The sequence below is a fragment of the Rhinolophus ferrumequinum genome, chromosome 9 (assembly GCF_004115265.2).
Source record: "Rhinolophus ferrumequinum isolate MPI-CBG mRhiFer1 chromosome 9, mRhiFer1_v1.p, whole genome shotgun sequence".
NCBI lineage: Eukaryota > Metazoa > Chordata > Mammalia > Chiroptera > Rhinolophidae > Rhinolophus > Rhinolophus ferrumequinum.
In genome coordinates this window covers 1,096,027-1,214,606 of record NC_046292.1, presented here as the reverse complement: position 1 = coordinate 1,214,606, position 118,580 = coordinate 1,096,027, and the positions used below count along the sequence as shown (strand labels likewise).

At 60.3% G+C, this 118,580-nt stretch overlaps 3 protein-coding genes and 1 pseudogene across 6 annotated transcripts; 3 read left to right on the top strand and 1 right to left on the bottom strand.

The window, feature by feature from the left end:
- Window positions 1–35,972: 35,972 nt before the first annotated feature.
- On the top strand, window positions 35,973–40,993 carry PEX10 (peroxisomal biogenesis factor 10). The gene is made up of 6 exons (XM_033113374.1): window positions 35,973–36,126; window positions 36,715–36,795; window positions 37,263–37,666; window positions 38,801–38,976; window positions 39,094–39,229; window positions 40,474–40,993. The coding sequence occupies exons 1-6, from the start codon at window positions 36,015–36,017 to the stop codon at window positions 40,540–40,542; spliced, it is 978 nt and encodes a 325-aa protein (XP_032969265.1). The 5' UTR covers window positions 35,973–36,014; the 3' UTR covers window positions 40,543–40,993.
- A 1,259-nt stretch (window positions 40,994–42,252) lies between these two features.
- Window positions 42,253–53,215, bottom strand: RER1 (retention in endoplasmic reticulum sorting receptor 1). Of its 2 annotated transcripts, none has more exons than XM_033113375.1 (7): window positions 53,058–53,215; window positions 49,690–49,777; window positions 48,303–48,407; window positions 46,321–46,420; window positions 44,896–44,974; window positions 43,690–43,825; window positions 42,253–43,140 (listed from the first exon to the last, which is right to left on the bottom strand). In XM_033113375.1, the coding sequence occupies exons 2-7, from the start codon at window positions 49,768–49,770 to the stop codon at window positions 43,051–43,053; spliced, it is 591 nt and encodes a 196-aa protein (XP_032969266.1). In that variant the 5' UTR covers window positions 49,771–49,777; window positions 53,058–53,215; the 3' UTR covers window positions 42,253–43,050. The 2 variants fall into 2 exon arrangements, with proteins under 2 accessions (XP_032969266.1, XP_032969267.1); XM_033113376.1 differs by lacking the exon at window positions 53,058–53,215 and adding an exon at window positions 52,255–52,317.
- A 226-nt stretch (window positions 53,216–53,441) lies between these two features.
- Window positions 53,442–109,451, top strand: MORN1 (MORN repeat containing 1). 3 transcript variants are annotated; one of them, XM_033113371.1, is made up of 14 exons: window positions 53,442–53,563; window positions 54,681–54,752; window positions 55,870–55,968; window positions 56,542–56,652; window positions 57,821–57,911; window positions 58,494–58,581; window positions 68,717–68,813; window positions 72,325–72,435; window positions 77,992–78,115; window positions 78,492–78,664; window positions 94,064–94,197; window positions 94,314–94,393; window positions 106,755–106,801; window positions 109,123–109,451. In XM_033113371.1, exons 1-14 carry the CDS (start codon window positions 53,488–53,490, stop codon window positions 109,257–109,259), a joined length of 1,440 nt encoding a protein of 479 aa, XP_032969262.1. In that variant the 5' UTR covers window positions 53,442–53,487; the 3' UTR covers window positions 109,260–109,451. The 3 variants fall into 3 exon arrangements, with proteins under 3 accessions (XP_032969262.1, XP_032969263.1, XP_032969264.1); XM_033113372.1 differs by lacking the exon at window positions 56,542–56,652; XM_033113373.1 differs by lacking the exon at window positions 72,325–72,435.
- On the top strand, window positions 69,076–71,075 carry LOC117027494 (uncharacterized; annotated as a pseudogene).
- Window positions 109,452–118,580: the final 9,129 nt, after the last annotated feature.

The window sequence follows — 118,580 nt, the reverse complement described above, 5'->3', positions numbered from 1 at the left end:
CAGGTCCCAGGAGTTCAATTCTTTTCTTGTTTGGGTGGGGGGCTGGCTGGAATAAACAGATGTTGTCAGGTGACAGGAGCAAGGGAGGCCCCTGTCTGAGCCAAACCCTGGGAGGTGGGGGGCCACTGGAGCCCCAATTCTGCCCTCCCAGACCCTGCTCCTCCCGCCAGGCACACTGGCCACCTTTCTGCCTTGCTGCGGTCCCAAGTGCCTGCATCCCTGCACTGACCAGATGCATTTCCTGTGTTGGGCAGGTTGCCCGAGGCAGGCAGATGGCCTGGGGTTACAAGGGAGAGATGTCCCACTCCTGGGGACAGAAACCAGGCCTGGATACCCAGGGCGGGTAGGGGGTGCCCAAGGAGGATAGAGCCCAGAGCTGTCCTCCCCACCACCCCCATTCCTGGGACAGGGTCCCCGCCTCCAGGTCTAAAATGCCATCTGGGCAGAGCCAGTGTGAGGCTGTACCAGGCCCTGAGCTCTGGCTGGGTCTGCCCTTGGCTTCCCAGGCATTGCCAGGAAGCCGAAGGGGACTATGCCCTAAGACACGGGACCAGCTTAGACTTCAGGCCCACAGCCCTGAGGTCCTGGCCAGGCCTATAAGTGGGCAAAACTTGTCGCCCTCCGTGCCTCAGTTTCTTTGCCTATGCAATGGGAACACTGCACACACAGCAGCTCCACATGGCGGGCAGACACTCGTTACCCGCTCCCACCAAGCACGACCACCGCAGGGCCTCCGAGCCCTCCCCGCTGAGCCTCCCCACCCAGAGCTGACTCAGGAGCTGGGTGCCCCAGACCCTAGAGCCTCTCCGTCCAGCTCTGCCTCAGCTGCTCGACAGACTAGACAGAGGTCCCGAGAGGACAGGGGCTGCCAAGGGTCTCTGGGCAGAACGTGGGCCCTTGAGCCCCCTGCCCGCCAGCGCCGGCCAGGCCCTGAAACCTGCTCTCCACGCGTAGCTGCACAATTTACTTGAAAGGGCAGGACATGAGGCCGTCCTCTGCAGCCCTGCAGGGAAAGCTCCGACCGCTGGTGGCAGGTGCTAGAGACAGGACCCGGGGACCAGGGCCGTCCTGTCTCGTGGGGACCCCAAGGGCCTGCTTGTGTGCACGTGTGTTGTGTGTGCCCACGGGCTGGTGGGAGGGCCACCGTGCACAATATTTGAAATGGAAAAACACCCCCAAAGAGAGCCAGGGACAGAAGACCCCTGATGGAGACCCAGAAATGGGGCCCACCAGTACAGGGGGGGACCTGGGGACACAGCGGAAGGGCCCCTGGCATGTCCCGAACCCTGCTCCTCTGAGGCTGCCTCAGAATGCCAGGGTTAAGGGGGTCTCCACAGGCCACTGGGTCCAACCGCTTTGCTTTTCAGATAGGGAAACTGAGGCAGAGGGGTCTTGCCCAGGGTACATAGCCAGACAGAGCCAAGGCCAGGACCCAGGACCCTGGCCCCAGGCCAAAAACACGCAGCACGCCCTCCAGGTGGGCCCCTCAGCGGTCACACTGGCCCCTGCTGCCCCCACACCATGTGAGCGCCAGGCCCGCCTCCGCCAGCGCATTGCATGTCTTGATCACCTCGTGGAAGTGTTGACCGTGTGTCTCCCGGAAAGGCAGCCCCGTGGTGACATGACAGCTCTGACAGCCCCGCCACTGGGGCTCAGCAGAGGTGCCTGGGACTTTCATTAATTATTCATTATTCAACATCGGAGCCCATTTAGTGTTGCTTTCTTGCCTGGTGCAAGAGTTCTGGAATGTCACGGCTTCTGGTCAGAAATTAAGCCGCTCGGGAGGTCCTCGCGGGTGGCCGGGCCCACCCCCACACTCACTCAACACGCCAGTTCGGGCTGAGAACCTCCTGCCTCCGGAAGTGGCTGGAGAGGGACAGGCAAGTGGCACATGGGGGTTAGGCGGGGGACACAACCCCGGGCCCAGAGCCCCACGTGCAGCCACCCTCGGTAGTGAGCTGAGCCCAGGGCTGAGGTCCCAGAGGAGCACATGGCCTGGCCAGGGAGGAGGACGGACCCAGGAGAGCCGGCCTGGCCACAGATGCCCCACAGTGACCACAGCTGCTCTGGCCTGAACAAAGTTGCCCAGAGTGGTCACAGGTTGTGATAGAGAGATGCAGCAGGGCTGGGCAGACTGGGGGTAGAAGTAAGGTCTCACCACAAACTGTGGCCAGTGCAGGCCAAGCTCCAGAGAGGGGGCGTCTGGGAAGAAGGCTCTGAGAAAGTGGGACCTAAGCAGAAACTGGACAGAAGCAGAGGGTGTTGGGCGAATGGCCGAGGGAACCCAAATGCAGAGGCCCTGGGTGGGAGCCACTGCTGGCCCGGGCCTGGCGTTCCCACCTGCCCAGACGGCCCCCAGCAGCCCCCCACCTCGTGCGAACCCCAAACAAGGGCAGGAACCTGCCTGCTGGTCCCCCCAGGCCCAGCCCCGCAGAGCCAGCAGGCAGCTTCGAAAGGAGCACAGCTAAACTCCCAGGCAGAAGAGCAGAATAAAGACAGCACAACAAAGAAAGGTTGGATTTGGGGTGCGTGGAGTGGGGGCAGCAGGGGAGGTGGAGACCCTCTGGCTGGGTGGCCACTGTCCCCAAAGCACCTCTGAGGGGTGCTGAGGCCCCACCGGTGGTGGCCGGTTCCAACTCCACATCAAAGTGGGATCCACCAGAAACCTAGGGCTGCAGACGGACCACGGGGAGGAGGCTGGGAGAATGGGGCGATTTGGGGCGATGACGCGGTAGGCTGGGAGGGAGTGGAGGCCACAGACAGCCAGAGGGAAGGGGAGCTTCCGGAAGGATCTGCCTGAATGGTCGCAGCGACACCCACATGTCCAAGCCCCCCGGCGCACAAGGGCCAGGTCCTCACAGGACAGTCCACACTCGCCCCTGCCAGTGGCACCTGCAGCCACAGCACTCGTCCACTCACTGGCCTGGATAAGCTCTGGGGGCTGCTGTGACCCCACTGCACGGCGCTCGCAGGAGCAGGCACTGCCCTCACTGCTAGCCCTGCCGCCCTGTACCAGCCTGACCTACATTTCGTGTCTGTGAGCAGCAGCCAGGCAGAGCCACAGCCGGCCTGGCACCAAGACAGGCGGTGGACTCCAGGGCAAATGCAGAAGCACAGCCACCAGCCTGTCCCACCCAGGGACACCCTCCCCCCAGGGCCCCGGAAGGTCTATCAGGAGCTGCCCCTTGCCACAGCCTGAGCCTCACAGCAGGCTGGCCTGCCTTCAGGACCTGGGTGTCCCCTGCCGCCTGGCTGGCCTGTGTGACACCTGGCACAGGGATGGAAGCCACTGGACCACTCGCACTGATTAAAGATACAGAAATCCTTGAAATTAGAGGCATGTACCTGCAAATGTATGCAAATCAACCCCTGCCCCTGTGGGCCTGGTCCTGAGCTACAGGGGCCCACTCAGGCCAGCCACACAGCCCCCACCCAGGGCCATGTCCGGCCACCTGTGTGTTTCCCAAGCCATCGTTCCTCACCCTTTCTCCCTTCAGCCTGTTCGGCAGCCCCAGCTGCCAGTCAATGTCTATTAAGCACCTGCTGTGTCAGGCCTGCGGACTTGGACCTGGGCTGCGGAGGGCATAATACACAATCAGAGGAGCCCCAGTCTTGGGAGCTTCCGGTCTGCGGGCATCAGAGGGGCCGCTGTGGCCCCAGCCCCTTGGCGCAGCCCTGGGTGGAGGTGGGCAGAGGAGGCATCACAGCCTTTGCAAAGCCCAGGAAAGAGCAGGCCACTACACTGGAGAGCAGGGCCTCTGGGAGCATGGGGGTCCCTGGCTGGGCACGGAGCAGGAGGTGAAGGGTTGAGGGTGTGAAGGAAGAGGCCTGGGCAGGGGCTGGGTGTGCCAGCTGGGGCCCGTTCAGCACACACTCGGAGCAGGAAGGAGCTGGAGGAGAGAGAGTGGGGGGCTGCCTGCCGGACCCCTCCCTGGCCACTAGTGCCTACCCCTCTCACTGTGCCCGTGACGACGGATGGCGCTGTCACAGGGTGCTTGCCTGACACCATCCTCCAAGCCCTGCCTGCCCTGGTCTCCCATGACAATGCAGTGGAGTAGAGTTTACTCCATTACTGTACTCAGACACCACTCACTTAATGCTCGTTGCAAATGGAAACCATTTTAAAACCCTGGGTGGTAGCACATGTGTCTCCAACAACAAAACTGAATACGCGGGTCAGACAGGGCTCATGGTTAGTGTAGAATTAGTCACTATGTCGCCCACTGGGGGAAGGCCAGGCCGCCCGGGAGGGTCAAGGAGGGTACAGCCATGGTTTAGCCCCACTGGGGTGTCTGGGGCATTTGGGGTGTGGAGGAAGCTGCTCTAACTGGCTGGCGCCTGCAAGGTTCCAAAACTGCGCCCCCAACCCAGACAGGGACGAGGTGCCCAGGAGGGGGCTTCGGGGCTGGTTCTTTATATAGAGGGGCGGGGATTCAGCAAGCAGCCTAGACCCCCTGGGTGCCGTGTAAACCTGACAAATAACCCGAATGCGGGCCCACCCCTGGGAGAGGTGCCCCAGTGCAATGCCGGCAGACAGCCAGCGCACACCACCGCATTCTGGGACGTCCCCAGATTTAATCACCTTTTGTGCCAGAGGAAGGATGGTTGTGTAAGTGCAGATATTAAAAGCCAGCGAGACTGGAGCACACAAGACGCTGACGAGGACAGTTAATTCGGCCTTGAGACTGTCCACATGGAGACGGGTCTGGGGAGTGGGTCTGGGCTGGGGCCCCTGGGAGCAGGGCTGTGCCGCCCACTGCTGCCCCGGAGCTCCACTGGGCGCACAGCTTGCTCTTGTTAAATGCTCACTGAGTGGCCCCCCGGATGCGACCCAGGCGGCAGGGAGGGCCAGCTGGGGGCAGGGCCAGCTTAGGTGACACCCCCACCTAAGCCACCTTCCCTGAGAGATTTGGCTGTGGACCAGCCAATAGCAGCCAGAGTGAGCCACCTTCCAAGCGCACAAGGTCTGGCCACCAAGCCTCAGCAGCCCCCGACTATCCCTCCACCTCCCGGCGTGGAGTCAAACCCGGGTTCTGCTCCTTCTGAGACGGGCAATGCCCTGAGCAACTGGCAGGCAGGAGGCAGTGTCTCGGGAGGTCGGGGCCGGGACACCTGGGAGACACATCGTCCTTCAAGAGCATGCTCCTGGACCAGGGTGCCCACCCACAAGGCCGGGGGTCTTCAGGCAGAGGCAGAGGGTGGCCCCTCCTGCCGCCCTGACTCAGCATAGTGGGTAGTGGGCACTGCCCACAAGGCAGTCAGTCCTGGGCATCTTCCCAGAGGCCTCTGCTCAGCTTCCCGGAGGGCCCCGCCCCCGCCAGTCATCTTTCCTTTGCTTTCAGGGTTCCCATGGACAATGGACCTGAGGTGGTGGCAGGTCATATTCCCTGCCACACGGTGACTGCCACACATGCCCCGAGACACATCTTCACCCACAGCCCAGGGTAAGTCAAGCCCAGGACGGACAGTGTGGGGCCCTGGGCACCATGCCCTTGGCCACTGACCCCCGCCCCCCGCCAAGTCCCACCTGTGGACTGCATGAGCCCCGGCTGCCATCAAGAGGTACACAGGCAAATGTTTATTTTTTTCTTTAGGGCAAAAAAATGAAGGAAAAAGTGGGGTCTATCTGGTCGGTGAGTCACTGGGGAGTCCAAGCAAAGGGCAGAGGCAGTGGCCCCACTCCGGGGGCAGGGCCACTGCTACCCGCCCAGCCCTACCACATCCCACCTGTGGGGAAGGGGTCCTACCCAGCTGAAGGCGGGTCCTCTGCCGGCTTGGGGGTCCTGTCAGAACCTCTCACTCCTCCCACCAAGTTCCCTGGACAAGCCAAGGTAGGAAGAAGGCCCAGCTTCCCAGTTTCAGAAGGGAGAACTAAGGCCAGGGTGGGGAAGGGCCACCTGAGGTGGTGAAGGTTCCCACCGAGGACCAGCACCCTTCCTTCCCACCTTCCCTCCCACCCTGCAGGGGCTGGGGCCGAGCAGAGGACACTAAGCAGGCTGGGCACTGAAGGAGGCCATCTGCTGGGGGCCGCCTGGGTCCCCAACCTGGCCCGGGGGTTTGGAGGAGGTTGAGCCACCCTGTGACCTCATGTGTCTCCAGGAGCAGCACCCAGTGGTGACAGCTGGGTCACCGCCCAGGGCTTTTTAAGGCACAGTTCAGTGCAAGGGGGCAATTTCAGTGTTTTTGATGAGACAAGACAGCATGTGGCAGAGAACACAAGGTCAGTCACCTGCAGAGCTGAGTGCCCTCCACTGTGACACCCTGGGAACTGCAGGGGTGGGGGCTGGGGTCGGGCAGGAGGGCTCCCCAGAGGTGGGACATGCAAGGGACCCCCATTCACTGGCCCGGCAGGGCTGGGGGTGGGCCTTTCTGGGAGAGAGGGCCTGGCAGCCACCACCCCACTCCGGTCTCGTCCTGGAGGCACAAAGCAAGTACCAGTCAGAAGAAGGCACAGCACACGTGATGCTGGAGTTCAGGGTGAAGTGTGAGACACGAGACCTGCTGTGGAAGCTCAGTGGCCCCAGCTGCACTTAGACACCCAAGAGGTGCCCTGCGCCCCAGTGTCCCCACATGGACGTGTGCCTGACTCTCTCTGGACCCCTGTCGGCCTCTGTCTGTCTGTCTGCCCGCTGTCCTGAGAGAGCCCCCCAAGTGCCCAGAACCATCCCGTCTGGGTCCTCAGCCACCCTGCTCAAGCCGGCAGGTCTCTGCAGAGCACTCCCACAGTGGGGCGCCGCAGGACGGGGGCAGCACAGGGACAGACAACCCCCAGGCTGCCCTGCTCTGGGCCCCACTTCACAAGCCACATCATGACGTGCCCCCAATTCTGTCCTTCCTCACAGATGCAGAATATGCCAAGCCCAAAATAACCCCACAATGCGCCTACCGGAGGATGTAACTGAGGCAGGCACAGCTGCAACGTCGCTTTAAAAATACACGAAACACACAAACAGTTCCGCCCACGAGGAGGCCTGCCTCCCACCCACAGCTGCTCGATAGGTATGGGGGTGAAGGTGGGGCCACGGGCAGGGCACCCCAAAGTGCTCTCTCAGGCTGCAGGCCACTGTCCTTTGCAGCAAAGTGCCCCCACCCCCACCCTCAAGACCACAGGAGCAGCTCCTCCTGCAGCACCACCCCTCCCCACCTGGGCCAGTTCACCTCTGCAGGAAGGTGGGGCCGACCCGGCCCTCTCTTGGGGTCCTCAGCCCCTGCATGCTCTGCTATGCTCCCTCCGCCAACCCTGGGAATAGCCCGTGAACCTTGGAGGCGTGGAGACCCTCCTGAGGGAGGCGGGGGCGGTGGTCGATGGTGGGGCAGCCATTGCCGGCTCTGCTGAGAGTGCGGTGGAACCCCACGTCCTGAGAGAGGCCGAAGTGCACGTCAGGGCCAGGGCAGGTGGACCAGGCACCTGCTGGGCTTCTGGCAACTCCTCCCCCAGAACAGCTGGCACCCAGGTCCAGGTGCCCACTGGCCTCGGCTCCCACGCCAGAGATTCCGCGCACGGCGGCTGCCTGCATCCCACAGCACCTGAGAAACGCCGTCCAGCAGCTCTTCCTCAGAGTCCAGTCTCCTGCCCACTGACAGCCCAGCAGGGTCCAGACACTGCAGAGACCAAGCTAATCCACTGAACGGGGGCTACATCCATCTCTCCCCAAACTCAGCGGCCTCATCCGAGAGGGGGGCCCCAAGAGCCCTCCTGGGCTCGACACCCCAGGTCCCAGTCAGGAAGCGAGGGGCCGGCCATCAGGCCACCCCTTCCTGGCAAAGGGGCTGGGCGCTCACAGGTAGTGCTGCTCCCGTCCCTGCAGAGTGGGAGGGCTGCAGCCTCACACACCCAGAGCGTCCACGAAATACCATCCGTGCTCAGCAGACCCTCCATGCAGCCCACGCCCAGGACAGCCACACCACACATGCCACGCCACAGCACACTGGGCTGAATGGGGGGCCGGGGGAGGGCTGGACGGGTGAAGCCATCCCTCAGGAAGCAGCTCTGCCCACAGGAGGCACAGGCTGGCTTTAGTTCTTGGGGAGCAGACCCCGCGTGCCCCCTCACACCCCCAAACCCACCAAGGCCAACAGAGGGCCGGTGCCCTGCCCCTGGCTGGGGTGAGTGGCCACTTGCTGCTGTGGAACTTTGTGGTGGCCTCAAGGCAGCCTGAGAAGTGGGCCACAGCCTGGCTGGAACCGGGGCTCAGGAACATGGGCCAGTGGCCCTGATATCTGCCCTGCAGTGTGCAGGCCACAGGGTGGGGGTGGGGTAGGGGTGTGTGTGTGTGCCTCGTCCAGCACCCCTTCCTCAGGGCAAGACCACCCGCCCAACAGCCCCGGGGAGCAGGCCTGAGCAGCCCCCAGCGAGGCTCAGGGTGGTGCTGAGTGACGAGGTCTCTGTCCCTCAACCCCCAGGTTCTCAGGGCCCCCCCACCCCACTTAGAAACGCAGGAAGGGCTTTTCCAGCAGCCCCTGCCCCGATGTTGCCCACAATTCTGGGGCCCCCAGAAGCCACAGCAGCCCACCCTGGGTGAGGGGACATGGGGGACACACACCCAGGCAGGGCCCACTGCCAGCATCTGCTGGAGTGGGGAGAGGGCACCCCGGGGGCTGCCAAAGGGTCCTTGTACACATAAGCACGAGGACCCAGGAAAGGAGCGGAGGGACGGGGACACGGGCGTGGCTTTCCTCTGCAGGAAGACAGAGCTCAGGGCTGCAGGGCGTGGACAGAGTGGTGCAGAGGCCGCACACCATGGTCAGCGTGACCCCATCCACGAGGGAAAGAGGGACCAGCGCCCAGAGAGCGTCTACTGTGTGCACAGACTCTCCTGTTTAAATAGACAGCCTAGGACCTCGCCTGCTCCATTGCCTGCCAGCCCCTGGGTCCTCACAGGTCACCACCCAGTCTTAAAATGGGGCAATAAAAGGACCTATGGTGCAAGGACTGGAAGTAACATGTGTGAGTGGGTCTCCCGAGACCCAGGCTTCTGAGTCAGGCCCCCAGGAAGGGAGGCTGGCATCTGCCTCTGGTTGAGCACCACTGGTTCCCACTGTCCCCAGGCCCATCTGTTGCTTTCCTGAGTGGCAAGGGGCTGTGCTGACCTGCTCTGGGGGCGGTGGACCCTGTCCCAGCCCCAGCCCCCCACCACCACTGTTCACAAGACCAACGCTGGGGCTGGGGCAGGGACAGGCAGGGAGGAGGCAGGTGGGGAGGGCCGGTGTGGGCAGGTCAGGTGGGCAGCAGGAAGGGCTGCAGGTCCCTACCACGGTCAGCCTCTCACCGTGGCTCTCTCCTGCTGCGTTGAGCCAGATCAACACTTTTGCTGGGCTGCTATCCTGCAGGCAAGGCGGGGGAGGGGGGCGGCTGGGGGGTGGGGCCCAGGTGGCCATCTCCTTGGGAACCTCCGGTTTGCTCCCTGAAGGTCCTCATCCACAGTCCAGCACCCAGGCCCAGCTGCCCCCTCGCCTTGTCTCTCCTTCTGTAAACCGGGGTGGACACAGTGCCCACGATGGCTCCCAGGATAGGGACAGAGTGACACCAGCCCCCCACCGGATCCTGGGGTGCCCCCCGCCCGGCATGGGAGCCTTGAGGCTGGGAGGGAGGATCAGCACCCTTCACCTTCACTGCTGGAGCGGCTGGTGCCTTGCTCCACACTCCAAGGCCCCAGCAGCACACAAACCCCACTTCACAGGGTTGTCATTTCTACAGGATGAAAACATCTGGGGCTACGAACGTGTTCTGGGTGAACAGACACTTCTGCACCAGCGTGCTGGGTGATGGCACCTCCCCACAGCTCAGCGCTGAGTCGTCTCGTCCCTGAAGCCTCCGGGCGCCCATGCAGGCGGGACGGGGTGCGGGGAGGGGGTGGCGACAGAACAGCCTCGGCCAGGACACAGAGGCCCCAAGGGCTGCCCTGCCCCTCCGCCATGAGGCCATCCAAGGCCCCAGGGAGAAGTCCATCCACCATTACCAGGGGGACTCTCTGCTCCCAGGTGCAGGGCAGGACAGTGTGGGGTGGCCCCCTGCCCGCCTGTCATAGACCCACAGGGCTGCCCACGTCTCTCCTCAGTGAGGCTGGCAGAGGGCGAGGCTGGGCTAGCCATGGCCCTTGGAGCCAGTTTCTGGGGCTGAAGGAGACCAAGGGGGCGGGGGGAGGTCTGTGGAAGTGGCCCCTCGAGCTACGGGAGTTAACTGGGCTTTCCCGCGGCCAGCATCGCCCCTGGGATCCACTTTCACTAACCATGTTCTGAACATGGACGGTGAGGCCCTCAGTAAACCCCAGAAATCATTGTGGGGGTGGGGAGGTGCCATGTGCACAGCCTCTCTGGGCGGTAGACCCCTCTGTCAGACCTGGGCAAGCCCAGGATGCCGTGGGACCTGGGGAGTCGGGTGGCACCTTGGCGATGTGGAGGCCACAAGAGGCCTGATGCCTAAATTGCACCCTGGGTCCTGCCTCCAGGGGATCAGCAGCTGTCCCAGGAACCTCCAGGCCAGGAAGTGGCAGAATAGAGATGTGAACCCAGGCAGCGGCTCCAGCCCACACTTGGCCTCTCGGATGCCCTGCCCTGGGGTCCCAGGGGAAGCTGAGCACACAGTAGGTGCAGGAGTGGCAGGCAGTGGGCAGGACGAGGCTTGTGAATTAGTCCCTTTCATGTTTCCTGAAGGCTGTGGGAGGTAGACCAGGTCCCCCGGCTGCACGGTGTGGCTCAGTGAGGTGACCAGAGGCTCTTGGGAAAGTGGGCCATATCCTGATTAGTTAGCGAGGCACGCAGAGGGCCACCACCCCTCACTGAAGGGCCAGCTTGACGGGAAGGAGCCCTAAGACTTGAAACGTCTCAAGAAGAATGAAGAAGGCGGCCTCAGATCCGCACTAGGCAAATGAAGACCTAAGTGCCTCACAGGAGGGACTCCCCCATACCCGCTGCCTTGAACCTGAGCCACAGGAGCGGGCAGCCCCCCAGCCTCCGCCGGCTCACCCCTGAAAAGCCTTGAGGTGCAGGACCTGGCTACGTGGCGCTGTGGGCTCTCCACTGTGTCCCGGGAGACCCATGTGGAGGCTGAGGGCCTGGGTGCGGAGACGTGGCCTCGCTTACCCACGTCCCGAGGACGTCCGGGTCCAGGAGCTGAGTGTAGGGAAACTGAGCCCTGCCCCATCAGTACCAGCCTCCTATTTATACATCAAAGGCCCCTGCAGCTGCCACTGAGCTCTGGGCAGTGGTTTCTCCAGGGGACAGCCGAGCTCAGGGAGTGCCAGGGAGCAGGCCAAGAAGCTGGGCAGCAGTGGGCAGCAAGGGCCACTGAGCCAGAGCTCTCCACACAGCCTGTCATTTACTCATACTGTTAGCCCATTTCACAGATGAAGACATGGAGGCCCAGTCCCCTGCCCAAGGCCACACAAGGGCTGGTGGCAAAAGTGGGAGCCAGCTGGAGTCTGCCCTGCTCTGGGGCGGGGACTCCCACCCTGGTACACAGAGCAGAGGGCACTCCCCACGAAGAGCAGAGCCACGAGAGGGCCTGGCCTCTACTCTCCACCCAACTGGCATCTGAGTTTGCTTCAGTTGGCCCTTCTGTCACTGCGCAATCACCTGGGGGTGTATTTCTACAGAATAGCCCCAGCCTCTGGAAAATCTGCCTTTTTCCATGCTCCCAGGTAACGTGGGCTGCTCACAGCCACACCGGGAGGGCGACTGGTACCCTGGGGGCTGTGGGATCTGCTGGGCTCCAGAGAGGTACTCAAGGCCCCAAAACTGCGGGTAGCAGACTGCTGCTCCCTCTGTCCCAGCCAGCCCCACCCCCACCCCTCAGCAAAGGAGCTGCTTTGATGAGAGGGGCATTTGGGAGATGTGGGCCTGCCTTCCTCGGGGTGGCTGGCTGTGACTAGTGGCCGTCAGGATGTGGGAGCAGCCATTCACTGATGGAGGGGTGAGGCCCTCATCCAGGACTGACCTGGCCTCCCCATCCTGCAGGGCTCCCTCCCTCCGTCCCCCCACGAGCCTCTGGAATCAGTGCCTGGCCCAGAGAGAGACTGGAGTGGCAAGAACGGCCCAGGCCGGCCAGGGCTCCCCGTCTGGGCAGTTCTGTTCATGCGGTCAGTATGTCCTCAGCCCCTGGGGCCCAGAGGTGCAACTTGGGCCCCTGCCTCTGGCTCACAGATGTTCAGGCAGGGGTGGAATGGGAGTGTAACACAAGCTGTCGGAGGTTGAATGGCGACTCCCCCAAAGTCGTATCCCCACCCAGATCTTGCAAATGCAAGCTTATTTGGAAGGTCTTTGCAGATGTCATTGGTCATCCTGGATGACTGACATAGGCCCTAAATCCAATGACAAATGTCCTCACAGGAAGAGGAGTGAGAGGGGACACAGGGGACTGGAACATGTGAAGATACAGATTTACTGATGCAGCTGGAGGTCCAGGAGCAGATGACAGGAAGGCTCCTCCCCTACAGGTTCCAGGGGGCGCTCGGCCCTGGGGGGCTTCCTGCCTCCAGACCATGAGACAACACAGGTCTGCAGTTGTAAGTGATCCCATCTGTGTGTCTCTCGTTGTGTGAACTGGCAGCCCCAGGACACTAAGGCAGCCCTCTCAAGCTGGGCTGGGGGCAGTGGGGTCAGGGAGAAGGACGTCTTCCTGATGAGGTGTGTGCCTCTGCCAGGGACTGGCCGCCCAGGGAGCCGCCCAGGGCAAGGAGCACAGCGGCCTCCGGCCCGGGAGCCTCCCCACACCGCTGCAAAGACCTGGTCAGAATCCGCAGCTCCCTAGAGGAGGATAGGGAGGGCAGGTGATTAGGTGACCTGCCCAAGGTCCCTCAGCCGCTAAGGACACTGCGGAGGTGAGGCGGAGAGACAGGCGCCCAGCTCAGGTTGGAGGCCCCCTGGGGACATTTCAGAGACTTGCCCCCCAAGTCCTCTCTGCCTTCCTGTCTCCCAGGGTCATCAGGTCAGTCACTTGTGGGTCATAAACAAACCGCAGTCACAGGCCCTCCCTAGAGCCACAGGCCTGCCATCTCCCTGTTCCTCACACCGTCCCATTAACGCCTCTGAACGCCTCAGAATCTCAGGATGGAAAGTGGGAGCCCCCAGACGCCAACCAGCTCACCCCTTCCCCCAGCCTGCCTGTGAGCGTGTGCATGAGTGTGTGCTAGTGTGCGCTAGTGTGCATATGTGTACATGAGTGCCGGGTCCAGAGGTCGAAGGAAGGAGGTGACAAAGTGGGTGCTGACCCGGCAGACGCAGGTGAGCTGATCTCTTCGGGGGCCCTTCCCTCCCTTCCCTGGGCTGTGAGTGGACAGCTGGACGGGGCCTGCAGGCTGTCTTGGTCGGTCAGCCCAGCTTCCTGGAGCCATCAGCCCCGCCCACCGCCTGCCCGGGTCTGATCTCAGCAGGAGCTGAGAAAACAGGTGTGAAGAGCCTGTTCCGATCTGTGGGGGTGGAGACCCCGGAATCAACGCAGGAGGCTGCTGGGAGCACAGAACGGATGAAAAGAAGGCAGGAAGGAGAGCTGTGGGGGGCAGGACGGTGCCACTGTGCCTGAGGAGGACACACACACACACACACACACACACACTCACTCACTCTCGAAAAGGAACTCCCAGCCAGATTCAGTCCCTGGGAGCGGGCTTCTGGAACCCCCTCTGGGCCTGGGCCCCCTCTGCACAGCCTGGGCTGCCCAACTCTTCTCTGGGCTGGGGGGTCAGACAGCCTCCTTTGTCCCTTTGTGTTGGGCAGTGGAAGGGACAAAAGCTTCCGCTCCCTGCCGCTGGAGACGTCTCCCAGGAGCCCTTCCTCCCCATGCGTGGACGCAGGACTGTTACACAACAGCCCTAAGAATAATTCGAGGGCGGGCAGTGCAGGCATCCTGCCTCCTAGGACCCCTCAAGCTGCAGTGGGGGATGGGACCAACAGCACGTGGGTCCTGCTTCTGCCTGAGCCTAAGGCCGACTAGAGGCCCAAGGGGCACCCAGGGGCACCCACACCCAGCACCTGGGAAACCAACCTGCCGAGTCCTGATTCCCACCCCCCCACACACACCCACGGGCCAGCCTGGCAGCTGGGAGTGGCCCGTGGAACCCCAGGAGGCTAGAGCCATCTGTGCCCAGTGGCTCTGCGTGTCTGAAGCCCTGCAGTGGCCCAAAAGCAGGCAGCCACAGGGAAGCTGGATTTTCAGTGGGGGTGACTGCTCGTTCCCAGCAGCCAGCACACAGGACGGGGGCTGCAGTGGACGGGGTGCAGGAAGGGGAAGGGGAACGTTGGCCTGGCAGTAAGAGGAGTGCCCGCTGGCAGCCCACCCCTTGCCCGGCCTCCCAGTGGAACAGGTGGCAGGCAGCCTCGGTCTCCCGGCCAGACACCCTCCCTTCCGGGGAGCAGGCAGCAGGGCGGGTGCGATAGTTACTAACTAATGAAGTATTCCTATTAGGCGCAGAGTAACAGAATATATACAAATTGGCCCATAGCTCTTTATCTATTACAGACATTAAAAATTAAAATCCAATTACAACTCACATTGTCAAACCTGGCTGCTGCTGCTTACGAAGGCAGTCGTGTGTGGGGTGGGGATTATGTAACCTGAACCCTCAGCTGCCAGGTGTGAAGGCCTCCTGCCCCCAAATCCCCCTGGAGGGTCTCTCCCACCTATAAGCCCCTCTAGCCCAGGCACCAGCTGAGGGGGTCCCTGCCTGGTCACTCACAGCAGAGGCCACTGCCGTCCTGCCAGACACCCTCCTGGGGCCCCAGCTATTCCCCAACGGAGCCACCTCAGCTTTGCCGATGACAGGAAGGACCACTTAAGACCCCACTGCAGTCTTGTGTTCACTGCACACCCTGGATGGGCACGGGTCCAAGATGTCAAATCCACCAGACGGACCCCCCCAGGAAGACCACAGTGCAGGCTCAGCTCTCACCTCCTGGGGGCAGGGCTCAGGCCAGGACAGGGCCACCGAGCAGTTGAGTCTCGGAGAAGGGGGATTTGGGGACCCTTCAGGCATGGCCAACCCCACACACTCCACCTACCGCACGCCTGCTTCCCCCATCCTTTCTGGAACCCACAGACCAAGTACAAAAGGAATATGATGGGATGGAGGGCTTCTGGGGGTCTTTAGAGCCAATTTCTTGTTATCCCAGGCAAGAACTAGGGTCCAGAGTCCTAAGGGAGATACAGAGGCTGGCTCCTGTACTCACCAACCAGGAGAGGTGGCAATGACCTCTGACATGTCCCCCCCACCAGGTCCCATGGTGCCTGAACTCCCCTCTGTGGCTGCAGCTCTCTGATTGAGCCTGTGGGCTCAGAGGACACTAGCAGGACACAAGTGGGCTCCCCATGACAGAAGCACTTGGGTACCATGGCCCTCTTGGAAATCAGGGCTTATAGGGTCAGAGGAAACACAAACCAGGTATATACGTTCATGGGTGAGGGATGGAGAAGGCCACAGGAGGAAGGCCAGCTCAGTGGGAAGTCAGTGGTCATTCTGTCTGCCTCAAGGGTCACTGAGCAGGGAAGGGGAGAGGTAGAGAGGGGAAGAGAAGTGGGGAGGGGAGGGGAGGTCTCCTATTTCCTTGGTGTCTTCCCTCCTTCCCTCTGCCAGCTCCAGAAGTGCCCATGTCCCCTAAAGGATGTCCCATTGCTCTGCCACAGGCCCAAAGCCCCAGGAAGTAATCACCCCCCTACCACCAGCACCCTACAGACAGCCTGGGCAGGGCCGCCCAGAGCCTGGCTGGGTCCCACCTGCCCCAACAGTGCCCACTGCACCTCTGCCTGCTAGTACCTAGAGAGGCTGGCCCAGAGCCAGAAGTGGCACCTGCTGCCCAGGCAGATGTGCCCATGTCCACTGCTGCCACACATCCACTCAGCATCTCAGCCAGCACCTCACTGCAGCCAGTGCTGCACCAGCCACAACCAGAGAGGACGCTGGGTGTTCGTCCTGGCTCAGCAGGACTGGGTCTCAGGACAGGATCACAGCCCCATTGAGAGATGCACCCTCCACCAGGGGCGGAAAGTTCACAGAAGGGTGGCCCCAGATCGCTCAGCCAGCACCTTCCACCTCCAAGGGCACCCAGAGTCTCACCTGCCCCCATCCCACACCCCCACCTTACTGCCCCCTCTGAGATCCAGGCGGGCCTCCCCTTCGGGTCTGGACCTCCAAAGCAGCTCGGCCCACGGGGCAACACAGGCTGCGGTGTCACAGGGGAACAGCACACGCCCCCTCCCCGCGTGCCCCAACCCGACCCGGTACCCAAGGTAGCGGCGCCCCCGCGCGTCCACGAGCCCCGGGCGCAGCAACAGGAGCGGCGCGGCACCTACTGTGCTTTTGCGGGGCGGCTCCCGCGTCCATTGTCTTCGCAGCGGTGGCGGCGGCGGCGCGGGGCGGAGGGCGGCCGGGGCGCGGGGCGCTGTCAGCGGACCGCCTCCGGCACCGGCATCATCGCCCCGCCGGCTCTGACGGCCCGCGGCGGGCTGGAGCACGGCGGGCTCGGGCGCGCTGACACTGCGCCCCGTGCAGGCGCTGCGCACGGAAAGCGCTGTCACTCATGCCGCCCGCACCACACCCCCTGCCTACCCTGCGCGGGGTGGGGGCCAGGGGTGCCAGATCGGTGGCGGGAGCAGAGCGGGCTGCAGAGCCAGGAGTGTGGGGCGCACAGTGGGGCCAGCAGGGCCACCCCGCGCCCACCTGGGCCAAAATACTTTCTCTGCAAAGATGCACCTGCGGCCTCCCTGTTCCCCCCACTTGTCCCTGCGCCCGGGCTCCGCGTGGCCCCAGGAGACGGGACTGGGGAAAGAGGCGGGGCTGAGGCTGGGCGCTTGCGGAGCAGGTGGCTCAGAGCAGAGAGACAGGGGTGTTTGCCTGGCATTACCCCCCCACACTCCCACCCACTGCCACCCTGGAGCCTGGGCCACCCCTCCTCCAAGATGTAAGGTGGCACGTGCAGAAACCTGCACAAGTGCCTGGAGCTGGTGGGGGAGGGATGGCAGGCCAGCCCCAGAGGGTTCATCTGCTGGGCACCAGGCATCCCTTAAGGCACATCAGCGGGCAGCCCGCAGTGGTGGGGGAGGGGCGATTAGACCTGCTGTCTTGCCAACGTGACCCCACGCCTGGAGAGAAGTCCAGAAGCTACAGTGGGAGCTGGCTCACTGCCTCCCCTTCCCAAACTGGCCCCAGCACAAGTCCTGGAAGGCCCCCAAAGCAGAGACAGGCCCTAGATTCCAGGGACCCTCCTCTGTGGGACCTCCACCCCAAATTAAGCTTCTGGGGAACCCTCTTCCCCACCCCGTCTGCAGCGGTAGCAGCAGAGGAGAGCTGGACACCTGTGTCCAAAGAGGCCGAGACTCCCACTGCTGGCCCTATTCTAGTGACAACAGGACACATGACGATGATGCAGTCTCATGTCCTGGCTGCCTGCAGACCCACCAGGGGCCTCAGCCAAGCCCCTCCCCTCTCCGGGCCTCAGTTTCCCCAGGCAAAAGACTTGCTGGTTTCTAAGGCCCTTTCCAGACTGCCACTGCCCAGAGATGGCCCTGACTTCCCCCAAGCCACACAGCCGATTCCTTGGCTGCGCTGCAGACCCAGCGCCCTTCTCAGGATCCCTCCCAGAACCAAAACTGACCCACAGAGATGGCATCTTGGCACCTGCCGGAGCCAGCTGAGCTCCCGAGGCTTTCTGCTTTGTAGGTGTACCAGACAAGGGCTACACCCCGACTCCCAGCTGGGTCTTGGCACTACTGGCACAGAAGCTCTGCGCCCATGTGTGCGTTCCAGGGCTGCTCCGTCTAGCTGAGGCTGGGCTGGCTCCGGCACCTCTGCTCAGGGCAGCATCGGGCATTCCCTCAAGCTGTGAGCTGAAGGGAAGTCCCCACTGGTATTACGGTGAGGGGTTGTCAGAGCCATGTGGCAATCCGAGCAGCCCCTTGTCCCCGCCCACCCAGGCCCACTACCACCTGCTGTGCAAGGCTGCTTGGTGCGTCCACTCAGGAAAGGGTGCTTCCTGGCTTCCTGTCCTGGGAAGCTGTGTCCACCCCCACGCCAGGGGCCTAATGCCGTCTACTCCTCTCTCTTCCCCACCCCCACCCTGACAGCATGAGCTGGCGCAGGACCCCGAGATGAATGAGAAGGAGGACACACATCAGAAGGGTGGAGATGGAGATGCCCAGAAGCACGCAGGGTGGCCTAAGGAGGTACATGAAGGATGAAGAGAGAGAAGGAGCGTCTGGAAGGAGCTCAGGAGCCGGTAGGAGCCAAGCCCCGGCCCGGCCAGGAGCCCAGCTCGGAGGCCCCACGACATTCTGTGCTCACACTGGTAGGTGCCAACACTGCTTGGCCTCTGAGCTGTCACAGTGGGGCCTGGCCAGGCAAGGGTGCGGCTTCCTCTGCACTTCACCTGTCCCCAGGCTCTCCAAGGCTTTCCCCAGTGACAGCTCTGAGCCCCTCCCATCAGTGCCTGCCTGAGACCCCAGGCTGGTGCAGACCTCCTGGGCACCCGAGTGAGCAGCACCCCAAACCTTGCCCACCTGCACACCTGTCTCAGGTGATGGGGCTCAGCTGGGTCGGGGGGATGGCTCTTCTCACGGGGACAAAGATGCCAGCCCTGGGAGCAGCGCTGTCTGGACACAGTGACATTGCAGCAGTGCATGGAGAGGTGGCCCCAGGAGAAATGGTGATCTCACCCTCTGTGCCAAGAGCCCAAGACCCAGAGACAGAAACAGAGAGTCGGGAACCAAGGGCCACCCTGAGATAGAGAACCCTGGGCTTCTCCCTGCCTAAAGACAAAACTGGAAACCACGAAAGTAATCTCCGTTTTGAGCCAGAGGCTGTAAGAATCCGGGCAGAGGGCGGGAACCTCTGGGCGCGGGCCTGCCTCGGGCAGAGTCACCTGCACATGGCGTGTGCGGTGGATATGTCCACCATGACCACCAGGTCCTCCGGGGCACCTTCAGCAGCCGGGGCAGACAGCCTGCTGTAGCCCTCCATCGCCCCACTGAGAGGCATTCTTCGTCACCCATGTCTCCCAGAGGTGCCACGCCGGGCCTTACCCTCAGCCCCCACCTGGTTTCCAAGGCCTGGAGCAAGGCACCTCCTCCAGGAAGACTTCCCGGCTTCCCTCCTGTCTTTCACTCACCTCCTCTGAGGCTGTGCGGTACCCACGGTCTGAGTTACAGACGTCACTCAAGATGCTACAGGGGCCTTGCCCTTGTTTGTAGTCTGTGCCGCCCAGCAAGATCATGAGGTCCCTGCAGGCAGGGCACTGTGCCCACAGTTCCCCCAAACAGACCGACCAGACCTGGCTTTGGGCGGCCACAGGAGTGTGTCCTGCCTGGCCCCACCTCTTTCTCATCTCTAGGTTTCAGGAGAGGCTGAGCCCAGAGGCAGCCCTGTGCTCCCACTGGAGCTGTTTCCAGGGGCAGAGCAACAGGGCACTGGGAATAGCTGGCCTCTCGGACCAGACCACGCCCAACAGTCCAGCCCGCACAGCCACCCTCGTCCCCTCATCTGCCTCTTCACTTCTCAGGAGAGGGAGTCCCACAGGCGCTGGCTCAGGGACCGCTGCCCAGAGATGGCGGGAGGGGCCTCTCCTTTTCCTGGAGGGAGACTCTGAGCCAAGTGCCAGCAGGGAGCTGAACCCCACACTGGGCAGAGCTAGAACCCTCAGGGTGGGGCAGCACCAGGTCAGGGCTGGGTGTCCTGCAGCCTGGACCCAAAGAAACCCCCCAAACCACCACTGGGCCAGGTACAGTGGCTGCTCCCACTGCCACCTTCCCCAGGCTCTGCACAGAGGGATGGGCTGCCACCCAAGGGGGGACCCTCGCCGAGGGGCCCCAACATGGCCTGTGGCCCCTTCCCCAGTCCCTGCAGAGAGTCTCTCCCACCTGTCACCTCTACAATCCCCCACCTTACAAACAAATCCATCCATCCTCTAGCCTCAGGAAACTCAAAACGGCTTCTGTTAAGCTCAGTGCTGGTGTGCTGGTGAGGCTACTCTGTCTGGCCCTTCGGGGGTGGGAGAGCCTGCGCCAGCAGTGGTCGGCCCAGAGGAGACCCAGGCCCCATGCTCCCCGGGCCTCACTGAGGAAACGCCCCCAGACCTGGTTCCCCCTGGCAGGAAGCAGCACACCGGCCGCACCCCCAGCTCCCTGGGCCTGTCCACTGGTCCCAGATATCCTGCAGGCCACCTCCCAGCTCCCTTCTCCCTGGGCTGTCTGCTTCCCTGCAGAGTGGGCAGGATGGTCTGGGGTCCGTCTACATCTCTCTCTGCCAGCAAAGCCAGGTGTCCCTCCCGCAGCCCAGCACAGCTCTGATGCATGCAGGCTCATAGCCCAGGGGTGGGGGGGGGAACTGGCAGCCCCACCCTTCCCAGAAGAAACCTCCTGGATGCAGCTCTGGGCCACGGCTGTTTCTGAGGGATCCCCATCCCTGTCACCCCAGGCATGGGGTGGACACCCGAAGACACAAACAACCGATGCTGTGTTCACATACATGCCCAGGATTCATGGTGACATGTGGCATCAGGGCCAGAGGGGACCCCACCAGGGACCCCACTGGCAAAGCTCTGCCTTCCTGTCCCCCTACTAGGAAAGCCAGCAGCCTGGTGCCTCTCTGGGAGGGGCATTTCTGGAGAAAAGACCCTTACCACTCTCTCCCCAGACTGGATTCCAATGGCAGCGACCTTCGGGCCACCTGCTGGAACTGTGTCTAAGCTAAGTCCTCTGGCTGCGTGTGCCCAAGGGCCTCGGGCACTCACAGTGCTGGGACTGGCGACTTCCGTTTTGTCTGCTCACAGGCAGGGTTTGAGTCACTTTCCCAAGCCTGGCTCCTTTCTGGGTGAGTGAGCACGAGGGCCTTCTGCATGAGGAGAGTGTGTGCCCAGCCCGGCCTGGCCCGGCTCAGCGGTGCCCACGGGATGAAAAGCCGCAGTGTCCAGAGAGCCAGGCGCTTTCCTCAGATCACCCTGACCGCGAGTCCGTGTGTCCAGCCTCCTCTGACCCTGCACCAGGTCGGCTGATTCTGGAAAGTCTGCAGCCCAGCAGCGCTCTGCACAGGCTCCAGCCACCCGCCTGCCTGCCGCCTGCCGCCGCCACCCGCTGCTCTGCTTGCAGGAAGCGGAGGGCGGGAGCTTCAAAGAGCTTGGTGCACATCAGAAGCGCTGCGACGCCCTCCAAGGAAACCACGGAAGGAGGTGCAGACTCAGATGCCGGGCAGTGCCCCCATCCCCACCCCACGGCACTGTCTGTAATAGAAGCTTAGTTTTCCGGACACGGATGGTTGCCTTGCCACTTCCCTGGTGTGTGAGGCCACCCATAAAAACCAGGCTCCAGAAGGAGAGGCAGAGCTTAGAGGAACCTGGGCACATCCAGGCCCCAGGGCTGAGCTCGTGGGGGGAGCAGGGCAGCGATAAGTTGGGAGCTGGGCCACCTGGGGCACGGCTGGACACTGGCTCGCAGGCTCTGAGGAGGGTAGTGGCGACCTCACATCTTCTTCCCACTTGGCCTTCCCACAAAGCTCTCCTCTGAGCTGCTCTCGCTTTCATAGTCAGGAAAAAAGAAACACAAGCCAGGCGGGCACAGAACTCCCAGGGGAAGAGGGGGATCTGAACACACTCAGATGTAGGCAAGCCCCCAGGGTCTCCACGTCCTGCCCTGTGGACACACCCTTCCCACCCGCCCTCCACCCCCAGCCTCATAGCCCAGAGGCTGCAGCCATGTGGCCCTTCCAGCCCCAGCTCAGTAAGGACACTGACGCACTCCAGCCTCCTGGAGCCCAAGGGCCAGGGCCCCGTTCTCCCCGGTACACGCAGGGACAGCAGGACACCTGAGCTGGCCAGTGCCTCGGCTTCATGTCCACCTGTGTGTCAGTAGCCCCCAGCCAAGCGGTGTCCCAGATGCTGGCCCGGGCCAGCCAGAGAGGTGACAGGGAGGACGTGCCGGCACCCCAAGACCAGCAGCCCCAGATACACACGCCGTCCCCCGCAAAGACCCCTGTCTCGGGTGCTGCACGCTACCCCCCACTAGCCTGCCTGGCAATACCCTCGCCCCTCATGTTGTCCCTGGGCTGGGCCTCTGCTGCCCAAGCACAGCAGAAGCCCTGCTGTGTGAGCTTGAGCTAGTGGCTGAGCGTCTCTGAGCGTCCCTTGCTGCTCTGCGGCACCTCAGCACAAGCAAAGTGGGGCATGGTGAAAAGTGGACCCCCTTAGTATCACTGGCTCAGAAGCATGGATGGGTCCATGGGGGGTGCCAACCCAGCCTCCCCCGTGAGTTCACTGGGCCGGCCATGGGTCTCTGTGCTACAGCTGGGCATACACCCCCAAGGCCTCCCTCCTCAGCCCCATCTGGGTTCTGGGAGGAGAAAGGACGCCACTGCTCGGAGCTCCAAAAGAGCAGGGAGCTGCCTGCCACCGCCCTCTCCCAACCTGACCTGTGGGAACTGCCACTCTCGTCAGGACAGCTCCTCTAAGATGAGAGGTGCCCCACAGGGGCAGGCTAGGCCCGGGGGCGTCTGGTGGGGAGCCACTGCTCCCATGCACCCCTGAGGAGCCAGGGCCTTCCCTCCTGCAGGGTGCACCCTCCGTATCCGTCCAGCCCAGCCCTGCACGGCCCACCCTGAGCCTTCCTGCCTGGCATCCGTGACCCCAGCAGCATTGCAAAGCCTGCGCTTGCAGAGCTTGGTGGGGGTGTCAGGACCAGGGAGGGGCCAAGCCTGGGGCAGCTCAGGCCCTCTCCACGGCCAGCAGGCGCCATGGCCTCAGGGCTCTGGACATTGGAGGACGGGTGCCACAGCCCAACTTGCCCGCATCCGCATCCGGGGCCACCCAGCACTTGGAAGGGCCCCAGACCCAGCCCACGAGCCCCTCCCTCAAGCTCCTCCCACGTCACTCTCATCCCCAAACATCTGGGAGCAGCTCATTTGCAGTCTTCCCCATCCTTGAGCCTGTGAAACGGGATTAAGCAGCTCTAAATGGCACCCCATTCATTCGTTACCACGGATACATGAGAACTGGTGTAAGCAAGCAGCGCGGTGGGGGTAGGGGCTGCTGGGGGGCCGTGGAGCCTCCCTTGATGCTGTCCACAGGCCGGGCCCCAGTCAGCAGCTGGTTTCTCTCCTGGCTGGGGAGGGGGCAAGGGGCAGAGGCCGAGATGAGACCCGCAGGTGCCATGGGACCACGAGGCCACACTCACTGCCTTGCCTGGAAAATGGGGCCGTGTCCCATTGTGGACACAGTGGCTGCAAGTCCCAGCGTCCCAGTCGGTAGTGGTGGCACAGAGTGAGCACCAGGTAACGTCCTGGGGTTCCATCTGAGCCCCATGCCTGGGTCCCACGGCCCAAGTGGTAAGGGCCCCAGAACAGACCCCACGCCCACACCGCTCGCGCCCCACTCTGACCTTCACCCCCACACACCCACCTGGGTCTGCTGCTCGGGGACAAAGCTGGCATCAGCCAGGGCAGGTGCTGTGGCTTGCAGGAGCCCAGAGGAGAAGGAGCCTCCTGACCATCAGAGAGACAGAGAGACCCAGGCCGTCTGCAGGACACACTGACCTGCTTCGTGGGCTTTGAGCCCATCCCCCGTCCCTGCCCTCTCGGCTGGGAAACCTCCCATTGCTCAGTGGGACTGCCTCTGGGCCTTTCAAAAGGACCTCCAGGGCTAGACAGGGTGCCCCCACCCCCACCTCAGTCCAGCACCCAGCACAGCACCCAGCACAGGACCCGGCCGAACAGCCACACCAGGCAGCCAGGAATGGAAGGAGACGGGGAGCACTGCAGTCTTCGGGGGAGCCCCCTCTCTTGGCGTCTCCACCTCCCCGGCACCCAGGACTCAGGCTCCCCCTGGGGCCTGCCTGGGGAGACTCTGGGTTAGCAACCCCCCCTTTACTGTGCCAGCCACGTCTTTCTCTGGGTGTCCCTTCCTGACTAAGCTGAAAAGCAGGGCCCCAGAGCCCGAGCAGGGGGCTGTGTACCTCTGAGCAGACATCTCCCCTCAGGCTGAGGAGACCTGTCCGGGCACATCTAGGGAACGTGGGAGGAACAAGCCTGGGCCGGCTGTGCGGGGCACAGGGGTGCAGGGAGTGTGAGCACACACACACAGCACGCTCACACTCACGCACATGCACAGATTCTCACAGGTGTGCATGCAGATTTGCGCCACACACACGCACACAGGTACAAATGCTCGCTTTCACCTGTGGAGCAGTTGCCAAGTGAGCAGCGGGAGCCCCCCAGGAAGAGCAGGTACGCGTGTGCACACACGTGCACATGCCCACTGAGATGCAGACCTGTCATCACTCCCACAGAACCCGAGCAGGCTGGCCTCGTACACGCTCACCGTCGCGTGCACCCTTACCAGGGCCCTCCCTTTTTGATCTCCTCCCGCACCTCCCAGGAGAGCCGAGTCAGGGTCCCTTGCTTGAGCTGCTGTGTCAGCCCAGGAGGAGCCAGAAGGAACCCCTGCCCGCACACGCTCTCCATAGGCCCAGGGCCCGGCAGAGGGCCCAGCAAACCGGAAGCCTGCACTCCCTGGGCTCCCCACATCAGCTGGGCTCCAGCAGACTCCCAGGCTAGACCCCAGAACCTGCTTCCAATCTAGTGACCCCTGCCCGTCCGTTGGTGCCCAGGTATCAAGCCCAACAGCCCGTCAGAGAAGAAATCACCACCAAGATGCCCATCAGCCCCAGATGCCAGAGCCCACCCCCTCTCCCAGGAGCTGAGCTTCCCCCCTATCCTGGAGGGGGTGCTCCTGAGTCAGAGGCTGGCAGGCCCACAGCACACACACGTCGGCCTCAGCTCAGCCACCCCGCTGGACACTCAGGACAGAGAGCAGCCAACTGTTCTGGGCTGGAGGAGGACAGCCCTGCCAGGGCTCGTACCCAAGTGGTATGTAATTCCTCTAGGCAGGCAGTCTACCTGGCAGGACATGGAGCAAATTACATACGTGGCAGGAGAGAGGCTGGAGCAGCGTCTACGGGAGGGGCCGGTGCTGCCTGGGCACCCACCCTTCCCTCAGGCAAGGGGCTCTCACACCTGGCCAGGCTCACCTGTACATCTGTACACCTGTCTGATTCCAAATGTTGGAAGTCAAAATGAAGCCAATGAAAGCATGGTGGTAGAAGTCAGAATAGCGGTGACCCCTGGGGCAGGAGGGGGCAGTCCCAGGGAGGGGCCTGTGCAGACCGTCCCACTTCCTGATCTGGGTGTGATTGCACTCCAGCTCACTTTGCCCGACGACCTTACTCAGCTGTGTACCTGAGGCCGTGTGCTCTGCACTGTGCATCTTACAGCCCCACCTTTGTACACAGGGAGAAGAGGGAGCATGCACCCGAACCAGCATAGCCCACTTCCAGAGGCTACAGGACGCAGAGAAAGGGCACACAGAGGACCAGGCCCAGAGACGCCAAGCACCGCCCTAAGACACACAGCCAACGGCAGCGAGTCCTGCTGAGGACCCCCGAGTCAGCCCAGTGTCCCAGGGTTCTGACCAAGCTTGATGGAACTGGAGGGGAGCTGGCAGCCCCAAAGCTGTCTTCCCAATATGCCTGTCTGAGCCTCCTCTCCTTATACTGGGGAAAGGCGCACGCGACTGTTCTCGCGCCCCAGCCACAGCAGCCCCCCTGTTCTGGAGGTCATCACGCTCGCTGGGAGCTGAACCCACAACCCCATGGCTGTCTGCCTGGAGGCTCACTCACCCACAGGCACGATGTTGATCCTCAGGAAAGGCCGTCCGCTCCCCAGATGGGGCCCCGGGTGCTCTGGCATGGGAGCCATCACGGAGGGGCCAAGGGCTCTCCTGGCGGTGGGGGCAGCAGGTGGGCAGTGGGCCTGGTCTCGATTACCAGCTGGGATGGGCTGTGAGCCGGAGGCAGGAAGGGGCTGCTGTGAGGTCCTTCTGCCCCCAGGGCCCCCGGCATCCCCCACTGGGGCAGAGTCTGCCGCTCATGACACCTAGAGAGAGGGCAGCAGGGGCTGGTGGGTGAGGCCTGTCCGGTATCGTGGCTACTTCACCAAAGTATGCGTTGTTTCTCTGGCTGGGACGTTTTCCTCTTTTAGAAACCAGCCGGCCCCTTCTGCTCTGATGGCACTGGAGGCACACGCCAGCCCTGGGCCACACAGGAGGGGCCCCCGCCTGGTGGCTGCCCCTCAGCCTTTCCCTAGCCCTGGGTCGCATGGCACTGTCACTCCCAGGTCCAGGGTCTCGGGTCCTTTTAGCCACCACTCAGTTTGTACAGTGAACTGAGGTCACTTTGGCCTCCCAAGCGGTCTGCCCCTTGGTCACTGGGCAGGGCTCCAAGCCCCCACCTCTCACCATCCCCCACGTGGGCCCCAGGCTCTGCCTGGCCTCTTCATGGTCTTCCCAGCGGACCAGTCCCACCAGGAGCTCAGGCTCCTTTCCTGCTTAAGACCCTGCCTCCCACCTTCTCTCCATCCATCCAACTCCTGCTTCCCGGGGCTAGCTGTTCCCAGAGACCTCCTCGGAGCCCTCCTTTGAGCCCCCTCCCAGGGCCCTTAGAGCAGCCGGCCCTCACGTACCTCCTCAGGCCCATCCCTCCCGGGCTCCCTCCAGTCGTCCCCTTGGTGGTCTGTTCCTCCCTCTCCCTGGCCCGCTTCAGCCCCAGGCCTCCACCTGGCCCACCCCTCCACGGTCAGCAGCAGATCTGAAACGGGCTGGCCAGGGGTCCCTCAGGGTCCTGCGCCTCAGGAGAGCGTAGTGAGTGGACACCAGGCAGCCACAGGCCAGGGCTCCCAGACTCACAGCCCGTCCTCCAGCAGAGGGCTCACCGCACAAGCCTGGCTGGGCCTGCCATAGCCCTTCCCCGGCCCATCCTCCTCTCCTGGGTGCCCCTTGCTGGCTGCCCCACTCCAGGCTCACCCTCAGGTGTGGGTCTCCCAGCCCAGGCTCCCCCAAGTCGGCTGGACTGCTGTACGTAGTCCCTTGGCCACTGAGCCCGGAAGGCCAGTGCTGGCTCCAGCCGCCGTCCCAGCCAGCTCCCGCCGGGTTCCTGAGCAGCACTGCTCTTCCTGCTACAGTGGGAGCCCAGGAGCCCTGTCTGGACACGTCTGCCGAGCGCGGGCCGGGCGTGGGGCTCGGGCTGGGCTGGCACAGTAGAACCTAATTAGGCAATAATAGCACCACGCCACAAGCTGAGGCGAGGCCGCTGAGCGCCATGAGGTCAGCCGTTGGTGTGGCCTGGCTGCACGGTGCTGGCCCAGCTGAGTCGTGTCACAGCACGGGCGACCGTGAGCCCCTCGCCACGTGTCCTCCACCCCTGCCCCTCAAACTACATCAGGCCTCTCACAGTGTCCCTTGCTTCCAGCCATGCCCAGCCCTCTAAGGCTTCTGGGGCCAGCAGCAGCAAACTGGGTGGGGGGAGCTGCAGCAGGGTTGGTGGCCGTGGGGAGGGGGCTGCAGGTTGGATGGGGCCACTGCTGTCATGCTGTGGGGCCATCCCCAGCTAGGCCTGCTCCTCCTCCACTAACTGACCCCCAGGAGTCCAGGCCACAGGCCAAGGAGGGAATAGATACCTCTTGTCTCAGGCCTCCGGCCTCTCCTCAGACCACGGCCCAGGTGCCAACGTCAAGCCCTGGGAACTGGCCACTGCCAACGGCGGACCACTCACAGATGGCATCATTCAGTGGCAGGCTGAGCCACTTGACCCTTGCCCCCAGCAGCCAGGCCCGTTTGATCAGGACGTGGGGCCCAGGCCCAGATAGGCTGGAGGGTGGCCCAGCCCCGAAGCCAAGGGCCCAGCCTGCAATGGCCAAACTAGCAAATCCACCTCCATAAAACAGCCAGGCCTCCACCCTCGAAGCCCCGAGGGTGATGCTTCTGCCGTTTGGTGGGGCCCATGGGTCCATCCGGCCATGGGAACGGCCCTCTTCCTACCCTGGAGGGCTCCCTGGCTGCTTCCGTTTCTGACACCCGCAGTCTGCCCTCCCCGTGTCCCATAGAGCGACCTGCTCGAGGCGGGAGTGCCAGCAGGGCTTCCACAGGCCCCAGCCTGCTCTGGACACCCTCCCCTCCGGCCCCCACCTTCTGCGTTGCGCCCAGGAAACGGAGCTGGCACACCTTCCACAGGCATCCCCAGGCCCGGGAAGACTCCAGGGACCCCAATCTCTGGAGGAGGCGATGTCAGGGTGGGGCGACCTCTCCCTCCTGGGCCCCCTCCGGCCACCCAGACCATGGAGATCACACTCTCTGGAGGGACAAAACAGGACCAGAGAGGGCAAGCCCCCACTACCAATCCAGCTGTTGTGGCTGTGCTGGGCCATGGCCAGCTCTCCCCAAAACTCTGCCCGACTCTTCCTAGACCCACTGCCCAGTGTTCCCCTGGGGTCCACCCCGGGCTGGACACCTGGCCCGAGGCTCCGAGGGCTGACATGACACTGCACGCAGAGGAATGCAGAGGAACACCTACCTGGCCCCCAGCCTCCTCTTCCTCCTGGTGCTCAGCAGCCAGGGGTCCCCACAGCCTCCCCACCCCCCCAAGCTCCCTCAATGCTGCCTGAGGAGTTTCCTCTCCAAGTGGCCCTCCACTACCCAACCCCTCCCCAGCACAGTCTCCAGGCTGGGAGTAGGGGCCAAGGTGGAGGAATCCTGCTGAAGGGGAAGCAGGCCAGGGCACCCGTGGCCGGCAGGTGAATGGGGAGCTGTTCCCACTGCCAGGAGCCACCAGCTGCCCAGAGCCCCCTGCCTCTTCCACTAGCAGATGAGAAGGCAGAGAACGAAGGCTGGCCCTGGCGGCTGCCACTCCTGAGCTGGTCGAGCCCGCTGGAGCCCAGTTGCAGGGCTTGACTGCCAGGGCCTGCCTTGCTGCATACGGCCGCAGCAAACTCAGAAGCCCTAACCCCAAGATCGTGGGGGGAAGTGTGGGGCCAGGACTGGGTCCCTGGAACCACACAATGGTGCTCTGGCCCATGCTCACCGAGGGCGGATCAGAGCCTGGGTGACATGGCCGCATGTCTGGGCCGAGGCAGGTCTCACGGAGCAGAGCCCTTGTGCTGGCATGAGAGGGAAGGGACGAGTCCCGGAAAAGAGTCACTTAGCCAGAGTGTGTGTCTGCAGCCTGGGACCCAGCCGCTCTGCTCTGGAGAGAAAGCCCCTCCAGGCGCCAGGGGCCGGGGAAGGTGTTCCTGGCAGCCCGGTCGGTGAGGGTGCTGGAGGCTCCTGGGGTGGGGGAGACAACACACAGCATTAGAAGTGAGGAGAGAGGCTCCTGTGGGAAAGAGATGGACTCGGACAGCATTGTGCCCAGCGAAGGCGGCCAGAACGAGGCATACAACCGACGCCGTGCCAGAGAGCACTGCTTCCCCATATGTGGCCCCCGGAATCCCAGGGGACCCGTGAGGTTCAACCTACTTTCATAATAACGCTCTTCCTCCCTGTGCTGAGATCTGCACGGCATGCAGCGTGTAACATGCAGCACACACCAGGCAGTGCTTGCAAGGGCACTAGCTGGGCATCTCAGAATTCAACAAAGAAAAAGCATTTCTCTGAGAATGCAGAACACCGTTTTTATTGAGAGGGACAACTGGCAGACAGACCATGGCTGGGAGGGCACAGGTGTGCGTGACAACTGGAGATGCTGTCTCCAAAACGGATGAGGTAAGAAACAAATTGACAACAAAGTGACAGGATCTGTCACCAACGGTAACATTCAAGCTTAAGTGAAAATTAGTGTTTTGGAGAACTTGCATCTACCAGTGTGAGTTTGATAGCTTCCAAATATTTAAAGGCTTTTCCTCCTTTAACAGAGAACAGTGGGGAGGTCATGTGATACAGTGAAATGTGTCAACATTCAGAAATTCTGCCTAACTCAGCAAGCCAATATTTTTCCAGATGACCCAAACATGACATTCTAAAATCATGGGATGCATTCAAAGCAGAAAATGGACCAACGCGTGTTAATGGAATCCCAAACAACTGTTGATGTGGCTTCAGCTCTCATATCGTGACTACCTTTCAGAAGCCATCGTTTGTTCGGTTGGGGGGTAGAGTCAAAGGAGAATACCTACCCGTATCTGAAAGGCCAGGTTTCTGCGTATGCTCCCCCATAAGAGCACCTTGTGATGCATGCAACGCAGACGCAGACAGAAAACGCCAAACATTAAGAGATTTGCAACAATGTAAACCAATGTCTCGCTGTTCTCACTGAAACTTTGGAATAAAAAAGTCATCATTCATAAAACATTATTTATTTTAATATGTACTTAGTTGATTGTTGTTTTTAATAAGACTACATCAACAAATGTTTTTTAAAGTTCAGTTTTAATTTCCAATGTGGTAAACATCAAGCGACAATAGCCAGGGGTGTGCTGGGCATGGTTCACCAACCAACCGGATCGATCGCGGCGGCGGGGAGAGCCACGATGGGCGCTGTGTGCCGACTGCAAGCTGTGATCACGGCGTGGGGAGCGTGGGGTTGGGACGAGGCGGGCACAGCGCACCAACCGTGAGGACACAGACGTGGATAATCACACGACATAAATAATTAGGAAGCGGGAAGTCTGCAGGGTTTATTACCTTTGTCTTCTACATCATTTATATGTTTTATGTGATTTGATTAGTTTAATTTAATTTTAATCATGGCTGTTTAATAACCAGCTCACAAAGTTACTGGCCATCTCAAGCCAGCTCTCGGACTGGGTGGGGCGGCCCTGTCACCACTGGACGTGACGCTCCTGACAAAAGCTCTGGGGCCCCAACAACTGGTGAGAGCGGAAAGGAGTCCAGAGACCAAAACGTTTGTGTGCTAATACTGATTAAAAGTAGCTGCGACAAAATACTGTGCATTCTGAAAATTACCAAAAATAACATGCACACTGAACACGAGAGTGCGTCCCGAAGGGAGGGGTGGGTGGGGCGAGCGGCCCTCAGTCAACCGACGCCCTAATCAGTCAGGACGGGGCCAGGACACCAGGACCATCCGTCCCCAAAGCCCTCTGTGCCCGAGGCCTGGAGACCGTGGCGAGTGGGCGTCTCCAGGTCAGAACTCAGTTTGAAGCCTGCCTCTGCGTAGCCCAGAAGCCTTCTCTCCTCATCTGGAAATCAAGGTGCAAAGAGTGCCCTCCCCCACGGGAGACTGCAGGTGCAGCGTCCCCAGCCTGGTGTTTGGAGAGGCCCAGCCTGGCAGGCAGGCAGACCCTCCAGGTCTTCATGCTCTGGACCCCCGGCCCTCGCTGGTTCTTTCCCCACACATCTGCCAGGAACATGCCCCCCGGGGCCAGGCCACAATACCTGGGTCCCACCCCATGCGTGGGGATGGGCCAGGACGCCCCCTGCCCCCTCCCTGCCACCCGTCCTCTCCACTCTCCATCGGTGAGCACCACGTGGCACAGCAGGTGGCTCCAGGCTCCCGCACAAGGTGCAAACTTACCTACACCTGCTGAGTGTGGTCTCCACACCCCAGCGCAGTTTGAAACGGAATCAGGCAGCCCCGCCAGGGCCAAGGGGAAGGGCCGGGAAGGGCCAGCAAAGCCATTAAACAGCAGCTGCCCACAGCCCCGAATGGAATCCTGGGTCTGTGTGGGGGAGGTGGGGGCTGCTGAAAGCAAGAGGGGACTGGAGGCTTAGGGGCCTGGAGGCGGGAGGCCTGTCCTGACCCTGCACGATGAGCTCCCAGGGGCAGCTAGGTGGGGTCCCTGTACCCACCCCCCTCTAGCAACGCCCAGGCTGGTAGGGAGGCAGGTCCAGCTGCCACAAAGTTCCAGTGTGGGGAGGGTAAGAACGGGCTCAGAGAGGACTGCGGGCAGGGCAGACCTCAGGCTTCCACGGTGAACAGGAGCCCTTTGCAGGAGGGGACACTTCCGACAGAAGAGGGAGCACCACAAGGGCCCTGAGGCAGGAAAGGCCTGTCTGGTCCCCAGCCCAGGTCTGGCTTGGAATCTGTCGTGCTTCTACAGACAGAAGCCCCTGGCCACCCTCCAAAAACTAACACAGAGGAGCTGAGGGAAAGCATTTCTCTGCTGTCAACTCCACAGCTGGGGGGCACCTGTCCCTGTTCCACCGGCTGCTGGGTGGGCACTCAGCCAACAAATGGGAAGTCCCCTTCCCCTCTGGTGGCGGCTTAGGCTGTGAACAGCCTGCCAACCTCGAGTCCATGTCTGCTGCTCTCATCCACAGAGTCTGGACTCGTACTGTCTTCATACTCGGGAAACAGGACACGCAGGACCAGCCAGGACCTAAGGCCGCTAGCCCTGTCCTCCGCAGACCCCCTCCCAGAGCAGGCTGCAGTTGGGGCTGAGGAGCGGACCCTCAGGCACAGATGGTCCCAGGGTGATGGCTGGGGGCCCTGGCCGTGAGGGTGCTGTGACCCCCAGCAAGAGCAGTTCCTGGGAGGCTGGAAAGAATGGAAGAGAGGACCTGGAGAGGGCAGCTCACCCCTTTGAGAAGCTGCCCCACTGTGGGCACAGTGGGGGGGAGGGGAAGAGGAAGGACAGGTCTTTGGAGCCCCTGATGGGGTGGGGAGCACTGTGGGTGCAGAGGTGCACACTCGGGGTGGCCTTGGACAGTAGGACGCCAGCCAGGGTGAGGGCCATTGGGCCCAGGGTGCTCCTCTGCCAGTGAAGTGGGACAGTGGGGGGCTGGGGGCCGGTGTGGAGAGTCAGGGGCTATTCAGCTGGGACCCCAGTGAGACGATGCAGGCCCGGGGTCGGCCGTGTTGGGACAACTGGGGCTGGAGGGGTTCTCCAGGGGACGAGGCCATGTGCGGTTCTCCAGGGGACGAGGCCGTGTGCACAGGGAGGCTGTAATGTAGGAAGACAGCAGCATATCAGCTGCCTCTTCTGCAGACGGGGAACAGGCTTCAGCAGGGAAACGCCCAGCGAGGCCACGGGGCAGGCTTGGCCCCGCACTGCCTGTCCTGCACTCTGCTCCCCTCCCCTGTGCTCCCCGCAGGCACCCGTTCTCCAGGCGCTGGGAGCAGCTCATGGCTGGCCCACCAGCCTCCAGCACATCCCAGAGCCTGGGGCCGGAGGCACAGAGCCAGGCCTCACCTGTGGTCTCCAGACCTGGAGCTAAAAGCACCTGTCTTCCGCCCCCTGGCCCTCCAGGAACCCAAGGTCCCGGCAGGTAAGGGCAAAACGTGACTAAAGAAGGTGGCAGGTCCAGAACCCACTGATCTGAGTACCTCCCTTGACTGCCTGAGCCCGAGGGTGAGCTCCCTGCCCTGCCCTGGTGGTCCCAGCAGGTGCCCAGGGCTGAGCAGGCTGCAGAGACGGCACCCATGCTGCCCACTACTGCTCACCCCTGCAGATGGGCCCAGGACGCCCCAGCCTTGACCCCAGGGCTGGGGTGGCCCGAGAGGTGCCCTTGGCGCCGTCTCGGCAAGAACCATAACAGGAGACTTCTGAAGTCCTGCTCCAGCGCCTCCTTCACCGAACTGCCTCCCAGGCTTCCTCGGAAGGTCCAGTCTGCCACTTGGTCCCTCCACCAGGGCCAGAGCCACCCCACCCCACCTCCACCCAGGTTCCTGTGCTGCGCCCCCTCCCTCAGACTGGGGCTCCCACTGTGAGACTGAGGGACCCCGGCCCAGGAGGGGTGCAGCAAGGGGCCCCTCAGGTGTAGGGGCAGGACAGGACTGGGAGAGGTCTCCAAGGACCCCGCCGGCCTCCGTGCCAGGAGCAGTTGCTTGGGAGATGGGGACACCTCTGCCTGTCCTCAGCACTGAGATGGGGGTTCAGAAGCCAGCCGGGACACGTTTCTGGTGAGCGTCTTCAATCGGAGACAGGAAGTGGCACGCTCGGGTCAAACGGCCCGGCAGGTGGAGGTCAGGGCCCCACGCGGGCTCTGCCTGAAGGCCGCGGGGCTGCTCGGAGGGGCCGGTCTGCCGGGACTCATGTGGGCACAGCCCGCGACGTCCAGAGGCTGGGGGTGACCAGTGCCCCCCTCTGGCAAGAGCCCTCGTCCCTACTCTCCAGCACATCCCAGAATTCTGGGACCCGACAGCACTACAGTACACAGGGCTCAGAGCTGTGGTCACCAGGTTGTGGTCACCAGGGGACATGGGCGCTGACTTATTGACAGGGTAGGCCTCCCGTTGGCCCCGCCCACCCTGACTTCCCTTTGAAACCCACCATCAGTCACATTACTCCCCTTGGCCGTGTCCCCACCTTTACACTGAGGCCCAGCGAGTGGTCACTCCGCCGCTCTGCCGTGGGTTCTGATCCCAGTTCACACTGTGGGGTGAAAATCACTCCCTAATCCCCTAAAATTCTCCCCAGCAACTTGATAGAGCAGATGGGCTGACGGCGCCCCCTGCTGGGCCTTTCTGGAATCTGACCCCCAAACTCGAATCATAGTTCAGCGAACTGCACAGCACCGTGAGAACACTGAGAAGATGTGAACCCCAGTGAACCCCAGGGCCCTCCTCCTCGAGAACAAGGCACTCGGCACATTGACTCTGGCCGTGCCCCACCCAGGCGTGAGGCTGTGTGGGTGAGAAAGGCTGGAAGATGCTTTCCCTGCGGGACCCTGCTAGTGAGTGGGCCCAGCTAGTGAGGAACAGCAGCCAGGGTGGTGCCCTGCCAGCCGTGACCCCGAGGAAGGGAACACAACCCCTTCCAAGGCCGACTCCGTGCCCGTGGACTCCATCCATCGGTGCAAACCCACAGGCCTGGGCTCCTTTGGGGCCAGGAAGGACCTGTGCGTTTCAGACCATCAGATGACAGTTGGCCAGAAAGTTGTGAGGGGCTCAGTGTCCCCTGTGGGCCACGTCTTCCCCCCGCCTACCCCCAAGGGTCCACCCAGGCTGCAGCAGAAGCAGCAGGCAGCCTTTATATCCAGGAAACGGGATACACAGGCAGGGGCACGACTCCCAAGGAGCATAGGGCAGACACTGCGAGAAGACCCAGGTCCTGCCCCCGCCCTCTGAGCAGGCCCTGCCTGCAGCCAGTGGGGCCCCACCAGCTCTGAAACCGTCTCCACCGCTGGGCCACTGCCTGGCTCTGTCACTGGGCTGGGCCAGCCTGGGGTCCTTCCCACAGCTGAGCGTCTGGAGATGGAAGATCAGAGCAGAGGTGAGGCCAAGAGCTGAGGCCTGTCCCGCCCCAGGCTCTCCTGGCCCAGGTCAGTGGGGCCTGTGGCTCCCCAGCCCCGGGGTTGGTCCCACCCACTTTCTCTCCTGCAAGCCCCATGGATCCAGGTGGCCAGGCACTCCCCTCAGTGCCAACAGGGCAGGGCCCTTCTCCTCTGTTGACAGGCTGGCCTGGGGCCACTCAAGTCTGTCTGGGGCGCCCCCTGCCCTCCCTCTGCCAGGTGGCTGTGAGGCACATTTGCAGACTTGGTGACCTGCTCCAGCCTGAAGCTCCCAACACAGGCTGCCTTCTCCCATTTTCTTTCCCCCAGGTCCCTCCCAAGCAGCGGCTCAAGTCCAGCTGTGGCCTCAGGCTGGGCAATGGACTCGCCCAGCTGTCCTCTCTGGTGTGTGGTCCTGGCAAGTCCCCCTAGGTCTCCCTGGGTTACTCCTTTGTGCCAGAGAGGATGGGAGGAGCGTGGGGTCTGCACTCCTGGAGCCTGGCGCAGGGCAGCCTGGTGGGTGAGTGGACGTGCCTGCCTTGTCCTGCCCCCATCCTGGGTCCCGGTGAGGTCCCTGATGATTAGAACACAAGGTGGGGTGACAAGTCTCCGTCCCCTGGGCTCTGAGCTGATCCAATGCCCTCCTTACCTTCCCGACCTCGGAGGCGGGAGGGCGGACGAGGCTTCAACCTCACGGAGGGTCAGCACCCACTTCTGGCTCTGACGCCCCTCGCAGGCCCGGGGGCTGGTCCCACGCTCCCCTCGCCACGAAGCAGCCGGATCAGCGTTCAGACCCGGAACCCCCATCGCGTCCTGAGCCCCCGGATCAGGCCCAGCCCTCCGTCCCGCCCTCCTCCTCCACAGCCTTCCCGCCCCGCCCCGCCCCGACAACCCCGGCCCCGCCCCGCCCCGCCCCGCCCCGCCCCGCCCCGCCTCGGCCCCGCCTCGGCCCCGCCTCGCGTGCCGTGACGCACAAGGTGTGCGCCGCACGCCGGGCCATCGTCATCAGGCACCGCCCGGTGGGCGTGGCCACCCGTGTCCCCGCGGCCATGGCTCCCGCGGCCGCCAGTCCCCCTGAGGTGGTCCGCGCTGCGCAGAAGGACGACTACTACCGCGGCGGGCTGCGGAGCGCGGCGGGCAGCGCCCTGCACAGCCTGGCGGGTGAGGCCGCGCGGGGCCGAGCGGGCGGAGTGCAGGTGGCCCAGGTGTGCGGGATGGCCCGGGGGGCGCCCACCCCCGCCCGTGGGTGAGCCGTGAGGACAGGCGGAGCGTCCGAGGGCGCTACCTGCCCTGAGTGACCGGCGCAGCTAGAACGATATGGCCCCGGGGGTGGTCCTGGGCGCCACGCCGCGAGGTGGACGGGGGCGCACCCAGACCCCGCCCGGCAGCTCCCCCGGGACCCCGGGGCCAGGCCACGCGCCACTAAGACCTGCGCCGAGGAAGCAGCGGGTGCCGCCAGGGCTGCGCCCCGACTCCGGGTCGGGGTGGGGCCAGGTGTGGGGAGAGCGGTGAGGGTGAGGGGCACGGGGTGGCTTCCCCGAGACTGCGCTGAAGCTCTGAGCTGGAGGGGAACGCGGTAGAACAAATGGTGTCTATGTTTACGTTACAAAATAATGTAGCAGAGAGGACAGCGTGGTTGAGGACAGTCTCAGCTTTGGGCCTTGGCAGCGGGAAGACGGGAGCATGTCACCAACCCTTCCCACCCCACCGGCCCCCACCCCACAACGATGGTGCTGCCTCTCTTCTCAGGTGCCAAGAAGTGGCTGGAGTGGAGGAAAGAGGTGGAGCTGCTGTCGGATGTTGCCTACTTCGGCCTCACCACACTTGCAGGTAGCACCCCTGTGGCACCTTCGGACCAGGGCCTCACAACGGCGTACAGCAAGCCCAGAGGGCAGGAGGCGAGCTGGCGGCAGAGCGAGGAGCTCCTGGAGGGGCTTCCCAGTGTCCCTGGAAGGGACAGCCTCAGGAGGAGAGGACCGGAGTCCCTCCCCTAGAGGGCAGGGCAGGCCAGGCCAGGCTGAGCTGCCCCCGGGGCCTCTGGAAGTTCTGACGTTCACCTGTCCTGTCTGTGTCCCTGGGGACCTTAGTCCTGGACCTTGCCCAGGATGCCGTTGAGACCGGTTCTCAGCGGCTGAACCCCGGGGCCCAAGAGGGGTCCCTGCACTGAGCCCTGTGGCAGGGCCTGGCATTCGTTAGAGGAAAGGCAGGGACCTAATGGAGTGCGAGACCCACTGCAGAGAGAAGGAGCGTGCTGGCGCCCCACCTCAGCCTCTCACACGGGTGTCCCTCACCTTCAGGCTACCAGACGCTCGGGGAGGAGTACGTTGGGGTCGTGCAGGTGGACCCATCCCGGAGCCGCGTGCCGTCGAGGCTGCGCCGTGGTGTGCTGGTCGCGCTGCACAGCGTCCTGCCCTACGTGCTGGACAAGGCCCTGCTGCACCTGGAGCACGAGCTGCAGGCTGAGGGCGGCGCCCGGCCCTCGCAGGGCAGCTTGGCTCCCGGCGTGCGTGGCCGGTCGGGGACGAGGCGCTGGCTGCACCGGCGGGTGGCCACGCTGACGGAGCAGCAGAGAAGGGTCATCCTGCGGGCCGTGCTGGCGTTCAGGTGGGGCCTGGGCTGCCTCCAGCGGCTCCACGTCGCCTGGTTCTACGTCCATGGCGCCTTCTACCACCTGGCCAAGCGGCTCACGGGTGTCACCTATGTAAGTGCGGATACCACCCACACTGCTCCATTCGGGTTTGTCCGCAAAGAGGTGGCTCTTCAGGGCCTCTGGGCTCACAGAGCTGCCGGCTGGGGCCACAGTTCTCAACCGGGCTTCGTTAGGTCACCTTTTGCTGAAAGACCTAAGGAAGTCATTTCCACAAAGCCTGCAGATAGGCTCCTACCCTGTCTCCGCTGATGCCCTTGCTTCCGGATTCACCCAGAAAGCCTCCCTCAGGGCCCCACCTGCCAGAGCGTCCCCAGGTTGGCTCTCCTGGGTCACTTTCAGCATCGCGCTCCCTGTAAGAAAGGCCCACCACACCCCTTCCTTGACCTTCCCGGGCAGCGCCGTCCTGGGCACCTGCACCTCCCTTCTCTTGGTCCTGTGTCGGTCCTCAGCGTGCTCACACACAGCGCTGACGGCTCGTCACCCTCGGTGTGTCTTAGAGCATTTGCTGAGCTGGAACCACGGGCTCCACCCAGTGGGCTGTTCCCCCTCCTGGGCCATCCAGGGCTGCCACGGGCTCTTCTGTACGTGGGCACCCAGGGCCTGGCCATCTAGCTGCCCCCATTCCCAGCCAAGGGAAGGGAGACAGCAAGTGGAGAGCAACCAACTTCTCAAGGATGTGGCCAGAAGCTGCACGCATCACTAGCTGCAGGAGAGGCTGGAACAGTGTCACCTGGGTAGCATAGGTGCCTCTGAAAAGCGGGGAGCTTCTGTTTCTCCAACAGAGGAGCTGGTTGGCAGCGTCTGCCACGTGGGCTTCTTCTGCCCTGCAGGGAGCTCCTCAGGCCGCTTCCTTTCCTCTGAGAGGTGGGGCCCTGGATGTCTCCCCACCCTGTCCTCACCTACGGCCCCAGTGGACTCAGCATAAGCTCTGTGCACCTCTTCCTGGCTCAGCACTTGGCTGCTGTCGGGAGTGAGGCCTGCACAGCATCCCTCAACTGCCCACCCACGTCGTGTCCAGGCCCCCCTCACTCAGCTGGGGGCCCCATGGTCATTCTCTGTCCCCGTGGGCCAAGAGGACAGTTTGGCCTCATTGGATGGGGCACCCAAGTGCTGGGGAAAGCCTGGTTGTCTGCACAGTCTTTGTGCCAGCTGATCACGTGTCTGTGCCCTCGGCGTCCTTGACAGCTCCACACCCGCCGCCCACCTGCAGAGGACCCGTGGGCTCACGCGAGCTACCGGCTGCTGGGGTTCATCTCCCTGCTGCACCTGGCACTGACCGTGGGGCTGCAGCTCTACAGTCTGCGGCAGAGACACCGTGCCCGGCGGGAGTGGAAGCTGCACCGCAGCCTGTCTCAGCGCAGGTGTGCGGGGCTGGCACCAAGGGAGGGGTCTCAGCTCGGTCTTGCTGCCAGCCTGTGGGGACCAAGCACCCCTGTGCTCGGCAAGGCCTTTGCGGCTCAGCCTCCCTTCCCCCGCAGGCCTCACACGGAAGAGAGAGCGGCTTCCAGGAAGGCCCTGTGCACCCTGTGCCTGGAGGAGCGCCGGCACTCCACAGCCACGCCCTGCGGCCACCTGTTTTGCTGGGAGTGCATCACCCAGTGGTGCGACACCAAGGTCAGCAGCCGTGCTTTTGGAGCAGGCCCCGGGCAGGTGTGCCAGCCAGCCCAGGCGGCTGCCACAGTCAGGAGCCTGCCTCTGAAACCTCTGGGGGGGAGGGGGCATATTTTTAAATGCCCGGGTGCGCCAGGTACAGGGCTATATCGGGGCAAGGGCTGCCATGCGTGGCCATGTTGACACTTTGCCAAAAGCAAGCTGGAGTGGCCCCTGGTGCCTGTGAGCGTCCTGGCCGGAATCCTGTTCCTGGGAGGCCCTGTTGGGCACCTCTGGCCCCACGCCACGCCTGGGAAGCCCTAGCCTGCCTGCACGCCAGACCCTCCTCTCCAGCTGGATATGCGCCGGCCCTGATTGCCCACGTGGGAACCCCCGGGTGCAAAGCCATCTGCCCTGGCCTTTGAGACCTCAGGGTATTGGGGTGTACTGAGCCAAGTGGCTAGAGTGGGGCACGCCGTGCCCCTTCTGACCTTCATGCTGACTTAGGGAGAGGTCTGCTTCCTGGGCCCCATGCGCCCGTGCTGCCTCGGCTGGTGAGCTCAGCCCAAATCCAGCTTCTCTGGGGCTGGGAGGGGGAAGGGCCACCCTGGCGAGGCTGGTGAACAGGGACCTGGTGCTCACCTGGTTTCCTGCAGCATTTCAGGGCTTGGTGCTGTTTCTTACCTGAGGATGTCTGTGTCTACATCAGGCAGTCCCCACCGGGCTGGACCTGATCTAGAACCCGTGCCTGGGTCCCCGTCCCTGCCTTTCAGGGCCCTCAGGAGGGCAGGCGCTGCCTCCCCTCTACGTGGGCTCCAGGGGGGTGCCTAGCAGGCAAGGGTTTCAGCCCAGGTGCTCCTTAGGGCTGGGCCCGCAGGGCCTGAGGAGATGGGACACGGGATAGGTGTGTGCGTCCCAGAAGCTCCCAAGGGCCTCAGGCAGCCCCAGTCCAGCGGCTCCGAGACCCCCGTGGGCATCTGCCTCCCACTCAACACAGCTGCTAGGAACAGCAGAGACCCCTCACCTGGCCGGAGTCAGCCCTGCACAGGCTGGCTGTCTTCTCGGCCTAGTCACTGTTCCCTGCTCCCCTGCCTAACCGCCCAGGTTAAGGTCTTCGTTTCAGGTTTGTGACTTCTGAAGAAATGCCGGGTTTTTTCCTGTCTTAGGTTGAACAGAGGACACCCCGTGTTACGGAGATGCTGGTGGGGGAGGGCCTGTGGTGGTCTTGCAGGGAACACAGCCCATGTGACCTCTTCCTGCCCCCACAGACGGAGTGTCCCCTGTGCAGGGAGAAGTTTCCTCCCCAGAAGCTCGTCTACCTGCGGCACTTCCGGTGACCAGAGGACAGAGGGACCCCAGAGTCACATAACGTCAGGAGAAAACTTGGTTCCCAAGGTTCACTTGACTTGTGCAGAAACCATAAAATTCTCAAATGTCCTGTTTTTATCACATCAGATGCTATGCTAGCAGCTCAGGAGGACCCAGCCTGGGCAGCTGGGCTGAGACCTCCAGGGCCAGGTTTGGGCGGGGGCTCCACTCGCTCCGTCACCAGCCTGCGGACAGTGATGGCGAGACCCGGCCGGGGCCCAGCCCCCACCCCCACAACCCAGTCACTGCAGGAACCGCCCTCCTCGGGGCAGGGTTCTAGGTTTCCGTCCTCTTCCCCAAACCACACAGTTGAGAACTAATTTCAGGAACGGGCTGCCCTTTATTCGTTTATATGATCAGAAAATGAACTGACAGGAGGCAGACGGTAAGGGTTTGCCCTAAAAGGGCAAGTGTTGACTGGGCAGACGGTAATGGTTTGCCCTAAAAGGGCAAGTGTTGACTGGGCAGACAACGCAGCTGCTTTTGGTGGTGCAGTCAGTCGGCCAGCACCCACACCCCTGGACCTCGCCCGTCGCCAGAGCTGGCTGCCGAGTGGCCAGGAGGAACCAAGGAGCTCTATTTCTAAGGTATTGGCATGTACCTCCTAACATGTTTCAAGTGTGTCCCGTTTCAGAAAATGGAAGTCTGCGCCTGGGCCCAATGCTGGCCCCGAGGCTCTCCTCCTGCTCGCCCGCCCAGCGCTCCTGGCGGGTCGAGCCAGCTGGAGGGACATGTTCCACCTTCCTAAGGCCCGACCCACAAACCATAGCAGCGGCCGGCGGGTGGGCAGGCTGGCTCCTCCATTAGGTCACGTGTGTGCAGCCTACTTCCTGCCACCTTTTTTGTTTTCAGGGTTTTAACACTAACTTGTAGCAGAGACAGGACATGGCCATAGGCGTCCTTAAGTAACAAATCCCACAAGTGCTGGGATGTTGACACCGTGAGGGTGAAGTGAAACTCGGGTTCCGTGAAGCTGGTGTCAAGTGCCCTCCCCGGGGGTGACCTCTGCTCTGGCTGTAAAGTCCCCTCCGGGAGGGGTGCAGCACAGACCTGTGACTTAGCAGGTGTCCAGGAATAGACACAGCTCCGTAGTGCCCGTTAACAAAGGTCAGGGGCCGCTGCCAGCCATGCGCTGTGACCATGGCCGGACTGACAAGCACACCTCCAGACAAGGAGCCTCCGAGCCCGCCCCGCCGCTCCCGAAACGCTGCAGTCCTGCTCTGACCGAGTGTACACAGCTTCCCACCAGGCACCTTAGGCCTGAGCGTGTACTAGGTAAGCCGTGTGACAGGTGCAGCTGTCAAGAGCACGGGCGTGTCGAGTGCCACAGCACAATGGAAGCAGCGATGTGGACGTTCCTTCAAGTGCAAAGTTCAAAATCCACAATCAAGTAGACAAAGGTCTTCATGTGGCCTCTTAAAAGCCAGAGGAGCTCAATTCCAGATATGCAGAAATTGGCAAAAGAAAAGGCACAGTCAACAGTTGTCTAATACCTTGAGACGACGGGAAACGGTGCCCAGGGTGACGAGCGAACCCCCTCCAGACCCAGGACAAAAGAATGACTTCAGCATCTGCCCCAGTGACAGCCAGCCAGAGCCACGTTCTGTCTGTCCTGTTGCTCTTGGCAGAAATGGTTCTGACGGGCAGCGGGCTGTAGTTTTAGATAAAGACTACACGAGAAAGGGGACACCATCTTTAATAAAGTTGGAATTAAAAAGTTACTTAGCAAAATGTTTACGAGTACTGGTTTTTGTCACATCAAAAAAGTTGACATGCGTGTCAGCTGTTTCCCTAGAAGGTGAAAAGCACGGTAGACGCACAGAACTGGCTGCTCTTCCCAGGCAGCTGTTTCTGTGAAGGGGCTGCTGCATGAAAACATTTAAGTTAATCAAAACAGCTCTGTATGAAAGAAATATGTCAAAATAATCTCAAACAGTTAAAATATAATATATATTTATAATTCCAGGCCCGAAGCGGTCATGTAGTTCTTAACAAAGTTTTGAGTCACTATGATAGAGGCCGACCTGACACATCTCTGCTGAGATGAAATTGGGAAACTGGCATGAGAACCCCAGCACTTCTGGAAAGTCACCTTGGAAGCGCTGTTCCTTCCAACACACGGGACTCAGGTGAGCATCCCCCTCCGGCTGGGCGACGTTCTCCGGGCATCCCTGGGAAGGCGGGGGCTGGGTCTTTCCACGCCCCCCAACCCCGCCCAACTGTCCGCCCAGCCTGCGGCTCACTACAGTTCTGTCCATTTCAACACCTGAATGTCACTGAAAAACAAATCAATGCAACGCAGTTTAAATGCCAGTTTCTTCAAGAACCTGATATTTCAGTTACAAATAAGTGAAGCTCCTTTTTTAGAAAGAAAATCCGACCCCTGGTCATCAACTACTTTATGTGAAGGAGGAAGGCGGCGTTACTATGGCTCCAAGCCGCCTCGGGCTCCGAGGGCCGGTCGGCCTGCGCGGCGTCTAACTCGCGAAGGTCTTGCCCGCGTCCTCCTTCCCTTTGTACGTCCTCTTGCCATGCGTGAACGGGATGTACCGGTACTTAATCATGTGCTGGGGACAGACAGACACACTGGTTTCAGAATGGCTTCCCGACGGACCGTGCTCTCTACGCATCGGGCAATGAAACCAGGACTCCAGCAATGAGCCTCCAGGCCCCACCGCAAAACTCTCCACTGTGCCGGCCGAGCTGGTGGGAGATTCCCAGGGTCTGGGAAGGGTCCCCTGCATGCAGGACGGGCCCCGGGATGAGGCACCCTGACAAGCTGCTCGGTCATGTCTGCCCAGGCCCGTTGTAGAGCAACGTGGGCACAACCCCCTGTCCTGGTGCAGCCGGTCCTGACCGAGTGACTCACAGGACGCCAAGCCCGGGAGAAGGGCACAGCCCCCAGAGCTGTCTGCCGAGAGCCCGTTCCCTGACCCTGGGCTGTGGCACAGCTGTGCTGGCTGGCCTCATGGAGGGAAGCGGGGCACCGTGTGCCCCTCCCAGGCCTATACACAGCTTCCTGCCACTCACTCCCTGTGCGGGCGGACGTGGCAGGTCCCACGTCACCCTCCCATATCCGCGGCCCGAGCCCGTGCCCCGCCGCCGTCGGTGTTCACCTTGATCTGCCTCTTCATGGTGATACAGAAAAGCATGATGAAGTACATCACCAGGATGGGCCAGAACACAGGAACATTGAACGCCTCGAAGAACGTGCAGACCATGGCCACCAAGATGCCCTTGGTGGCCGCGTGCCTTAAAGGAAGGAGGGAAGGTCAGGTCCGGCAGCTGCACAGCGTCTGCCCACACGGAGCGAGCTGGCCCTGCGAGCCTGGGATGTGTAACGTGCTACGTGCAACCACAAACAGCACACTTAGTCCCTTTGAAAGCTCCAAGTTTTCTTCTAAAATGACAAAGTGCAAAACACCGGTGAAGAGGCGCTGAGGCCGGCGGCTGGGGACAATTCAGGTGTGCGCTCCACCCAAGTCTCATGTCTGCAACCTGGCCTGCCGTCTGGAATACACCCCCGTCCAGCTCCACACACCCCGGCCGCTCCCCTCGGAGCTAGGCAGCGTCCTGGTGACCAGGCAGCACCAGGCGCGCCCCCGCCCACCAGGCTCACAGCCCACGTGCTATCCTCCCTGGCTCCCCCCTTCCTACAGATCAGAGGCCGGCTTCCTGGGGGCTGCCAGGCACCCCCGTCTCGCCTGCAGTTCTCGCCCATTCCCCAGACAAGCAGAAAGCCGGCCAGGTCCCGCACGCAGCATCCCAAGTGCAAAGATGTGGCAGCTCGCTTCCTTCAGTTTTTGATCCAACAAATACAGGACCGACCAGCTCATAGAGCCCCATGCCGCTGACAGTGGGGGGTCACCTATGTCCACCTGTCACTCACCCTTGTCACATCACACAGATGTCGCTACCTTAGGAGGCCCAGGGGACAAGGCGACCCTCGTCCCAGAGCGCAGCACTTCAATGTCAGCAGCCGTCTCCGAGGTTGCGCCTGTCAGACACACTGGCGGGCAGAGAGCCACCTGCGCCCAGGGCTGAGGGTGCACCTGTGTGTGTGCAGCAGCGCTCCAGCCGGCTGTCTGCGGGGCAGGGCCCGAGACTGCAACATACCCGGATGCCGCCTTCTCCTGCAGAGGCCCCAGGACCCACCAGCACCGTCAGGCCCCGCGAGCGTGGTGCTCGCGTTCTGGGTGAACCAGTGTCCGTAACTCCCACTTCTCTACGAAGTCTAACTTGCTGGCCAATGAGAACAAAAACGGTCTGTTCGCAGTCTGATCTCCCACACCTGAGGACGAGTACCTGAGGCATGAACTCACCAAAATTTAAACTCTGGAAGCCTCCGAATGAACGGCCGGAACTCTTCGTTCTGTTTCGTTGGTAGCGAGGGCCCGTCATCTGCAAGGCAGAGCACCCATCAGAGGAAGCAGGTGTCATCCTTTGTTTCCATGACTAGTTACAAGTTTCTCCCTAGCACTTCAGCACTAATGCATGAAATACAGATTTCTGTCATTCAACCAAAGACCAAAAGGCTCTTTAGCTGATTCAGAAACCAAGTCTTTGCTTTAGAAGATTCGTATGAGAATTGCTTTTTTACAAGAACTGCTATACATTTCATAGGATTGCACAAAGGTTCAACCACACGCTGGCTTTCAGGAACACACCAACTGCGCTACACAAAGGGCTGAAAGGAAATGAGCAAACATTTACACACACGAGTGGGGACGCACAGCCCGCTGGGTGTATCTGCTCGCTAACGCCTGGACTGCTGGGCACCGCTGCCCTCCCCACAGCTGAGAACCAGGCCGGTCGGCTGAGGCTCACCCCCACCTCACCTCTCACGTCACCCCACCCCACCCCCCAAGACAGGTGCCTCCCATTACTGACAGGGCCTCTGAGTTGTTTTCTAGTCCTCACAAATGGCAACATTAAATGAAAGGGTTGTTTCCTTTAATATTTTCATTAAATATTCCATGAAGCAAAATCACAGGCTTCTGGTCACAATTTGAAGTCTCAAGAAAATGACGAGCACTCAGAGTGCCTCTCCCTAACGGGGGTCCCATGGGCAGTGAGCTGCACCTCGGCTTTTCCAACAACGGCAGCAGACATCTGGAACAAATGAGTCATCATTTGTTCGTGTGCCCACCTTACCCCAGGCTGGCCAGTCAGGTGTGGACTCAGGCCCTCTACCTGGCCCAGGTACGGCCAGGTGCGATGTGAAGCAACCCCACCATCCTGGGAAATCAGCGAGCACCACCCTGTACGGGGCTGACCATCAGCAAGCAGTCAGGGTCCCTGTGGCAGTCAGTCAGCGAGCGGCCCACGGAAGCCTCCGGTCACCCTGGCTCCATGAGCAGGGGCCCAACTGATGAATGTGGAGACGCCTGCAAGACAGGCTGGCTGTCTGGGAAGGAGGTATCGGGGGCAGGCTCTGGAGTCAGCAGCCAGGTCCCAGCTCTGCTCCGCTCGCTCTGCCATCTAACCCTGGACAAGTCACATGACGCTGTGTGCCTCGGTTTCCTTATCTGCATCTCAGAGAGGATGGAAGGAACGCCCACCTCACGTGTAAGAGGGTGTAATGAGTCATTCTACAAACAAACTTCTCATAATCCCAAGTTCTAGGAACACTTTCGACACCAAGAGAACAGTATCAGAGTCTGGATTTCCAATGTTTCTAGCGACAATGGGGCGACCCTGTGACGTACACGAAATCACAACTCTCCCCAAACAAACAGCTACTTTACCTGAGTCTTCCATTAAGGAAGGGTCCACTTTTGGAGAAAGGAAAGCTATGAAAAGATTTAGGTGGTAGATTCCCAAGGCGTAGGTGACGATGTACCAGCCCTGGAAGAGAAGAGCGCAGGTCAGTGACACGCCAGCCTCCCCACACCCTGAACCACGCCGTTCACAGCCCAGGACCTCGGCCCAGTTCTAACTGAACTCAGAACTGCACAGGTTCCCACAGCAGGGAACTTAATGACAAGTGACAGCAAGTGCAGGGACATCCATGGTGACAGTTTGTCTCGATTGCTCTGTGGATCTCGACAGTGGGCAAACCAGGGGTGTCCCGTCAGATGCACCAAACACCTGAAGCCACCAGCTCCCCCAGGAATGCAGTAGAAAAGGAGGGATTCATAGCCCTGTGGCCGAGCTGCACCTCGGGGCTCCTTAGAGGCAGGGCGGCTGGGCCCTGAGTGACACTAGGGCACATGCCAGGTCCAGAGGCCCACCCTCAGCCAACGGCCATCTGAAAGGGGACACCACTGCTTGAGAGGTGCCGGACGACACCCCGCTGGGCCTGGAGCCTGCGACCACACTTGTCAGGGCGTTCCTAACCTCTCCCCCAGAAGTCCAGGGCCGGAATGGGAGGCAGTCCAAATGAGGTTAAACATGTTTTGCGGTCAACCCTGGAGGCGTAAAGAGGCCACCGCCAGGCAGGTTTGCCCACGCCAAAGCAGGACTCATTGTGCTTTCGGTTTTACACGCCTAACAATTCCCACGCAAACAGTGAGACCTTTCTGTCTTAAAACTTCTCAAGTCAGAAAACTGAAACAAACTGAAGAGTCCATTTACTGTTCACACAGCTTCGGGGCGCAGGGCCAAGCCTGAGGGGCACCATGTGAGGTGTGAGGTTGGTTTAGAACCAACTTCCCTGTGAGACGCACCCACCCCTGCTAGAACTCCCTGAATCAAGATTTCTAGGTCATTCTTTCCATTAGAAAATAGACCAAGTTCCAATTTTAAAAAAAATAACTAAATTCAACATGAATTTTAGGTGGCCTGTGGACCAGTGCTGCCACAATAACCGAGAGAATGGCCCCAGTGCCCCCAAGGGACTGTGCTGGGGTTCCGCAGGGACAGAACCACCATGCGAACATCCAAGAACACGTTTTTGCGTTTCGTTTAAGAGACCGTCCCGCGTACTGACACACAGTAGCATCCAGTAACACAGGTGTCCATCTAGGGACCACATCTTCCTTGATCTTGGAAAGACTTGGAAGGAAGGTGTTTGCTGTAAATGAGGAAACATCATTCCCAGCTCCAGAGGAAGAAAAATCCTGAGCAAGGCCTTCAAACCGGCCTTCCTCTGGATACAAGGAAACATTGCAACCTCCTCTCAAGAGAACGTGCATCTAGAAACCAGGTGGTCCCAGAGAGTAAGTGCACACCAAGTGTTAAATCAGAGAGGGTGTCCCCGGACCCAAACAGAAGCCCCTCACAACCACCCCGGCCTGGCCTCTGGTCTCGCACTGGGCTGGACCACCTGCACGCCCCTCCTGGGCCTCATAAAACGTGTGCCTCAAACAGCTACATCCGCAGGAGCCAGCATCACTCGCAGCACACAGGGAATTAGGTGACTGCTCCAGAAGGTTACTGTGTCCCCAGAGCAGGAGTCCCCAGGTGGAGGGGAGCACCAGAGGGTCCACTGTCCAGACCAGGAAAATGGGGAGCAGGAGGGAGGGGCGTTGTCAGTTCGGGGGCCTCAGACTGCCACTGAGGCTGTCCTGGGAACAGTGTGACAAATGCACGATGAACTGTAAATGCTCCTGGTTGAAAAGACTGTCACAGATATTTTTCTTATGTTTGGTGCTTAACTGAAAGTGATTAGAGACCAGTTCCTTCACCATAAACCCACCTAATCCAGACACGGAAGCGAAAACCAACATCCCACCCAACACCGCATTCGGATAAGGTAGAGACGCCGAGTCTCATCGCAGCCACCTACCTGCAACAGGTAGACCCGAATCATGTAGACAAAGCTCAGGCCCAGCGTCACCACCCATCGCACAGCTGTGTAAGGTGTGGACTTGTCCAGCCAGGACTGATAGATCTAGAACAACAAGAGTTCACGCACGTCACAGACCCTGCAGCTCCTACGGCAAAGTGCACTTCCTGCTTCAGAATGTACGTCAGCAGCCCGAAGCCTGGACGATCCATGGATCCCCAGCTGATGCCTGAGGCAGGTCCATCCCTTAACGATCTGTCACAGCGGATGGTCCTGGGCAGCAGCCCGAGGGCTCATCATGGGGACAGGAGAGGACCTCCCGAGGCAGGAGAACACAGGACTCTGCCCCAGGCCTGTCCCTGCAGCACGGAGCCCGAGTTCCCTGAGGGCTCCTTAGTTTTACACACATCCACAGGAGCGTGTGCATACGCAATGGTATACGTGTTGCCTAACGTTACTGCTGAAATTGTTTAAGTTTTAATTATGGAAACTTTCCACCAGTCATAAAAGTAAAGAGAGTAACAAACTGGTAGTTACAAAACAGTCCCTGGACGTAAGTACAGCACAGGGCTATTGTATGGGGCCAGGGGGGGACTAGACGTATCGCAGATCACTTCGTAAATTTAAGATGCCTAACTCTAAGCTGTGCGCCTGAAACTAACATAATATTGAAGGTCAACAGTAATCGACAAGTTAAAAAAAAATGTTTTTACTCGAAATTAAAGAGAATACTGAGCCCACACAAACCCATCCCCCTCCCAGCTTCAGTAATTCTCCAGTTTTCCTTCTTTTTTTCCTTCAATTTTAAAAACTGGTACATTTTCATTCTGAGCCCAAACACCAGCACCACGTGCAGCTTGTTCGTTGAAGGCGGCTTCTCGCCCTACGACGGAAACACAGTGTCTGCATATCGTGTCCGGTACGTATCGTGTCCAGTCCGGCTGGCGGCTGCGGGCCTTGCCACAGCCCACAAGCTAGGTCAACAACTGTGTGCAGAACCGGGCGGGGGTGTGAGGCTCCCTCTCCCCCGACCACGTGAACGTGGACATGGGTGGCCGGGAGAGGGGACAGCTATCGCTGAGAAGGGGCCACCTCCCTGTCTGTACCGCCCGGGAGCTAAGAATGGTTTTCACACTTAAGGTTGAAAAACAACCCAAGAAACAAGTACATGGCAGAAAACGTATGTGGCCCCAAGGCCTAACCCACTCATGTCTGGCCCTTTGCAGAAGACATGAGCAAGTGTTCACGGCAGAGGGAAAGCCGTTTCTGAAAGTGTAAAGAGTGCTCTGTGCACCAGGAACTCTGCACACTGATGCCCTGCAGGGAATGGCCCAGGGTCAACCATTTCTCGTGCAAATATTCACAGAGTGCACACACAACCACCAACCTGTCCAAGTCTGGTGAAGAATCTGTAGACCACAGAGGGCTTCCCATGGACGGAGTCTCCAATGCTGTCCCCTTCGGACATTCTGTACCTGAGGACATCACAAAACACTTCTAAATTAAATAAAATGCATTCAAGGACTTGATCACTTTCCACCGATTTTCACCAGTACTACCAAGCAGGTTTATTCAGTATTCAACGTTTCACCCACACCATTTCCTTCTTCTGTCTGCCTCTACCATGAGTCGTCCTGGAAAAAGAAACAAGCTGGCGACACGCTTTGGTGGAAAGCCAGGAAGGCACGTGACATGCAAAACAGCCCAGGGTGACTTCCATTTCTGCTACCGCCACCTGGGTCACATCCCTACCATGACTGTGGAGTCTGGGGGCCCGCCACAGCATGGGCCGCTGCCCCCATGCCTCCCCAGGCTCCCCAGTACTGCCTCCCATGCATTCCTGGGGCTTCCTCAGCACCCCCCTTCTCTAGGCCCTGCCCTGGTCTCCGCCCGGGCTGCTCGCCCCGGTGCCAGCAGCCAGGTGTGCATCTCCTGGTCCCATACGGGCCAGGTCCTCCACTCCACCAAGAGGAGAATGTCACATCAATTCTTGGGTAGTCACCCGTCTGTGTCCCAGTTCCTTATCTGTAGTAGAGGTAACCCCATCTGCTCGTAACTATTTCAACATGCTGCTGTGACTCCCTGAGGAATTAACCTGTGCGAACCCAGACGACCAAGAGAAGTGGGTGTCATCACCCATTTTACTAAGGAAAATGGAGTCTCCAACAATTGAAGCCACTTGCCCAAGGTCAGGGGCGACCAGAGCCTAGCCTGACAGCTTCTGCAACCAAGCAGGCCGCTGCCCAAATCTCAGGATGAGAAGGACCCACAGGACCAGGACGCCTGCCGTCCCTAAGTTGGTGAAAGAAGGTGCCAGGGCAAAGCTCATTGCTGCCCCCAACCTGAGGATGGCATCTCCCCAGTCAGCTGTCACACGGGGCTGGGGACCAGAAGCTGACTCTGACCGAGCCTGTTTTCAAGGCCTCGGAGCTGTGTGGCTGCAGGGTCTCAGTTTCCTCATCTGGAAAATGGGCTCGCTGACACAGCAGACCCTGTCACTCACAGACAGAAAACCTGGGCTCACAACAGCTCAAGTCACCACGTCAGTGCGCCTGTCCACAGCGGAGCTCTTTTTGAGAACGTGGTCCTGGGTCTCAAAGGGAAATACTTTCCAATCATACACCTTAAACATGAAAATGACCTGAGCAGCCACACCACCAAGCTGGCGTCAACTGTGATCCCATGACACCATTTCCTGGAGCCATCGAGTGGACGTGGCAGAGTTCCAGGAAGTGTCCAGGAGACCAAGAAATGCCCTTTGCTCTCGTGAGACACACGTCTACCAGAGACACACGACTGCACTGCTCAGATGAATGAGGCCCCCTCTACCCCCGTCTTTTCGGGAGGTGCAGCTTTACATGCAACTGGGAGAATTCTGTATTTTAAAAGGAGCTAAACTAGAGCTCATTACCTAGGAGGTCCGGCCCCCAGTTTAAGCCAAGGCCAGGGCAGCAGAAAGCTGTATCAGTAATCTTCTTTATCCTACGGTTCCTTGCAAATTTTCTTATTTCACTTTTTTTATGACAAACATGTTTACCATTCAAACACCTTTCCTTGAATCCAAGCAATAAGAGTAATTGCTACAGAGAAAATGCCTGGCTATCCTTTAAAGTATGCACTCTTCAGTAGAAATCGTTCTTTCAACTGCATGTGGGGAAAACCTTTCAAAAACACATTAGGCAATTTCAGATTATCTCACCAACAACGTACATATTAAAGCCCGGCCCTACATCCTGCCTGCACTCACTGTCAACCAGTTAACAGCATTATGTGAACTTTGGAGTCAAACAGCCTGCTTTTAGCGTCCAGCTCTTGTCCCTTCCTGGCAGTAAGACCCTGGCGACCGTTTCAGCACCCCTCATTCCAATCTGTGAAATGCGGCGACAGCACCTTAGTGCCTTCCTCCAGGGGTTCTTGTGGGGGTTGCCTGGCCTGGCCCTCAGAGCCTGCCGCCCTCCACACGGCAGGCTTGTTCCTGGACCAGACCTGGTCCTCACGATGCAGCGTTGGCTGCACGCCTCTCCCCTCTGCTCAGTTTAAAGGCCTCCACGACCACCCAGTGGGTCACACCACCCTGTTTTTATTTTGTGTAACAATCACTTTCTTATTTCTCCACTAGAGTTCGAGCTCCTTGAGGGGGGCACCTTGCCGGGTCCCCCGCTGGGCCCTACCTAGGAAGGCCTGTTACATAGCAGGCCGCCGGTATCAGTTGGACTTAGCTGCTTCATTCTCAGTCACAAAGAAAACAAAGTAGAAAGCAAGACAAAACCATCCCAAGCAGAGACAGAGAACAAGCCTGAAACTGTCCGCAGCCTGTCTGCATGCCTAGTCCCAGGGCCACCTCTTGCACCTGTTTCTGGAGGTGGTCCTGTCCCCCCAAGTGAGCCCTGCAATACAGGACTGCGTCCTTCTGCCTGGCAGGCAGCGTTGCAGCCAGCTCGGCTCCCCCTACCTTTCTCTTCACCTCCCCCGCCCCTCATGCCTCCCGGGTCCCGTGCATGATACTGTCACACGCCGCCATCAACCTCTGCTGCTGTTCCCTCCGCCGGAATGCCCTTCCAGACCTCACCTGCTCATCTCGGCGAGGCCGCATTCCTCCGGGCTCCTCCTCCCCGGGGCGTGACCACCTTCGAGGTCTCCACCTGGCCCTAAGCACACGGCACCTGACTGCGCTCACCTCCTACACTCGACAGGGTCCGAGTCCCACTCACGGAGGACCCTCTATTCGTTCCCGGGGATTCCACCTTACGTATCACTCCAAGTGTAACATCGCCCCAACTCGGCAGAACGCGCGTCCCGAAAACTTCTAGGGCCAACAGGCGCCTCTCTCTTAACACACAAGCAAACCGAGCGCACCGGTTCCGCCGGCGAGGGCGGCTCTGGGCTGTGGGACCCGGGCGGGCGCCCCGTCGGCCTGGAGAACGTGCGCCTCTGCCACCCGAGCGCGCACTGTGACCAGGATGTCATCTGGAGGAAGCCAACTGCAGCCTGACGCCTTCCTACCCAAATCCTACGGACAAGCCCGGGTAGCCGGCGAGCAACGGAGGAGAGAGGCCACGACCACACCACGCGGGGGCGGACAGCGGCCCCTCCCAGGACGCGCCGGCGGGCCGCACGGGGCCCATCCCCGCGCCGACCCCGTCCATCCCGCCCCGCCTATCTCGGCCCGCGTCCGCGGCCCCGCCGCTGCGCCCCGACCCCCGCCCGGATCCCGCCGATCCCGGCCGCTCCCGCCCGCCCGCCGCCCGCCCGTACCTTGCGGCTCTGCTGCGGCCGAGCGCGGTCTCCAAGAGCCGCGGGAAGGAAGACGCGGGCGGGGTCCGCGCCGGCGCTTCGCTCGGTCCGGGAACAGGCAGCCGAGCACTTCCGCTCCGTACTGCGCGGCGCCGCCTCCGGGCCTCCAATATGGCCGCCGGGGCGGAGCCAAGAGCCTCCAACCATTTCCGCTTCCGGTACCGGCGCCCAGTCGGTTGGCGGGGCGGTCCTCTCGGCGGAAGGGTCGTAAGCGGCGGAAACACGCCATGCCGCGCAGGCGCAGGCGCGCTCTTTGGCTCCCGGCCCGGACTGCTCCGCTCCAGAGATTGTTATCGCCCAGAGACTGAGTCCCCAAGACCACGCCCCTAGCGACCAACGAGCCAATGGAGGAGGGCCTTGCTGGTTGCTAAGGGAAACCTCTAGAAGCAAGATGGCAGCCGCCAGCCAGAGAAGCCCAACCTCCCGCCTGCAGCGCCGGGACTCGCAGGGGCGACCGCCGCAGGACGGTAATGGCTGCAGGCCCTGCAGGGCCACGGGGCGAGCGGTCCGACTGCCCTGCATCCCCTACCGGGCCTCCGTAGGGGTAGGAGGGAGGCAGGCAGAGTCCCGGAGCCGGTTCCGGAACCTGCGGCCCCGATCCCAGCCGGGCTACCCACGCGCGTCTCCAGGAGCCCGAGCTGGCACCCCCCGAGGCTTCGTCGCCCCGGATCCTGGAAGGGGTGCGCCTCCGTGTCGCTGGTGCTCCGCGGGGTGGGCGGGGTTCGTGGGGCCTGGAGACCAGGCCCGGAGAAACCCCACCTGGACGCGCGGTTCAGAGGAGATTTGATAGGAGCCGTTCTTAGAATCAAAGAAAAGGGACCGGAGTGAGCCCCGAGTCCGTGCCACTAGCTTCGGGTAGAAGCTGATCCTCTTTACGGCGGGTGCAGCAGTCTGGTAACGCCCACGCTTCTTTATAACCGCTACCCCCAAGTTGTGCCTTGAAAACACGGGGGCTGCTGGGGAGGGGGCCCTGTCCTTTCCAGAAACTGCCGAGTTGGGAGTTGGGGGATGGTGCGCTCAGAGTGGCAAGAGATGAACCTGGGCAGGCCCTCCTTGGATGCAAGGTGGGTTTTGACCTGAGGGGACAGGAAGCCGCGGGAAAGGGTCCCTGAAGGGAATTGGCAGGGCCAGCTACTTCCCACACTGTGCCCTCACCTTCTTCTGGCTAATTAGGCACAGCTCAAATGTCCCCTCTTCAGGAAGGGTCCCGACCCCCCCATCAATCCCTTCCCACGCCACCACACCTCTCAAGGACCCAGCACTCACGTGTTCTAGCCCCCCTTCCACTGGGTCTGCTTCTCTGCACTGAGTGAGCAGGGGATCCTGGTGTTTGGTGCATAATGGAATGAAGGAGTGGATGCATGGACAGTAAACAGAAAAAGTCCTGACCCCCAAACTGCACCTCTGGGCAGCAGTACTGGGGAGTTCCCAGGAGGTGAAGTACTCACACACCTTGAGAGCCCCCCAAGGGGGCTGCACACTGTCCTGTAATGCCCCCAGACCGTGCCCCACCTGGGTGTTTGTTAGACGTCAGTCAGGTCGCCTGTGTCACATGCTCACCTGTGTCTTCTTTTTAATACTCAGGTTACGGTGTCTACACATACCCAAATTCTTTCTTTCGATATGAAGGAGAATGGAGAGGAGGAAAGACACACGGTAAGAAACATCTGTGGCCTCTTCCTGCAGCCGCCACCTCACAGGTGGCATTTCCTCAGGGAGCTTGGGGTGGGCAGGTGGCAGCAGTGCCAGCCACACTGGGCCCTCATGCTCTCACTGTTGTCGAGGAAAGGCCATTTCCTGCGGCACTGGGGCTCGCAGAACAAGACACCCTTATACTGCCCTAGTGGCCGGTAACATGGCTAGGCAGGGGCACCGGGGTTGCAGAAGACCCCTCAGCCTGCCACCTTCTCACGGGCAGGGACAGCTACGAGTTGGAAACCCTCCGTGGAGTTAGTTCGTCTTTGCCAAAGTGGAAATAAAGGCAGTTGCCTTTATGGTTTATTTCTAATGATAAAGAGCTTACCTGCTTTTGCAGAAAGTCACAACCACAGAGGAAAGTCCCAGCGGCTGTCACTAGGAGGCCTGGCTGGAGGCAGGGCCCAGACTCCCACAGCTCTGCTCACACAGTTTTATGTCTGTTTGGGGTTCTCCCTGTTCACATCCTTGGCCCATTTTTCTGCTAGAGAATCAGTCTTTTGGTAATTTCTCATATGCGCTCTTGTTGTATCTGTTGGCCGCCCATATTTTCCATATTTTTAAACTTTTGAGTTTCATTGTAGTGTTTTTACCATATAGACATTTCTCACTTTTGTGCTGAAATCTCTGACTCGTACTCCAGGCCCGGCATGAGGCTCGTATCTGAGAGTCTTGTCAAGAGCTTGGCCCGGACACACTGGGTCCACTGTTTTAAATGTATTCTCAGTGTCACCCTGTGTCCATAGCCTCTCTCCTTCTGCCCCTGTGTGGACAGAGGTGAGGTGGCCGTAGTGTTCTCTGCCCCCCACCCCTCCACCCAGAAAGTTTGAGGGCGGGGTCTCTTCTGTACTTTCAGTGGCTCTGCAGTTATTTTCTGGCCAGGACAGCAGGATGCTTGCTCACATGCCAGGAATGTTTTTATTGATAAATGTGTATGCGGGTGAGTTTGCAGAGAGCAGCGTTGGGCAAGAGATGGAGCCACACACAGAAGCTGAGCCCTTCGAAGCCTGGCCACGTACGGGCACCAGCAGTCACTCCCCACCGCTGTGTGACTTCACGTTACGATTTCTTTTACCAGGTCGTGGGAAGCTGCTGTTTAAAGATGGAAGTTATTATGAAGGCGAATTTGTGGATGGAGAGATCATGGGAGAAGGCTGCCGGCTCTGGGCCTCGTCAGGTTAGCTGTGGAGTCGGCGGCGGGCTTGCCGACTCCTTTCTCGTAAACCATCTCTGGTGTAAGGTGGTCCCTTCCTTCTGGATGCAGAAGGTGCCTCCATCGGTAAAGTAGGGACCCCTGAGTTTCCCTGAGTTACCTTCTAACAGCAGTGTGCCATCCTGTAGCAGGACGACTGCTTGTGCTGCCCACTGCTTGGCCAGGGGCTGTCTCCAGACCCTCAGACCCTTACAGGCAAGCGTGGTGGTCAGTGCTCAGTGGAAGAAGGCTCACCCATGGGCTTTGGGGCATGATGATGCCCACAGAGGGTCAACGGAGGGTGGAGTCTACACTCACATGACCGAGGGGAGGGGATTGGCCGCCCCTGCAGGAGCGAGATAGCAGGTCCAGACCCACCTGCCACATTTTCTCATGAGCCAGAGTCAGAAATGAGATAACGAGACTCATCTGTTCTGACGTGGCACCTGCTGCCACCGTTGCTTAAGGGACGGGCAGGAACTAACTGTGGTCCCTCAGGGGATATGGCAGACAGCTCTGTCCCTGAATGGCCGTCTCTCCCCGCCTTGTCCACCCCAGGGAACACCTATTCTGGACAGTTTGTTTTGGGAGAGCCCCAAGGTCACGGCATCATGAAGTACAAAGCCGGCGGACGTTACGAAGGGGAGCTCTCCCGCGGCTTGAGAGAAGGTCTGACGTCCGCCACGTCCCAGGGTTTGCAGCCACGCGCCAGGCGCCATATGAGGCAGGGCACCTGGATGCCAGCACGCCTCCTGGTACCAGACTCGTGGGCTTGGGTAGCCTCAGGGACCTGTCCGTGAACAGGGAGGCTGGTATCCACTCAGGCCCGAGAACCCCTGCCCCGGCCTGCCTGACTTTGGAGGGGGGGTGGGAGGTGACAGAATGCTCCTCGCTCCGCCCTCAGAGCTGTCTCTTCTAGTGCAGTGTGTGGGACTATGCCTGCAGCCTGGGTCACGCATCTGTTAGCTGCCACTGTGTGACAAGCCACCCAAAACCTAGTGGCTCCAAACGACCGCCATTTTATTATTTGCTCGCAACCCCAGGGTCAGTGGTTGGGCCTGGGCTCAGCTGGACGGGTCTTCCGACCACAGGGCTGCAGTCACAGGGTCCTTGCTGCAGCATCAGGGCTCCCAGGGACCGGCAGCACATACCCTGTTGGGGCCTCAGCTCAGTCACGTCCCCCTCCTTCTGCTGAGAGGAGTGCGGAGGCCACATGTGCGGCAGGCGGACTCTGCTCCAGGAGGACGGGGCAGGCAGTCAGCTGGGCCCCACGGCCAACGTGCTCACGGTCCTGGAAGAGCAGCCACCCCGAGGCAGCAGAGCAATCACAGCGCATCCGAGCGGGGCTGTGGCTTCTCTCCTTCTGTCCAGTGCCTGTCCACAGAAGAAGGCGGAAAGCCCTCATACTTGCAGACTGTCCAGAACCAGAAAATCCCAAACACACGCTGCAGGCGTGTTGTCACACATGTCTCCTCTGCCTTCAGACCCAGGCCAGCCCCGCACAGCCGTAAACAAACTCCCGGCAAACAGATCTTGGCCGGTAGCAGCGCTGCCCCAGCCAGACTCAAAGCCCTTCAGCCTCAGTGGGGGGGTTGAGGGACCCCTCTGTGGCAGCCCTCCCACCCTCACTCAGGACCTTTGAGAGACAGACCCCAGAGCCACTTCCACTGGTGTCGCGGCTGCTGGCGCCGTCCAAAATCAAACTGCCCCTTGGAAGGGTGGCCGGGGTGGGGAGGGTGCTGAGTCCCGTGGCCTGGGTGGTGACTTGACCTCCTCCAGGGGGGGTCTGCCCAGCAGGAGGCCTGAGCTGACACTGGCCTCTTGGCTCCTTCGCTAGGACATGGGTGTCTGGTGGACCAGGACGGGCAAGTGTACCGGGGGTCGTTTCACAACAACAAGCGACACGGCCAAGGGCAGATGGCCTTTCAGTGAGTGCGCAGCCCCTGCGTCCTGTCCCCCACCCCTAATGTCCAGTCGGTAAAGTACGGCTGTGTTTGGTGTGATTCTGCACTTTCTCCCTCGGTGACTGGAATTGCTTATTTGTATATTTAGAGACAACGTGACCCCGCCCCCAATAAAATACCTCATGGGAAGGATGGGGGGTGGGGGGTGGGGTGCAGCCTCTGAGACTTTCTTTCCTTCCGGCCGCAGGGCTGGACATCAGGCCTCAAACTCCTGGGCCAGTTTCTTGTGCAAAATCCTGCCATTTGAATTTGTGGGTTTGCCCTTTCTTTTTCTTCTCCGTTGTCCTCTCCAAATCCTGCAGACCTGGGGGCTGGTGGCCGTGTCCTCGTCAGGGCTGGCGTTTGTCATCACGCCCCGCCGAGCGCCCAGGCCGCCTGCCCCCTGCGCTGGCCCTGGCACGGCAGCAGCTCGCGGCCATCTGCTCAGGGCCTATTTCTGCCGCAGCCCGGTGGTGCGTGCTGAGCCCGGTCGGAGGGGCCGGTCTGAGTCAGTGCCACCACCTGGCTCTCCCCCGCCTGAGAGCAGCCTCTGCGTTTGTCCCTCAGGAACGGTGACAAGTATGATGGCGACTGGGTTCGGGACCAGCGTCAGGGGCACGGGGTGCTGTGGTGCGCAGATGGCTCCACCTATGAGGTAACTACCTGCGAGTTTCCTGGGGCCCAGGAAGGGCCTGGCATTCTTGTGGGTGCAGCTCGTGCCACTCTTCACCCTGCGAGGTAGGGATGGTGACAAATGGAGGCTTAAGGAGCTGGTTCCTGAACCGCCCCCACAACCCTACACCCTCACCTGGGGGTGAGGTGCCTGCCACCTGGGGAAGCATTTCTGATGAGAAGTGCCGTTGGGCCCAGGTGCCCCCATGTCCTCGCGGGCTCTGCACCCATTCCCCTCGTCACCGCAGCAGGTGCTATCTCTTGGGTCTGGCAGTGGGTTTTAGGTGCTACACGTGGGTGAAGGGCACATCGAAACCCTTTCAGGTCCCCAGAATCCATCAATTTTTCTTTCGCTGGACGCTGGTCTGTGTGTCAGCCAGCGAAGTGCAGCTGGTGGCCAGAGAGTGGCTGGGCAGCCCTCCCTGGAAGTCATCATGTGCGCGGAGACCTGAGTGCTGACAAGGAGCTGCTCCTTGGAGACTGCGGGGAAGGGCACGCAGACAGCAGGAAGGGCAAGCACAGGACTCTGAGGCGGGAGCCTGCATGGTGGGGCCTGGGCCGGAGGGCAGGACAGGGAGGGAGGTCCCCTGGGGTGACGCGTGGGCCCTGAAGTCCACTGTGGGTTGGAGTTTTATTCTGAGCAGCAGAGGAAGCTGCAAGGAATTGTTGGTCTGACCTTTTGTTTGAAAGGTCCCTCTGGCTCTCACGTGGAGGGCACTGTGGTCAGCAGGAGGCGCTCGCGGCCTGTGTGGGTGGCTTGCAGCTAAAGTCCCTGGATGTGCTGACTGAGTGGGTATTGAGTCCAAGGCCCAGGAGAGGCAAGGGGGCTCCTGAGCCAGGTGGGAGGGATCTAAGCAGGAGCACCAGCAGCGCACCAGGCAGCCACATGGAAACTGCTAACTAGTGAAAGGTGGCGACCCCTGAAATGGGTAAAAGCAGAAACACGGAGATAACAAATGTGGAGTTGGCCCAGGAGACCCCTGAAGATGGGGCCAGCTGCATCAAGGGCCCAAGGGCTGCTGCACGTGGTGACAGTGCAGAATCGGCAGCACCAGGACAGTCCCGTGCATCGGACCCTCCCGAGTGTCCTGGGGCACTTACGGGGAGAAAAGGACCTGCTGGGGTCTTCGAAGGCCCAGCCAGTCAGAGAAGCCCATGGCGGCCCGAAGGTCCCCATGTCTCAGAGCCTCAGGGCTAAAACACGAAACTTAATTGTGTGGGTTGCAGAATTACGATGTCAGGTGAATTCACGTCCTTGCCCGGTTTCTCGGGTGAAAGCCAGAGCAAAGCTTGGGAAGGAATGGGCCTGTGAGATGAGGGGGGAAAAGCTCAGCCTCTCCACGACCCGCACCCTGCAGAGCTGGGGGGGTGGCTGCAGCGTGTTGGCCCGGTGCACAGGAAGCCACTGCAGGTGCAGAGAACCGCACCGAGGGCAACCCCTGCACCTGAGGATCTCTGAGTGGACTCACTGGACCCGGGTCTGGCAGCAAGCAGCCTGTGTGGACAAAGCCCAGCATGGCACCAGCTGGCAAACAGAAACCAGGATCTGGTACCACAGCACAGAGCAGCAAAGGGTGGGCTTGGGGCTTACATGGTAAATTGGTGACGGGCGCAGGGCCCTTGTTGGGATGGGAGTGCAGTCAGCTGGGCTGCGAGCACACAGAGCTTCCCAGCGTGCCCTCTGCCCTGCTGGTAGAACACAGTCCTGCTCAGTGAAACCACCATAGGCCACTCCCGGGACGGCGAACCCATCCAGCCTGTTTCCTTAAGGTGCTCATGGGATTCCGCATCCACATTGCCACCGCTCTGCGGACCTGGGCAGATGCAGTGGCGGCTCCTGAGCCCATTTGCAAATGCTGCCATGACCCGCCAAAACTCCCAAGGGGGACGTCCTTCTGTCCTCATTGCACCAGCCTTTGGGGCACACTGTGGGCACCACAAACTCCAGCGGCCACGTAAGGAACCCAGTCGGAACCTTCCTCCTGCCATCAGCCACCCGCACTATTCCTGGAGTCGTCCCCACAGTGTCCAAGCCACAGCTCGCGGGGCTGGGCCGACTGTGGGAACCAGCTTTCTAGTGTGCAGCACAGGTGCCGGCCACTCGTCTTGTTAGGTGTCACGTCCTCGGCTCTTCACATCATCAAGTCTCCCAACGCCCAAAGGGAATTGAAGAAACCGAGGCACAGAGGAGTCCTCCCAAACCAGGAGTGGCAGGGCAGGACTGGCAGAGAGCTTCTGGTCCCTCCAGAGAATTACGAAAGGCTTTGCCCCCAGCACAGCTCCACCCCCGGAGGCCAGTCTGTGCCTCGGCCCCCTGGCCACCTCCAGGGGCGGCTCACGGGGCATCAGTGTTCCCAGCACTTTGGGGCCCTGCTCGGGCCTCCCCTGCTAATCGTGGTTCAGTGGAGGGGGTGGGGCCGTTGGAGTGCACTCCACACGCCCGCCTGGCCGGGCGCCCACCGCCTGTCGCCCGCCACCAGGGGGCAGCCCACCCCTGCCAGCGGGCATTGGCTTCTCGTTAATGACAGGCTGCACTTGGGCTGGGGGATGCCCTAGACCAGCTTGTGAGGAGGCGGCATTTGCCCTGACAGTGGCCCCCTCGGTGTCACAGGCCACACTGTCCCTCTTGGCACAGAAGCCTAGTCTTCCGAGTCACGTTTCCAGGGATTCAAGCCCCGTCGGCCTGTGTTTCACACAGCTTGTGATGCTGCCCCCACCTTTCAGAGACTCAGCCGCAGATGACCTGGCTGTGACCTGAGGCCCTGAGTGCTGCCAGCTGGACACACCGTCCCCGGGTCGTATTGGTGGCCCAGTGGGAGCACTGTCCTGTGTGGACAGGCCTCTGTCTCGGGCGCTTGAGTCCTTGTAAGCAAGGGTGGGAAGGACTGAGGACGCCGCTGTCACCAGCAGGACAGACGGTGACCAGAAGACCTGAGCCTGGCACACAGTCCTAAAGGGAAGGCCAGCTCTGGGGTCAGCTCCGAAGTCCCGGGCCCTCCGTCCACCTTTTTAAAACGGCTTCTAGACGGGTGTGGACGCAGGGCGACAACCGACTTGTGCTCCGGTCTCAGCGCAGGCCTTTCAGTGCTGTGGGGACGCCTCCTGGGCCCCACCTCCAGCCTCAGGTGTGGGGGTCACCTGAGAGCCATGGAGTCCCTAGAGGGAGTTAGGCGCCACACCCCGAGATATGTCTCCCTGAGGGCAGCTGTCCCTTAGGCTTCCCGACGCAAATATCTAGCCCCATTTTTGAGAAAAATATAAAATACACACAAAATTTACTATTTTAATCATTAAGTGTACAACTCAGAGACATTCAGCACTCACCCTGTGCAGCTGTCACCACCACCATCTCCAGAACTTTCCTTCTTCACAAGCTGAACCGCTGTTCCCGTAAGACACTCACTCCCCAGCCCTCCCCCAGACCCCGGCACCATGTCCCACCTTCTGTCTCTGGGGGTTGGACCCCTCCAGGGGCCTTGTATAAATGGAGTCAGGCGGTACTTGTCCTTCTGTTACTGGCTTATCTCAGCACAGTGTCCTCAGGGTCCATCCTCACTGTGGCCTGTGTCAGAATCTTCCTTCTTATGGCCAAATACGCTCCCACTGTGTGGATGGACACGGTTTGCTTGTCTGCCCGTCCATCCATCCATCCATCCATGGACGCCTGGGTGGCTCACCTCTCGGCGACTGAATGACACCGCTGAGGACGTGGGTGTACACGGACCTCTTCCAGACCCTGTGTTGACAACTTTGGGGACACACAGAGTGGGGTTGCTGGGTGACGCCATTCTGTTTAAGTTTTGGGGACCTCCACACCGTTGTCCCCAGCGGTGGCACCGTTTTACCCTCCCGCCCACCGTGCACGGGTCCCCACTTCCCTCGTCCTCGCCAATGCATGTTGTTTTCTGTCTTTTTGAAAACAGATGGGTGTGTGCCCTCCTGACAGTGACCATATTAAGAGCGGAGCCTGCTCCTCCGCGGCCACTGCCGCTGTTTCGGAGACACTGTCTCCAGTCCCTGGCAGGACTCTGCTGCACAGGTCCCTTGCCCTCCCTTTCGGATGTCTCCCTTGGCTGGGCCACCAGCGTGTATAGCCACTGTCCTGGGGGCACGTGCTTGCTGCCATGTCACCGCCAGGCCATGTGAGGTGTCCGTGCACAGCTGGTCTCTCCCCTCACAGCTTGCGCCCCAAGGCAGGGCCATGGCAGCCTCCACTGCACCGTCCTCCACACCAGGTCACCTCCCCACACTACACACCCCCCCGGCACACTGCTTTCTATTTATTTCAAGGTAATTTTATTTTCTGAAAAGACTAGGACACAATGAGTGTGTGGGTGCTGTATGTTGGAGCTCCCCCTCGGCCACCGGTGACATCAGCCTGACCCTGGGGACGAGCCATTCTGAAGGTGCTCAGGGGGACGTGGAGTGGGGTGGCCAGCACCCCAGAGAAGGGCCTGTGAGTCTGGCGGTGGACGGCCACCCTCCCTCCCAGGGGCAGGTGGGCCCTTTGCAAAGCCATCTCTGCCACCCAGTTGCCAGTCCTCCCTGATGCAGAGCTTTATACTGAAACTTCAAAAAATTAGTCCTGGAAAAATTTATTCCTGAAAATGTTAACATCTTTCATCAGAAAATAAAACCAAAGAAGCCAAGTGTCTGCCCTGCTCCAACGATGGCAATTGCACACTCGGGCTTGGTGGCCCGGGGGCGTAACCCCTTCATCTTGGAGCCCGAGAGTGTCTCCTGCCTCTGCTTCCCCCACACCCCGTGTGCGGGTCGCCTCGTGTCCTGGCGTGCGTTATGCTGCACGTTCTCTGCTGCCTCGACCTCCGTGGGACCTGGCGACGTGTGCCCGGTGCTGGCAGGGGCAGTGAGCTCACCAGCTCCTCCCGAGGCCGTGGCTGCAGGTTGGCGACCCCCATGGACACGGCTGCCCCTATGGGGGCAGTGTCACTGGGGGAATCTGTGTGGAGCCCATAGCAACAAGCAGGCCGCCTGGCGGGATGGAAGCAGCTCAAGCTGGTCAGAGAACCGTGGCACTGGATTGCACATCGAGCAGAGCCCACCTGTGTGACTGCGGTGCAGTCCCCGGCTCCGTGCGATTGGCTGCGTGTCTGTGTTGTCTTTCCGAGGGATGCCTGCTGGGTGGCACACCTGCCAGGCACACAGAGCAGGTGGCTGGCATTGTGTGCCTCTTCACCTGGCGCGGGCTTCCAGCCTCCCCGCTCCTCCCCTGTGAGTCTGCAGGAATGCCAGGGGCCTCCATGTCCCCAGGTCACCGTCCTCGGGCCAGGCGGCCCCAGTCCAGCAATGTGCGGCTGTGACCTCGGGCGCATTGAACACAGGACCGTGAAACGCGTATGTGGGAGGAGGGGTCTGGGCTCCTGGGTCATTGTGGGACCAGCGCCCCGCCCCATGTTTCCTGTGGGGTTCGGGCATCAACAGTGTCAGACACGTGAAGGCAGCTCATGTTTGCGTCAGAAACACTTGGCACAGTTCGCACTTTGGAATCCAAGCAACTGAGGATCAGGAGCGTGGATACTTGACCCTGCTGATACTGAGAAGTGTCTGGAGATGGGTGGTAAGGGTGCCCAGCCCATGCCACCAACCGCTGCCACAAAGCTGGAGAGACAGGGCCCAGCAGCTGACTGGGGCCACATCCTCACACATGGCCTGTCCCCAGGCCACCCTACCTGGTCTGTGAGCCCATGGCCTCAAAGAAAGTCCTCAGCACTTCTGGTGCGAGGTCTGGCAATGTTGGGGTGGGTTACTGGCGGAGGCAGACCCGGGAGAGGGGCCCTGGCTCCCCAGGGAGGGCTGGAGGGGAAGTGACTGATGGGAGGGGCCGGGAGATTCTGAGCCAGGTGGGGACTAGGCCCCCCTCATGCCGGGAGAGCGGGGGCGGGGGGCACCACAGGCACAGAAGTGAGTCCAATAATCGCATAGTAACTTTTCCCTCGGGGAGAAAAATAGCATTGATTAACTGCAGGATGCCTCCTGAAGTGAGAAGTGTCAAGTACTTACTTCTCCCAATGTATTCAAACCCGGCTGCAGTGGGGAAGCACTCAAGGATTTCCCCTCATCCCAATTCATCGCGACAAAGTGTCATCCAAGAAGTGGGGACGGTCCAGACTTGCAGCTCAGCCTCAGCCACTTGCGACAGGAGAAGAGCCTAGTGGGAGATGCAGAGGCCGAGCTGCACCCACCTACCTGCCCACAGCATCACCCCCAGGGTCCTGGGGTCACCCCAGCAACTGCAGGGTGACACGGTGACCTCACCGTCACCTGCGAGACCATCTCCTAACACTGGAGCCGTCCCCCTCAGCCTTGCTTTATTTGCGGTGTGGACATAGGCCCCAGGCAGTCCCCACGGGCCCTGTCACGGGCCCTGTCACGGGCGTCTCCCCACGCCCGCCGTTCCTGGGGCCTCCCCTGGGCGGGAGGAGGAGAGAGGGCAGTGGCGCGCGCGATGCCCTGCCCGCTGGCCCCCAGCCTCTGGTGAGGAGCCCACGCCCTGGTGCTGTTTCCTCATTAAGACGTATTCATCCATGTCTGGTCGTGCGTCAGCCAGCTGAGAAAGGTCACAGTTTTCAAATGTAGGATTTGTGACGTTGACTAGAAGAGTGTGCGGTTGGGTGGTGACATTGGTCACGGCAATGTGTGCACCCGGTTAAGTTCCCCATTGAGCCCTGGATATCCGCTCGCCTACCTCTGTGCCATGGGCGCAGAGTCGGGGGCACACGTCCTTGGTAACCGAACCACGACTGCACAGGGGCCCGACACCACTCAGCCCCTGGGGGGTGTAGCGGGCTTCGAGGCCTGATGGGCACACTACGGCTCCACGGGCAGCTTTTCACCGGCTCAGCCGGGTGGATCCCTGAGCCCGCAGGCTGCCCTCCGTGGCTGTCACCTGCTCACCTCTGCCCCTCTTTCCTGGCCGGCAGCCAGCCGCTCTGCCTTCCCTCTCTCTTGCCTGTCACAGAGGGCGGAGCAGACTGGAGGGCCAGCAGAGACGGGAAATGGCCATTCTTGTGGGACTATGACACGGACCCGTCGCGGTCAGTGGGCCCAGTGGTCATCGTGCTGTTTGGAGAGGCTTTCAGCCTGTGCTCACTTGAGCCCCACGTTGTCCTGATAGAGCCAGTAAATGCACGCGCCAGTCCGTGGAGGGGTGACTCTGCCTCCAGGAAGGTCACGTCCCTCGGACCAGATCAGACACACACGTGCCACAACCAGGAGAAAGGCAGGGAAAGGAGCTGATGAAGGGCTGCATGACTTGCTTCCCATCTGGCGGGAGCACTTGGAGTCCCAAGATGGAGGACCACGAGAATGAGGCGGGGTGAGGCCCCATCTGTGGTACCCCGGAGTGGCAGGGAGCGGCGACCCCATGTGTGGACATGCGGTACCCCGGAGTGGCAGGGAGTGGCGACCCCATGTGTGGACGTGCGGTACCCCGGAGTGGCAGGGAGCGGCGACCCCATGTGTGGACGTGCGGTACCCCGGAGTGGCAGGGAGCGGCGACCCCATGTGTGGACGTGCGGTACCCCGGAGTGGCAGGGAGCGGCGACCCCATGTGTGGACGTGCGGTACCCCGGAGTGGCAGGGAGCAGCGACCCCATGTGTGGACGTGCGGTACCCCGGAGTGGCAGGGAGCGGCGACCCCATGTGTGGACGTGCGGTACCCCGGAGTGGCAGGGAGCGGCGACCCCATGTGTGGACGTGCGGTACCCCGGAGTGGCAGGGAGCGGCGACCACATGTGTGGACGTGCGGTACCCCGGAGTGGCAGGGAGCGGCGACCCCATGTGTGGACGTGCGGCGCCCCAGTACAGCAGGGTGCAGCTGTCCGAGGTCGGTGCAGAGTGAGCTCCGGAGCCAGTTTCCATCTGCACTCCTAGCCTCCCACCTTTCTTGGCAGCCTTGGCACCTGGCCCGGCCCCAGGGCCCCAGCACACGGCACAGGACCTGACGGAAGACTGCCGGCCGCTGTGCTGGCAGGTAGCACACTTGCCCCGCACAGAGCGGGCGCGCACATGGCAGCTCCGCTCAGGGAGGGCGGACAGCGCAGGGCACTGGCCCTCTGCTGCGTGGCCGCCCTGGCCTGCGGCACCGGCCCTCTGCCCAGGCTTTCTCTGGGGCCCCACCACCCCCGGTGCCTGGGCGGACACTGAAGCACAGGCTTTCTGTGCCCCGACTCGAGCACAGAACCAAAGCCTCCCAAAAGGGCGTGAATTTCTAGGCAAAAGGGTGAGGGGGTGTTGGGGTGGTGAGTTCGGCTTGGCTCATACGGGTCTCACGTGGCTGTGAGTTCCATTTCCTGAGTCAGAGCTGGTAACTTCTCAGGCCCGGGTGGTGGCGGGAGGGCAAGGGTCCTCGAGTAAGGAAAGTGGTCCAGCAACTTCTGCACCATAGGCGTTTCCCGCCGCTTCCGGCATACGGTGTCTGGGGCGTCCTGCCCTCCCAGGGCTGTCCCCATCCCAACTTGGGGACAGCAGCTCAGCTCGGCCCAGGATTCTCCACCACCGCCCAGCGCCCCCATCATCAGCCCTGAGCACTGCTGCCCCCGCCCCACCCCTGGATGCCACGCACAGACACACAGGCGCCCACAGCACATGCACCGCCCCCATGCGGGCACTCGCGTGCACTGTCACCCGGGCTTGGGAGCCCTAAGCACCCACAGATGCTGCTTGGAGGCTGTGCTGGGCCTGGGGATGGTCAACTGGTAACTGGGGCAGTCGCCCTGCTGCTGCTGCTGCTGGGTGGGCCTCCCTCCTCGCCAGCCCAGGAGGGTAGCACAGGGCCCAGTGGGTTGGCTGGTGGTCCTCAGTGAGTCCTCAGGCTGCGGGACAGCAGTGCCCCGCCTCCACCTGGGCTTGGCCGGTGCCCGCACATATGAGCCACAGGTTAGGGGACGTGGAGAAACTACCTGCAATGTCAGCGTGGGTGGCACTGAGTATTCCAGACACAGCCAGTGTTTGGGCTCAGGAGGCATGAACTGTCACAGGGCTGACCCAGCTCCCTGGGTTTTGGGGCTGGAGTGATGAGGCTACCCTGTAGCTCCAGGATAGCCAGGAGCCATGGCCTCCGGTGGGAGGCAGCCATGCCTCTGCCCACCTGGCAGCCGCAGCTGGCAGCCCAGCCCCTCCTGAAGCCGCGAGCTGTTGTGTCTCCACCGCTGACAGGTGCCCACAGGGGCTGCTAGTCGTCTGGTGCTCTGACCTGGAGGCTGAGCTGTGCTGGGCCACACGAAGGCCGGCCTCGGCTGCACTTCCTCCCCAAATCTCTTCCCCAAGCCTGTGGCTGGAGTTATGGAGACCCAGGGTCCCCCTGTGGGCAGCAACCCCCAACCCAGCACCGCCTGCAGCCCAGCCCCAGCTGCTGAGTGGCCTGGGGCCCACTTGGAGGGCAGGGCAGGGACCCAGGGCCCAGTTAGCTTCTGCAGAAGAGCGAATAGAACTGAACGTGCCTCTGGCTACATTTTCTTCTAATAGGAGTAATTCATAGTCAAATAAAATACCATTACGATCTTGAAATTTTCCACAAAAATAATTTTCCTGCTATTTTACATTATTCTTCCACCCTGTTGTGCGTGTGTGGTTTAGAAAGAGAGGCTTGTTGTGGGGGAGGCCACCTTGGGGGTGCAACGAGCCAGCATTCCCTGAGGGTGCCGCTGTGTGGGTTCAAACTGTGTCTTTAATTGGCCTTTCCATTGTCAAGGAAGGAGCACCCGCTCCTGACTGCCCTCCGGCCGCAGGTGGGGTCTCCTTTGTGGCCCGGCATAGATGCGGTATCTGTGTGTGAAAGGGTTTTTGTGCTGAAAAGTGTGCCCTTTAGAGCCCGTTTTTGTTTGAATTTTGTATATGTGCTGTTGTTCCCAAACTTCCTGGCTTCTTAAAATTCAAAGGGGAGTGCATTTTTGCAAAGCAAATTGGATGCATTCAAATGCAGTGTAATTTCTCAGCCCTCGCCCCCCCGGGACAGCATGGTTTTCCAGCAGCCTCCGGTCCCCAGGGGCCCCTTGGAGCCTGGGAGCCCAGAGGTGCTGTGCAGGGTGGAGGCCGCCCCTGGCATTCACCCTCTGTGAGAACCAGAGCCTGTCTGAGGCCTGTGCTTCTATCTATAGGGACAGTGGCACAGCGACGTCTTCAGTGGACTGGGCAGCATGGTCCACTGCTCCGGGGTCGGCTACCATGGGATGTGGATCAACGGCCGCCCAGTGGGTAGGTGTGCGTGGCCCCTCCCCCGCCTTCCTGTGGCCCTTTTGAGGTCATTTGCCTGCATTTTCTCTCAGGTGGCCCTGGGCAGTCACACGGGAGGGTTGGACAAGGAGGTGTTGGGGGGACAAAGATGAAGTGGAATCTAAAATCTCGTCCCTTCTTAGAAAACTTGTTCCAGTGTGGTGTCAGAGGGGCTTGTGACATGCAGGGACGCCCCGTCAGACCTTAGACCCAGCAGGACCTACTGTGGGCAGGGCTTCCCAGCATGCAGTTCTCCCAATCAAGGGGGTCCCCCCCCTGGGGCCCCGGGCATCTGGGCCCCGTCAAGGCCTCCATCCACGCGCCCCCCAGCTCTCTGCACTGTGACATAAGCACCGGTGGCCTGTGGCCTGCAGGAGCCTCTGCTGGGGGTGTGGGCAGCCCCCCCCCCCCGTGTTGCCCCCTGAGCATCAGGACAGCCTCCCATTGGACGAGTCCAGGGCGAGGGTGCTAGCCCCTTGCACCTCAGGTGGGCCCTGGAACCCATGGTGGCGGGAGGCCCTGGGGCGCTAACAACTGCCCCAGCCCACGAGAGCGCCTCCTGAGACGGTGGACTCTTCAGTGGGGATGAAAGTCCTGGGGGAGGGGTCCTGGCACCAGGGACTCGGGTCTTGGGGTGCATGGCCACCCTGCAGCCTGGGTTAAGGGCTGAGCCCAGACACCCCTCCCTCAGGCGGGGCTCTGGGTCCACCAGGAGCTTCTTACTAATATCAGCCTGGTTCCACCCACCCCCAAATTTGGGGTCCTATCGGAATACCTGGGTATAAAAACCTGGGGCAGGAGGTGGCCTCACTTCCTCACAGCAGGGGTCTCAGGCTGCCGGCTGCCCTGGGGCTCCCCCAGCCAACGTGGGCCCTGGTTCCCAGTCTGGGTACCTGGTGTCTCCGCAGAGCAGCACAGGGCTGCCCCACCAGCACCTGTGACCCTGGACACTCTCGCAGTTGGCGAGTCACTGACGGAGCTCCAGTTAGCCTCTCAGTCGAAGCTCGTCCCAGGTTTTGCCTTTAAAGAGCCTGGCTGTGCTGCACCAGACGTCATCACTATTGGGGTCAGGGACTCAGGGCAGCAGACACTGCGAAAATGACATCGGCAACTGCTCTGACCCCAGGACGTCTCCGCAGGTCCTTGTGGAGCAGGAGACCTGCACTCAAAGGGCCATCCTGGGGCAGGTGGCCACAGCGCCTCATTGGCCCACACCAGGGAACGCAGGCCTGAGTCCCGACAGCAGGAGGGAGGCCGTCTGCACAGTCCACGGTGTGCAGAGCTGACTGTGTGCTGCAGCTCTTGGCCGGCCTCTGCAGTCCCTCAAATACAGTCCAGTCAGTTCCAGAAAGAACTGCTTCACATAATTACAGCTCAAAAAACTTGGACGGAGGGGGCCGCAGATGTGGCGGCCGTAAGGATGGGAAAACTGAAGCTGTGCCTGCAGGTCCTGTGTGCATTGTCAGTGTGAAATGCAACCAAGGAGCGGATCCAGAAGCCACCAGTGAGACCAGAGCAGTCCCCACACGTGCTGCACGCACTGCCTCGCTGGTGGCTGACAGTGGGCTTTGCCTCCACCCACACTACACCGGGTGGTTGCACTGGGGCTTGGGGCGGGTGCAAGGGCGTTTATGTCTTTGAGGAAAATGGGATAATGAACATAGTACAATCTGGAAAAGGTTCATGTGTTTATCTGAAGAACCCACACCATGAGATTTTCTCCCGAAAATTGGAATGATGACAGTTTCAGGATTGGCAAGAAAAGGTTTCATGGTTTCTTGGTTTCTTGGTTTCAGCAAGAAAAGGTTCTAGATTTAAGAAAATTGCATATCCACTGGGACTGGCCACCGTAGGAGCAACTGTTGGTCGCCCAGTTCAGCCGATAATAATTGCAAAGGTAATGGGGAAAAAGGCATATGCTACATACGAGTCAGCAAATTCATGAAGCAGTTGAATCATTTTGGACAAAGCAACAACAACAACAACAAAAAGACTCATGTCCTGAACCTAAAGTAAAAACGAAGCCAGGAAACTCGGCCAAAATAGAAATACCTGCGAAAACAACTGTGACCTGAAACGGTCAGTGGCTTTGCCAACAGACCTCGCCTCTGAAACAAAGACCAAATCGGAACCCACCTCAGGAGCCTGGCCCCGAGCTCATGCCACGGCAGCCCCAGCCAGAAGGTGCGTACGTGTGCAGCACGAGAGGCTGAGATAGTCCACACAGAACTACAAGATGTGTGACAATGACGGGAAAATCCTGCGATGGGTACTGATGCACAGAGTATAATTTAAAGCAAGTTTTCCCCTCACATCTTCTGTTGTATAGTCTGACCAGTCTCATGAGTGATAAAAACACAAACAGCAAATACAACCCAAACAATATTTAGTGGTGACGAGGCAGAGGTAGCAGTATTAGGGTACATCGGATGACTTTTAAGGGTGTTTATAGAAAAACAGAAAACAGCACATAGGAACACTTACAACTAAAATCTGAAAACCTATGTATGTGTATATATAGATACTCTACTTACATATATGAAAGTCTGACAAGTTCACGAACTTGTTGCAGCGATGTTGCTAACCTTTTTTGATATCAGAGGGATTATTCATTATGAATTTGTAGCAACTGGACAAACAGTTAACCAAGTTTACAATTTGATGCTGAAAAGGCTGCGTGAAAAAGTTAGGTGAAAACGACCTGAACTTTTCACCAACAGTTCATGGCTCTTGCATCACGACAATGCACCAGCTCACACGGCACTGTCTGTGAGGGACTTTTAGCCAGTAAACAAATAACTGTATTGGAACACCCTCCCTCCTCACCTGATCTGGCCCCCAGTGACTTCTTTCTTTACCCGAAGATAAAGGAAATATTGAAAGGAAGACATTTTGATGACATTCAGGACATCAAGGGTAATACGACGACAGCTCTGATGGCCATTCCAGAAAAAGAGTTCTGAAATTGCTTTGATGGGTGGACTAGGCACTGGCGTCAGTGCAGAGCTTCCCAAGGGGAGTACTTCGAAGGTGACCGTAGTGATATTCAGCAATGAGGTGTGTAGCACTTTTTCTAGGATGAGTTCACAAACTTAATTGTCCGACCTCGTACACACATTTACTTGCTTTAGCTTCTTGTGATTAATGTCAGCTCAATTAGGATGGTGTGTGGAAAGATACGTTCTGTACCCCCCCCCTTTTCTTTCACTTCCCAGTGCTGGAATGAAATATCCGTATTTTACGACAGAAGAAAATAATAACACTGACCCTGAGAACGGGGTCAAACGGGGTCACCACCCTAGTCCTTGGGCCACTTCTCCGTGAGGCGGCAGCCGGTTGGATCTCCAGCCTTTGCAGCCATGTGCGTTGTAACGGTTTGGGCAGCACTCCTCCCAGGTGCAGGGAGCCCCCGGCTCAGGGGTCCGACCCCTGTTAGGGAAGTGGGCAGGCGGCGGCCAGCCACATACTGAGGCGACCCTCTGCTCTCTCCCAGCACAAGCCACGAGGACTGTGATTTTGGGTCCAGAGGTGATGGACGTGGCCCACAACTCCTCCTTCACGTTGCAGGTGGAGCTGCAGCAGGACAATGGCGAAGTGGCCGAGAGTAAGTGTCTCCAGGATGACAGCAGAACTTTCCAGAAAGATAAGTAGGTGTCAGGTTCTCAAGCAACAGAACGCAGACTAGGTGCCACATGTGGCTTCTGGCAGCCCTGATGCTGGCGCCGTTGACTGTTCAGGTCTCATGGCGGGAGCCTTGGCAGAAGGGACAGGAGGCATGCGAGCCCTCCCACTGGCAGGACGCAGCTGTATGTGGGCACATACGTGTGTAAGCATGTGCATGTGTGTGAGCATGTGGCCTCTATGGCGGTGTGTGCGAGTGTGCACACCCGCGGTTGTCAGGCACCTTACAGAACCTGAGGACAATGCCTGCAGTGCTGCGTGCTGCATGGGCCAATCTCAGCCTGATGAGGGGAGAGCCGCTCATCCTCCGGGGGAACCAAGCGAGGACAGGTTTCCATCTGTCTGGGCGGACTTTTCAAGTCACCTGATCAGCCCTGCCGTGATGCAGCGGGTGGACACTGACTCCTGGAGCACAGCCTTCCTGCCCAGTGAGCGAGTGCCCGCTGCAGAGAGGGCTGGAGGCCCGGCCAGCAGTGGCCCCACACGATCACCTGTGCCACTGCCGGGGGCGGGGCCAGCCATTGATGGACGCGCACCGTGATTCCTAATGCGCATTCTTCCCTAGTTCAGCAAGCTTCAATGAGGAAGCCACAACGTGTACGTAGCCCACACCAGATTGAATTCGTCACAATTGGTTTAACAACTTTATTGCGGTATCATTTACATACCATAAAATTCATCTGTGTTAGTGAGTCCACAATTTTTAGTGCATTTACAGAGTTGGGCAGCCATCACCGCAGCACAGTGCGTTTTTAGAACATTTGCTTCACCCACCAAGACCTCTCGCGCCTGCTCACACCCCGTCCACATCCACAGCCCCACGCAGCCAGGACTCCACCGTCTGTGGACCTGCCTTTTCTGGACAGTTCGTATGAGTGGAATCGTGCATTGTGTGGTCTTCTGCACTACTTCTTTCACTTGCGTGAAGTTTCCAGGGCCTGCCCACGTTGCAGCGTGTATCGGCCTCCTTCCCTCTGCGGCCCAGTCCTCTCCTTTCAGGCACACACCACACCCTGTCACCCACCCACCCGCCAAGGGACACCTCGCTTGTTTGCACGGTTACCTGCTGTGAACGCTCGTCTTCAAGCTTTTGTGTGAACGTATGTTTTCATTTCTCTCAGTTATATACAGATATATAGTTTGTGTATATACCTATGTATATAAAATTCTTTAAACTTTTAGAGAAACTGCCAAACTGTTTTCCCAAGTGGCTGCACCATTTTATGATCCCAGCAGCAGCCCGAGGGCTCTGGTTTCTCCACACTTGGTGTTCTTCACGGTCACAGCCCTGAGGCTGTCAAGTGGCATTGAGTCGTGTCTTTACCAGACACAGGGCTATTCAGGTTATCTCTTTCTTCTGAGTGAGCTTTGCTGTTTTGTCCAAGGACTTGTGTTCATTTCATCTAAGTTGCCAGATTTATCACATATGCTTGTTCATGCTTCTTCTCCCTTTAATGCAGTGATATCACCTCTCTTGTTCCTGATGTAGATTATTGGTGTCTTCTTTCTTTCCTTCCTGACTAGTCTGGCTAGAGGTTATCAATTTCATTGATAAACAAGCAACTTAATGTTTTCTGTTGTCTGTTTCATTCATTCCTATTTTTATCTTATTTCCTTGCTTCTGCTTACTTTGGGTTTAATTTACTGTCCTTTCTCTAGTTCTTAAAGGTGGAAACTAAGGTTATTTATTTCAGACCTTTTTTTTCTAATATAGGAGTCGATTGCTATAAATGTCCCTCTGAGCACTGCTTTAACTACTGCATTCCACAAATTGTTATATATTGTGTTTTCATTTTCATTCAATTGAAAATACTTTTTGACTTCCCCTTTGATTTCTTATTGGACCCATGAGTTAGTTAGAAGTGTGCTGTTTCATATCCAAATATTTGGAGATTTTCCAGAGATCTTGCTGTTGCTGATTTCTAATTTAATTCCATGTGGTGAGAGTCATACTGTGTATCTTGAGTCCTGTTAAATTAATTGAGACCTTTTTTATGGCCCAGAATATGGTCCATTTTGGTACATATTTTGTGTGCACCTTGAGAAGAATGTGGATTCTGCTCTCATTGTTTGGAATGTTCTATAAATATCAATCAGGTATATTCTGTTGATGTTGTTCGAGTTTGCTATATTCTTGCTGATTTTCGGTCTGCCTGTTCTGTCAGTTATTGTGTGTTGAAATCTCTGATTATAACTGTGGATTTGTCTGTTTCTGCTTTCATTTCTGTCAAGTTCTGCTGCATCGTTTTGATGCTCTGTTATTAGGGGCATAAACATTTAGGATTTTTGTGCCATTTAATTAATTCACTCCTTATCGTTGTGAAATCACCTGCTTTGTCCCTGGTGATAATCTCTGTTCTGATATCTACTTCCTGTGATGTTAGTACAGTCACTCCAGCTTTCTTCTGACTGGTATTTGCATCCTTGTCCTATTGGTGTGTTTATGTTTAAAGTGTGCTTTTTGTAGGCAGCATGTTTTTGGGTCTTGCTTTTTTATCTAGTCTAACCATCTCTGTCTTTTCATTGAAGTGTTTACACTATTCACATTTAATATAATTGTTGATATAGCAGGTTCAAACTTACCATTTTACTATTTGTTTTTTATTTGCCTCAGCTGTGTGTTCCCCTTTATACTCTATTCCTGTCTTCTTGGGTTATTGAGTATTTTTATGATTCTGCTTTTCCGTCTCTGTTGGCTTAGTATTTGTAACTCTGTATTTTGCTGTTTAGCAGCTTCAGGTTTACAAGCTACACCTTTAACTTTATCACAGGCTGCACTTCTTCACGTATGGGAACTACAACAGTACACTTCTTTTTCTGTGCTCTCACTCTTTATGCTATTTCTTTCATACATTTTACTTTCGTGTGACTAATAAACTTCATGATACATAGTTATTATTTTTGTTTAAACAGTCATTTATTTTTTAAAGAGTATTTAACACAGAGAAAGGGAAGTCTCATCTCTTTAGCCTCCGAGTTGCCACTTCTGCCTCTTCTCCTTCCCTCCAGATTCCCATTTGGTACGATTTTCCTTCTGCCTGAAGGACTTCACCTTTTAACATTTCTTCTCATACAGGTTTTCTGGTGATGAATTCTTTCAGCTTTCGTTCATCTGGACATGTCTTGATTTTACTTTTATTTTTTACTTTCATTTTTACTGTCTCCTCACCTGAGGGAGTTTTCTGGGCTCTGCTCGGATCCCCTCTCTGCACCCACCCTGCACGTTCTCTGAGGCAGTGACTGGGCGACATGGGGTCCACACCGTTTGTTCCCATCTGTCAGGGACCACTGTGCTTGCCTGATGTCCGGAACCTTGAGAACCTGTCACACTGTATTTCATACAAGTTCTTTCCAGGTATAGAGCCCTAGTTCATTTTCTAGTATGTCCACAATATCACTCCATTGTCACCTTATCTGTGATGTTTTCAGTGACAAATCTGCTGTTGTCCTTACCTTTGTTTCTCTAGAAAAACGTGGCCCTTTTCTCCAGCTTCTTTTGAGGTTTTCTCTTTGTTCATGTGTTTGAGCAGTTTCATTTTAATGTGACATGGTGTAGTTTTTTTCATGTTTCATACACTTGGGATCCATTGAGCTCCTTGGATCTGTGGGTTTACAGTTTTCATCAAAGGTGGGGATTTTTCAGCACTTATTTCTTCAAATAATCTTTCTGTCGCATTCTCCTCTCCCGCCTCTCTTTTAGGGATGCCAGTTATTCTTGTGTTGGCTGCTTGCAGTTGTCTCACTGTTCATGGGCTCTCTTTCCCTCTCTCCTTCCCTCCCTTTTTTTCTTTTTCGTCTTGATGATTCACTTTGGATCGTTTCTGTGTTTTCAAGTTCATGAATCTTTCTTTCTGCAGTGTCTCATCTGTCTTGATCACATGCAGTGTATGTTTCGTCTCATACTTTTTATTTCTAGAAATTTGACGTTGTTCTTTTTTTAATATCTTCTGTCTCTTCTTAATTTTGGGACAACAGAATACAGTTATAATAATAACTTTGAAAAACATCCTTTTCTGCTAATTCTAACATCTGTGTCATTTCTGGATCGGTTTCGATTGATAAGAGTGTCCCCCTCGACATGGACCATTCTTCCCTGCATTCTTTGCGTGCCTGGTAATCTTTGATTGGGTGCCAAACATTGTGAATTTTACTTTGTTGGGGGCAGGATATTTCTGTGCTCCTATAAATATTCTTGAGCATTGTTCTGGGTGCAGTTAAGTTCCTTGGACACAGTTTCAGGTCTTGCTTTTATGATTTGTTAGGTCTGGAAGAGAGTTCATTCCAAAACCAATTAGTCCCCATTCCTGAAGCAAGACCCTTCTGAGAACACTTCCCAGGGTACCATGACTCTGAGTTCTCCCAGCCTGGCTGACAGGACCAGTACCACTCACCACCCCAGGTCAGCCCCGGGCCTGGTCCCTCTTTCTCTTGGGCCATTCCTCGCACTCTGCACTGATCTGTGCTCTGCCGTCCACCTGAGGGCCCCGCAGACCACAAGGATCCTCTCCCTGCTCTGCTCCTCGAGCTTTGGGCTCTAAGACTCCTACTGTGCACCCGTGCTCCACACATCCAGCTCTGTCTCCTCACCTAAGGGAGTTTTCTGGGCTCTGCTCGGATCCCCTCTCTGCACCCACCCCGCACGTTCTCTGAAACAGTGAGCGGGCAACATGGGGTCCACACCGTTTGTTCCCATCCGTCGGGGACTACTGTGCTTGCCTGATGTCCAGGACCTTGAAAATCACTGTGTCACTGTATTTCATCTGCTTTTTTGGCTGCTTCAAGTAAGAGGGTAAATCGGTTCCACTTACTCCATCTTGACCAGAAACGGAAGCTGATCAAACCACAGTTAGGTTTTTATGCTATACTTGACTCCATTTCTTTCCAAGTCAAAGTTCTTCCCGTGTTTGCCCAGCCGTGTCTCCTTTTCCAGATCTCAGCAGCTTGAGAGGCTGGACGACAGGCTGCGCTGGTGCTGGTCAGCGGTTACTGTTTCTCCATCGGCCTCTGAACCCAGAGTCCGTGTGACCGGCTGTGTGCACCGCGGGGGGTAGATGAGAGGGATGGAGCCCATGCCACAATCAGGGTGGGAGATGGGTACTGAGCAGCGATGTGTCCCCTGGCGACCAACCCACGAGGGAGGCAAGCCTCCACGTGTCTGCTTGTGGCCGCACCCTCGCCCATGCCCCTGTGAGGCCAGCAAGGAGACACCCTCCCAGAGGGACGGGCCAGTGCCAGAGGTGCAGCCGGCGCCCTGGGGCCCAGAACTGGGCTTGGGTCAGGGAAAGTGTGGATGGCTCAGCCGAGCGCAGGAGGAGGAGACTGGGAGGTGAGCGGAGAGCTCAGGTTGGACATGCTGTGAACGCTCCTCCGATGCTTATTGCTCTGAGCCCCTGCCCAACAGGACGAGGGTGGGGGGACACCAGGTCCGTGGGGCTGTTCCGTCCTGCTCCTTGGCACAGTCCGCTGCTCTCTCCTGAAGGTGAGGACGGCCGGGTTTTGAAGATTTCAGCAGGCGTCAGGTATGTGCAGCTGCCAGCCTACTCAGAGGTCAGCTTCTTCAAAGTGGACAAGGGCAGCCGAGAGGGGCCCATCCAGACCCCATTGTGAGTAAGGGTGACTGTGGGTGACACACATGGGGGGTGGGCGAAGGGGGGAAGACTGTCCCAAACTGCTCCACCTGGGGCCCTCCCCGCATCACTCCTACCCTGGCGCTGGGGACACACCAGTGACCGCCAGACACGACATGCTCACCCACAGTGGGTGGCAGGCAGAGTGACAGGAGACAGGGAGGGATGGGCTGCAGCACGGTGTCAGGCGGTCCCAGAACAAGACCCCTCCCCGTGCCTCCCTGCTTCCTTCCCACACCGTAGTCCCCCAGTGGCCACTTTGGGCGCTTGCTCCTCCCTGGAATGGCCCTGGCCACCGTGTCCCCGCAGTGTGGTGTTGAGCTGAGCCCAGCCATGTGTGCTCCCTTCACAGTGGGTTTGAGTGCATCACCTATCCTCTGTCAAGCCCCATGTCTGGGGCCCCGGAGCTCAGCGCTGCCCCAGAAAGTGCCAGCACCGGTTCACCTCTCCCCCAGGGAGATCTGGAGGTGACGATGGGATCAGATGCCCTGTGTGACCAGGAGGACACCCCTGGCACCCTGTCCGGTGAGTGGAATTAACCAACTGGCACCAGCTCTCAGGTCCATGTGGTGACAGTGGGTGCCCCAGACCTCGGGCAGAGGAAAACAAAGTAGACCCTTGAGAAGCCAGGCACAGTGGACCTGGGGGAGACAGACGTCCCTGGAAGATGGTGCCCAGGCCCCAGCAGGACTAGGCCGGAGAGCAAGCAGGACCCTCTTCCTTGGGGCCAGTGGCCATGGCAGTGAGTAGAAGGCAAGCTGTGGCCACCCTGCCCTGGGAGTCCAGGAAACGGGGGTGCACGTCCTTCCTCTGGGAACCCAATGCCCCCGGGGGGTGGGGAGAGCAGCCCCAGGGCTGCGGTGGCTGTCCTGTGGCCCCCATGTGCAGACCTGGTCGTCACCTTGAGTGCAATGTGACGTCGTTTCTTCATCTGCCATAAGCCTGGCAGTGGAAACAGCCCCCTGGGCTTGTGGCCTCAGGGCTGTTTCTGGGTTTGTCAGGCCCAGGGCCAGGCGGGGAGGGTGGCAAACCCACCAAGGCCACTGCCACCAGGAGGCCTGTGTCAGCCTGGACAGGTCACCTGATGATGGCTCCTGAAGATGGGAGCCTGCCCTGCGCCCCTCCCACGTCTCCCAGCTCCATGGGGAGCCAGCGACCCCGACGAGTCTCGCGTGTTCACCGGGTTTTCCAGCTCATTCCATTCCTGCCTGGTGGGCATGTCCTGATTCCCCATGGAGATGTGGCTCCAGAGCCAGACAGAGACCCCACGCCCGCCAACCAGGCAAGCAAGAACCTGCTTCTGTGTAGTGTACGGTCTGGTTTTGCCACGGATCATTCCGGAATTATTCCCGTAAGCGGGTGCTGGCACTCACTGCATTACTGCGCTGGGATACCGAACGTGCCACTGCTCCATGCGTCACAAACACACGCTCACCTCTTAGTGGGGGCGGCATTTGAGTTGACGGCCTGGTCCCCCTGTACCCTGGCTACAGGAAGCGCAGCTGGGGTCCCCACTGGGCAGATGCACACGCACTTTAGGTTTGGGGGCTCTGCCCAGCCCTGCCCCCAGCTTCCCCGTTAGGATTCCAGCCCTGGGCATTGCTGGGGGGGGGGGCGATGTCCCAGGGCAAAATGGGGCAAATCTGAAGTGCTGTGACCACACAGATGCGCAGACCTTCCCTGACAGGGAAGGAGATGGATTTGGCCCTTTCCCTGGGTGCTTCAGTCCTGAGCGGGGCTGGCCCACACTCGTCGTGCACTTGCACCTCAGTTTATCGAAGCAATTTCAGCTGCATTGAGTACAGGTCTCATTTCTGCGTAAAAACACTCTTGGGCACTGGCCTTCCGCCAGAGGGATTTCAGAGCCTATCAAGTCTGGATGGAAACCAGGCCCGAGGCAAGTCGTGCCTCCGGGAGCGTGTGACAGGAGCCGTGCCGCCAGGCATGGGCCTGGTGCAGACTCGCGGGCTGCTCTCGGACTCCAGCACCCCCTGGATGGCTCCCACCTCTGCTAAGAAGTGGTGGGGCTGCAGGAAGGTGCTTCTGGGGAGATCCACTCAGGCCTCAGCCCCGCTGGCATCTCAGCTGTCCATCAAACGCTCTGTGGCTGCAGCAGAAAGCCCTGGGACCCTCCCTAGGTGCATCTGGGGTGACAGGCCTGGCTGCTGCTTCTCCTCCATCTTCTAGCTGAACCTCCCTGTGCCTCAATTTCCTCTTCTGTAAAGTGAGAACATGACAGTGTCTACCTCCGAGACGGCTGACCAAGGGCCCCACTGCATGTCCCCCCATTGTCCGTCATGGGGTCTGACCCCAGGAAGTGCACATTGAGAAGGGAGGAGGAGGAGGCAGGGAGGAGACCCCCTTCTGCTTTTACTTCCCCCAAAACTGGCATTTCCCTCATGGGAACAGGTTCACCCCTGAACAGTCTGCAGGACTACTCCTGCTAAGGACCGCTGCCACACCATGGCCTCCAGAGTGTCCCTCTCCACACCAGAAACCTCGGCCGCTCACCCCAGGATACTCAGATTCTACCCCAGGAACCTCAGCTTCTACCCCAGGAACCTCAGCTTCTACCCCAGGAACCTCAGATTCTACCCCAGGAACCTCAGCTTCTACCCCAGGAACCTCAGCTTCTACCCCAGGAACCTCAGCTTCTACCCCAGGAACCTCGGCCACTCGCCCCAGGAACCTCAGATTCTACCCCAGGAACCTCAGCTTCTACCCCAGAAACCTCGGCTTCTAACCCAGGAACCTCAGATTCTACCCCAGGAACCTCAGATTCTACCCCAGGAACCTCAGCTTCTACCCCAGGAACCTCAGCTTCTACCCCAGGAACCTCAGATTCTACCCCAGGAACCTTGGCTTCTACCCCAGGAACCTCGGCCGCTCGCCCCAGGAACCTCAGATTCTACCCCAGGAACCTCAGCTTCTACCCCAGGAACCTCGGCTTCTACCCCAGGAACCTCGGCCGCTCGCCCCAGGAACCTCAGATTCTACCCCAGGAACCTCAGCTTCTACCCCAGGAACCTCAGATTCTACCCCAGGAACCTCAGCTTCTACCCCAGGAACCTCAGATTCTACCCCAGGAACCTCAGCTTCTACCCCAGGAACCTCGGCTTCTACCCCAGGAACCTCAGATTCTACCCCAGGAACCTCGGCTTCTACCCCAGGAACCTCGGCTTCTACCCCAGGAATCTCGGCCTCTCGCCCCAGGAACCTCAACTTCTACCCAGGAACCTCAGCTTCTACCCCAGGAACCTCGGCCGCTCGCCCCAGGAACCTCAGCTTCTACCCCAGGAATCTCGGCCTCTCGCCCCAGGAACCTCAGCTTCTACCCCAGGAACCTCGGCCGCTCGCCCCAGGAACCTCAGATTCTACCCCAGGAACCTCGGCTTCTACCCCAGGAACCTCAGATTCTACCCCAGGAATCTCGGCCTCTCGCCCCAGGAACCTCAGCTTCTACCCAGGAACCTCAGCTTCTACCCCAGGAATCTCGGCCTCTCGCCCCAGGAACCTCAACTTCTACCCAGGAACCTCAGCTTCTACCCCAGGAACCTCGGCCGCTCGCCCCAGGAACCTCAGCTTCTACCCCAGGAATCTCGGCCTCTCGCCCCAGGAACCTCAGCTTCTACCCCAGGAACCTCGGCCGCTCGCCCCAGGAACCTCAGATTCTACCCCAGGAACCTCGGCTTCTACCCCAGGAACCTCGGCCGCTCGCCCCAGGAACCTCAGATTCTATCCCAGGAACCTCAGCTTCTACCCCAGGAACCTCGGCCGCTCGCCCCAGGAACCTCAGCTTCTACCCCAGGAATCTCGGCCTCTCGCCCCAGGAACCTCAGCTTCTACCCCAGGAACCTCGGCCGCTCGCCCCAGGAACCTCAGATTCTACCCCAGGAATCTCGGCCTCTCGCCCCAGGAACCTCAGCTTCTACCCAGGAACCTCAGCTTCTACCCCAGGAATCTCGGCCTCTCGCCCCAGGAACCTCAACTTCTACCCAGGAACCTCAGCTTCTACCCCAGGAATCTCGGCCTCTCGCCCCAGGAACCTCAGCTTCTACCCCAGGAACCTCGGCCGCTCGCCCCAGGAACCTCAGATTCTACCCCAGGAACCTCGGCTTCTACCCCAGGAACCTCAGATTCTACCCCAGGAATCTCGGCCTCTCGCCCCAGGAACCTCAGCTTCTACCCAGGAACCTCAGCTTCTACCCCAGGAATCTCGGCCTCTCGCCCCAGGAACCTCAGCTTCTACCCCAGGAACCTCGGCCGGTCGCCCCAGGAACCTCAGATTCTACCCCAGGAACCTCAGCTTCTACCCCAGGAACCTCGGCCGCTCGCCCCAGGAACCTCAGATTCTACCCCAGGAACCTCGGCTTCTACCCCAGGAACCTCAGCTTCTACCCAGGAACCTCAGCTTCTACCCCAGGAATCTCGGCCTCTCGCCCCAGGAACCTCAGCTTCTACCCCAGGAACCTCGGCCGGTCGCCCCAGGAACCTCAGATTCTACCCCAGGAACCTCAGCTTCTACCCCAGGAACCTCGGCCGCTCGCCCCAGGAACCTCAGATTCTACCCCAGGAACCTCGGCTTCTACCCCAGGAACCTCAGATTCTACCCAGGAACCTCAGCTTCTACCCCAGGAATCTCGGCCTCTCGCCCCAGGAACCTCAGCTTCTACCCAGGAACCTCAGCTTCTACCCCAGGAATCTCGGCCTCTCGCCCCAGGAACCTCAGCTTCTACCCCAGGAACTTCAGCCGCTCGCCCCAGGAATTTCGGCTCCTTGCCCTGCTCGTGCCGGAGCCCTTCAGACTCTTTGGGGTGGGGGCTGCGTCTCCTCCAGGTTATGGACACGCTGGCCACTGGCTGTCTTGTGCATTCTGCAAAGGGAAAATGAAGTCACTGCACATTTTAGTTCTGCCGCAGGTAGGACAGTGGTCAGCTGTACATGACAGAGAACCCTAAATGATAACGGCTGCGACAACAGAGCCGCTCAAGCCCAGGAGGCCCCAGGCCTGCATGTGGCCCAGCGGGCATCACTCGGTCACAGGAGGAGCTGGCCCAGCAATGCCCAGAGACCCCTGGGCGGAGCAGAGCGTGGGCCTGGCGAGGGCAGGGCATGCGGGGTGCATGGCTTTTCTGTGACGTGGGGATCAATGCCTGTCACTTAAGTGTTCTTCATCCGTCATCCTGAAAGAACGCAAACCTGCGGCATTTCCAGACAGCCTCCCGGGGTGGGGACTTAAACCAGAAGTCCTTCCTGGTGATGGTGCACTCTGTGTCCTTGGAACCCAACAAGCCCCGCCCCTCTCTCACGGACCCTGGCACGGTCGTGGCACTTGCTCACCCGGTTCCAGTTCCAGCGTCTCTTTCTTCGCCAAAGACACTCAAGCCCTTGTTCAGGGAGGCAGGGGTCTGGTGGCCGTGCTGGTTCCAGCCAGCAGTTGCCACTCTGTGCTGAGCTGGGTGCCAGCCGCAGGCTCAGGACACAGTACAGGGAATGTGGCACCTGCTGAGCGTCTCGGACGTCCACGGCCAGCAGCCAGGACTGGCACACGGACGGGTCTCAGAAGTGCAGAGTGGACGCCACTGCCCAGCGAATTTTAGGTCGAAAGATAACACAGCACAAGGCCTGAAATAAGCTTGGGCCAGAAAGTCTCTGTGGTGAGTGTTCCTGCTAAAGGTACTGACGTCCCCACGCAGGCGAATGCAGCACAGCGGGCATCCAGGGCAGAAATTGCACTGCTGGGCCCTTCAGCCGAGTCCCAGGCCCTACTGACCACCCACGCGCCCACAGCCTGACCCCGGACACCCTCGGGAGGCCTCATGACATGGATGCCCTGCTCTCACCGGGAGCAGCCCCGCTACGTGTCTCTCCAGCTGACCTGCCTGCCGCTGAGCTCACGCCAGTGTCTGATCCGTGCGGCTTCCTCCGGGCTGGCTGTGTATTAGGACCAGGGGCAGCTGCTTCTCTCCTGACAACATAGCAGTGGCTTCTCTCCATCCACGTTTTCTTCTCGCCTTGAAGTTCGGAGGCCAGGTGATGCCCTCCTGATCACCAGGAACCCCTGTGGTCCTAGAGGGCCATCCATACATACACCAGCCATCAGGGCCTATTCCACTAGCAGGAGGGGCACATGAGGCACGGCCCCCGCAGAAGTTTCCTGGTGCCACGCCCACTGCCGCTTATGCCTCATTGGCCAGAATGTGGCTGTGGGATCTCACCAGGCCGCAGGGAGACCAGAAACGCAGTTTGCCAGCTAATACCAGGTTTTGTTACTGAGAAGAATGGAGGTTTCGTGTCAGGCAGCCATCTTTGCCAAATGGTCTGGGAGCTCAAATGAGAAACCCCGTCACCAGCCGACGCTCCTGGGCCCTACTGCCTCCACAGCCGACGGGAGACCGCGTGGGCAGGGATCTGGTCCTCCTGCTGCCCCGTCCCTCTGCATCTCCTCACACCCACACCTGCCGAAGGAGGTGTGCCCTGCCACGCCCTGCCATCTCACCCTGCAGCCCCAGCACAGGACTGTCAGGTGGTCACTGCAAACCCAGCTGGTGGTGAGGACGCGGACCTGTCAGCCCAGCAGGGACTGTGATCATGAGCCCTGCCCTCAGCTCTCCAGCATCAGCAGCTACTGAGGGTACCGGGGAGCTGGCCGCCCACCAGACGGGTGGGCTGGCCAGTGCTGAGTGCCCTGGCCTCCTCCTGTCACAGGTTCCCTTACAGACGAGAGGCACTGCCCTGGGGGGCCACCCTGGTCCTGGATGGCTGACCCCTCCCGGCTCTCGCACTCTGATCCTGAGCAGGGGCCCCCGTGGGCAGAGGCAGAGCCGGGAGGCCTGGCCACAGGGTCTGTTCCCAAGCAGCCGTCATGCGGCACCCCAGCTGGAGGCAGCATCGCAGGACATCTGGCAGGTCTCACCTGCAGCCTTTGCTCCTGGAGGCAGTACCAGGTGTGATCTGGGCGGTCAGCGGGCAGGGGAAGGGCGGCATGGGCAGGGACCACCTGATACATGGGGACGTGCTGTTGGCGGCTGCCCGGTCCAGCCCGTCTGCTGGAAGTGGTGCCTCCAAAACCAGCCCAGTGTTCAGGCCGTCCTTTGAGCAGGTAGGGGGTTTCCCTCCCAGCAGCCCCCAGAGGCCGGGTGGGAAGGAGGCGCCCAACCGCCCTAGAGAGAAGCAAGGCCACGTGAGGCAACCCAAAATAGAGCAGAGCGGGCGTCGTCTTGCATTTAAAGCAATTATCCATGTTTCTACATGTTCTTGAGCTTGTGTGCCTACAGCGGTGTACATGCAGCCCGATTCCCAGGGGGCGGGAACCGCCGCAGGGAGACCCACCTGGCCTGTGCTGCAGGCGCTCAGCACTCCTCCCCCGCCACCCCCAGATCTCTAGAAGGAAATATGGCCCCTCAAGTCTGTTTCAGAACCTTGGGTAGCAGAACTAGATACCTTCTGCCCTGCAGAGCATCCACCACCCCAGCTGGATAAAGGCCACTGGGGTCCACCCTGACCCCACGGCCACCCCCACCATGCAGGGGCAGGCCCCTGGGCTCATCCAGCACCTTCCTTCCAGCTGCCAGGTGGCCTGGGGCTGCTCGGGCGCCCGCCCAGCACCCACCGTGGGAGCTTGGCCCTCGTGCGCCCACTGGGACCAGGTTCTCGGCTCAAAGATCAACATGCTAACAGACGGTTAAGAAAACAAACCCCTAAAACTTGGTTTCCAATTATACAGATAAGTAGAATGAGGCGAGAAACGCTTTCTCTTTCCAGAGGTCTAATGTCAGTAATATGTAATTGCAAAACTTCGTATTTTATTATTTTGTTGATATGAAATATTTCAGTTGTTTCATTGTTTCTAACTTGAGTAGACAATTTGCTTTGCATTGAGAAGAAAAAATGATTTTCTAGATGTGGACTACTGCCAGATGCTCTAAACCCCACTTTGGTTAAATTACAACACCCAGATTTTAGTAACAAAGCACATTGATTTTATATTCAAAAAGATTTTTATATTTAGTCTCTTAACCTTTTGTAATTCCCACCCACAGCTTTAAACGGTGGAGCCCTTTTACGTTAATTGTTGTCTATGGGGTGGCTGCCTCGACCCTGGTAATTTAGGCCCATTGAATCCTAATACAGGTGCGAGTAGTTGCCAGGGGGACCTGGTCAGCCTGGCTGAGCCCCAGTGGTTCAGACAATCCCCGCAGACTGGATTTGGGAACCGTAGCAGCAGAGAGAACCTCAATTGCTTTTCTTCTTTTTTCTAACACACAAAACCCTCCCAGGAAATGTTTCCAGTGGATCTGAGTGATTCGTCTTTTCATTTGTTGAACATTCATCAGGTGGGATCCGCAAAGAATTACCCGTGATTGTGAGATGAATTTAAAAATCAAGGCGCCCTTTGCGGCTGATGCGATCTTGCCAGTAAAAGTGACAGCATGTGTAGCAGACAACTTCTGGAAATTTCATTGCCTCTCCAGGGGATAACACGTTGTAATATTAACTGTCTCTGGTTAGTTATGTCAGGGTAGCATGGAAGATCCATATTTTAAAACGAAAGTTTGTCCTGTAAGTTTCTTGTCTCAGAATCACACAGAGTAGCAGGAGTGGTAAAGATCCCACGTTGCTTCCAGGGCCAACGCAGTGGAAACAATGGAAATAAACTCGAATGTTAGGGGTACTTCTGCCTGGAGCCAGGCCCCAGAGGGGTGGGAGCCGCATGGTCCCCAGTGTGAAGTGTGGACCCTTTCACACCTCTCATCGACCTGGAGCCGACCTGGAGAGGTCGGCTCCAGGACACTGGGGCCGCGGGGCTGTTGGGAGGAGGAGAAGCCGGTCGGCTGGGTGGTGGGGGCCGGCAACAACCTGGGGTCAGGTGGGAGTGTAGCCCCTGGTCTCCTCGCCAGGAGAGAGCTGGGGGCACCTGCCTCTCCTCGGGCTGCAGCCAGAGGGCAGGAGCCTGGTGCTGCCTCGGGCCCACCATGCCGTCAGCCCTAAGTTTCAGGGTCCTAGAAAGAGACGGGAGGCTGGCGGGCTCTTGGGGTTCCATCTGGCTCTGCTGGCGGGAGGTTTCCAGTGGAGCGGGGATCCCGTGTGGTGGGAAATCTGCACCCACGTGGTTGTGCCTTTCAGAAGGTCAAGCTGCGTGCTGGGTGCAAAGGGTCTTTAGATGAAAAAGGGACGACAGGCAAGGACCCACGGGTACCGCCTTGGTTCTCTCACCCGCTTGGTTCTCTCCTCTCACCCACCTGGTCGAGGCCTCAGAGTTCCTGACCCCTGGGGGGACACAGAGAAGCTGCCTGTGATCTTGGGGATCTGAACCACCTGCTGGACAGGCCACAGGCCATTTAGAACCATCAGACCAGCCAGGGACGGTGACCTCGTTTGCATCCCAGCCTCCCTCAAATTTTGATTCTGACGGGGCCGTGAACCAAACTCGGCCAATGGCTGCTGGCAGCTTCCGGAGTCAGACAGAGCGGCTCCTGCCTGGCCCTGGCCAAGACCCCTATGGGGACAGAGCCAGGAGAGCAGTTTCCAGGCTCGGCCTCACGTGGAAAAGTGCTGGCTCGGGTAGTAGGTGGTCATCAGCTATGACTAGTTGGCCATCAGCTGTTACCGGTTAGCCATTGGCCACTGATATAACTGCCGTGGCTGAGCTAGGGGGTTGGTTGGTTGACAGAGAAGCGGACAGCGGATTGCGGCTAGCAAGTGCGGTTAGCAAGCAGGTTGTGGATTGCGGATCATGTTGATCCTACTTCCTGTGTCTCGCCCAGCCAACAGAGAGATGGGGGTGCAGGAAGATCCCTCGTTGGGGTACTGGCGGATGTTTGCTTTTGTGTCTCGACCAGCCGCCATCGAGAATACAGTGGTATGACTCCCCTACCTATGGCGCCATTGTTGTTCCGTTTTGGCCTCACCATGTCCTGTGTTCTTTTGCGGGAAGTGGGAGCTGAGACCCTGCATTACAACCCCCTTGTCCACCCTCTTCTGCTGCCCCCTGGGCACTGCTGCCGGGCTCCCCATCTCCTGTAGTCAGAGCCCCCACTTTCCCGAGGCCTTGCCCCAGGGGCTGTTTCTGCTCCCTGGTGTCCCCCCATGTCACAGCCTGTGGCCCTCCTCTATCAGCCACATGCTGCCTGCGTGTGTGTCCACTGGGGAATGGACACAGTGCTGGGCAGGGCCTGATACTGCTGCTGGCGGGCGCTGGAGTGTGTGTGTGGGGGGTTACAGGGTGTGGCCCCTGTGGTTCAGGAATAGCCTCGGGCAGGAGGCCAGGCAGCGCCCTGACCCTCCGGGGCACCCGGTTAGGGGCCAGGACTCGGCCACTGTCAGAGAGGTCGGCAGCATCGTCCAAAGATGCCGGGAAGGGAGGGCTCTGCTTGGGGTCACTGCTGTTCCGTGGGCAGTGGAGGTGCAGGCCCAGCCCAGGCCCCACGGGCAGTTGGACAGGGTGACGCAGGGGCGGGGACTGGGCTGGCGGTGAACCTCGCGGCACAGGGCGCCACCACGAGGAGAGGCCCAGGGCCAGCTGGACACGCAGGTCCAGGGCTCCGCTGAGGGCCCTCTGCTCAGCGGGGAACGTGCGCATGTGAACTGGTGGGGATGTATGTTAGTGTGTGCACCAGCGTGCGGGTCACTGCACAGGTGTTTCCTGTTGAGTGTGAGAGAGTGGGGGTACGAGTATGAGCTCGCACCCCATGGTCACATCAGGGCACAGGTGACTAACTGGGAGCAGTGAGGGGAAGAGGGTGGCGTGCAGGTCCAGCCCCGTGGCCTCTGCGAGACGAGATGTGCACCTGTTCCCCCCCCCCGTGACACAGAGATGTGTGCAGACCAGAAACCAGAGTGTCCCCATAGCCAGGAGAGGCCCGGGCACCTGCAGAGCAGCATGGCACCTGGGCTGGGGATGGCTGTCCTCAGTTTCCTCATCTGTAAAGAGGGGAGAGAGCAGCCCCTCCTCTAAGTTGAGGTGATGGTTAGGTGTGTATAAGCCACCTGGGAAGAGCAAAGCAAAGGATCTGGCCCCTGAAGGCTGCTGAGTGACGTACTGTGGAGGTGAGGTGGGTCACTGTGATGACATCAGTGACAGGGCCATGGTGGTGACGATGACAGTGGTGACAGTGATGATGAAGGGGATGGTGACAAGACAAGGGTGGTTACGGTGGTGACAGTGGTGAGGGTGGTGAGGGTGGTGACAGTGGTAAGGGTGGCGAGGGTGGCGAGGATGGTGACGGTGGCAAGGTTGGTGATGGTGGTGACGGTGGTGACGGTGGTGAGGGTGGCGAGGATGGTGACGGTGGTGAGTGTGGTGCCCCCGGATGTAGTTCTGGGGACACCAGACTTGAGCTCTGAAGCAAGGGCTCTTGGCCCCAGGTCAGAAAGGCAGGACCAGGAGGGACGAGGGTCACCTGTGGGGCTCGAAGAGTCCTTGGCTCTCCCTCCATTCCACTTACGTCATTGTCCAACAGGACAGCCTGACCTGCCGTTAGATGTAAACAGGCTCTGCGCTACACGTCATAGGCCGAGGTGTTTCTGTGTGACTCATCTCTGTGCCCAGGACACATGTGTCCCAGGCTGCTGAGGAGACACCTGCCTGCAGGGGCCCCTGAGACCTCTGCGAGGGACACAGATGCCAGGACAGATGGAGACGCTTGTGCAAACGTCCAGAGCTCTCCTGGCTGGTTCACTAAATGCACTAAGAGGAGGACCCTTGTCAGGATCCCGTGACCGTCACCCCCTGCCCATCCCCCAGGTCCTGAGGGCGGGCGGGCCTGAACATTGTGGGGGAGCTCTGCAGGGAAGGGTCCCTAGAGATGACACATTAGGAGGCAGGCGCTTGGGGCCACTGAGAAGGGCCACCGTGCTCAGCAGTCCTGTCTGTGTGGCTGGGGGTCTTTCTGGCGGGGCTGTGTGTGTGGCGGGGTGGAGGCCACCTGGCTGTACTGCAGTGCGGACTCTGGATGGAAGAGACAGGCCCTGCCATGTGCGACCTGCTGGGAGAGACCCAGGGCACAGGTACCCCCACACCTGCTCCTGCCTGCACCCCGTCCACTGATGGCACAGCCCGCAGGCCAGACTTGGGCCACAGCAGGGCAGAGAGCCGGGCAGTGAGATGTGTGTGCCAACTGGGCAGCTCTCAAAGCGGCCTGAGCGTTCCCACCTGGCCTTGCACAGCCCTCGGGATACCCCTTCTCCCTCTGGGTCATGGAGACCCCTGCTCCTTGTGTCCCCACCGTGTAGGCCGCTCTGCCCGGCTACCTTCCCTGGGGCCTGTGCCCGTCTCCTACAGCGGGAGCTCCGTGGCTGGTTGAGCCTGCCCTGAAGACTAATGCAGTGTGACTGGTCACCTCCAAATGAGACCCCTCTCGTCCCCTCAGGGCCAATAACATTTTATTATTTTTGATTCACTTAAATGAAGGAAACATTTTGGACTGTCGCTGGCTCTCCGCCTGGCAAGGCCTTGGGCCCATGGCGGCCGTTTGGCGGTAACGGCCCTGCCCTCTCGAGCCTTGTTTATTCCGGTGGCCTCCCTGCCTGTTGCCTCTGTGTCCGACACAGGTGATTAGGGAGTCTAACTGAATAGGCCGTAAAAAGATAATTAATAGGCGTTTCCCTCCTGGAGCGGTCAAGCTGCCCGATCTCCCCGGCTGGCTCAGCCTCCCCCTTCTGGAGTCGCCCCTTCCCTGGAGGCAGACAGTGACCTTTATCTTGCTGATAAAGCCGTAATTGCTATCATTAAAATCGACACAAAGGCTTCAGAAGTGAGAGCTAGAGTTAGGCGTCTACTCTCAGGGCCATCCTCGAGGGTGTCCTGACCAGGAGTGCCCCCCAGAAATGCGCCAGGACCCTGGAAGCTGAGGCGGGCCCCTGCCCTGAGAGCGAGCAGAGCAGACCATGGACACTCCTCTCAAGTGGTCCCTCAAGGCTCTGGTCGCCTGGTTGGTTCATCATCGGGGAATCTGATACCCCTTGTAGCACAGACCCTCAGCGCCATGGAATCTCTAGCCAGCAGAATGGCAGGCCTGTCACACAGCCACCGGTGAGCAGGAGGGGTCTGCACTGGCCGTGCCGTCACATGTGCCCGCAGCTTTGTCTTTTATCAGAACATAGTGTTCCTTCCTTTGGATGGCACCTCCTGTGAACCCTCAGCCTTTTCTTTTCCACGGTTTGGTCCAATGGCACCAGGGTTGCCAATAGGACAGGGTGAGGAAGGGGCTGTAGGAGGATCAGGGGTGTGAGCAGAGGCCAGAGGGGCCCAGCGTGAGCATGGAGTGTGAGCAAGGAGGGGTGTGATTTGAGGGTGGCAATCCTGGGCCCTGACACTGTCTGCTCCGACAAGTCAGGAGTGGTTTGCAGCAAAGTCAGTGGGGTTGGAGCAGGGAGGGGATTTGGAGCAGGGCGGAGCAGCCCCCAGTTGCTCCAGTGTGAGGGATGCAGGTGTCAGAGGCAGCGACCGAGAGGTCTGGTGGTGGCCTAGACCCCAAGATGGTGGTCGTGGAGAGACCAGGATGGGGGCAGAGTGCAGGATGTCACCTGTGTCCCTGGCTGAGTACCAGGTAGTGTGTGGGCCCCTCACTGAGAGGGAAGACTGAGCTTTCAAAGGGGCGCGAGTCCATCCAGGTCGGGAGTGTCTGCAGGAGCTGGAGCTGGGCCTCTGGCCCCCGGAGGAGGCAAGAGTTGGTAGTCCAGCTGGGTAGATGTGCTTACTTCCCTGGGGAGTGAGGCCCCCCCCCCGGCGAGGGGACATGGACAGAGGAGAGAAGGGGTCAGCGGCACCCAGAGACAGCGGCATCAGATGTCAGCAAAGGGGCCAGGGAGGAAGGCAAAGGGCGGTGGTGGAAGGGGTCGCCGGGAGCACATGGGCGCTCAGGGTGCTGCCTTCAAACAAATGTAGAGCCGTGCGCGGACCATCCACCCAGTGCTGAGCAGACCTTGCTCTGAGCACATGCAGCTTCGAATGGATTGAGAGAGGCCCTGCCCTCGGTGGGGGAGCTGCATCTGTAAGTCCCCCAGCCCCACCTGTCTCCGCCAGGCGCCGACACCACCTACCCCACAAACGCTCTGCACCACTGTCCACACTCGGGCCACCTTAGGGCGGGCTTTGCCTGTCTGGACATCTCACGTGCAGCGTGACCGACTAGAGGGACAAGCCAGGAAGCCACAGTCCAGCTGAGACAGAGGAGGCGAAGGGGGCAGCAGGGAGAGTGTTCAAGAAGAGCTGTCAGCAAGCGTGGCCTGAGGCGGGACTGAGCTCCGCCGACTGGACTGTGCTCGGGCAGCGAGGGGGCCGGCCTGGTTCCCGTGAAGGCGCAGGGTGAGGGAGGACCCAGGAGTCCTGCCAAGGGCAGTGAGTTGGCCGGCGAGGGTGTGATGGGCGAGACAGAGCAGCACTGGACTCAGGTCCGAACGGATCTTGAAGGCACACCGGATGCACTTTCCAGCCCCCTGGCCTTGAAGACAGCCCGCTGCACGTCCAGCCTGAGGTTGCGGGGACCAGAGGAGCCAGCAGCCTTAAGTCCTCCGGCTGGGGCCCAGCCTCAGCGGTCGGTCACCTTGACAGAGGGCTTTAGGGTACAGAGCTGGGGTCTTTATGGTCTGGACGTGTCAATAAAAGATAAGCAATGTTAGCTCCTCTCGCCCCGGTGGAGCCGGTGGTGCGTGAAACAGTGGGAATGAGGCCGTCAGCAGCTTGGTTCCCAATCATTGCCCAGGACGTAAACAGTGCGAGGACAGCAAAAGCTACTGGACAGAGGACATCAGTGACAGAATGTCCTTGCAGAGGGAAAGACCTTTTTTTAATGCACCATAATGATGAAATTAAGACACCTCCGAGAGAAGTAATTCCCTGCCTGTAATTTGGAAATACTTCTGGGGCCCGTCTCCATCTTTCCCTGCAGACACTGGGCTCAGGAAGGGGCATTAATGCCTGCAGCCCCAGGGCCCCATGTCATGTATGGATGAGAGATGCCTCTTACTCACTGAGAGCCCCCAGCAGACAGCCAGGGCATCCAGCCCTCCCTGTCTGGCTCCAACTGTCCCCATAGCCCTGTCCAGCCACCTCCCCAGGCTTGGCCAGCTCCTGCTGGCGCCTCCTCCCCAATGGTGTGCGATGTGTTTGAGTGGGGCAGGGACCCGAGGGACAGTCAGGAGAGCCTGGGAGCCCAGCCCCCATAGGATAGCAGTCCGTGTGTGTGATGGTCCTGGGGCCCCTGCACCAGCCTAACATAAAGTTATTACTGTCTAGTCTCAACTGCTGACCCTCTGTGCAGAAGAGCTGGGGGGAGAGGGGTGCTCCCTCTGCAGGTGGGCAGAGCCTGGGGACAGGGCCACCAGAGGGAAAGGCCCTGTCACCTCACACCCTAAGACCTGGGAGAGGAGGGATAAAGGAAGCCAGGATGGTCAGGGGTGCATGGTGGGGGTACCCACTGCAGGATAGACAGGCCGAGCCCAGCCCTCCACCATCTGAGGATTTCAGGGTCTCCTGGGGGACTTGCGGCCCCTTGTGGCGTCCGTGCTCCCCACTGCCAGGGATGTGGCCTGACATGCCAGTACTCAGCCATTATTACGCAGAAATCTCCATCATGCCGTGTGCGGAAGGGGGCACTGGGCTCTGCTGGGCCAGCATAGGCTCTAGAGGTGGGGTGCTGTCGTGGGAGACCCCCAGCCCCGAAGCATCGAGGGGCCCCCAAACTACACACACACAGAGCCTCTGTCTGTACTGGGGCCACAGGGGAGCCCCAGGACCCATGTGTGTCCTTCACCGTCACCGTGTGCTCACCTGGAGATGGCCTCGTGGTCCACGGCCCCAACCGCTTCAGCCACAGAAGCCACACTTCAGAGCAGCCACGTGAAGGATTTTTCTGACCTTTGCTTCATGATGCTTAAAGAACCTTTTTGATTATTTTTCTGGAAATGCCTCTTTCTCCTCAGCTGGGGGAGGCATGCCCCGCTGTCCTGAGGACTGTCGGCGAGTGAAGCGAGGCCGGGCCCAGTTCACGGACGTCTGCCTCGGGCCCCCTCCACCAGGGTACCACCCCATCCCGTTCCTGGACAGCAAGCACGAGGTAGGGACGGAAGGCCCCCACGCTGCCCAACACTGTGGCCACTGCCACCGGGGTGCTCAGAGGGCAGCTACCTGGGGAGCCCCTCTGAGCCCCTCTCCCCTTCCTGCTCTTTGTAGAAGGCAAGCAACAGGCCCAGAGGCAGCTTGGGCCCCGGGAGGACGACGCCCACCGTGCGGGACCCACCAGCAGGCAGCAGGTAGGAGGGGTCGACTCACGGGCGTCTGGGGGTTGGTGTGGCCTCCCTAGCAGCGGGGCCACAGGTGGGGGGCTATCAGTGGGCCCCCCAGGTGTGCACATTCATGGGCGAGGGCAGGGGTACCCTTCTTCACACACCTGCCTCAGTTTCCCCGTGGACACCATGGGCAAGGCCTCCGTCTGCCCAGCGGTCGCAAAGCCTTCTGTGGCGTGGAGAATGGGTTTGCTCTCTCAGTGGGAGCCCGGCGCTTGGGCTAGCCTGCACCAAGGGGACTTACCCCAGGGACAGGGGCAGTGGGAGTGTCACCCGGCTGTGTCCCCTCTGCGCCTCGCTCAGACAGGCCGGAGGTAGGCAGGGCAAGCAGCCTGCTTTCTACCAGCCGGTGGCTCCTTCTGGCAGGGTCTGCTGGCCACAGAGGAGGGCCACTCACCTAAGGGACGCTCTTCTAGCGGGCGGGGCGGGCGGAGCGCTATGGCCTGGCCCTTGGTCGGAGCACAGCCCTCACTGTCTGCCGGGCCTCAGGGGCCACCGCTGGCCCGTCCCCATCCTGCAGAGGAGGCGGCTGAGGCTCACCCACATCCACTTCGGATTTTCATTTGACAAATTAGAGGCACTGAAGGTTGTCCTGTGGGGAGGTGAGGAGACCTCTCTGTGGCTACTTCGCGGCGACGCGCTCTTTCCAGCCCAAGGAAGGCTGGATTCCAGAGAACCCTTTCCAGGCCTCTGCTGTCGTGGGCAGCCTGTCCCTCAACGACCCTGTGGGCCTGGACTGATCAGGTGGGACCGGACCTGGCCTCCCCACCCCACCCCTAAGCCCCTGGGGGCCACGGGGGACTGGCTGCAGCCACTGAAGCATGGACAGGTCCCCACAGAGCGGCCAGCACCTGCCACCTGCCACCTGTGGTCTCCTTTGTGGGTGGATCCTGTGAGACGCAGCCTGGAGTGCAGCAGACCTGGAGCTGGCAGCAGGACATCCTGGAAACACAGCACCTTAAGAAAGAAATCACCCCTGAAAGGCACAAGCCGCCCCTCCAAAGAGAGGGCCCTGGGCCATGGGTGGGTGGGGGTGGGACAATGTGGCCTCTTGAGTGGCAGAGGTCAGGGGCCTGGGAAAGGTGCCAAGCCGCCTGAGACACCACCCGCTGCAAGGCCAGGCCTGACCCCGGCGCGAGGCTTTGTGCACCCACCTCCAGGAGCCAAGGTCAGTGTGCCAGGGGCGCCTCACCCTGCCTGGGATCAGGCACCTTTCTTCACGCTGCCAGCTCAGGGGCACACGTTGAAACAGCCATGACCAAGAGCAAAGGCTTGTGAGCACAGACCCAGCAGGAACTTGAGGAAAACAAGGAGTTCGGCAGAAATGGGAAGCAGGCCGCGGGCTGCCTGGAGCTGCACAGCTGCCCACGCTCCCTGCAATTAGGTGGCGCGTCGGTGACGCCAGTGGGTGTGGGACGAGCCGGGAACACTCGGAGGCTGGCACAGTGTCGGCACGCTGACAGTGGTCAGGACCCCACTGGCATGGTGGAGCTGGGATAAGTGCTGCACGGGAAGGGGCCGTCCTTCGGTGCTGTTCTGAGTCACCGTGCGTGAATTAACTACGCAGCTCGCTTCACACACTCCTGGAGGAACAGAGGCCCTAAGTAAACAGCCATGATCCGCTCCACGAGGAGGCCCACACGTGCTCAGTGTTTCGGGCTCAGGACGCCAGCGCCAACAGCTGAAATGGATGAGTCACGTGACTGAGCCCAGCCCAGGGCCTGGCTTCTGCCGGATGTTGTAACCATGGCAACCAAGCAGCTGAGGGTGATGTTGAACCGTCTCACGTCTCCATTCGGCAAAAAGAAGGCCCTCTGAAAGCAGAGGGAGCGTAGCTTACCCTCCAGGCCCTGCAGGCGCACTAAGAGCGGCAGGGCGCTGCCCTCCAAGTGTCCTCTCGCCCTGGGCCCCTTGGCTCAGCAGGTGCGCTGGGTTTCAGCACGTTCTGCGTCTCTGAGAGTGAGCGTGTGGCCAGCGACTGGGTTCCTGGGGGCCCCGCCGCAGGTGTGGGGTGGTCCATTCTCCTGGAGGACCCGCCACAGGGCCGCTGAGCTTCTGTTTTCTGAATATAGAAATCCTGGGGAGAGCTTTTTTTGGGGGGAGGGGTAGGGAAACAGGACATTTTCTTTTACTTTTTTTTTTTTAATTGGGGAACAGTGTGTACTTCCAGGACTTTTTTCCAATTCAAGTTGTTGTCCTTTCAGTCTTAGTTGTGGAGGGCGCAGCTCAGCTCCAGGTCCAGTTGCCGTTGCTAGTTGCAGGGGGCACAGCCCACCATCCCTTGTGGGAGTTGAACCGTCAACGTTGTAGTTGAGAGGACGCGCTCCAACTGAGCCATCTGGGAGCTCAGCGGCAGCTCATTGACTTCATTCTAGTTGTGAAGGACACATCTCGCTGGCCCATGTGGGAATCGAACCAGCAGCCCCGTTGCCCAGAGCTGGCGCTCTAACCAACTGAGCCACCCATTCGCCCCAGGGAGAGCTTTTTCACCATGAGCTTTCCCACAGCTCCTGCCCCTGGGTTGGTACTAGTGAGCTGTGGAGGTGAGGGTCCCCTGCAGAGCACGGTCCCCCCGCAAAGTCTGAGTGCTGACAGGCGAACCCCGGCCCCGCCCATCACGGTTCTTGCAGCCGTTGGTCTTGGTCAATGGGTCCTTTGCTCCTTCAGACCCCACTGCCCCCACCATCCAAATGCCCTGCTGCTGATGGACGTTAGCCTCCAGACTTCCTCCAGGGCCCCCCAGCTTTGTGCCCGCGAAGCCCCCTGCACCATCTGGGTGTTTGTGGCCCCCACCAGAGAAGAGTGGGGGGTCCTGCATGTGCTCCCAACACCTCCCGCCAGCTCTGCCATGGGACGTCCCCACCAGCTTCCTTACTCTGGTTGGGGCACCAACTCCCTGCACCAGCATCCAAACCTGGCTCTTGACCCAAAAACCCACCCCTTGGAATTCTAGGAAAACCATCCTTTCTAGCCGCCAGGCCTGGCTGTGGCAAATCAAAAGCACTTGGGCTTTCCGACAACCGACTGTGTCTGGTTTGCATTAGGAAATCCTTGCAAAGTCTCGGATGCATGGTTCCCGGCTGGGTCCCCATCCCGGGGTGGGGCAGGCATTTGCAAGGGCTCTGCCCAGTGAACGGGGCTAGGGGATGAGATGAGCCTGACACCTTGCCTCCAGAGCCCATCCTGGCTGTCCGGTCCGGGTTTGTCAATGACAGACCCACATGGCGGTAGAGAGGGGCTCGTGGGTTCCTGCCATCTCCAAGCCCTTGACAGTTTCTGCCGAAATGTTCTTGCCACCACCAGCCCCCACTCAGCAGCGTCCGCCTCCTCCTCTTCTAAGGACGGGCTGAGGTGCCATCTCACAGATGCATCAGCTTCCTGGGGTGGCCCCGCAGGCTCTGATCGCCATCATTGCAGACCCCTTTCTGCCCTGGGGAGTGGGCCTGCCGGGCCTGACCCAGCTGCTGACACGGGTGCAGGGCCCCTTTGGGTCTCCCGCGGCTCCCCCCACAGGCTGGCTCAGGCAAAGGCCGAGACCGCAGGGCCGTCCCCAGTGCATTGATGCAACGCCCCATCACAACCATGATTCTGCATCCCTCTGCTTCTTTGCAGTCAGCCTGCACAGGCCTAGAGTGACCTCCCTGGAGGGCCGGGCATGGGGCGGGCCAGAGGGAGGTGACCGACAGGCAGAGGCATGAGGGCACCAGGTCTCACCCTGTGGCAACAAAGGGGCCTCGCCCAAAACAGTCCCCAGGGACACAGGCCAGCGGTCACTGGTCCAGCCCGAGGCTGGTCTGGCCACTGCCACGGCCGCCGCAGACCGCAGGCTTTCCCCTTCCCTCCTGCCTCCTCGCCATCCCAGTGCCGCGGTGCTACTCCCATCCCAGGACGCGGGCATCTGCCTTGCCCAGGCTGCAGACACGGACAGAAGCTAATTACAAACTGCTGCAAACGGGTCTCCTGCTACTTCCTGATCTCGGGCCAACTGGTGAACATGTGCTGGATAGACAAGGTTCCGAAGGTGTTAAGTTGTCAGAGAGGGACAGGCGGGTGCGGATGGCCTCCACGTCCGATCCCGCCGTGCTGTCATCCCCCACCCCAGTGCGCGTGCAGTGTCGGCAGCGTGCAGCCATTCGACATTCTTCCCCCAAACCCACCTCCCAGCGGCCTGAGTGGCCTGCAGGTGTCCAGGACAAAGAGCTCCCTCTGGCAAGGTGACAGGGAACCATGGGCTGACACACGTGCCCGGGCCATGATGAGCCACATCTGGCCTCTGTGTCGGACCCCACGGTCTGGGGAGGGTGGAAGAAGCAGCCAAGTTCCGGTGTCTGCCATTCCACCTGGGGAGACCTGAGTGGGGGCCAACTTCTGGACTGGAAGTGATGGAGACGGCAGGGCCGTGAGGCTGGGGCACGGGGCAGGCTGGCTCTGAGGCCCCAGGGCCCAAACCTCCCCCGGAACAGCCAGGGCTATGCCAGCACCCGTGTGCGGCCCCCACAGGAGCCACCCTCCTCCTGTCCTGGATCACCTGTGTACCCTCCGCCTGGTGACCCCTCAAAGCCACACCCCACCCCACATTTGCTTGTTCGTTCGTTTGCCCCCAGTGGGCCTTGCCCATGCTGGCACCCCCCACACAATAGAAATGACTAAAGAAGGAGCCTCTCCCTCTCCAAGAAGATGGAGAGTGACAGGCCCGGTAATTTCAGCTTTAATTTGCATAATTCCGCAGTATCGACTAAGAAAACTTACCTTGTGCTCCCTGAAATAAGCCTGTGGGTCGAGGGAAGGGTGGGGAGAGGTCTCGGGCCTGGGGTCCTCCCCAGAGCCCAGCCCCTGCCCTCCAGGGGACACGCTTTCACCATTTGCTGTCAGGGTTGTGTGCCACCCTAGAATGGGGAGGCCAGGTATAGTACTCGGGCCCCTCACCACATGGACCCCCACTCCACACACGGAGCAAGGTGGTGTTGGCAGCTCCCCCGCAGAATCCCAGCCTGGATAGAGCCCTGCGTGTGGATGATGGATGACGGAGACGCCGGTGGGGTCACAGAGGGACGTGGCCCATTTAACCCCATTTCCCCTGGGAACGTGCTTCACTGTGACTCTGTTTTTTCCCTATTGTCACACAAGTGGCTTCTGCATTCATTGTCTCAAAGTCCTGTCCCTGAGTTGCGGGGGAACAGAGTCCCAGAGAGCAGTTTCCAGGCTCTCGGCCTCACGTGGAAAGGTGCTGGCTCGGGGAGTAGATGGCCATCAGCTGTGACTAGTTGGCCATCAGCTGTAACCAGTTAGCCATTGGCCACCGATATAACTGCCGTGGCTGCACTAGCAAGCGGGGATTGCAGTTAGCAAGGGGGGTGGGTTGGCAGAGAAGTGGACGGCAGGTTATGGATCGTGTGGCTCCTGCTTCCTGTGTCTCCAACCCAGACGCCAGTGAGACTATAGTGGTATGACTCCCCTATCTGTGGCTCCGTGGGTGTTCCTTTTTGGCCTCGCCATGTCCTGTGTTCTTGTGCGGGGCACGGGAGCTGAGACCCCGCCTGACACCCTGCATGACACCGCCTCATCACAGTGAGGTGGGCCGGCTCTGGTCAGCCATCCCCCCAACACTCGTGCACACGGCCGCTTCCCGGGGACAGCCTGGTTCCATGGCGGCCTCACCACATTCCTGCAGACACATTCCTGGCATATGACGGAATGTCACAACATGACACAGACCCCGTCAGCTCCTGAGTGATGTGAAGTTGTGTCAGCTGCAAAAGACGGACTCGATTTCACAAATGTGGCCGGGAGTTGGCCAGCCCCACGTGAGAATGCCATTGGACTGGCGGGGGCAAGGTTCTGCTTGATTTCCCCCAGAAACCCTAAATGTGTGCTTTGTGCCCAAGCACGGCCACTACCACCCGGCAGCCGGGTGTCCAGCTCCGGCTGGTGTGCGCTGGCGTCTGCGCCTGATCTGGCCCGTATCTGCTCAGCACAGACACCAGAGCCCCTCCCCCGCTCGCTCCGAGAAAAATGGGTGTAATTAAGACTTCCGTGATTAGTCATTTAATCAGTCATCAGGCCGACGCAGATGGAGCCAATTGATTTTTTCACTTGGATAGGTGGTGGATGCTTGCAGGCCCGTCCTCTCAGGTCGTGGGTGACCACTGAACATCTGACACAGGCCTTTGTGCCCTTTGAAAGGCTGTCCCTCCCAGCGGCCGAGCCAGCATCCTGGGCTCATCACCCACCCCAACCCGGGGTTGCCGTCGTCCACCAAGCCCTGAGCAGCACTGGGGTCCGGGGTGCTGTCCTGTGAACCCACCACTGCCTGGACCCACTAGGACCGGAGAAGCTCTGGGCAGGAGCCACCAGGTTCAGCGGGTCCCAAAAAGGACAGGCTCTGAGGGACAGCCTGGAGGGCAGGGAAAGCCCAGTTGGCACAGCCTGGCCTGGGGGCTCCACAGCCGGCAGACCCCATGATGGAGACTCACCCCCACCCGCCTGGCTCCTCACTGGCCTCAGGCAGCAGCTGCCCCTTCTGCCCCAGTGGTGGAGTAAATGGCAGCTCCGGTGCCCACAGCCCAGGGGCTGCCCGCCTCACCCAGGACCCCAGGCCTCCTGCTTCAGCCATGGTCACCTGTGAGGGTCAATTCTGGGTGTGCTGTCACCTCCCCCCCTCCCTTCACTGTGTCCCCAGCCCAGAGGACATGGGCAAATGCTTCTGAATCTAACTTCGAATGACCCCAAGAAATCCTGCGTGAAGTCCAGGGTGAGGGCCCGGGCCGCTCCTCCAGCTTACCTGTGCCCCTGCTGGGTTCTGCTCACACAGTGCTGCCCTCAGCTGGAAGGCCGTCCTTGGCTCGCCCGTGGCCTCTGTCACCAGGGGTGTGCTCAGGGCACTCTTCCCGGCTGAGGGTGACCCTCCACCCGTCAGTGGACCCAGAGGAGGGGTGGGCTTATCTCAGGCTGGGGCGAGAGTTCCCAGGACAGCAGGAGGCCACAGGGAAGGCTGGAGGGCGTGACAGGCTGAAGTTGCAGGGTGTGGGCTTCGGGTCCCAGGGCCACCTGGGCCTCTGCCCCCTCCCCCCACGCTCCCTCTCCCCGGCTGTGGACCCTCACGGGGGGCTCAGCCTCTGCCTCCCTGTCCCTTGCTGGAAGCTGCTCCCAGTGGGCGTCATGGACGAGAGGAGGGCAATGGACTGGGTTTTTTTACTTCTCTAGAAACTTCTAAAGGTTGAGAAATGAACCCCGTCCTGTCCAAGCAGCACTAACGCACTGGGGCAGGTGTCAGGGCCGCGAGGGGCAGCTGGGCCGGCTGTGCAGGCGCCCTAACCCTGCACAGCACAGCCGGGTGCTGGAGTCACGGCCAGAAGCAGATGGACGCCAGGCGGCGGGTGGGAGGGGGTGTTAACCCGGAACGCGGTCACCACTGGCGACTGCTGGGACACCGCTCACAACCCCCTGAGGACTCCCTTGGCAGGCACCCCCAAGCAGAACATACCCTGCAGGCTTTCCAGGGCCTGGAGCCCACTGCCCACTGGGAACACGGCCCCTAAATGGTGCTGGGTGGACCCCTCCCCCCCAGGCTAGGGCGGAGAATGCATTGAGTGTCGTGCCTGCGTCTGACCATCAGCTGCTCTCCCTCCCGGCCCCATGTGTGTGGGGTGGGGGGCCAGGAGGCCTCACCCAGAGGGGCCGCGTAGCAGTGTGACCCCTGGCCCCCTGCGAGCCTGGGTAAGGGGAGGCCTCCCGGGTGCCTCGGGGAGAGAACCCTCTGCACACGGGGGCTGAGCCACTGGGAGATGGCCAGGGGCTGGGCATGGCTGCCACTTGCTGAGCTCAGGGGTCCTGGGGAGGCGACGACGGTTTACAGTCCCCCAAGTCAGGGCTCCAGCAACTAACTGCTCTACTTACGGAACTTTCTTATGGGCTCTCCGTGGGGCCGCAGGAAGCTCTGGACTCACGTCTCATGTGGGCAGTTCTGGAGAGCCTGGCTGGCTTCTCGGCAGCTGGCCCATCCTCAGGTGACAGTTTTCCCCAATCTGTGACTTGGTGCTTGATTCTTGGCTCCCGGCCAGTGTATCCGTTAGTGCCAGAGGCTGCAGGTTACACCCCCGTGGCCGCAGTCAGATGCTCCTGACCTGAGATCCGGGGCCTTGACCACACTGCCCTGGATGGGCTCTCCCCTGACCAGGCTGCAGGAACGGGGCCCCACACCCAGGTCAGGTCTCAGGGCAGCCACACCCCATAGCATGCCAGTGTGCCCACCTCACAGATCAGGAAACCAACGACAAGGCACGGCCAGGCGACCAAGCCCAGAGCCGGCAACCCCAGCCCCCAGCCTGGCCGGGGCCGTGGGCTTCTAAATCTGGTATGCAGCCCCTGGGCCCCCTGGGCCTGATCACAGGGCTGCCAAGCCCACACCCCCAGGGCCTTCAGGTGGATAAGCTTGCGGGACACGGGCTACAAGAGACTCAGGGGGAATGGTCACTCCGAAACGCACGCCTTTCTCTTGCTACCTGCTGTGCACTTGGCCGAGGGGTCCAAACGCCCCTTCTTGGTGCCTCGCTCAGCTGCCCAGCCAAAGAATGGGTGTTTGCAGTGTTTGCTTCCAGCCCCACTTGGCCGAGGTCTGGCCAGCCGGCCTCGAGCTTTTTCTCCAATGATGGCCATTTTCTCAGCTCTGCCCATTTGGTCTCCTGACCCGGGCCACGCGGAGACCTGAGAAACCACATGCCATGGAGCTTGGCTGCAGACCTGCATCCTGCCCAGGCTGCGTGGGCATCACCTGGGCGATGAGTCTCCTTAGGGCCAGGCGTGCTTGTGGTGATTTCAGCAGAACAAAGTCACCAGGGCCCATTCTTGGGGGGTGCAGTCCTGTGATTTATCTGCCACAGCAGAGGAGGGGTCCAGAGAGCCCGTTGGGTCACGCAGCCCTGATGGGATGCTTTCAGGGCCTCAGGAAAGGGAAAGGCATGGCCACCCATGCTGAGGGGCAGCTGACTGGACTGCTGGGCCACTCGGACCGCTGAGCACCTGGTGGGAAGCAGCAGGGTTGTCTCGTTGATCCTTGCAGGAGGCTGTCAAGCTCCCCCATGACAGAGGGTCCACCACATGCCGTTGGGGCAAGCAGAAAGCATGACCTCGTGGGGAACTGGGGCGGACCCGGCGTGGGAGCCTCACTGCAGAGAGATTCACACTGGCTGAGGCCCCGTCTCACAGGAACACGTCCAGTTAGGACAAGAAGCCACTTGGGAGCCTTGAAAGCACAACCCAGAGCTCGGGCTACAGGCTCAGAGGTGGGGAAGGCAGGAGCAGGAGGCCTCCCTCCACCGGGGAGCAGACCACTGACGCTGAGCGGGTGCTGTCTGAGCACCACGTCTTGGTTTGGTCTCTCAGATGGAGTGCCAGGGGCTGGATTTGCACCCCCACGAGTACTCAGTGAAAAACTGCACAGCAGCCCTGAACACACTAGACATCAGGTGACGAAGGACGGGAGTCCCGAGAGGCAAGAACAATCCCATGAGCCTCTGACCACCCAGCTCACTGTCTCGCGACATCCCAGCTGTGGCACAGGAAGGGGACCCAGGTGGTTCAGGGGTCCCTGGGGGGAGAGACAAAGCTGGGAGTCCTGGGCAGCCAAGGTGACGAGATGGAGCAGCACGGAGAGGAGATGGAGCAGGTCGCCGAGCCTCAGAGTGTGCAGAGTGGAGGAGCGCGTGCGCACGAGCAAAGACCCACCAGGCGGATCAAAGGGAGTGCGTCCCGCTCACCCAGGGCCCCACCCAGTGCCCTTCCAGTGGCCAGGCTGGACGGCCTCCGAGTTCACAAGGCACTAGTGGTAGAGTGCTCTTCCCCCCACCTAACAAAATAGCAAGACCCAAAGGGGTCAAACTCTCTACGTAACAGCACCGAAAATATAAGAACATGAAACTGTCCAGCCCCAATAAGGTGAAATGCGCAGTGTCTGACACCTGACCCACGATTACCAGGCACAGAAAGAATGCCGGATAGCACCATCCGTGACGAGGGGAAATACCCATCAGTCCAAACTGGCCCAGAAACGACACAGCTGGAGGAAAAGGACATCGACCGGTTACAACTGGATTCCACGTGCTCACAAGGAAAGACTGACCGTGGCGAGGGGAGACCTGGGAGAGGTGAGCACGCTGAGGGGAGCTCCTGCAGACGAGAACCACAGAGTCTGTGGTTAGAATACGCGGGAGGATCAATGCAGCAGACAGCAGAGCACGAGTGACCTTAAAGACAGCTGTGGAAAACAGACGGAACATCACGCAGGAGCGGAGTCTTGAGCTGAGACGACGCCCTTGACTCGGGAGGCTCCAAGGTGGGAGGGAAGGAGGAAACAAAAAAATATTCAAGGGAATAACCAAAATATTTTCAAATTTGATGACAACTAGAAACCTGCAGATACAAGATACTCGGCAAAGCGCAAGCACAAGAAACATGAAGACACGGAACCAGGTGCCGGTAAAAAGGAAATATTGATTGTGGAAATGCAACACCATGGGGGGAGCCCTGACCCTGGAGCTCCCAGACCCCGCCCCGCTCACGCCATGTCCACCCCGACCCCAGCCCGTGGGTCCTTTCCCACTGATGCAGAGTCAGCGTGGTTCCAACAGAAAGCCCGTTCGCCATCCCACCCTGACGACGCCCACTCCTGGAGGCCCAGCCCAGTGCTGTGTACACAGTCGGTGCCCAATCAGTGTTTCACGCCGCCACCCACTGCTGCAGTAGTGCCCTGGGTGCTCTGTCTCCTGGGACACATCCCAGGTTTCCATGGGCGCCAGGCCTGAGCTGTGGGTCTGCGGGCCCATCAGCCAGCCGGCGCCCCGGGCATCTCCTTGCCAGGACTGCCCAGCTCCCGCCTGGCTCTGCCTGTTTGCTTGCAGCCCTGGGGGTTCTATAAAAATGCTCCGATTCTTGTAACCCCGATTATTTCCCTAAAAGCTGGCAGCTTGACAGGCTCTGGTTATTCTTGGTGCTAAACTATCTGCCTCCCTCCCCCTGCACTTCAGAGCCCTTGACGTGCTCCGGGGTCCATGCCAAGGCCCATTTTCCCCACTCGAAGTGAAGTAATTTAAAAATCTTATGTTTTTATTTTTTATCGCCCAAACCATGCCTGTGGTATTTTAGCTTGGCAAGGGGTCAGAACCTGGCGGGTCGCCAAGCCTCAGCCAGAGACCCCATGCTCCCCACCCCCACCCTGGTGACAGGAAGTCGCACCCACGAGGGCAGGGTGGGGGAGCCCTCCTGGCTTCTCCGAAATCCCTTTGGATGAGCCCGCCGGTCACACCTGGGTCCTCGCTGCCACCCAGAAAGCACATCAGAGGCCACAGGATCCAGGCGAGGTGTCCACACGTCGCCAGCTCCTTTGTCCCCAGAGGATGTGTGAAGGAGGCTGAGGGCCTGACCCAGGGGCAGAAACCCAGACATGTGCCAGGGCTCAGTAGGCGTGTCCAGCATCTGTCCTCGTGGGGGACACAGCTAGGTCCTCAGGGCAGGTGGTCCTCCTGTGGGCAGCTGGGTGGGCCCATCCCTCCCTGCGGAGTGGAAACCTGCATGGGTGGTGGGCCCACCAAAACCCTCTGGTGGAGACAGAAACGCTGAGACTGGCGTCTGAAGCCTGCCCCCAACTCGGAGAGCCTGGGCAGCTGTGGCCAGAGGTGAGGGTCTCCATCCCTCAGACATGGGGCCTGGCCCCAGGGACCCTGCCCCATCCTGCCTTCACCTGCTGCTTTTTCTTTCCCACTTCACGAGGTGACAATGAACTTTAGTTCCCAGGAGGGGGACTGAGTGCCCACAGGCCCCCTCCCCCACTGAGCTCCACACACCCAGCTGTTGCTTGTCACTTCTCGCTGGAAAGTAAATGTCTGGCTTCCAGAGGGACTCCACACATCAGCTGTTTTCTGAATGAGCCCTCCTCCGCACCAAGGGGCCTCCGGATAGATCGGACTCTAAGTTTTCAAAAGCCGCACATTGATTCTGCTCAGAGCAGCACCAGCTGTGGAAACGGGGGGGGGGGGGGGGGGGGGGGTTGTCACACTGCAGCTCCAGCTCCATCCGTGGCATGTTTGGGTTAAGACAACAAGACGGCAGGGCCAAGGGCCAGAGAGCAGGTCACAAGTGTCAAGGGACCCTCTTCCAGGTGCCGGCAGAGTGGCCAGAGGTGGTGGCACACTGCCTCTTGAAGACATAGGACAGTCACCTGTGCCCTCTGCTATCCACAGGGTCCCCAGAGCTGCGTCCTGGTATGAGGGGGCATGCTGCATGTAGTGGGGCCCTGGAAGGTGCATCCAGGGCCTTCTTTCTCTTCTCCCTGCAGGCCTGACGGGGCAGCCAAGGCAGAGCCCGTGACAACAGCCTTCCCAGGTAGGTGGGCAGCGGGAGGGCACTGACCAGCAGGCCGTCTCCAGCTGTCACTCGATGATCCATATGGATCATTTATGTCGAGCTCTGGCAGTCGGGCTGCCTGCTCCCTTCCTCTGAATGTGTCCCTGAGTGTGACACTCATCCCCGTGGGGTTGGCCCAGGAATGGTGAGGGGCAGCTTCCAGGGCTCCAGGTGGGTTGCCAGTGGGAGGCGGGCACCCAGCACAAGCTCTCTGGGCACCCCCAGAGGCAGGGCCATGGGTCCCTGGGCAGGTGGAGGGGGCCATCAACTGGCCCAGGGTCCTCACCAAGGTTTGGTCCCTCAGAATGGCTGTGGGCACCAAGCAGGGTGTCCAACGGAGGGGTGCTCACCAGCCCTGGGTGCCTTCTGTCCCCTCAGCCAGGGTCTCTTGGAAGGTGGGCAGCTAGCTTCCAGGCCCAGGACCCCTCTCACCCTGGTGCAGCTGTTAGCACAGCCCAGAAAGGTCCTTGTGCAGCGGGGGATGGGGGGATGGGGGGTGGGGGTGTTGGGGGGGGTCTGGACCAACAGGGCTGGTGCCAGGGTCAGACCCTGTCAGGACCCCAGGACCTCCCTGCGTGCCTGAAGAGGAAGTGGTGTAGTGGGTGGAGGGGACGTTACACACACCCCCACCCCGCTAGTTGGAAGAGGTCGGTAGGTGTGGACTGGACTCCGAGGGCCCGCGAGAAGTAATCTCCAGGTCGTGAGGGGCAAGTCAGTGGATGCCGAGGTCCAACGGTGGGGGCTGGGTCAGTGGGGACTCCGGGCCCAAGGCCCGGGACTGGACCACAGACGGGACCACGTGGCGGTCGGGGCAGGCCTCGGGAGGTTTCTGAGGCCAGCAAGATGGCCAGCAGCCAGACCCTTTTCCATCCGCCAGCAGAAGGCCTCAGGACGAGGTCAGATGAGGGCTGGGGCTGGTTCTGTGCGCTGCCCGCCGAGCCCGCGCGGCTCCCTGCGGCGCCCTTGGCGGCTGGTGTAGCTGTGTTCTCGGGAACACCTAGAGACGGGCTGCTTGGAAACCGGCGTTGCCATGCGCGGCTTTTCCTCCAGGCCGACCAGGGAGGCCCGGTGCCCCGGGCTGCGGAATGTGGCCCCTCCCCGGCGCCCTGCCCCCCAGACCGCGCTTTTCTGAAGGAACTGACTCAAGGCCAAGCCAATTCCTGCCGGCCCCAGGCCCTCTCTGGTCCTGTCCCAGGAATGCGTGGTGTCGCAGCCCCGGGCCCCGAGAGGAGGGTCACCAAGGGCCTGTTTTCCAGACCCGGCGCTGGAATGTTCTCTCGCGGCGCAGCCGACACCCGCGCCCCCGTTCAGCTGCGGCCGCATTCCTGGTGTGAGCCGAGCCAGCCCGCGAGCTTTTTCCACGCTCCCGTGCCAGCCGCAGCGGGCTCGGGGGAGGGGAAGAGGGCGGTTTCTATGGCAACCTCACTTTCTGTTATTTCTTATTTTCTTTTTTATGGTTTCTCGAACTTTGAAGCTCTCCAGACAGTTTAGACTGCAAAGAGGAAAAGTGCTTTTCCTTCCCGCCCGACTCCCCAGCAGAGAGGCCCCCCATGGTCCCGCCCCCTCTCCGGACCCCCCTCTCTCCCGATCCCCTCCTCTCCCGACCCCCCTACCTCCACACGTCCCCGCCCAAGGCTCCCCAACCCCCCTCCCACCGCCCCCACGTCCAGGCCCCGCCCCACATGGCCCCGCCCAAGAGCCCCCTCACCACCCTCATCCCCCTCCCTTGGCTCCGCCCACGGCCCCACGCCCCCTCCCATGGCCCCTCCCGGCTCCGATGTCCCCTCCCACGACCCTTCCCACTGCCCCACGATCCGCATGACCCTTCCCACGGCCCTACGGGCGGGGGATTCAGAAACAAACCAGGTCTTCAGAGCCTTATTTTAAAACACATTTTACAGGAAATGAATTATATTTTCCTAAAAAGATGGGAAAATATTTTCAAAAAGATCCCGAAAACCAGCCACAAGGCCCCATCGGCAGGGACGGGGTCTCTGGGTCCGCCCACCCTCCTGAGGCTTTGACCAGCCCATGTTACAGAGCTGACCTTATGTGTCCACAAGCTCTGTCCCAGGATGTCCAAGGCCGTGCCTGGGCCTGTGCCCTGAGGTTGGAGGTGATTCATTTACCCAAAATACATTTACTCACCTGCACTGTGCGCCCAGCAGTCCGGGCTGACGGCAGCCAGGTCCTGGGGTCACAGGGAGGAGGCAGCGGCCTGGAGCCCTGGGGCAGGGCACGCAGGGAAGGGCAGGCCACGTGGGGGGAGGGCAGTTCCAACGCAGTCTCGTTTCTTGCAGGGGAGTATGTCATCATGATCCACGACGTGACCAACCCTCCGTTCCTGGGCCGCGTGCTGCCCACCGCCTTCAAACACCTTCGGGTCTCTTTAAAGGGGATGGGACAGCAGCCCCACATCCCCGGTGAAGACCCTTAAGCCCCAAACTAGGAGGGCCGCCTCCAAACACCAGAGAGCAGCCAGTGTTTTCTCAGGAGAACACCTTATTTTTAGAGGAACGATACACTGCGTCGGCTTTCTAGGCAGCCATACTCCATCTCCCCAGTCGGCCTTAGTGGGGGTGCCAAGGAAGCCCCCCATGCACCCCATAGCTGCTGGCTTTAATAAAATATCCAGTACTGAATGACTACGGAGTGATGCTGTATGCAGATGGCACGGCCCCGCCCCACACACCCAGGACACACGTGGTGGCTCCTCTGGGTGTCCCCAGGCTGGGCCTGTGGTGTCATTGGGCACCCTTCTCGGCTGGCACATCGGCCCCACCCACTCTCTCCCCAGGGTGAGGCCCCAGCCACTGGGTCCTGCAGCAAAGCTGGCCCAGCTGACCCCCCAGTCTCCTCCCACAGCCCGTGCCTTAGTGGGGCGCATGGGCTCTGCGGGGGGTGGGCAGGCAGCCTGGGAAGTCGACCAAGACGCAGTGAACAGGTGACTGGTTTTCGGAAAACGTGTTGCATGTTTGCAGGGGGACTTCAGATCTTACAGCCACAGGGAGCGAGGCTGGCGGGATGTGGGTCGGGAGCTGCCAGGGAGGCCTGTGGGCAGCCAGACTTGTGGCCAGTACAGACGGGGGCTGGTGGTGGGACCGTTGTTTGTCACTCCCTCTACCCATGGGCTCCACAGCAACGATGGGCTAGCTACCCTTCAGCGTCGAGGGCACTTCAAACTAAACACACCCCAAACTGAGTTCCTGCTTGTCCCCGCCCGGTTCCTCCTGCTCAGCTGGTGACACCAAAATGTCCTTCAGGACGAGATTTTTGTCACCTGCCTGCCTTCTCTTGCCTGCTGGGGTCCAACCAGCAAGTCTTCTAGGCTCATCCCCGGCTGGAGCCCCTCCCGCCACACACCTCGCTGGGCCTGATCCCTGCCAATCTCTTCTTCCACAGCAAGAGTCAGGTCACACCCAAGTCATTACCAGGACCTCAAGACCAACCAGAGCTGGCCCCCCACTTGTGCCCTCGTCTTCTACTCCCATTCTCTGCGTTCTAGCCACGGGGGCCCCGGGACTCCTGCCTCAGGCCTCTGGGCGTGCCCTGCACTCTGCCAGGGCTGCGCGGTGCCCAGGAGGCCTTCCTCGGCCACCTCACCCACTCCCAGTGACACTTCCTATTCCCTCCCTGCTCCATCTTCCCTCCTTTGCACACGTCGCGAGTCAGCATGCCACCCACTTCACTTACTTGTCTTGTTCGTCAGCTCCCGAAGGCAGGCGTTTGCTCACTAGTGCAGCCTCAGCACTTAGCACAGCGTGTGCCCTACAGGAGGCACACCTCTGTCGGGTGAATGAGTGTATCGGGCACCTGCTCTGTGCCAGGCAGTGTGGGGGACACTGGAGACAGACAAGGCCAAGGAGGTGAGGCAGGAAGGACTGGCAGGTGAAGAGGTGGAGGGATGGGTGTAAGGGTGGGTGGATGGATGGATGGGTAGAGTGGGTGGTGGGTGGTGGGTGGTGGGTGGTGGGTGGGTGGATAGATGGGTGTGTGGGTGGACAGGTGAGTAGATGGAGGGAAGAGTGCATTACTGGATGGATGAGTATATGGACAGGCAGACAGATGGTTGGATGGCCAGGCAGGTGGATGAGTGGATAATGGATATAATTATGATGGATGGAGAAAAGGTTTGTCTTCAGAAGGTAGGTTCACATGACACAACTGTGTTCTTATTTTGAAGGCAAAAGGCAGCAGATGAGGAAAAGACCCCTACATCAAAGCCTGAGAACCTTTCCCATGTATACCTGGCAGCGCACATCACTTCGCCCTCCCTGCTTTTCTCGTAGTAGGTTTCGCACCCAGTTTTTCCTTAAGACGACTGAACAAATGGCCTCGATACCCCAGTCAAGCAAGGGCTACTGGATGGGGCAGCCGATGGAGCTAATGCCCCTGCAGGACCCAAGGGGCAGAGCCCTGGCCCCAGGTGGCTCTCCACCCCCACTCAGAGCCCAGAGGGCCAGCCTTCAGAGCTGGGGCAGGCCACTGTGGGAGCTGAGATCAAGCCAGGGAGGCAAAGGGCATCCAGAACCTCCATGACTGGGAACTTGTAATTCTGAGCCTGAGGTATGTGGCGGCAGCAAGCTGCATGGGCCAGCCTTTTTTTTTTTTTGGTTCCATCATCTCAAATGGCCACAGATACTGCCGGCCAGGTTCAGCAGACTTCTGCCTCTGATTGTCCGTCCATTAGGAGACGATAGACTGCCAGTGTCAGGCAGTGAGTCCCCAGAAAGGGCCCGTCTGTGGGAACCACTGACTCCTGTGTCACAGTGCTTAGGCCCCCAGAGGTGGGGGGACTCCGTCCTTCCCCAAGCACAATGGAGGCAGAGGGGGCGCTATGGGAACAAGCCCCCTCCGAGGGTGTGGCAAGGGGGGCGGGGCCTAGGGCGCCGGCGAAAGGCCCACCGGCTCTCCAAAATCTCGTGCCCTGGTCTGCCCCCAAGATTCGGCAAATCGCTCTGCAGTTCTTTTTTCTCTTCAAGATGAAACCACATTTCTGTTGAAAGAAAAACAATGAAAATAATGTTTCTGTTTTGGAAAAAGAAAGTGCTGGGAACAGAGGCAGCTGCTGTGTCTTCCAGCCTCAGGAGGCGTCCTTGGGCACTTAACTCTAAGTCAGCGCCGCTGTTTAGTCACAAAGGAAGGAAGTCCAGAGTGGAGGCCCCACACTGCCGTGGGCCTCCCTGGTGGCGGGGTGGGGGTCTGCCCACGCTGGGCTCCTTGTCGGCATGGAGCTAAGCAGGCTTCTCAGTAGTGACATCTCTGCACACACACAACCTGGAAACCCCCTACTTTCCAGAGTCATCAAAGCAAATCCGAGTGTGGGTCCAGGCAGGACTCTCAACCTCCACTTCCTGGTGGGCGGTGTTTGTGCAGGACCAGGGTTCTGGGGTGAAGAAGGTGGGCTGTCCCCTACAGCACCCAATCCCCAGCCTCTGCCAGTCCTCTGTGGGTGAGGGAGAGTGCCCGAGAGAGGTGGGGCCTGCCCTGGCCCGTGAATTTCAGCTGATGGACAGCAGGCTTTTTTTTTTTTCTTTAAGGAGGGTGCAGCTCACAGTGGCCCATGCGGGGATTGAACCAGCAACCTTGGTGCTATTAGCACCACATTATAAGCAACTGAGCCAACCGGCCACCCTGGCCAGCAGCCTTTTCAGGGGCCAAAGCCCCTGGGACTTGTCTGGACTTCTGCTGAGGGTGTGGAGAGTGCTAGGTGGGGTCCGGCATCAGAAGCAGGCGCTCCCATCCCCACCAGACCCCCAGTCCTCACACTGTCTTGCAGGCAAATCCTGAATTCTCAAAAAAAGAACAAAAAGACGGAGGGTCAGCAGAGGCCTGAGTGGCCACAGACATGGTCGTGGCCGTCAAGTCTGCCAGGCAAGGGTCTCGAGAGAGGCTGTGTCCAGCCTGGACCACGACAGCCGGAGCAATAAGGTGGCTGGCTGCAAGCCAGGCGGGGCCTCACCTGGAGACTGCTCCCCAGGCTCGGCCCCCATAGCTCCTATGTCCCTCCACCCTGGATCTGTGGCGACCCCAGAGGCAGCAGGGCCCAGTCCACTTGGCCAGCAGCCGGCCCAGAGAGCCCTGGGGCGCAGAGGGCAAGCCCACCTCTCTGGTCGTGCTGACCTGTGGGGCAGAGTGCTGAGGCCAGGGACGCAGTGGTCCCTGCAACTCCCCTCTGGAACTCTGAGCACTGGAACCTGTCCTAGTAGGGGGGACCACAACAGGTAGGCAGTGGTCCCTGCTCCCAGAATTGGGCAGGGCAGTGTCAGGGCTACCCCTGGGCCTGGGGCCCTGGCCGTGTGGCCATCTGATGACCAGCACAGCCAGCCTCCTCCAGGATTGGGCAGAGGCTCATCTTCCTTCCAAGTCTGCATGCCAGAGAGAGAGAGAGAAGGAGAGAGAAAGAATGACAGAGAGAGGTGGGGGCACCTGCCCCTCTGCCTGGCCCACCTCCCAGCAGGGCCTAGGCCTTGGCAAGAATAACTTTTCAGACTACCCAGTGACCGGCCTTGTGGTCAGCGCCAAACAGAGCCCGCCCTGTCTGTGCCCACTCTCCCACCGGGCCCCGCCTGGCACAGGCAGCTCCTCCCAGAATCCTTTCCCACTGGCTGGCGGGTCACCCAGGACACTCCTCAGGGAGGCCTCTCTTCTCTGCAGCCTGGGCTGGCTGCCTGGTCTCGGTGCCAGGAGGGTGGTAAGGCCAGCTGTGCGGAGCACCCCCCTCTCCCAGGCAGGGCTTCCTAGAGGGTGTCCTGGTTCCTGTGCGGCCTGGCCCCTGCCGGCTCACTGCCCGCCAGAGGCAGCCCTCAGCACCCTGGGAGCCTTCAGTCTTGGGGGAGTGTTAGCGGGAGTCACCGGGCCTGTTCCAGCAAGACCACTGCCGGGCTAACAGCTCAGCACCGGGACACAGCTGCCCAGGGCCTGTCCCTTCCTGCTCCTATCCCCTTAGGGCAGGGGACAGCCACTGAGGGCCAGCCCAAGGCCTCTCAGATGGAAGAGACAGAGCAGGTACAGGGCACCTTGGGAGCTAGGTGGGGGAGGGCCTGCTCTGGGCCCCCTGCCCATTGGCCCTGGGTAACCCAGGGGCCCAAGCCCCAGGCCCAGGACTGCTGCAGTCCCTCAGCAAGCCAGTGTGGCTGGGGGCGTGAGTTGGCTAGGCAGTGACCCAAACTGCAGATCTTGGTTACCGGTCCTAGTGCTCGAGGAGCAGGCAGGTCCCCCCGCTGCTATGGACAGGGACATTATCTGACGGAGACTATAAATAAGGCTGTCATCGTTCTCCAGGCAGCCTGGCAGGGCACGCCAGACGTGCCAGGCTCAGACACCAGGTTAGCTTTCCCCACCCCCCATGTGGCCCCGGGACAGTGACACCCCTAAACACTCTGGATACCCCTCTTCCCGGTAACTCTGCCCAGGGATTCTGAGAACTGTCAGCCAGCCAGCTGACCCCTGGACAAGAAGACAGGAAACCAGGACAAGGTGTCCCTGCAAATGCTGCTCCAGAGCCCAGAGGGGTGGAAGCCAGTCTGTGGGGCCAACCTCCTGGGCAGCCTAAGAGGGCATGGGAGGGGTGCTACCCGACCCTCCTTGGCCCTCCCTGCAGCACAGGGGCTGGCCACATGCCGTGGCAACCTCAGGGACCTCTGCACCAGGCCCAGGTGGGGATGGCCCTCCGGGGTGTCTCATCCTGGCTGCAAATCCATAGTGAGCACACCTCTCAAGGACCCCACTGGAAAAGAAGGCAAAGGTGGAGCAGAAACTGGGCAGGAGCCTTCGGGGGGGATGCCTGGACAGGGCTGGGAGTGCACTTGGGACACTGCATAGGAAAGACACTGACCAGGAAAGAACCTGCTAGAGAGCCAGGGGTGGGGTGGAGTGGGGCTTGAGGCCAGGAGTGGGGTGCCGGGCCAGCTGTATGGTGGTGGAGAAGGGCAGGAGGGGGCCAGGGAAGAGAAAAGCCAGAGGCAAGTCAGGGCCAGGCCTGGCTGATGCCTGGGGAGGGGTAGGTGGGGTCCCAATGGTGGACAGCTAGCTCAGGGAGAAGCAGGGTGTGTGCAGTAGGGGGTCACCAATCCGATGAACTGAACTGGACAAGGAAAGGAGGAAGCATTTCTAAAGGGGGAGCAGGTCACCATCCCCATTTGGCCTTCTGTGGTTTTGAGGTGTCCTGTAGTTGCATCCTGCACCTCCATCCCACCTCCAAACCAGGGCCCTGGCAGCATCCCCAGGTTCCTGGCCCAGCCACCAGTGGCCAGGGCAGTGGGGCTCAGAGAGAAGAGCAGCTGGGGGCCACGGAGTTGCCCCGAGAGGAGGTGTGCCCCTCACCTTCCCCGTAAGCCGCGCCAGCCCCAGCGGTAACTTGGTTCAAGTCTGAGCCTGCCGGCCTGCTGCAGGACACTAGGGAGGGACAGGGCTCAGCGCCTCTACGGAGCTTGGCGGGGATCTGGCCGCAGGAGCGCTTTCCAGGGCTCAGGGGGCGGCAGGGTCTTAGAGGATGGTGTTTTCCTCCGGATTTGCCATAAAATGGGGACGGGACCCTAGAGAAAGGACATCCAAGCAGGCCGAGAGGGAACCTTCTGGGGAGGATTCGGACCCTGGGGTGCGCTCCAGCCCCGCCATGAGGTCCGGCGCCCCTACCCGCACTCGGCCCGCAGGGAGCTGCAGTTCTGGCCTCTGCTGCCACCCAGGGTCGCGCTGGATCCTCCCCCACCCCCCAATACCCCTGCCCTCCCCCACCCCCACTACCCCAGGCCAAGGGGCGCTTTGACTCCCGACACCTGGTCAGCGTCCTCCCCCCGCAGGAACAAATGATCGGAGCGCTCGGGACCGCCCATCCTAGTCCCAGCTCATCGCGCCCACAAAATCCCCGCCCTCAAGGGACCCCCCCACCGGCCCCTCAGCCTCGCAGAGGTGGGAAGGGTTAACCGCATTCATGACGGAGGGGTCGGCTTCCTGCCGACCCCTCCTTCCTGAGGGCCACACCCCGCTGGGCCCCCGCCTACGTTCCAACTTGGGGGCCCCACCCGCATCGCTCCGCCCCCAGCCGGCAGGAGCCAGGTCCCGCCCCTCGCGGGGATGGCGAGGGGAGGGCTAGGGCCCGCAGCTGTAGGGGTATCGCGCGGCCCCACCCCCGGCGCCCCGCGCAGGCGTGGAGACGGCAGTCCAGGCGGGGGCGGGGGCTCCCGAAGGGCCGCCGCGGGGGCTCCATCTCCAATCCCGCCGGAAGCCCCCAGGCCCACCAGCCGTCGGGGTCCCGGGCGGCGGCCGGGAGTTCAGACGGAGCGCTGCGCCCCCGCACCGACGCCGGGGCGGGGGAGGGGAAGTGAAACCGGGCGGGGGCGCGGGGCTGAGTCGGGCTTTCCGTGGGGCGGCGGGGGCGGCAGCTGCGCGGTCCTTTCCCCGCCTGCCCCCAACACACACACACCGGGCACTGGGACGCTTTCTGCTCGCACTCCCAGACCCCGCGGATCCCAGGAGGCGACTCCTTGGAAGGAGCGGGCTACTCAGCCCCCCACTGAGGGCGGGGCCTTCCTGGAGGGCGGTCCGCCCCCGGCTCCGGGCACCGCCCACGGGCGCACACCCTCCGGTGACTCACCGCCCGGCGACGCCCACTCCCCGCCTGACTCACTGGGATCCGGCCCCGCGTGGAGGGGCCCGTGCCGGGTGCACCTCCGGCTCGTGCCCCGCGCCCCCATCGGTTCCTTAGACCTGCGGGGGAGGGGTGGTCTCCAACGCCCGCCGCCCTGGACTCGGTCCGGAACAGGGACCGTGTGGAAAGCAGCACAGGGGCCCAGGCTACCCCCAGAAGGATCTGGCAGGAGCCCCCCTGGCAGGGGTGGGGGCAGGCAGAGGGACAGCGTACCCTCCTGGCCCGGCTTCCTGCCAGGCCTGAAGGACCAGCGATTCGGAATGTTTTGGAATCAGCACTAGAACTCCTGGGAGGTTCTCTGCCCTTGCCCTTCCTCCCGGGTTTTCTGCTTCCGCCCTTCTGCCCCCTGGAGCACAGGGATGGAGTGAGGGCGGGGAGCCTAACGTGCATCGGAGGGGAGGTGGCTCCATGGCGGTAGCAGGCAGGGGGTCCACAGCAGGGCCCTCTGCCCTGGGTAGCCCTGCCCACTGCCAACCCCAAGCTTAGGGATGCAGGATGGGTGAGGGAAGGCCCGTGTCTGACGGGGGTGCCTGCAGGGGAAACCACCACACATTGTCAGTCGTGGGGAGACCAGACTCAGGGTGGCCATACTGCGGCCTGGGGAGTCCCAAGCAGCTGGGTCCCCAAACTCGCAGGCCTGTCCCAGCGAGCCTCTGCCTTCCTGCCTGGGGAAGCAGCCGTGGGGGGAAGGCAGGTGGTCCACCAGCGACAGGGGCCAGTGACACCAGCAGACCACACCCACTGCAGCCCTCCTCACACCCCCTGGCGTCTGGACCAACAACCTCGCTCCGGAGCCCACAGCAGTCCTCCCCAGGCCGGGTGGGGAACCTCCTCCCCAAACCACCAGAGCCTTTTCTGGGACCGTTTTTTCTTAGAAACAAGAAGTCAGAGTGTGAGCCACACACCCATGGGTCAAGGCCCCGCCAAGGGCAGGTGGGTGGGGTTTGGCCCTCGCGGGAACTCGCCACCCTGCCTTGCTCCTGCCACCGCCAGTGCCAAAGTGGAGAGGCGTGGAGGAGGCCGGTCTGCCTCTGGAGCCACACCTGGGCTGGGCTGCCTGGGTGGCAGCCCCCGCACTGGGGTCAGCGCTCCCCCGTGGGTGCCATCGCCGTGCGTTGGGCACAGCGTGTGCAGGAGGTGTGCTGCTACCTGCTGGGCTTCATCGCACCCTCCCAGGGCCCAGCCCTGCAGCCCAGGTGTGTCCTTGCACACGTGCCTATGCTCACGTGCACACTGCAGCAGACACCGGCCTCCCAAGGCCAGGAGACCCCTGCCCCAGAAGAGGTGCCCCTCCCGTTCCTGACTCCTCTGGCCCTGCCATCCCCTCTGAGGACCTGGCCCAGCCCCTTCCTCTCATCCAGTGGAGCCCCAGGCCCCACCCCCACTCACTGGGCAGGGAGAGGGTCTGTTGCCCTCTCTGGCTCACAGGTTGGCATCTGTCCTGGTGGTCCCACTGTGAGCTGCTATGGCCAGGAGCCCCATAGAGGGGCATGGTGGACACAAACCAACATGAACTTAAAGAGCCTGGGAGCAGCTGCCAAACCCAGGCCCCCAGACCCTTTGGCAGGTCCGGGGAGAGTCGCCCACTGACCCCACCCCACCCACTTTGGCTTTGGAGCGTATGAAGTGTACACCTTTCTTGGGGGAACGGGGGCTTCTAACGACTACTTGCCCCCACTCCAATCCCTGGCTGTGGGCCTGGGGGCTGCGCCGGGATGGACTACAGAGCCTGGAGTGCCTGTGGAGCGCGCCGGTCAGGCCAGGGAGTCAGTGCTCGCTGGAGTTGGCCCAGCCTGGCACGGTCTCCACGAGGAGCCTGGCCAGGGCCGACTGACAGGAAAGGCCAGAGGGTTCTGAGTGTGGGGGAGGGGGAGCATGCTGGGGAAGGAAAGGGGACAGCGGGGGGCAACATGGAGGGTTTGGGGGAACATGGAAGGAGGGCCGAGGTGGGGGATGTGGAGGGGGACGGGGTGGGCACACAAGCATGTGCACACCCAGGCCACGCCCACGGTAAACATGGGACCTGGACATGGCCTCCTCTCTGGGCTTGTTCCCAGGGCTGCAGCTCGGTTTTGGGGGGCGTTGCTGGGCACTGGGGTCCCTTCTCCT

Excerpts from the sequence above, each read along its gene's own strand:
- PEX10 (XM_033113374.1), top strand. The coding sequence starts at position 36,015 with ATGGCTCCCGCGGCCGCCAGTCCCCCTGAGGTGGTCCGCGCTGCGCAG. Across the intron at positions 36,127-36,714 it reads CGCCCTGCACAGCCTGGCGG|GTGCCAAGAAGTGGCTGGAG; the intron begins GTGAGGCCGCGC and ends CTCTCTTCTCAG. Across the intron at positions 38,977-39,093 it reads CGCAGCCTGTCTCAGCGCAG|GCCTCACACGGAAGAGAGAG; the intron begins GTGTGCGGGGCT and ends CTTCCCCCGCAG.
- RER1 (XM_033113375.1), bottom strand. The coding sequence starts at position 49,770 with ATGTCCGAAGGGGACAGCATTGGAGACTCCGTCCATGGGAAGCCCTCT. Across the intron at positions 46,421-48,302 it reads TTCGGGTCTACCTGTTGCAG|GGCTGGTACATCGTCACCTA; the intron begins GTAGGTGGCTGC and ends CTTCTCTTCCAG. Across the intron at positions 43,141-43,689 it reads CCATGAAGAGGCAGATCAAG|CACATGATTAAGTACCGGTA; the intron begins GTGAACACCGAC and ends GTCTGTCCCCAG.
- MORN1 (XM_033113371.1), top strand. The coding sequence starts at position 53,488 with ATGGCAGCCGCCAGCCAGAGAAGCCCAACCTCCCGCCTGCAGCGCCGG. Across the intron at positions 56,653-57,820 it reads CTCCCGCGGCTTGAGAGAAG|GACATGGGTGTCTGGTGGAC; the intron begins GTCTGACGTCCG and ends CTCCTTCGCTAG. Across the intron at positions 94,198-94,313 it reads TCCTGGACAGCAAGCACGAG|AAGGCAAGCAACAGGCCCAG; the intron begins GTAGGGACGGAA and ends TGCTCTTTGTAG.